At 38.7% G+C, this 144,179-nt stretch overlaps 1 protein-coding gene across 4 annotated transcripts; it reads left to right on the forward strand.

The window, feature by feature from the left end:
* The first annotated feature begins 2,457 nt into the window (after positions 1-2,457).
* On the forward strand, positions 2,458-93,026 carry IL13RA2 (interleukin 13 receptor subunit alpha 2). 4 transcript variants are annotated; one of them, XM_070290875.1, is made up of 12 exons: positions 2,475-2,554; positions 5,686-5,737; positions 70,695-70,796; positions 72,992-73,118; positions 78,767-78,918; positions 79,970-80,123; positions 81,118-81,238; positions 85,196-85,380; positions 86,744-86,886; positions 88,350-88,494; positions 92,040-92,155; positions 92,880-93,026. In XM_070290875.1, exons 1-12 carry the CDS (start codon positions 2,529-2,531, stop codon positions 92,910-92,912), a joined length of 1,356 nt encoding a protein of 451 aa, XP_070146976.1. In that variant the 5' UTR covers positions 2,475-2,528; the 3' UTR covers positions 92,913-93,026. The 4 variants fall into 4 exon arrangements, with proteins under 4 accessions (XP_070146978.1, XP_070146976.1, XP_070146977.1 ...); XM_070290876.1 differs by lacking the exon at positions 70,695-70,796 and adding an exon at positions 2,916-3,009 and having other exon boundaries at positions 2,482-2,554; XM_070290878.1 differs by having other exon boundaries at positions 2,538-2,554; positions 70,695-70,938.
* Positions 93,027-144,179: the final 51,153 nt, after the last annotated feature.

Here is a 144,179-nt window from a genome sequence, read left to right on the forward strand (position 1 = left end):
ATTAAAATGGGTATATCTTTCCTTTTCTTTTTTGCTTTTTGCTTCCTTTCTTTTCACAGCTATTTGTAAGGCTTCCTCAGACAGCCATTTTGCTTTTATGCATTTCTTTTCCATGGGGATGGTCTTGCTCCCTGTCTCCTGTACAATGTCACAAACCCACCTCCATAGTTCTTCAGGCACTCTATCTATCAGATCTAATCCCTTGAATCTATTTGTCACTTCCACTGTATAATCATAAGGGATTTGATTTAGGTCATACATGAATGGTTGAGTGATTTTCCCTACTTTCTTCAATTTAAGTCTGAATTTGGCGTATCTGTTCATGATCTGAGCCACAGTCAGCTCCCGGTCTTGTTTTTGCTGACTGTATAGAGCTTCTCCATCTTTGGCTGCAAAGAATATAATCAATCTGATTTTGGTGTTAACCATTTGGTGATGTCCATGTGTAGAGTCTTCTCTTGTGTTGTTGAAGAGGGTGTTTGCTATCACCAGTCCGTTCTCTTGGCAGAGGTCTGTTAGCCTTTGTCCTGCTTCATTCTATACTCCAAGGCCAAATTTGCCTTTTACTCCAGATGTTTCTTAACTTCCTACTTTTGCTTTCCAGTCGCCTATGATGAAATGAACATCTTTACGGTGTTAGTTCTAGAAGATCTTGTAGGTATTCATAGAGCTGTTCAACTTCAGCTTCTTCAGCATTACTGGTCGGATTACTCTTATATTGAATGGTTTGCCTTGGAAATGAACAGAGAGCATTCTGTCGTTTTTGAGATTGCATCCAAGTACTGCATTTTGGACTCCTTTGTTGACTATGATGGCTACTCAATTTCTTCTAAGGGATTCTTGCCCACAGTAGTAGATATAATGGTCATCTGAGTTAAATTCACCCATTCCAGTCCATTTTAGTTCACTGATTCCTAGAATGTCGATGTTCACTCTTGCCATCTCCTGTTCGACCACTTCCAATTTGCCTAGATTCATGGACCTGACATTCCAGGTTCCTATGCAATATTGCTCTTTACAGCATTGGAGTTTGCTTCTATCACCAGTCACATCCACAACTGGGTGTTGTTTTTGCTTTGGCTCCATCTCTTCATTCTTTCTGGAGTTATTTCTCCACTGATCTCCAGTAGCATACTGGGTACCTACCGACCTGGGGAGTTCATCTTTCAGTGTCCTATCTTGTTGCCTTTTCATCCTGTTCATGGGGTTCTTAAGGCAAGAATACTTAAATGGTTTGCCTTTCCCTTCTCCAGTGGGCCACGTTTTGTCAGAACTCTCCACCGTGACCCGTCCATCTTGGGTGGCCCTACACAGCATGGCTCATAGTTTCATTGAGTTAGACAAGCTTGTGATCCATGTGATCAGATTGGTTAGTTTTCTGTGATTTTCAGTCTGTCTGCCCTCTAATGGAGAAGGAAAAGAGGCTTATGGAAGCTTCCTAATGGGAGAGAATGACTGAGTGGGAAACTGGATCTTGTTCTGATGGGCGGGTTCATGCTCAGTAAATCTTTAATCCAATTTTCTGTTGATGGGTGGAGCAGTGTTCCCTCCCTGCTATTTACCTGTGGCCAAACTATGGTGGAGGTAATGAAAATAATGACGACCTCCTTCAAAAGATCCCATGTATGTACTGCTACACTCCCTGTTCCCAACCCTGCCACAGGCCACCACCGACCCATGCCTCTGCTGGAGACTCCTGGACACTCCTGGGCAGGTGTGGGTCAGTCTCTTGTGGGGTCACTGCTCCTTTCTCCTGGGTCCTGGTACTCACAAATTTCTGTTTTCTGTACTGAATACTAATTTCCTTGAGGAGAGAGAGACTATATCTTATGTTTGTATCAAGTACTTAGCTCTTGGTTTTTCAGTGGTAGGTGCTCAATTAATATCTGCTAAATAGAAACAGAAGAATATAGGAATGTAGACAACATTAAAAGGCAGTCTGGTTTCTATTCCCAAATAGAAAAATTATTGTCATGTGATCTTGGAAAATGAACTTTTTATTTTCCTCTTTTAGAAAATGGAGTGAATATTTCCTGTTCTTCTTATCTCAGTGGCTTCTTATGAAACTCACATGTAAAAATAAATATGAAATTTAGAGCTATGTATTGCTCTGATGTGTTCATCTTGTTTTTCAAATATAAACTACTTTGGAAGCTTAATAAAAAACTATAAAAGGAAAATGACAGAGGATAAAATGTTAACTGTGTCCTGAAAATTAAAATAAATGCCTTTTAGTGTGTTTTGCCTTTAGAATGCTGACACTTTCCTCCAGTTGTTCAAACAAATTGTTTAAATGAACATATTGTAAATGTTACAGGGGTTTTCCTGAAAAGGAGAAAGAAGGAAATGTAGACATTGCCTCCCATTTCCAAATGCTTCCTGTAGTCCAAGTGGTGTCAGCATTCCCTTTGTTCTTGTTTTAGTCAATTCTACTTAAAAAGAAATCATTTAGAGATAAGTGGAAAGCACAAAAGGGAAATCATTGGGACAACTTCCCCCATTTAGTTTCAGACTCATTGCCAGAGAATATGAAGGCTTATAGTCACATGAGAAGGTAAGTCTAAAACTTACCTTTCTAATACTTAACTTTCTATAAATAAAATGTTCATTTTCTAAGATCACATGACAAAACTTTTCTATTTAGTAATAGAAATCAGGCTGCCTTTTAATGTTGTCTATATTCCTATATTCTTCTGTTTCCATTTAGCAGATGTTAATTGCGCACCCACCACTGAAAAACCAAGAGCTAAATACTTATCATTTCTATTTTGTTAACTAAGGTAACCAAATGCCTTTGGGTGTTTGTTTTTTTTTTTTTAATGTGAGGAAACAAACTACGGGAGTTTAATGAAACTGGGGAGATGTAGCACCTTGGGAGAAAGGAATTTGATATTAAAATCTCAGGTTTTTAATAGGTAGAGTTCCCAGGAGTATGAAAAAAGTGAGGTTTATGTGGAGTGAGGCTGACCAAGTGTACCTGATCAAAGTTAAGTTTCATGAGCAATCCAGGTGAGATATTTTCTGATTATGCTTTAATCATATTTTCTTCTGGAACATTTTAATACTCTTTTCAGCTACCCCAAAACCACTTATTATACTCCTACTTCTCAAATCAACCCATGATTGTCTCCATTTTATTTTCACTTTTCTTGTGTTATTCTCCTTTACTCCTTTTGCTTCGTACATGTGTGCCCTAAGTGTTTACAGATAATACATATGTGACTGTGTATATGAATATATTTATCTATATAAATGATGAAGTACAACTTGTAACCACTGAATAAATGTTTTGAAATAAATAAATGAAGGTAACATCCAATAATATTTTGCAATTGGATGAATAGTCCTTGTCATTTCTGTTTTCAACTTCATGATTTATATTTTTACAAATTAATAATTTATTCATTCATTCATCAAGTATTGACAAATTACCTACTCTTACCCTGATGCTGGGAATATACTGCTGATCTCACAAAGCTTGCACATTTTACACAAGTATATATATAAATAAACCAATAATATAACCTCAGGTAGTGGCGAGTATGGCCAAAAAGTTGATTTTTTTTTCATAAGATGTTACAATATAATGAAGGAACTAAAACAGTGACTGGCATTGTGATAGTGACTGGCAATCACTTTCTCAGGCTGTGTTGGTGTCTAATTGACATCGGGTGGTGAGGGAAGGACTTTCAGAGGTGGTGACACTTTAGTTATGAATAATAAGCTGGTGTGACAGAAAAGCATTCCCGACAGAGAATAGAGCGCGTTAGTACTGAGGCGGGATGACTGTGAGCTTTCAACTTAATGAGTTAACTGATGTTTGATGCCTTCAATAATATATCAAAATAGAGCATGTCATAGTGCCAATCTGTATACTCACTATCCCTCAGGGACTGTTCAACTCATTCATTCATTTAGGACATATTTATTGAGCACATAATGTGTGTCAGGTACTAGTTATAGGCACTTGGTCATCATCAGGAACAAAACAGACAAAAATAACTGCTACATAGAGCTTACAGTCTAGAGGAGGGAAACAAGCAATAAATGACAACTCACTAAATGATATTTTATATTAAAAGGAAATGCATGCTTTGAAATATAGAGGTAGGTGTGGTATGTGTGTATGCACGAGTGTGTGTGTGAGTGATTGGTACAGGTTGCAGTTTTAAACAGAGTGGGCATAGTGTTGGTCTTATTGAGAAGGAGATGCTTAAGAACCCAAGAGAGTAAGTCAGGTACTGAACCAGACCTTAGAGAGGCATTAGTTATTGTGTAATATATAGGAAGACAGCTTTTAGATTGACAATATCTTCATACACTCCAAAAGTTCAAATTCCAAATATATAACATGGCAATTAGACCATAAAAATGCATGGGATGCATTATAGAATTCTCTAACTTCACAAAATGAAATGGTCTGGAAATGAGGACAAGTATTCAGTGCTCAGCCAAAATATTTCTCTGATGACATAAGAATTAGGGAGCCAAGAACCACATCACCCACTCCAGATTTCTGGCTTCCTCCCAAGAGTCTAAACATTTGTTTCCTGAGAAATACCACTTGAATAATTCTTGGCCTCTGGACAGGATATCACAAAGCTAAAACTATATTGCCTTATTTTTGAGGTTAAATTAGGACTTTTACATTTTTTTTTTAAAATTTATGTTTTGTGCACTGTGGTTATACAGCTATATTTCGGATAATATTGGCAATTGCTTAATATTATTCTGAGAGATAAAATCTTAGGTAAGGAGCAGATACTATAGACTCCATGTAAATTCAAGAGTTTTAGAGTGTAAAACATAAAAAGAGAAACTCAAATCCAGGCAGGCCTTACCAAAATTCTGAAGCAAGGCATTTACCTAGAGTAACAGAAAATAGGTCATGGGACATAAGAGATGTGTTCTGAGGGGAATGTTGAAGGAACAGTGTTCATCAACTCAGAGAAGAGAGGCCTGAGGGATAATTTAATAATTATCTTAAAATATCAGTTACTTAGATGCAGAGGATAGTCAATGGTTTCTTTATTCTTAGATGGCTAAATAAACTTAAGAAAGCATGGAAGATTTTCGTTACACCCTTAAGGAGGAAACTTGATTGTGAAATATTGGAAATGGATCCTGAGGAAAGTTGTGGAATCTTCTCTCTAAAGAGTTTTATAAATAGGAGAAAGTCTCATCTGTCTATGATGGTTTGAGTGGAGCAGCAAGACCTAGTGACTCCAAGGATTCTTCTGTAGTACTACATTTGGTGCACTAGCTCTTTTGGAATCATGTTGACTTCAAATAATGTTGGAGTGTACTGGCATGATTTGCATTTAAACTATTGGTTAAGTGATTAAAAAAAAACAAACTTCTGTAAGCAAGTTGAGATCTTTAATAGTTTCCTCTCATTTCAAAACATAAATGATGGCCTGAATAATATTTCAGTATGTTTCTTTACAGTGTCAGTAGTAATTATTTCATTGGTGGTGATTAGTATTAATATCACTCATTAGAAGGAGGGAAAATAATGTGAACTATGCCAGTCCACACAAGTTCTGTTACCTTAAGCATTTAGTAAAAGCAAACTACTTATTTGAATAATTTCCTTTCCATAGATATCACCAAGAGGTTACCACATTTAATATCTTTTGTCTATAAGTTCATTTGCTTTTAACTCATAGTACTCTTCTTTCATAGGCCTTGTGGAAACAATTCACAAGAAGTGACTGAATCTCACACATTTGAAAAGGTAAGTTTTAATTTTCTTAAAATTTATAGTAAAATTGTATAAAGTAAATGTATCTGTAACAAAGCAAATTTTATTTTAAAGAATTTTTGGAGAATAATTAGAACTGAATATGACTTTGTAGGTCATCAAGCTTATTTTACTGTTGAAGAAATGGAGGTCCTGAGAAAGTAAATTTGTATTCAATGTAACAATAGTAGAATTAGGGCCAAAATTCAGGCTCCCTAACTCATGGTCTAGTGCTCTTAATACACATCACTAAATCTTTCTCTATTTTGGTGGTTTTGGGGGAGGTCCCAGGAGCGTGTGTATGTCTGTGAGTGATAAGAAACTAGATTCACGGAAGTTTGACAGGCTTATGAGAGAGAGAGAATTTAGAAGAACATGTTCTTTAAAAATGAAGGACACAGGAAGAGTACCATGGCAGAGGGAGACTCATATAGAAGATATTTCTTATGATTTTAGAAATGACCTTTTTCTTTTGGGTCTCATAATGGGCTAAGGAGGAGAAGGGAGAGATACTGATTTACCATGCATGGAAATAAAGAAAGTTGTTATCATAGGAATTTGACTCATTAAATATCACAGATGATAGTTAAGAAATTAAGTATGGCTCCAGTTTCATCCATCTCATCAGAACTGATTCAAATGAATTCTTTTTAATGGCTGAGTAATACTCCATTGTGTATATGTACCACAGCTTTCTTATCCATTCATCTGCTGATGGGCATCTAGGTTGTTTCCATGTCCTGGCTATTATAAACAGTGCTGCAATGAACATTGGGGTACATGTGTCTCTTTCAATTCTGGTTTCCTCAGTGTGTATGCCCAGCAGTGGAGCCAATTATACAGAGTGAAGTAAGCCAGAAAGAAAAACACCAATACAGTATACTAACACATATATATACGGAATTTAGGAAGATGGCAATGACGACCCTGTATGCAAGACAGGAAAAAAGACACAGATGTGTATAACGGACTTTTGGACTCAGAGGGAGAGGGAGAGGGTGGGATGATTTGGGAGAATGGGAATTCTAACATGTATACTATCATGTAAGAATTGAATCGCCAGTCTATGTCTGACGCAGGGTGCAGCATGCTTGGGGCTGGTGCATGGGGATGACCCAGAGAGATGTTGTGGGGAGGGAAGTGGGAGGGGGGTTCATGTTTGGGAACGCATGTAAGAATTAAAGATTTTAAAATTTAAAAAATAAAAAACTAAAAAAAAAAAAAAAAAAGAAATTAAGTGTGGTATATATTGGCGACAACAAATCTCACCAAACCTTATGAAAAAGAATGTTCACAGCTATTGAATTTTTTTCTAAGGTGTCCATAGTAAGGGAGCATCTGTGTAGCTTGGAATTAGAATCTGTGTCATTAAGTATTTGGATAACATAGCAGATGAAAATTGTCAAATAGTGTGTCACTCTAAAAGACTCATGGTAATGTGGAAGGCCAATGTTAAAATAAAAGAAAAAGCATATGGCCCAAATTTATACACAATCAAGCTACCTTGTTCTAAATAAAAACTATGTTTGCTGGACCCATCTCAATTTCTCCCTCCCTAGACAACTCAAGTCCTTCTTCATATTTTTCTTGTGTGCCAGAGAGGGTGGGTCAGAGGGAAGATAGGGAATACTTCCAATAATCCAAGGAGAAGATAATGAGACTTCCTATTTATCATTTATCTCCTATTTCTCATTTAAAACTCCACGCAGACATCATCCCCTCACTGAAACTCACTGCCTGGATTTCCGTAGACCCATATGGAAAAAAAAATGCTTCTCTCTATCAGTTAGTATTTAGTGGACTGCATTCCATTTGTCTTGTTACCTCTCTACCTTTCCTGGACTAGACTATCAGCTTCTTGAGGGAAGGAAATATATCTTTATGCTTTTCTCCTAATTTAGGTTTTTCAGCCTTTAGGAAGAAGTGGAAATGATAGCTGCTTTTTCACACTGGCTTCCTTACAATCCTTTATTCTATCTTTTGGGTCTCAGGGATTCTGCAGCCCACTCTGGCATATGGAATTGATAAACTAAGGAAGGAATCTGGTTATTGTTATTTAATGTTTAGGAACTTATAATTATCTGTAAATGTTACATCTTGAGACACTCTTTGCTACATTTTCTCTGAAGGATGGGCCTCTTTGATATCACTAGTGAAACTTAAAAGATTTCTATTAAGCATTTAAGGAAAATTGTTCCTCTTACTTAAAAAAAAAATACAGACAGCTTAGGCATAGTTGCCAATTGTGGGAATGAGGTCTTTGATGGTTTAGCAATTCTTGCTCTCCAATTTCCTTCCCTTTTCATATTTTCTTATTATGTTTATCTTCCCTCTTCTAGGATTTTTTAAAAATTTTGTTCATATGTGCATCTATGTATGTATACCCTCATTCCTTACAAATCACTAAAATTAGCAGCCCTAGTCTCTACTTTGGAGAAGGCAATGGCAACCCACTCCAGTACTCTTGCCTGGAAAATCCCATGGGTGGAGAAGCCTGGTAGGCTGCAGTCCATGGGGTCGCACAGAGTCGGACACAACTGAAGTGACTTAGCAGCAGCAGCAGCAGCAGCAGTCTCTACTTTGCAAAATACTCAAGATAAGAATGAGTCATACTGTGCAAATGTGAAATATTTAATACATACCTGCCTCTTTCCCATATGGGGCTTGTAACCCCAATAGGTGGCAAGGGGTAAATCTTGACAAGTAAATGGACAGATAGAGCTTTGTTTTATTCAACCCTTGCCCAACCTTCTGATCAAAATCTTCTATCACCCAATTCACACATAGCCTTACTGTGTGCCAAGCACATAGTAGATGCTTTATACATATTCATTTAATTCTTGCTACAATTCTGTGAAGGGCTTCAGTTGGTAAAGAATCCACCTGCAATGCAGGAGACCCCAGTTTGATTCCTGGGTCCGGAAGATCTGCTGGAGAAGGGATAGCCTACCCACTCCAGTATTCTTGGGCTTCCATTGTAGCTCAGCTGGTAAAGAATCCGCCTGCAATGTGGGAGACCTGGATTCAATACCTGGGTTGGGAAGATTCCCCTGGAGAAAGGAAAGGCTACCCACTCCAGTATTCTGGCCTGGAGAATTCCATGGACTACAGTCTATGGGGTCACAAAGAGTCGGACACAACTGAATGACTTTCACTTTCACAATTCTGTGACGTGAGACCTATTCCTATCTCCATTTTAAAGATGAGGAAAGTGAGGCATGAAGATGTTTTAGTACATTCTCTAGAGTTACACAACCAATAAGTAATGGTGCTGAAATTCAAACCCAGGCAGTATGACTCCAGAATTAATGTTCTCAGACAGTATACGAAGATCTGAAGCTGTTGTGATTAATTTTCTAAGTATATCTGCATTTCTCTTTGCTAATCTATGTCTTCTTCTAAATGTGTGTCACATATATATGCTAGAGAGCAGCTCAGAACCAAGGAAGATGGTATATAATTTGCTCTCAACATTCGAATACACAAGGATTAATGGGAATCTGCGAGAGAGATCAGTTGAAACTAGTAGTAACAGAAAGTCAGCACAACAATCCAGTGATACAGAATGAAATATTAAAAAAAAAATTTTTTTTAACAGCTTAGTGAAGTGTGGAGAAAGCAATGGCATCCCACTCCAGTACTTTTGCTTGGAAAATCCCATGGACGGAGGAGCCTGGTGGGCTGCAGTCCATGGGGTCGCTGAGAGTTGGACACGACTCAGTGACTTCATTTTCACTTTTCACTTTCATGCATTGGAGAAGGAAATGGCAACCCACTCCAGTGTTCTTGCCTGGAGAATCCCAGGGACAGGGGAGCTTGGTGGGCTGCCGTCTCTGGGGTCGCACAGAGTCAGACACGACTGAAGCAACGCAGCAGCAGCAGCAGCAACAGTGAAGTATAATTGATATGCAAAGAACTGTACATATTTACTGTGTATAATTTGATAAATTTTGAGGATTTTTTTAAAGATATCTTTTGAGTCCTGAAATTATGAGTCTTTGTACAACTTTCTCTTCAGGGAAATTTTCATTTGTTGCCCCCTAGTTGTCACAAGAGCACAAAAATTATTAATTGGTCTTCGAACTTAAATGGAAAATAATGGAAATGAGGTGTCTTAAAGTAAGAAAGTTTCATATTTTAATGTGGTAATGCCACTAGCCAGGCAAGGAAAAGTTCTAGAAAAGAGCTTTGTAAGAAGGAGTCTTATAAAGTGAATAAGACTGTGACTTTTAGAAGCTTAGTGATTAGCAGTGGAGTGTTAATAGTGCTGAGACCTTGACTATTTAAAATAGAATAAGTTAAAAGAGGACTGAATATACTTTTGTACTTGAGAATAAAGGACATAAAGATTAAAACCAGTGAACATCAATTAGTTTATCTACTGATATTAGATAGTTGTTTCAATCACCAAATGTTTATCTTTTGCAATTGTGTGGTAATTCTCTAGAATGACCCATGCCTCAACCTGCTACACAATCTAAAAATACAATCACCAGACAGTCTCATTCTCAGTCTCAGAACTTTAAGGACCACATATATATCATTAAGGCTTCCAAGGTGGCTCAGCGGTAAAGAATCCACCTGCCAATGCAGGAGACATGGGTCTAATCTCCGGTCAGGGAAGATCCCTTGGAGAAGGAAATAGCAATTTACTCCAGTATTCTTGCCTGGGAAATCCCATGGACTGAGGAGCCTGGTGGGCTATAGTACATGGAGTTGCAAAAGAGTTGGACACATCTTAATAACTAAAACAACAGCAATGTATCATTAACTCTAGTTCTGAGCTCTCCCCTATATTCTAGACTTGTGTATCCAACTGTCCACTCTGTATTTTCACTTGGAAGTTTAATGAACAACTCACTTACCATGTCCAAAATTGAATTCCTCATACCTATGCCTAGCCTGCTCCTCCCCTAGTGTGCCTCCTTTCAATAAATGGCATCATCATTTACCTAATTGCTTAGACTAGAATCCTTGGTATCATTTTAGATTACCCTCTCGCTCACATACCCCACATTTGATCTTTTAGAAGATCACACCAGACCTACCTTCAAAATATATTCAGAATATGGCACTTTCCACCATCATAGTACAAACTGCTAATATCTCTTGGCTAGAAAATTACTAGAAAACTGTTTCCTTTTCCAGTTTATTATCTATTCAGCAGCTGGAATTATATCAAAGATACAACTAATTTCATATACTCCCTGATCAAAATCTTTCGGTGACTCCCATCTCACTCAGAACAAAAGCCAAAGTCTAAAACGGCCTAGGAGGCACCACACAAACTGCACCTCTACCTCTCTGACCTTTCCTCTTCTTACTTTCTTTCTTGCTTACTCTGCTACCAACCCACAGAGACAGTCCCTCATTAGGGCCATTGTACTTGTTGTTCCATCTGCCTGAAACACTCTCTGCTGTTATCTTCATGACTCCCTCCACCTTTTTATTCAGTTCCTTCCTCAAAGAGGCCTTCCTAATCATCCTTTCTAATAGCCTTGTTCCCTCACTCCACCCATCACTATTTAGCCTCTTAACCTGCCTCTTATGTTTTGTATGGCATTTATCATTACCTAACCTATTTTTGCTTGTTTGTTTTATGGTTTATCTCTAACACTGGCATATAAGTTCAGTGAGGGCAGGAATTCGTTCATTCATTGTTGTATGCTGCTTATCTAACACAGAACTCGATGTTTGCCAAATAAATGATTGACTGAATGAATGAATGATGGTAATCTAAGGAGACGGAAAAGGCAATGTCAACCCACTCCAGTATTCTTGCCTGGAGAATCCCATGGACAGAGGAGCCTGGTAGGCTGCACTCCATGGGGTCACAAAGAGTCGGACACGACTGAGTGACTTCACTTTCACTTTTCACTTTCATGCATTGGAGAAGGAAATGGCAACCCACTCCAGTGTTCTTGCCTGGAGAATCCCAGGGACAGGGGAGCCTGGTGGGTTGCCGTCTATGGGATCGCACAGAGTCGGACACGACTGAAGCAACTTAGCAGCAGGAGCAGCAACCTAAGGAGAAAGTAGGTCACAGTCTGAGGAGAGAAATGAAGCATTTCTTCAAAGATATGCTGGCAATCTAAAATATAATTCTCAAGATCTTCTCAATATTAGTTAAAATAATCCAGCTGTTCTCTTTTCAAGCAATATAACCACTTTGAAGCCAACTGTTAAATATGCAATAAATATGAACCATAAGACCTATAGTTTTCTTCTAAATGAAATGCAAAGATTAATAGGTGAAATGGTTTTGAAACCCAGTTTAGGAATTGTTTAAGCATTTTAAAACCCCTGTGCCAGTATTAGAATGACAACTTGAGAAAATTAAAATCTATTGTTGATCTTTATTTTTTCTAACATATGCTGTGCCATGGCTGTAGGAATTTTCTGCTGGTTGTCCGGTCTCCAGCTGGGACTTAACTTCCTAACTTTATTGAGACTCAATCCAAGGATACACATGTGTATACTCTGGTTTCCTGTTAGTAGTTCATTAACAAGTTCATCATGTGTTTATTCCTGTCTTAGCATTATCAAGAGACAAATCCGGAAAGGTCATGATTTTACAGTAAAATTCTATATGATTATTTCTCTGAACTCTTAATTGATGAACTGTTTCTATTATAGTACATTTAGATGTAAAAGGGGATAAGTGGAAGAGTTGTTTTGTAACTTGTATTCTTAGGAAAAATATTTTAGGTAGAAAAGACTCATTTGGAGAATAGTCTGTTTTAATGAATTTATGGGAAAAAGGCTTTACCATGTTTCATCAGTTATTTTCAAAAGATTCAAATAAATTAAACAGTATTTAATATTAAATAGCAGTATGATAAAGTGGAAACTGATTCTTATACCAGCTGTTACTAACTAAATGGCTTTGATTAGGTCATCTCTGTATTCAGGGCTTTAGTTTACTTGGCTGTAAAAAAGGGTGTTAGACTATGATTTTTAGATTAGTTTCAGCATTTTGGCAGTGTCTCTGAACATGATACTTTCTTACCTTTGAAAGTAGGAATATCAGTTTTCATGATATGATTAATAAAAATGTTATCTTGATAATTGTTGAATCTAGATAATGGGTACATGCAGTTTCATTATATTATTTCTACTTTTATTTATCTTTCAATATTCTTAAACAATAGTGAATTTAGAAATGTGAAAAAATGCTTGATAGCAGATGCTATACTATGTTGGAACTGATATTGTGAAGTCTATTTCATGTCTATGTTTTTCCTCTTATCATTTCAGGGCATATTTATTTTTTTGGAATTTATGCATTCTTTGATTTTTAGATTCCATGTGCAGATACCTTTGGGAAGAGTAACACATTAAGAAATATCAATTGTATTTTGAAAAATTGAAGTATTATTGATTTACAATATTAGTTTCAGGTGTACAGCATAGTGACTCTTTTTTTCTATAGGTTATTACAAGATAAAGGTTATAAAGCCCTGTGCTATACAGTAAATCCTTATTGTTTATCTATTTTATGTATAGTAGTTTGTATCTGTTAGTGCCATACCCTGAATTTTTCTCTCCCTCCCTTCTCTTTCATAACCATAAATTTGTTTTCTATGTCTGTGAATCTGTTTCTGTTTTGTGCATAAATTAATTTGTATTATTTTCCAGATTCTACATATAAGTGATTTCATATAGTGTTTGTTTTCTCTAAGTTACTTCACTAAGCATAATACTCTTTAGATCACCTATGTTTCTGCAAATGGCATTATTTCATTCTTTTTTTATGGCCAATATTCCATTGTTTATACATACCACATCTTCTTAAGCCAGTCCATTGTTGATGGGCACTTGGCTTGCTTCCATGTGTTGGCTATTGTAAATAGTGCAGCTGTGAATTCAGTTGTACTTTAATGAGGATTTATCCCTATGTTATTTAGGGTTACACAGTAAGTTGTGATAATCAAGAGACCTTGAAATATTATGGCTCAGGCAACAGACCAAAGGTGGGCATGCAGCACTGCTGCAGGAGGTCATCCAAGCCTGAGGGTCCTTCTGCCTGTTGCTTGCTGTCTCCTAGTATGGTGACTTTGTCTATGTGGTCAAATTGGCTCCCATTATCATGTCTGTGCTGTAGTCAACTGGTTTAGTGAGGAGAGAGAAAGAAGAGGACAAGAGTTTTCTTGTCAAAATATGACCAAAGGTCACACACATCACTGCTGCTTGCATATCATTGTCTAAATTTCTCTCATACCTAACTGTGAAGGAGTATGGAAATGTAGTCTCTGGCTCAGAAGCCTTGCACACAGATAGAGCTCCTAAGATTCCATTACTAACAGGAAGAATATGAAAATGGATGCTGACAAAAAATCTTTGCTAAAGTTTATCAAACAACATTATCTTGACAAGTTTCCTGAAAGACCTAGGCCTTTGCAAATAGTGAGCTGTATGACTCAAGCTGGAATCAAGATTGCTGGGAGAAATATTAATAACCTCAGATATACAGATGACACCACCCTTATGGCAGAAAGTGAAGAAGAACTAAAGAGCCTCTTGATGAAAGTCAAAGAGGAGAGTGAAAAAGTTGGCTTAAAGCTCAACATTCAGAAAACTAAGATTATGGCATCCAGTCTCATCACTTCATGGCAAATAGATGTGGAAACAGTGGTTGACTTTATTTTGGGGGGCTCTAAAATCACTGCGGATGGTGATTGCAGCCATGAAATTAAAAGACGCTTACTCCTTGGAAGGAAAGTTATGACCAAACTAGACAGCATATTAAAAAACAGAGACATTACTTTGTCCACAAAGGTCTGTCTAGTTAAGGCTATGGTCTTTCCAGTGGTCATGTGTGGATGTGAGTGTTGAACTATGAAGAAAGCTGAGCACTGAAGAATTGATGCTTTTAAACTGTGGTATTGGAGAAGACTATTGATAGTCCCTTGGACTGCAAGGAGATCCAACCAGTCCATTCTAAAAGAGATCAGTCCTGGGTGTTCATTGGAAGGACTGATGTTGAAGCTGAAATTCCAATACTTTGGCCACCTGATGTGAAGAGCTGACTCTTGTGAAAACACCCTGATGCTGGGAAAGATTGAGTGCAGGAGGAGAAGGGGATGGCAGAGGGTGAGATGGTTGGATGGCATCACTGACTCAATGGACATGGGGTTGGGTAGACTCTGGGAGTTGATGATGGACAGGGAGGTCTGGCATGCTGCAGTTCATGGGGTCGCAAAGAGCTGGACATGACAGAGCGACTGAACTGAACTGAACTGATAACTCATAAAGAAATGGTTAAAAAGACAGTTGACCTGTTTGTAGTGCTTTCTAACATGAACTGATTATTCAGTCTCAGATTCTTTGACCCCAAATGATATCCTACCATTCAATTCAATGCTGATGCTATCTGTAGTTAGCAAAGACCCCACAGGTTAAGAGGTCAATCCCTCAAGACTGTCCCCACTTCAGATGCCAGTCAAAAGTCCCAGTACTTCTGACCAACCAGCTGTAAATTCAGAAAGTCCTAATGACTCATTTTAGGTTTGATAGTTCATTAGAATGACTCAAGGAACTTTGGAAAACACTGTACTGTCTATTAATGGTTTATTATAAGAGCAGCCAAGTGGGAGGCATGTAAAAGGGCAAGGTATTCATGGTGGTAGGGGTGCTTCAATTCATGGAGCTTTTATTCTCTCTCCAAGTGTGTCAACTTCCTTGTATCTTGATGTGCTCACCAACCTTGAAACTCTCCACGCCAAGTTGTTTAGGAGTTTTTATTGAAGTTCCATTAGTTAGGCATAACTGACTAAATCTTTGGTGATGGAACTCAACTTCCAGCCCCCTCTCATCTCCCAGGAGCTCAGGTGATGGGGATGATAGTTCCAACCTCTAATCTAAAGGTTGGTTCCTCTGACAACCAACCCTCATCCTGAGCTAAGTGGGGGCTCACCAATCATCACCTCATTAGCATAAGCTCAAGTTTGGCTGATAGGAGATCATTAAAAATACAGAAGACACTCCTTTCACTCAGTAAATTCCAAGAGTCTTAGGAAACTTGTGCCAGGAACTTGGGACAAAGAGCAAATATATTAGGAGCATCAGTCTCCTACCTACTTGCCAACCCCTCTACTCCCCGCCCCCAAACCATCTCTTCTTAAAGACACTCACCTTTTCCACAACACATATAGAATGAGTTCTTTCCTCTTAGCTTCCTTAGGTGCCAATTATTCTGTCGTAGTGTACTGTTCCTATCATACAGAACTATAATTGTCAAGTTTCTAGTTTCTGTCCCTCTAACTAGAGTGTGAGCTACATGAGATAGTATCTAACTCACATTTATACCTTAAACATCTAGAGCAGTGCTTGGCACATCATTGCTATATGAACCATTGAATAAATGTGAGTGAATAGAAAACAGAATCTTGTACTACTGACCTTTGGCAGTCTATGTGTCTGTGTTTAAGTGTGTTTGGTGTTGATCTGGTGACTGCATCATGATGACGCTAATTGTATTTCCTAGCTTTTGTGGGTTTCCTGAGAATCTTAGCTCTGGTATCTTGCTGTTGAATCTGTGGTAGTCTGTAGAGGAATTTGGAGTTCACAAATGAGTAATAGCTGGTTTTAGAGTATTAAAAACTGGATTCAGGGGAATGCAGGCAGTCTAGATGCTGTCTGTCTCACAGAGTATGTTCTTTATAGCACACTGCTTTTCTGTAGACATGTCAACTCTACCAAATAACTTTTCAAGTCAGTTTTCTGGGGTGTTATGATTTTTAAAAAAATCCCCACAGAACCTGAGAAGTTTGACATTTGCCTGAAAGTTTAAAAACTGTTCTCAAATTCAAAGAATTTTTTTTTAGAAAGTGTATGTGTTTGTACATATAAACTACATATTCAATGGTTATTTAAATTATTTTCAAATACTTATTTTTCTTGTTCATGCTTATTTAATGTCTTTTAGCATTACAAAGAAAATAATACTATGGCACATTAAATAATGTCTTTGCTAATTGCCTCATTTTATCAAAAGTTCAAGAATTCCCATTTCCTGTTTTGGTGGGAGTTGCGTAACTTTACACAATGAAAAAGATATCATGACCCCTGCCAGTCAGCTATTTTAGCTGCTGAGGTATCAGGAAGAATCCCAGAAGTAGTTTTACAGGAAAAGCACTGGACTAGTTGTGAGGTCTACCCAAGTTTTATTTTTCTTGAATGTTTGATTTCTGGAAGTAATTTAACCTGTTGAAACTTGAATGACATTCATTTTTAAAACTGAAATCTTATCTACTTAACTATCTCAGGGTGCTAATGGAATAAATAAGGTAATAAATATGTTAAAGGAAATCAATCCTGCATATTCATTGGAAGGACTGATGCTGAAGCTGAGGCTCCAGTACTTTGGCCACCTGATGTGAAGAGCCCACTCATTGGAAAAGACCCTGATGCTGAGAAAGATTGAGGGCAGGATGAGAAGGGAGTGACAGAGGATGAGATGATTGGATGGCATCACTGACTCAATGGACAAACTCTGGGAGATAGTGAAGGAGAGGGAAGCCTGGTATGCTGCAGTCCATAGAGTTGCAAAGAGTTGAACTCAACTTAGCAACTCAACAGCAACAAAAAATACGTTCCTGCTAAAGAGCTCATGGATAGTACTTGTCTATCTTAGTGATATCAGCCTATGAAGGCTCAGTTCTGACATACTCTTGACCCAATAAGAACCATTCTGTTTTAGCAGGTGGAGGTTTGGAAAAAGCCTAATGTGTGCTATGCCTCTGAAATTGATCTGGGCCCCTGGGACACTTTGTAAGCTCAGGCTTTAGATTTTCTCTCTTACCCCATCATCTGCTACTGGCTGTTTAATTGGACTTTGGTTCCGATCTGAAGTTTAGTTCTTTTTCTGTGTCTCTGTTGAAATTGGGATCCAGGCCTAAATCTTTGGCCTAGGTTTTGCTGACCGCTTTTCAGGGATTGACTGCTTGCAGAATCATTTGTATCACCTTGACCAATTCTCTCAGAAGAATGACCTTATCCCAACTGTTCTTAGAAACTTCCCTGCTCTGAGGCTTTGATGTACCTCTTCATTTCATGTCCCTTGGGTTACACTGACCCTCAGTTCAGTTCAGTTAAGTTCAGTTGCTCAGTCAGGTCTGACTCTTTGTGACCCCATGAATTGCAGCATGCCAGGCCTCCCTGTCCATCACCAACTCCTGGAGTTCACTCAGACTCACGTCCATCGAGTCAGTGATGCCATCCAGCCATCTCATCCTCTGTTGTCCCCTTCTCCTCCTGCCCACAATCCCTCCCAGCATCAGAGTCTTTTCCAATGAGTCAACTCTTCACATGAGGTGGCCAAAGGACTGGAGTTTCAGCTTTAGCATCATTCCTTCCAAAGAAATCCCAGGGTTGATCTCCTTCAGAATGGACTGGTTGGATGTCCTTGCAGTCCAAGGGACTCTCAAGAGTCTTCTCCAACACCACAGTTCAAATGCATCAATTCTTCGGTGCTCAGCCTTCTTCACAGTCCAACTCTCACATCCATACATGACCACAGGAAAAACCATAGCCTTGGCTACATGGACCTTTGTCGGCAAAATAATGTCTCTGCTTTTGAATATACTATCTAGGTTGGTCATAACTTTTCTTTCATGGAGTAAGCATCTTTTAATTTCATGGCTGCAGTCACCATCTGCAGTGATTTTGGAGCCCCCAAAAATAAAGTCTGACACTGTTTCCACTGTTTCCCCATCTATTTCCCATGAAGTGATGGGACCGGATGCCATGATCTTCGTTTTCTGAATGTTGAGCTTTAGGCCAACTTTTTCACTCTCCACTTTCACTTTCCTGACCTTCATCAAATGTGGGTTTATACCCTTTTTTCGTTTTGGTATAGGCTAACTTTCAGTAGTGGGAGACTGCTCCAACTAGTCTTGTCCCACTTCCTTTCTCTACACCAATTAGGCTTATTCCCAAATTCTCTCTCTCTCTCTCTTTTTTTTTTCAGGAATTGCAACATGCTTTGTATCTGGGTCAGAGTAATGAGTGCTAAAGTATAAGCATACAAAGTATAACTGGCAACTTCTATTGATGTCACTAGAAAGCCATCAAGTAGGACTTTCAGTATATTAAAATGAGTTGTCTTTTTGGTGTCTTTCCCTTCACACCAAAGAGCAAAGCTAAGCCTATGCTTTCACTGACTAAGCTATCAAATCAAAGTAGAAGTTCAAATCTAACCAACTTTAATTTCTGAGGCATGGTGCATTATTGTTTCCAACTTCATTTTATCAACTATACAGTCAGCCCTCCAGATATGGGTATTCTGCATTCACAGATAAGGAGGGCCAGTTGGACTATACCATTTTATATAAGGGACTTGAACATCCATGGATTTTGGTATCCATGTGGGGATCATGGGACTAATCCCCTATGGGCACCAAGGTATGACATTTAATTTATGGTTTTGCCAACAAAAACACACAGTGTGAGAGTTGTGAGTTAAGTTTTATTTCAGGCAAAATGAGGACTATAGCCTGAGAGACAGCACCTCAGATAGCTCTGAGAAACTGCTCCGAAGAAGTAGAGGGGAAGGTCTAAAATATGTGATTTTGGTGAAGGGGAAGTACATGTAATCAAGCACATATTTTTTTGCGAAAGTTTCTGCTAGTCTCTTGTAGGTGACTGCTAGTCACGATAAACAGGTGTCACCATTAATGATTTTAGTGATTTTCTAGATATGAGGAGATACAAGAATTGGGCTCATAAAATCAGCTCCTAAAAATATCTATCTGAAGACCTGTCCTGCCAAAGGAGTTCAGGGCAGAGAGCAGGGTGCCTCATTTCTGCTCTCTGCCCTGAGCTCCTTTCAGGTGTTGTTGAAAGTCAGCAGCTGTAGCAGCACATGATTTAATCCTTGTAGAGGTAGATGGCAAGTGCCAATTTGTAGTTGACAGTTTGTCTGTCTATAAATAAATGTGCTGTGTTATGCTAAGATATTATTATACTTCTATTTCTTTAATTGTACCTCTCCATTATACTACATAGTATAATACAGTATTTGCAAGGGCCAGAAGATTTGGGGGAAACAGGAAGCTTGAAAACTTCCTAGAGAGTTTTTTTAAAGTAGAAGATAAATTAATTAATTGGAATTGTGATCACAGGGAAAAGAAAGATTTTGAATCTAGGTCTCTATTTCCTTATCATCTTGTCAGCAAATTCTGATTATAAAATTCCTCATGTAGGCCTGATAAGTAATTTCTGACAAAAGAACCAAACTAGCTGACATCTGAAAAGCAAATACCAAATTCCCTGAACAATTCTGTTTCTTTCCATCTTCAACTTCAATTTAAGGGGAAGCATTAACTATGCAAATGAGTAAAAAAGGAAAAAGACTTAGGTAAAACAAAGTTAGTAATGGAGTGAAGACTGTAATCCACGGTCCCCTCTTCAGTCAGACTCTTTGCTTTTTATTTGTTTATTCATATATTTAATGTAAAATATATCTTTGTTATCTGAGAGAAGTTATCAAGTCTGAACCTGTGTTCCAAAGCAAGAAAGATACTTTTTATCCATTGGAATATTAGATGGTATATAGACTGAATCCAATCTCAGTTCATTCTTATTTTGGAATAAATCAGTCACCATTTAATCTACTTTCGAAAAACATCAAAAGTATCCAAGCTTCTTATAGTTTTGCATAGTTCCTGGTCATGGAGATAAAATCAGAAGTGTATTAAAAACTGTGGAGACTTGAAAGATGAGGGCCAACTTGATGGTGATCTGAGTTTCTTAATTTTGTCTGGGCTAACATAAAATCTTGTTTGGTTATGTAAAGGGTTATTTGAAAAACTTTCAATGGGAAAAATATACATGACACTTACTGAGTTTTAATTACAACACCGGGAATATTAGAAATGAGGGAAAACCTTAGTCATCATCTAGTTCTAACTGCCAATTTTACATTTGAGAAACTGACTGTTTCTTAGGGGAAATGCAGAGGCAATTTTTGCTTGGAATTGAAAGTTAGACTAGATGAATTTTGAGGTTCCATTCAGTAAATTTTTTTGAAACTGAGGCCAAAGAAGTTAAAGAAATTGCCCAAGGTCACCTAGCTGACTGTGGGAAAGAGAGTCTAGAGTAGAATCCAGGTTTCCTGATTCCTTGTCCATCTATGATTCTTTACATACTTAAAGATATTTGAAACTCAACACAGTAAAGCACTCTGAGGAAACAACATAGTCCTGGCAATCACATATTTAAGTTTAATCACTTACTTATCTTTTAATTCCCAATGTGGTGAGTCACATAGTAAAATAACATTGGCATACTGCAATGCCATATAAGGAACTAATTAAAAGGGAAAGAAAATCATTCAGATGACCTTTGTGATTTCCTCTGAATCTTTTGACAAATATAACCTTGAATGCTGACCTGTTTGAATTCACATATTCTCATGACAGTACATTTGGTGGATAAGACTTTAGTTCTAAGGTCATTTAAAATCTGTTAAGCTAGAAAACTATTCATTGAGACAGATTTTAGTGACGTTGCAGAAGAATTCAATTAAAGCTGGACACATTATTTGCTTGTAGTAAGTCTGGAACTTAAATTTGAGGGAGGGAGTGTTGGGATTAGAGGTAAGCTATTTTGAATAATTTTTTGTTTCACTTTATTCACTTCTTTTAAAAGGGGCTCATAATTCTTTTTTGTGGCAAAAATTGACTTGACAATATTAATCTGGGGAAATATTGTAATATTTTACATGAAGTTAACTAATAGGTGATGGATAATCAGAGTAAATAACACTTGATTTTAATTTTTATTATTCTCGTCTTATTAGCTTTTCTTTTCTATAAAAAATCATACCTTTTATAAGCAAACCTGGTCCATTAGAAATGGTAAAGATAGTTGCATTTTAGAATTAAGAGGTTTTCTGCGAGTTCTGTGTGATTTTTTTTCTATAAATGTGAATTTTCCACTTCACTGTAACTTTTCTCTCTTAAGCTTAGAAATAACCATAGCGCTCCTTTAAAATGAATGATTTATTTTATATGACAGTTTGATTTAATGTATGGAGCATGCATACCTCTATATATGATGATATCATTTATTTGAATATTATGGTTACATATATAGTAAGTTATTAAAATAAAATTTCCAATTTTCACTGTTTTTGCTCTGAAGTCAACTAGCATTTTATGCATCTGATGTTGTCTTCCTTTGAAAGAATATATAGTTAACACTTAAATGTGACTATCACTTTTATACATTGCCCTCATTTTGGGTGCTTCCAGACTATCTTTCTTTTTTGAATATGTAAAAAGATATATAAAATTAGGGCATGAATACAGGGTGTCTATCAGCTGTCTTTGGTCAAATTTTTATTGATATACAGAATTTTTAGAGTGTTTAAGACTTAATCTCATAAATGATTTCTTATTGTTATTAAATAATAAACAAAAGACTAAGAGATCGAGTTTTCAGTTCTAGATCCTCCCATATAGTCCTGTGACCTTGGGATGGACATCCTCCCACCTCTCCGTCTTTTCTTCATCTGTAAAATGAACCAGGTGTCCTGACTCTGCCTAATGTTGTGAAAGGCAGTAGAAATGTTTGAAATGATTATTCAAACAATAAGATTAAACAAAAGAGAGACAGAACAACTATTGGATTCTTAATTTTTTTGATGCTATGATGTTACCTGTAAATGAAAAACTTGCCTTCAGGGTATTTTTTTTTTTTTGACAATCGGATAAATATCACCTGTACTTTTCTACAACTTGGAGAAGTTGCGGTGAAATAGATTGTTGTTCCCTTTGATATATTTTTCAGTGTCTCCAAAGAATTGATAAGAGGTGGCTCCTAGATATGGGAGAAGCTGAAGACAACTAATAGCAATTGGGTTTTTATGCCCAATATGCTGGGCTTCCCTGGTGGCTCAGACGGTAAATAAGCCACTTGCAATGTGAGATATCAGGTTCAATCCCTGAGTTGGGAAGATCCTCTGGATAAGGGAAAGGCAACCCACTCCAGTATTTTTGCCTAGAGAATTCCATGGACAGAGAAGCCTGGCAGACTACAGTCCATGGGGTCGCAAGAGTCAAACATGACTGAGTGACTTTCACTTTCACTCTACTTTCATCCCATTTAAGTATTTCCCAAGGAGATCCAACCAGTCCATTCTGAAGGAGATTGGCCCTGGGATTTCTTTGGAGGGAATGATGCTGAAGCTGAAACTCCAGTACTTTGGCCACCTCGTGGGAAGAGTTGACTCATTGGAAAAGACTCTGATGCTGGGAGGGATTGGGGGCAGGAGGAGAAGGAAACAACAGAGGATGAGATGGCTGGATGGCATCACTGACTTGATGGACGTGAGTTTGAGTGAACTCCAGGAGTTGGTGATGGACAGGGAGGCCTGGCGTGCTGTGATTCATGGGGTCACAAAGAGTTGGACATGACTGAGCGACTGAACTGAATTGAACTGAAACCCCGAGTATTACTGCTTCCATGTTATAGGTAAAAAAATTTAGGTACAGGAAGCTGAAGTGTGTTTTTTAGATCTGTGTGGCTGCAATGTATGGGCTCTTCCCATTATTCCATGCTTCTTCTATAGTCTCATGGAGACAATACTGAGAAGATTTGGAATTATGTCTTTCATTTTTTCTGTTGGCTCAAGATTTATACTGGGGAGATAGATAACATAGAGTCACAGAATAGGTAGGCAAGTGCCTACATGATATGATTTGCAAAGCAGTTGACAGGTGCCTGTCCACAAATATCATCTTCATTGACTCATCACGTTCACTTTCCCTGAGATTTTACCTCTAAATGATTACTTTGCTTGTTTTGTTTATCTTTGCCAGTGGAGATGTTGGAAGGACTTCCAAATGCACATACCCCTGGGAGAGTTCATGTATTAAGTCTTTCATCATTTAATATCTTAGCAGCAGTGTGAAATTATAGAAAGAACTCAGATTTAGGAGCCAGGAAGACCTGGAACTGAATTCTGATTCCACATGCTAATTAGCTGTTTAACTTTCATGGGATAATTAATCTCTCAGAACTTCACTTTCTTCTTGAGTAAAACAATAATAATAATATACGCATATATATTAATTACAACATATTAAACATTTGGTATGGGTAGCTGTGGTAGAGTGGGAAGAGCACTGGAATGGAAGTCAGGAGATTTGGTGTCCTGCCATGTTTTTTTTTACTTGTGTAGGCAAATATTTATTGAGCATCCACTGTGTCATGCGCTGTGCTAGGTACTGAGGATACAACAGGGAATAATTTGAAGTTCCTGCTTTCTTATATCTGAAATTCTAGTTTGGTGCTAAGCTAACTATATCCATATCATACACATGTAGAAAAGGATTAATGTTCTTCACGTTTTAGAGACGGGAAACTAAGGGTTAAAAGGTATCATAGTGAGCAAAGCAAACATACTCCCTAATGCTCATTGGAAAATCTCATGGACAGAGAAACCTGGTGGGCTACAGTCCATGGGGTTACAAAGAGTCAGGCATGACTGAGCGGCTAACACTTACTTACTTAATCCTCATTGACTTTATTGTCTAATGAAGTAGAAGTTAATTAGATAAATATAAGGTTAAAACCATTATAAGTCTTTAAAGGAAAAGTAGTTAATGCTCTAAAAGCATGTAACAGAGGATGCACATCAGCTTCTCTAAGTGGCATCTGAGCTGAGATCTAATAAATGAATAGGAGCTAACCAGGTCATTCTACATGTCATTATTCAGATGGATTTCCTTCAGCTCTTTTATGCCCTCTTTGTTGGCTGTTGCAAATGGTCACTTCTCTTAAGTCTTCTACTCAGCTATTGCACATTTATTCTCAAGAGGTGGATTTGGGTCCTATTTAACATAGAAAATAAGAGCCACCAGGTGTGTCTGAACCTCTCCTCCATCTACCTCATCGTCTTTTATACATACATTGATTTGCATCTTCATCCATGCTTTTGTCTGAGGAAAAACTAGCCCTCTATCAATCCAAGTTCAATCTCTCTGCCTTTGTTTTAGATTCCATACCTTCCTATTGCTATTTCAGGGATCTTTTTTTATACAATTACCACCTTTCTCTTCCGTACTTTTAACCCTTTCCTCTCTGTGAGTTCTTTTCTTAGCAAGAAGGGGACAAAGACCATTTCTTGACCCTTCTTTGTACAACCGAACTTCAATAATGGGTCCACACATATAACTGCCTTTACCATGGTCACTGCTGCTGCTGCTGCTAAGTTGCTTCAGTCGTGTCCGACTCTGTGCGAGCCCACCAGGCTCCACCATCCCTGGGATTCTCCAGGAAAGAACACTGGAGTGGGTTGCCATTTCCTTCTCCAGTGCGTGAAAGTGAAAAGTGAAAGTGAAGTCGCTCAGTTGTGTCTGACTAGTAGCGACCCCATGGACTGCAGCCTACCAAGCTTCTCTGTCCATGAGATTTTCTAGGCAAGAGTACTGGAGTGGCTTGCCATTGCCATCTCTGACCATGATCACTAGTTACTTCTTATTTCCAGATGCATTTCAGTTCTTGTCTTGCTTGCCCCATGCCTTTCCTTCATTGACACACGAAGCTCTTGGCTGTTGAATGCTTTTTCAACATTCAATCTTCTGCTTCACTAATGTCAATGATTATCAGTTTCTCCTGTCAGTACCATTTATTACTATCAGATTAAGTCCAAAGTCTTAACAGAACTCAGAAGGCATGCTTATGTATCAACTGTTCATGGAATTTCCCAGGTAAGAATACTGGAGTGGGTTGCCATTTCCTGCTGCAGGGGATCTTCCCAACCCAGGGATTGAACCCAAGTCTCTTGCATCTCCTGCACTGGACAGCAGATTCTTTACCACTGCACCACTTGGGAATGTACCAGTATACTGCAGCCAAAGCAAACCACTTGCATAATAGATCCATGAATTCATTAAGATTTCTCACTTACTTGCTTTTGCTTCATCAATTACCATTGAAGAGAAATCCTTTCCTCAAATTCCCCAGGCACACACCTACTCCTTATCTATGAGGATGTTTAGATACATATTCCTGTAAGGACACTTACTTGACTCCACCACACCCAGAGTAGATTATGTGCCAGTCCTCTGTGCTCCTAAGTGCTTGCCTCTCTCTTGAAACTTACCACACCTTATTATAATTGGGGCTTTCCTGGTGGCTTAGTTGGTAAAGAATTCGCCTGCAATGCAGGAGAATCAGGTTTGATCGCTGGGTTGGGAAGATCCTCTGGAGAATGGAATGGCTACCCACTCCAGTATTTTGGCTTGCAGAATCCCATGGACAGAAGAGCCTGGCAGGCTAGGGTCCATGGGGTCACAAAGAGTCAGACATGACTTTAACTTTACTTCATTATAATTGAAGTTCAGTTAGTTCAGTTCGGTTGCTCAGTCGTGTCTGACTCTTTGTGACTTCATGGCAACGTCAGGCCTTCCTGTCCATCACCAACTCCCGGAGTCTACTCAAACTCATGTCCATTGAGTCAGTGATGCCATACAACCATCTCATCCTTTGTCATCCCCTTCTTCTCCCACCTTCAATCTTTCCCAGCAGCAGGGTCTGTTCCAATGAGTCAGATTTTCCCATCAGGTAGCCAAAGTATGGGAGTTTCAGCTTCAACATCAGTCCTTCCAGTGAATATTCAGAACTGATTTCCTTTAGGATGGACTGGCTTGATCTCTCCAAGGGACTCTCAAGAGTCTTCCCCAACACCACAGTTCAAAAGCATCAATTCTTCGGTGCTCAGCTTTCTTTATAGTCCAACTCTCACATCCATGTATGACTACTGGAAAAACCATAGCCTTGACTAGACAGACCTTTGCTGGCAAAGTAATGTCTCTGCTTTTGAATATGCTGTCTAGGTTGGTCATAAATTTTCTTCCAAGGAGCAAAAGTCTTTTAATTTCATGGTGGTAGTCACCATCTGCAATGATTTTGGAGCCCCAAAAAATAAAGTCTGACACTGTTTCCAGTGTTTCCCCATCTATTTGCCATGAAGTGATGGGACCAGATGCCATGATCTTCATTTTCTGAATGTTGAGCTTTAAGCCAACATTTTCACTCTCCTCTTTCACTTTCATCAAGAGGCTTTTTAGTTCTTCTTCACTTTCTGCCATAAAGGTGGTGTCATCTGCATATCTGAGGTTATTGATGTTTCTCCTGACAATCTTGATTCCAGCTTGTGTTTCCTCCAGCCCAGCATTTCTCATGATGGACTCTACATGTAAGTTAAATGAGCAGGGTGACAATATACAGCCTTGATGTACTCTTTTCCCAATTATGAACCAGTCTGTTGTTCCATGTCCAGTTCTAACTGTTGCTTCCTGACCTGCATACAGATTTCTTAGGAGGCAAGTAAGGTGGTCTGGTATTCCCATCTCTTTAAGAACTCTCCACAGTTTGTTGTGATCCATACAGTCAAAGGCTTGGGCATAATCAGTAAAGCAGAAATAGATGTTTGTCTAGAACTCTTGCTTTTTTGATGATCCAACAGATGTTGGCAATTTGATCTTTGGTTCCTCTGCCTTTGCTAAAACCAGCTTGAAAATCTGGAAGTTCACGGTTCACGTACTGTTGCAGCCTGGCTTAGAGAATTTTGAGCATTACTTTGCTAGTGTGTGAGATGAGTACAATTGTGTGGTAGTTTGAGCATTCTTTGCCATTGCCTTTCTTTGGGATTGGAATGAAAACTGACCTTTTCCAGTCCTGTGGCCCCTGCTGAGTGTTCCAAATTTGCTGGCATATTGAGTGCAGCACTTTCACAGCATCATCTTTCAGGATTTGAAATAGCTCCACTGGAATTCCATCACCTCCACTAGCTTTGTTCGTAGTGATGCTTCCTAAGGCTCACTTGACTTTGCATTCCAGGATGTCTGGCTCTAGGTCAGTGATCACACCATTGTAGTTTTCTGGGTCATGAAGATCTTTCTTGTGTAGTTCTTCTGTGTATTCTTGCCACCTCTTCTTCATATCTTCTGCTTCTGTTAGGTCCATACCATTTCTGTCCTTTTTTGTGCCTATCTTTGGATGAAAATTTACCTTTATATCTCTGATTTTCTTGAAGAGATCTCTAGTCTTTCCCACTCTGTTGTTTTCCTCTATTTCTTTGCATTGATCACTGAGAAATGCTTTTTTTGTCTCTCCTTGCTATTCTTTGGAACTCTGCATTCAAATGGGTATATCTTTACTTTTAATTGAAGTTAGCATCATGAAATAGTCCACAAATGTGTTTATGTAAGAAGTTTCACATTGAAATATGTTCAGTTCCCTTGTATGCAACATTCTGCCAGATAAATAAAATATGCAATTTCAGCCAATACTTAAACCTCCTACTGGCTCAAGCAAATATGCTGAAACCTTAGGCGACACCACACTACCAAGGAAGCCCTTTTGGTCACTAATCAGTAATTTTCTGTCAACTCTATGATATAGTCTCTGATATACCATTTTGTCTCTGTCAGGTATGGTCATTTTTGGTTTGCTTCTGCTTCTTCTGTATCATGCTTAGGGGACTGGATGATTGCTGGAACTGAGTCCCCTGTGTCTAGAGCCCAGAATACTCATTACAATTTCTCTGAGCTTTTGCCCTTCCTTGGCTGCCACTATCGAATGTTGAGTTCTCCTGTTCTCCTTGCCACCTCTAAACCCTATCAGAGCCATGACTTCTTTTTGTCTATAGTGTATGTCCCTTTCTTTCTTGAATATCCTAAAAGAAATTCTATCTGTCTTCCAGAGACCTGCATTGGTACCTCCAAGCATGATCTCTCCAGTGAGCTTGGGTTTTGGGAATACAGAAGCCATGAAGCAAAGTCTGTGTGGAAAACTTCAAATTTCAGTCCTGGAAACTGGGGATTAGGGATCTCCTTAGGTGAGGTAAAGAAGAATAAAAAGGCTCAACTATCTTCTTGAAATTGTAGGGAGAAGTGAAAAAACTTAGACCAAAATACAAATAATTATCCCAAAATATATTGGCAATACTTGTGTGTTCATGAGATTCTCCCTTCACTAAATTGTGAGTGCCTTTTAAGATACTGCAGAATTTCATTCCCTAAAATTTCAGCACAGAGTACAGAGGAGACTTCCAAAATTCAGTCTGGGAAGAGGGAGTGCAGAAAGCTTATAGAAGTTAAGTGCTATGCATGCCTGCGTGTTCTGTTACTTCAGTCACTTCAGTCATGTCTGATTCTTTGTGACCCTATGAACCCTATGGAGCCCACCAGGCTCCTCTGTCCCATTGTTTTCTCCAAGCAAGAATACTGGAGTGGGTTGCCATGCTCTCCTCCAGGGGATCTTCCTGACCCAGGGATCAAACATATATCTCCTATATTGCTGGCAGATTCTTAAACAACTGAGCCACCTGGGAAGCCCAGAAGTTAAGTGCTACTTGAGCTAAATCTCAGTGACTAGGGGCAATCAATGATTAGGCTAGGTAAAACAGGATTGGTATAAGGGGACCGGCATAACTGACAGCTTAAAGATACAAGACTCTACTTTTCAAGATCTATAAGTAGGAGATGAGACTGAAAGTGTTAATAAGATCCGGATAATAAGAAGTATTGATTACTATGTTAAAGAGTTTATCCATTATTTTATGAGAGGCAATGCTGTATAGAGATTAAAGCACAAACTCTGAATGATACTTGCTTGCCTTTGAATCTGTCTCCATTCATTACTACCTATGGGACCTTGTGATAATCATTTAGCTTTTCTGTGCCTCAGTTTCCTTATTGGTAAAATAGGATGACATCACTACCTATTTCATAATGCCATGGTCAGGATTAAGTGAATTAATACAGTGAAGTGCTTATACAAACACTGAGCACACTATAAGCAGCGTTGAATTGTGAGCCATTATAAACTGACTGTAAAGTAAAATAAAAAATAAATAAATAAAAAATAAATAAATATAAACTGACCTGTAGAGCAATGGGAAGCCAGTGAAGGAGTTTGAATGGATGTATTTGTGGTTTGAAAAGGTCACACTGGCTACAGCTTTGAAGATTGCTTGAATCTGACATATTGTATGGGGTAAAATGTATCAGGATGTAACTGTACTTCATCAGTCAAGGAATGGTGATGGTTAGGCTTAGGGTCATGACAGTGAAGATGGAGTGATATGGATGGGTCACAAAGGTATAATAATTAGAGAAGGAGATCATGGTTGAAGATAAATGAAAGAAAGTAATCTAGGATGATTCCTATGTTTCTGGTTTAGGACACTACTTGGGAAGTCATACTGTCATTTGGTACTGGAAATAGAGAAAAGAAAATTGATGATAAGTTGCATCAGTGTTTTGAATATTTATAATCCCCATGTGTATTCACGTTCTTTGAAACAGAGACAACTGAACTACATCATCTGTGTTTTGAAATCATGTACTGAAGGGTTATTTGGATATTTTAAGAAAATCTTCATAAATGGAATTTATCAGTGTTCCAGGAAAGATATACTTCCTTCTCCATGCCTTTCTTTGATAAGTACAGGTTTGTTATTTATACAAGTCAAAAATATTATTGGTGACTTATGTAGAAGTATCAAGGCACTATGATAGAGCATGGAGACTTTGTTTGGATCAGGAGTCTGTCAGTTTTACAAAATTAGAGGGTCTCTGGAAATAACTAGTTCATAGTCAAATTCATATCGATTCATTCACTCATTCAGCAGACATTTATTGCCTACTATGTGACAGGCCTCATACTAATACAAAAGCAGAAGCAGTTTCTGCTCTCGTGGACTTTACAATAACCAGAATTGATGGACCCTACTCAAACAGTCACAATTATAAATGTGTAATTTTAAATTCTAACTACTTTGAAGGAAAGTTTCCAGTGTCAGTGTTTTATGAATTAAAAGGATTGTTTCTAGAATCAGACTGATTAGGCTGGAATACTGCTTCTTCCTACTTAAGTAAGTAAATGTTAGTTGCTCAGTCATGCCCGACTCTTTGCGACCTCATGGACTGCAGCCCACCAGGTTCCTCTGTCCATGTGATTTTTCCAGGCAAGGGCACTGGAATGGGTTGCCATTTCCTTCTCCAGGGGATCTTCCCAACTGAGGGACTGAACCCAGGCCTCCTGCACTGCAGACAGAGTTTTTATCGACTGAGCTACAGGGGAAGCACTTCCCTTGTACTTACTATCTTCCTACTTACTCTCTATGTAATCTTGGATCAGTAATTTAACCCTTCTGTGTCTCATTTTCTCATGTAAAATGGAGAAAATAATATGAGTAGAAGTGAACTAGTTCAAGGGGGATAGAAAGAGATACAAATATTCCAGAAAGATGGAATAATAAGTGCACCGGCCCTGTAGTGAGAACCCAGAGCACAATATAGAAGAATTTATAAAAGGCATCTGTAAAAGTAGTCAGATGCCACAATACTTAGGACCTTGAGAATCAAGTCAAATATTTTTATCTTTATTCCAAAAGGAAGCTGTGAAGAATTTTTAGTAAGGAAGTTGCATAATCATATTTACATTTGGAAAACAGAAGAAAGGCACTTAGCTTACAGTGTGGAAATAGGGTGGTGCCACAGTAAATTCAGGGACATGTATTAAGAAGTTATTGTAAGAGTCCAGGCAAATTATGATGATTTGAACTAGTATGGGAAGGAGACAGATTCAAGTAATTTCACAGGATGTTTGAAAAATGGACTAAATGATTATGGGTTAGATGTGAGATATAGATATTAGGTGTTTATTCTTTGATTACGTGTCAATTCTTTGATTTCTGGTTTATACTGTTGAATAGATTCCACTGCCAGTCAGTGATATGGGACCACTACACCGTGACACCTTGAAACTACTACACATCTGGCAAAAGGACCCCTTCTCAGTTGGAAGATTGTGATTTTGATATTTTGCATTTGTGTTGTGTTTGAGACTTCTAAGCGTACAATTTTGAGAAAACGATTAGATATACAGGTCTGGTGCTCAGAACAGGAACAGTAGCTTGAGTGAGAGATAAATGTTTGAAAGTCATTAGCATATAGATGGTAATGGAAGCTAGGGAGTGGATAAATTTTCCTAGGGAGAACATAGAGTCAAAGAGACGAGGGTTTCAAAGAACTTCATTTAATATTAGGATAAGTAAATTGTGAACCTTTATGAAATGAAAAGTGTAGCCAGAGAGGTAGAAGGAAAACTGGGACATTGCTGTGAGAAAAGCCAAGGGAACACCGTTTCAAGAAGGATGGTGGTCAACAGATGAATTCCACTAAGATTGGGCTAAAAAAAGATTGATTGGATTCAGTCACATGAAGGCCACTAGTTATTCTTAGGGAAACCTGTTTCAGCAAAGTCATGGATTGGCAGAAGAAGCCGGTAGGAAATGGAGTGGTGAAGAGTGAGTGGGAGGTGTGAAAACAGCAAAGATAGACAACTCTTCCTAGAAATTTGACTGTGAAGAAGATGGGAGAATTAGAGCAGCAGGTGGAGACAAATATATGGGCAAGATAGTTTTTTTTTTTTTTTTTAAGTTTGGGGAGAAATAAGATATTTTAATGCTAATGTATATGTTGAACTGATATTTATGTATTTGTACACACATCTCATGTATATTGAAGATATATGTAGTTGTTGTTGTTCATCTGGTAAGTCGTGTCCGGCTCTTGGGACACCATGGACTGCAGCACATCAGGCTCCTCTGTCCTCCACTATCTCCTGGAATTTGCTCAAACTCATGTCCATTGAGTTGATGATGCCATCCAACCTCTGTCACCCCCTTCTCCTGCCTGCAATCTTTCCCAGCATAAGAGTCTTTTCCAGTGAGTTAGATCTTCACATCATGTGGCCAAAGTATTGGAGCTTCAGCTTCAGCATCAGTCCTTCCAATGAATATTAGGGTTGACTTTTTTAGGAATAACTGGCTGGATCACCTTCCCTGTGGCTCAGCTGGTAAAGAATCTGCCTGCAATGGGGGAGACCTGGATTCAATACCTGGGTTGGGAAGATCCCCTAGATAAGGGAAAGGCTACCCACTCCAGTATTCTGGCCTAGAGAATTCCATGGACTGTATAGTATACTGGGTCGCAAAGAATCAGACATGACTCCTGCTGTCCAAGGGACTCTCAAGCATCTTCTCCAGCACCACAGTTTGAAAACATTAATTCTTCAGCGCTCAATCTTCTTTATGGTCCAAACTCACACCTGTACATGACTACTGGAAAAACCATAGTTTTAACTATATGGAACTTTGTTGCCAAAGTGATGTCTCTGCTTTTTAATATGCTGTCTAGGTTTGTCATAACTTTTGTTCTAAGGAGCAATTGTCTTTTATTTTCGTGGCTGCATCAAGTGTCCTCAGTGACTTTGGAGCCCAGGAAAATAAAATCTGCCATTGTTTCCACTTTTTACCCATCCATTTGCCATGAAATGATGGGACCAGCTGCCATGATCTTAGATTTTTGAATGCTGAATTTTAAACCAGCTTTTTCACTCCCCTCATTCACCTTCATCAGGAGGCTCTTTAGTTCTCTTCACTTTTCACCATTAGAGTGGTGTCATCTGCATATCAGAAGTTGTTGATATTTCTCCCAGCAATCTTGATTCCAGCTAGTGATTCATCCAGCCTGGCATTTTGCATGATGAACTCTGCATATAAGGTAAATAAGCAGGGTGACTATACACAGCCTTGACGTATTTATTCCCCAATTATGAACCAGTTCATTATTCTATGTCCGGTTCTTACTATTGCTTCTTGTCCTGCATACAGGTTTCTCAGCAGACAGGTAAGATGGTCTGGTATTCCCATTTCTTTAAGAATTTTCTACAATTTGTTGTGATCCACACAGTCAAAGGCTTTAAAGTTGTCAGTGAAGTAGAAGATGTTTGTTTGGAATTCCCTTGCTTTTTTGATGATCCACCAGATGTTGGCAATTTGATCTCTGGTTCCTCTGTCCTTTCTAAATCCAGCTTGAACATCTGAAAGTTATCAGGTCACTGTTGAAGCCTAGCTTGAAGGATTTTGAGCATTACCTTGCTAGCATGTGAAATGAGCTCAACAGTACAGTAGTTTGAACATTCTTTGGCATTGCTTTCCTTTGGGATTTGAATGACCTTTTCTAGGCGTGTGGCCACTGCTGAGTTTTCCAAATTTGTTGGCATACTGAGTGCAGCATTTCACATCATCTTTCAGGATTTGAAATAGTTCAACTGGAATTTCATCACCTCCACTAGCTTTGTCCATAGTGATGCTTCCTAAGACCCACTTGACTTTGCACTCCAGGATATCTGGCTCTAGGTAGGTGACTAACCAACCTATCATGGTTAACTGGGTCATTAAGACCTTTTTTTTGGTACAGTTCTTCTGTGTATTCTTGTCACCTCTTAATCTCTTTTTTGTTGTTGTTGTTAGGCCCATACTGTTTCTGTCCTTATTGTGCCCATCTTTGCATGAAATGTTCCCTTGATATCTCTAATTTTCTTGAAGAGATCTCTAGTCTTTCCCATTCTTTTGTTTTCCTCTATTTCTTTGCACTATTCACTTAAGACTTTCTTATCTCTCCCTGCTATTCTCTGGAACTCTGCATTCAGTTGGGTTTGGATTTATCTTTCCCCTTCTCCTTTGCTTTTCACTTCTCTTCTTTTCTCAGCTATTTGTAAGACCTCCTCAGACAAACATTTTGCCTTCTTGCATTTCTTTTTCTTGGGGATGGTTTTGGTCATCACCTCCTGTACAGTGTTATGAACCTCTGTCCATAGTTCTTCAATCACTCTGTCTACCAGATCTAATGTCATGAATTAGTTTGTCACCTCCACTGTGTAATTGTAAAGGATTTGATACCTGAATGGTCTAGTGGTTTTCCCTACTTTCTTCATTTTAAGCCTGAATTTTGCAATAAGGAGCTGATGATATGAGCCATAGTCAGCTCCAAGTTTTGTTTTTGCTGTATAGAGTTTCTCCATCTTTGACTGCAAAGAATATAATCCATTTGATTTTGGTATTGACCACCTTGTGATGTTCATGTGTAGAGTGGTCTCTTGTGTTGTTGGAAGAGGCTGTTTACTATGACCAGTGTGTTCTCTTGACAAAACTCTTAGCCTTTGCCCTGCTTCATTTTGTACTCCAAGGCCAAACTTGCCTGTTACTCCGGGTATCTCTTGACTTCCTACTTTTGCATTCCAGTCGTGTATGATGAAAAGAACATCTTTATTTGGTGTTAGTTCTAGAAAGTCTTGTAGATCTTCACAGAACTGCTCAACGTCAGCTTCTTTGGCATTAGTGGTTGTGACATAGACTTGGATTGTTGTGATGTTGAATGACTTGCCTTGGAAACTAACTGAGATCATTCTGTTGTTTTTGAGATTACCCAAGTACTGCATTTTGGACTCTGTTGTTGACTATGAGAACTATTCCATTTCTTCTAAGGGATTCTTGTCCACAGCCATAGATATAAAAATAGTCTTATTTAAATTCACCCACCCATATATTTTAGTTCACTGATTCCTATAATGTCTATGTTCATGCTTGCCATCTCCTGCTTGACCACGTCAAATTTCTCTGGATTCATCGACCTAACATTTTAGGTTCCAATGCAATATTCTTCTTTATAGCATCAGACTTTACTTTCATCACCAGTTCAGTTCAGTCGTTCAGTCATATCCGACTCTTTGGGACCCCATGGACCGCAGCATGGCAGGCTTCCCTGTCCTTCACCAACTCCTGGAACTTGTTCAAATTCATGTCCATTGAGTCTGTGATGCCATCCAACCATCTCATCCTCTGTCGTCCCCTTCTCTTTCTGCCTTCAATCGTTCCCAGCAGGAGGGTCTTTTCCAGTGAGTCAGTTCTTTTCTTCTCATCAAGTGGCAAAGTATTGGAGTTTCAGCTTCAGCATCAATCTTTCCAATGAATATTCGGGACTGATTTCCTTTAGGATGGACTGGTTGGATCTCCTTAATGTCCAAGAGACTCTCAAGAGTCTTCTCCAGCACCACAGTTCAAAAGCATCAATTCTTCATTGTTCAGCCTTCTTTATGGTTCAACTCTCACACCCATACATGACTACTAGAAAAACCATAGCTTTTAACTATACAGACCTTTATAAAAAGTAATATACAAAGTAATGTCTCTGCTTTTTAATATGCTGTATAAGTTGGTCATCACTTCCTTGTTGGCTCAGATGGTAAAGCATCTGCCTACAGTGTGGGAAACCTGGGTTTGATCCCTGGGTCGGGAAGATCCTCTGGAGAAGGAACTGGCAACCCACTCCAGTACTCTTGCCTAGAAAAGCCCATGGACGGAGGAGCCTGGCAAGCTACAGTCTGTGGGGTCACAAGGAGTAGCACACGACTGAGTGAGTTCACTTTCTTTCTTTCTTTCACTTTCTAGGTTGGTCATACCTTTTCTCCAAGGAGCAAGCGTCTTTTAATTTCATGGTTGTAGTTACCATCTGCAGTGATTTTCAGTCAGTTCAGTCGCTCAGTCATGTCCAACTCTTTGCGACCCTATGAATCACAGCATGCCAGGCCTCCTGTGATTTTGGAGCCCCCCAAAATAAAGTCTCTCACTGTTTCCATTGTTCCCCATCTATTTGCCATGAAGTGATGGGACCAGTTGCCATGATCTTAGTTTTCCTAGTACTGACTTTTAAGCCAGCTTTTTCACTCTCCTCTTTCACTTTCATCAAGAGGCTCTTTAGTTCTTCACTTTCTGCCATAAGGATGGTGTCATCTGTGTACCTGAGGTTACTGAAATTTCTCCTGGAAATCTTGATTCCAGCTTGTGCTTCATCCAGCTGGGCATTTTGCATGATGTACTCTGCATATAAGTTAAATAAGCAGGGTGCCAATATTCAGCCTTAACATATTTCTTCTCCAATTATGAACCAGTCTGTTGTTCCATGTCCAGCTCTAACTGTTGCTTCTTGACCTGTATACAGATTTCTCAGAAGGCAGATAAGGTGGTCTGGTATTCCTATCTCTTTAAGAATTTTCCACAGTTTGTTGTGATCCACACAAAGACTTTGGCATAGTCAATAAAGCAGAAGATGTTTTTCTGGAATTCCCTTGCTTTTTCTATGATCCAACAGATGTTGGCAATTTGATCTCTGGTTCCTCTGCCTTTTCTAAATCCAGCTTGAACATTTGGAAATTTGTGGCTCATGTTCTGTTGAACCCTGGCTTGGAGAATTTTGAGCTTTACTTTGCTAGCATGTGAGATGAGTGCAGATGTGACATTGCCATTCTTTGGGATTGGAATGAAAACTGACCTTTTCCAGTTCTGTGGCCACTGCTGAGTGTTCCAAATTTGCTAACATATTGAGTGCAGCACTTTCATAGCATCATCTTTTAGGATTTGAAATAGCTCAACTGGAATTCCATCACTTCCACTAGGTTTGTTTGTAGTGATGCTTCCTAAGGTCCCCTTAACTTTGCATTCCAGGATCTGGCTCTAGGTGAGTGGCCACACCATCATCGTTATCTGGGTCATGAAGATATTTTTGTATAGTTCTTCTGTGTATTCTTGTCACTTCTTCTTAATATCTTCTGCTTCTGTTAGGTCTATACCATTTCTGTGCTTTATTGTGCCTGTCTTTGCATCAAATATTCACCACCAGGCACATCCATAGCAGAGCATCATTTCTGCTTTGGCCCAGCCTCTTCAATATTTCTGGAGCCATTTCTCTGCTCTTGCCCAATGGCTTATTGGACACTTACCCACATACAGGGCTCATCTTCTGGTGTCATATCCTTTGCCTTTTTATACTGTTCATGGGATTCTCGAGTCAAGAATACTGAAGTTGTTTGCCATCGCTTCTGTGAAGATATAGGAGAAAAGAAAATATTAAATTATAAAGACCCTGATAATGTGATCAAAGTTGGAGTCTGAAACACACATGAACGGTTTTACCTTGGTAGGGAATATACTCTTTTCTTTTATAACAGTAGGGAAGGAAAAGAGGATATGGGGAAAATGTGGAATCAAGAAAATGAGGGAATCTCCATACAATAGTTTCAATTTTGTTTTTATTTATTTGTTAAAATTTTTATTAGAGTATAGTTGATTAACAATGTTGCGTTGGTATCAGGTGTACAGCAAAGCGTGTCAGTTATACATATACATATATTCACTTTTTAAGATTATTTTCCCATATAGATCATTATAGAGCATTGAGAAGGGTTCCCTGTGCTATCCAATAGGTCCTTATTCAATTTTGCTTTTAAAGAGACAAAGTCATGTGCTGAGATCAAGGGAGAGGAAATGAGAGGATGGAAGATATTGGAAGAAGTTTATAATTATTGTCAAGAATGGAATAAAGCTAAACAGAGTCATATAATAGTGTTTCTGAGCAGTATTGTGGGTTCCTTTAAAATTGAATATTATAACTTTATCATGGAACTAATCTATTCTGAGACTTATTCTTTCAGCACTCACCTTCTCAGGTATGGGCCCAGAGAAAGCCTGAAGGTTGGACTCATTTTATTGGTTGGGATTTTCTTAGGAAGTTAGGACAAACAGGCAGAGGGGCAGTTTTAGTTTGAGAGTATGGGAGCTTATCTAGATTTAACAAAGAAAGGAAGAAGGCAAAGTCTGCCAAATGGATTTGGAAAAAACAATCCAGTTGTTGCAAAGCTGAAAAATCATCACAGTGACAGTACTTAAAATGTAAGCTAGAGTGAAAGGGGATTATGGGAAAATCAGTTAACTTCTCTGGCCTGTTTTCTCATCTGCATATAAGCCATGGTGACAGATGGTGGAAGCCAAGTATGTTTTTGGTGTGTAAATTTATATGTACTGTTCATACTGTTCATGGGGTTCTCAAGGCAAGAATACTGAAGTGGCTTGTCATTCCCTTCTCCAGTGGACCACACTCTGTCAGACCTCTCCACCATGACCCGCCCATCTTGGGTTGCCCCACAGGCATGGCTTGGTTTCATTGAGTTAGACAAGGCTGTGGTCCTAGTGTGATTAGATTGACTAGTTTTCTGTGAGTATGGTTTCAGTATGTCTGCCCTCTGATGCCCTTTGCAACACCTACCTTCTTACTTGGGTTTCTCTTACCTTGGGCGTGGGGTATCTCTTCACGGCTGCTGCAGCAAAGGACAGCCGCTGCTCCTTACTTTGGACCAGGGGTATCTCCTTACTGCCGCCTTTCCTGACCTTCAACGTGGGATAGCTTCTCTAGGCCCTCCTGCACCTGCGCAGCCACCACTCCTTGGGATGCTCCTCCCAGCCACCGGCCCTGGCCTCGGGCGTGGGTGGCTCCTCCCAGCTGTCGCCCCTGGCCTTGGGCTCGGGGTGGCTCCTCAGGGTCACCGCCCTTGGCCTCGGGTGCGAGGTGTCTCTTCCTGGCCGCCCCTGACCTCGGATGCGGGGTGTCTCCTCCCAGCCGCCGCCCCTGACCTCGGATGCCGGGTAGCTCCTCTCGGCTGCCGCCCCTGACCTCGAACGCTTATTTAACTTATATGCCAAGTACATCATGAGAAACGCTGGACTGGAAGAAACACAAGCTGGAATCAAGATTGCCAGGAGAAATATCAATAACCTCAGATATGCAGATGACACCACTCTTATGGCAGAAAGTGAAGAGGAGCTAAAAAGCCTCTTCATGAAAGTGAAAGAGGAGAGTGAAAAAGTTGGCTTAAAGCTCAACATTCAGAAAATGAAGATCATGGGATCTGGTCCCATCACTTCATGGGAAATAGATGGGGAAACAGTGGAAACAGTGTCAGACTTTATTTTTTTGGGCTCCAAAATCACTGCAGATGGTGATTGCAGCCATGCAATTAAAAGACGCTTACTCCTTGAAAGAAAAGTTATGATCAACCTAGATAGTATATTCAAAAGCAGAGACATTACTGTGCCGACTAGGGTCCGTCTAGTCAAGGCTATGGTTTTTCCTGTGGTCATGTATGGATGTGAGAGTTGGACTGTGAAGAAGGCAGAGTGCCAAAGAATTGATGCTTTTGAACTGTGGTGTTGGAGAAGACTCTTGAGAGTCCCTTGGTCTGCAAGGAGATCCAACCAGTCCATTCTGAAGGAGATCAACCCGGGGATTTCTTTGGAAGGAATGATGCTAAAGCTGAAACTCCAGTACTTGGGCCACCTCATGAGAAGAGTTGACTCATTGGAAAAGACTCTGATGCTGGGAGAGACTGGGGCAGGAGGAGAAGGGGGCGACCGAAGATGAGATGGCTGAATGGCATCATGGACTCGATGGACTTGAGTCTGAGTGAACTCCGGGAGATGGTGATGAGCAGGGAGGCCTGGTGTGCTGCAGTTCATGGGGTCGCAAGGAGTCGGACACGGCTGAGCAACTGAACTGAACTGAACTGAACTGAAATTTATATATATATATATATATATAATTCTTTTGTTAGTAAGTATCAAGAGAATTGGGGCTTCCTTGGTGGCTCACTGATAAAGAATCTGGCTGCCAGTGCAGGAGACCTGGGTTCACTCCCTTGGTCAGGAAGATCCCCTGGAGTAGGAAATAACAACCCACTCCAGTATTCTTGCCTGGAGAATTCCATGGAAAGGGGAGCCTGGTGGGTTACACTCCATGGGGTTGCAAAGCGCCAGATATGACTGAGCGACTAAACAACAACCAAGAGAATCAACAGGGCCTAGGGATTCCTGAAGAGCTAACTGCCCATTTCTAAGAAATGAAACAGGGTTGGAGGGTAGAAGGAATTGGTCATCCTAAATCTCCCATGGATGGCCCATCAAAGGAAGGCAAAGCCATTCTTTTCTAGGTTTGATTCTACTACAAATAGTTATTTTTTTCTAGGTATGTGTGATTACTCTCTGTCTTTGGAATCAGCCATTTTATTTATCTAGCACTTCGGCAGGAAGAACAGTGTACATTATTATTGGAATTAGTACTGATTCATTGAGAATTTGAACTTCAGGGCATTTTGAGAATAAACAAAGCATGTGGATGAGCTGTCAACATATGAAAAAGGTGAAACAGCATTGGACTAAAAATATGTGCATGCACCATCAGCACATCATTCAGAAAGCTGTGGCAACAGCAGCTCATGATGGAGGGGAGAAGGCTATGGTACCTGTTAAGGTCCTTATATTAGCAGAATCTCCAAATGGCCAGAGAGCATTCTCTGGCATTTATTTGGAACAGTAAGGACTTTGAAGGCCTCAAGGAGGAATACTGAACTGCTGTCACATTGTATTTTGTCACTGTGAAAAGTTTCTATTTCAGCATTTTGTGATTTATAATATTTATAGGTGGGATGGATCAGTATGATGTTTTCCCCAGATATCTGGTTGGAGACTCCAGCCAAGGGAAGTGCTACGTCATTTAAATGTTGCCCTTTGCATGAATGAACTGAGTGACTTCTTGTTGCTTCCAAGTTTTTGCAGTTGTGAATAAAGCTGCTATAAATATTTGTATGCAGGTTTTTCTGTGCACATAAATTTTCAACTCCTTTTGGTAAATAACCAAGGAGCATGACTGCTGGATCATATAGTAATAATTTGTTTAGTTTTGTGCAAAATTGCCAAATTATCTTCCAAAGTGGCTGTACCATTTTGCATTCCTACCAGCAATGAATGAGTGTTCTTGTTGCTTCACAGCCTTATCAGCATTTATTATTGTCATCAGTGTCCTGAATTTTGGCCATTCTGATAAGTGTGTTTTGAGTTACTGTGTTGTTTGTTTTGTTTTTCTTTTTTGCTCTCCTTCAGTAAACTTGATGGCAGAGAACTCTGTGTCTAGGTCAATTGCATATCTGTAGCCTTGAGAGCAAAGAAGAATGCTTAGGAAATGTCTGTGAAATGAAGATCTGGATGGATGCCTATGACCATGTCAGCATCAATAGAGCAATCAATGGCACAGGCCATAAAAATAGACACTCTGAGGTTCTATTTTGGTGAGAAGACTCTGAAGTCATTTAGTAAACATTGTCTAACCCATGCTCAAAAGCAGCTATCAAAAACAGTGAGAAAATGGGTAAGTAGGCAGATTTACCACTTAAAATTATGAAGTGAATTTACAGCTTTTAAGCAGATAAAGAACCAGTCCTCTTAAAGCAGGAAATTCATTTTTATGAAGGGCAGTCAGCCCAGTGAAAAACAATAAAGGTCTGCCCACATACAAGTAAAAAAGAACTTTCTTGGTCATAAACACTTTTAAAAAGTAAACTTACAAGGTTACAAAACTGGACTAATCTTCTAGTAATGCTTGGAAAATATTCTGAAGCCAAAGAATTAAGGAAAATATATTAAGAAAAGAGAATGTGCTGTGCGTAGTCGCTTAGTTTGACTCTTTGCAACCAAATGGACTGTAGCCTGCCAGGCACCTCTGCCCATGGGGATTCTCCAGGCAGGAATTCTAGAGTGGGTTGCCATGCCCTCCTCCAGAGGATCTTGCCAACCCAGAGATTGAACCCAGGTCTCCTGCACTGCAGATGGATTCTTTACCATCTGAGCCACCAGGGAAGCCCAGGAATTTTTGAGTGGGTAGCTAATACCTTCTCTAGGGGATCTTCCTGACCCAGGAATTGAACTGGGGACTCCTACATTGCAGGCAGATTCTTTACCAGCTGAGCTACCAGGGAAGCCCCAAAGAGAGAATGCTATAGTCTTTTTGAAATAAGAACAGCCAGAAGTTTAAAAAATATATATTTATTTCCACCTAATGGAAAAGAAAAAACATCAATAAGAGAGGGAAAGAGGGAGAAAATAGAAAAAGAAGAATATAAGGAAAGAAGATGAGAGATCTGTGGGAGAAGAAACAAACAGCAAGAGTGTGAATGATGAAATAGGACCCTCTATGCTGAGTTTCAAATAGACTGCTAATCTAAGCCAGAATACAAATCTTCTTGCTTAAAGATACGCACTTATTGGAACCAAACTTATTTGGGAGTTTGTATAGTTTTATTATTTGATCCCTTTGTTTCAAAGTTTTCAAAATACCATATAGGTTTTATGTTCCCTAGAACCAGAATTCTGATATGCCTTCATTCTGATCTTCAGTCATATTTCTAGACCAATAGCCAAATTTTTAAAGTGCCTTCACTGTTATGATATTAGATAAATATGGAAGTGAATGCATTCCACAGGATCATCATTTTTTTAAAAAAGGAATTCTGATTCTGTTTTCTAAAGAAATGTTGTAAAATTCTTAATTTAGATCTATTTATTAGTAAGAGTTTCAGCTTTCTTCAGCTGCCAGTGTGTTACTCATCTTTACCGTCAAACTTGGAGTAAGAGATTTTTGTTTGTTCTCATATGATCCTCTTAGACTCTCTAATATTTGAAAAATTAAAATCTTTCTTTGGGGGAAAACTCTTGATTAACTCTCTAATATTTGAAAAATTAAAATCTTTCTTTGGGGGAAAACTCTTGATTATTCTGCCATAACAGATTATGTATTAACTTGTAGATTCAGTGGTTCAATACCTATTTAGTCACTTGCTTGTGTTTCCAGAAGGATTTCTTATATTGGTGACAATAAAGATGGTTGACAATAAAGATGGTTGGGGGGGGGGATATTTTTGTTCTTGATGTACCCTGTTTTGAAACTAGAAATCTGTCCTGTGACATGCAAAAGAAAGCAAATTATTTTTAAAAGAACCCCCCCCCCAATATAAAGTTGTTTCTTTAGTTGTTACTTTTGCTGCAGAAGACAAATTTAGAAAAAAAAGAATGAAATCCCAGATTGCACATAGATGGAAAGTAAAGATGTTCAATGGTCTGGAAAAATTGCAGGCTTTTAAAAATAATATTTCATTGGAAATGTGAGAAGATGCAGATACCTTAGCAAAACAATTTGAGCAGATGTGAAGTATTTGTTAAAATAATCACTGGTGAAACTAAACTGTGATCATTTCTAATTGTCTCAGAAAAATGTTTTGCCTTAGTATGGTATGCTTTGATAAGGATCAATACAATCCTAAAATACTCTGACCTGCATTCTTAAAATAAGAACATTCACTGTTACTAAGCAGGTATGACCAAAACCCAAGTAACAACAGTATCAAGCCTTTATGTAAGATGTTCTCCATTCATGTCTTCAAAGGGAAGAAGTGAGTGACTTCCTCCTAGCAAGAGCACCTTATGTTCTTTCATTACAAAAGTCTCAAGAGAATTAATTATCCATACTCATTGTCTCTAATTTTTACCCTTCCATTTGTTTCCTGAACCCACTTTAATCTGTTTTGCTCCAGACATTCCACTTGTTCCCTTATCAATGTTACCAGTTATCTTCAGTTTGCCAAACTTATTAGACCATTCTCAGGCCTCATCTTACTTGGCCTATTGACAGCTTTTTAAAAAAATTTAAATTATTTTTAATTGAAGGATAATTGCTTTACAATATTGTGTTGGTTTCTGCCATACATCAACAGGAATCAGCCTTAGGTATACATATGTCTCCTTCCTCTTGAACCTCCCTCCCACCTCCCACCCAATCCCACCCCTCTAGGTTGTCACAGAGCACCAGATTTGAGCTCCTTGCATCATAGAGCAAATTCCCACCAGCTATCTATTTTATGCATGGTAATGTATGTTTCCATGCTACTCTCTCAATGCGTCCCACACTCTCCTTCCCCAGCTGTGTCCACAAGTCAGACTTACTGACAGCTTTTGACATTGTCTATCACTTTATCCTTGAAGCATTTTCCTTACTTGGTTTCTGAGACACCACAAATTTTGGGTTTCTTTCTCTTTTCCTTGGCCTCCCTTTAGTGCCTTTTGTTGGTACCTTCTCATCACTTTGGCCTCTCTATATTGGAGGGTCCCATATATCTCAGTCCTTGCTCCTCTTCTCTTTATCTTATCTACACTCTATCCTGTGTGGGTGTGTGTGCTCAGTGGCTCAGTTGTGTCAGATTCTTTGCTACCCATGGGCTGTAGCCTGCCAGACTCCTTTGTCCATGGGATTTTTTTCCAGCAAGAATACTGGAATGGGTGGTCATTTTCTCCTCCAGGAGATCTTCCTAACCTGGGGACTGAACTTGCATCTTCTATGTTGGCAGGCAGATCTTTACCACTGAGCATCCAGGGAAGCCACACACTATACCTTAGGTGACTTTAATTAATCCTATGGCTTTAGATACTACATATATACTGATGACTAGAGACCTCAAGAAAATTAGAGATACCAAGGGAAAATTTCATGCAAAGATGGGCACAATACAGAACAGAAATGGTATGGCTCTAACTGAAACAAAAGATATTAAGAAGAGGTGGCAAGATTACACATGATTACTCATGATCTTAATGACCCAGATAACCATGATGGTATAATCACTCACCTAGAGCCAGACATCCTGGAGTGCAAGTCAAGTGGGCCGTAGGAAACATCACTACGAACAAAGCTAGTGGAGGTGATATGAACAAAGACGGTGTAGGTGTTGGAACTCCAGCTGAGATATTTCAAATCGTAAAAGATGATGCTGTGAAAGTGCTGCACTCAATATGCTAGCAAATTTGGAAAGCTCAGCAGTGGCCACAGGACTAGAAAAGGTCAGTTTTCATTACAACCTCAAAGAAAGGCAATGCCAAAGAATGTTCAAACTACTGCACAATTGTACTCATCTCACGTGTTAGCAAAGTAATGCTCAAAATTCTCCAAGCCAAGCTCCAACAGTACACGAACCAAGAAACTTCCAGATGTTCAAGCTGGATTTAGTAAAAGCAGAGGAACCAGAGAACAAATTGCCAACATCTGTTGGATCATAGAAGAAGCAAGAGAATTCCAGAAAAACATCTACTTATGCTTCAATGACTACTCTAAAGCTTTTGACTGTGTGAATCACAACAAACTGTGGGAAATTCTTAAAGAGATGTGAATACCAGACCACCTTACCTGCCTCCTCAGAAACCTGTATGCAGGTCAAGAAGCAACAGTTAGAACTGGACATGGAACAATGGACTGGTTCCAAATTGGGAAAGGAGTACATCAAGACTGTATGTTGTCACCCTGCTTATTTAACTTAGGTGCAGAGTACATAATGCAAAATACCGGGCTGGATGAATCATAAGCTGGAATCAAGATTGCAGGGAGAAATATCAGTAACCTCAGATATGCAGACGACACCAACCACCCTTATGGCAGAAAGTGAAGAGGAACTAAAGAACCTCTTGATGAAGGTGAAAGAGGAGAGTGAAAAAGCTGGCTCAAAACTCAGCATTCAAAAAACGAAGATTATGGCATCTGGTCCCATCAATTCATGGCAAATAGATGAGGAAACAAAGGAAACCGTGACAGACTTTGTTTTCTTGGGCTCCAAAATCACTGCAGATGGTGACTTCAGCCATGAAATTAGAAAATGCTTGCTCCTTGGAAGAAAATCTATGACAAACCTAGACAGCATATTAAATAGCAGAGACATTATTTTGCTGACAAATGTCTGTATAATTAAAGCTATGGTTTTTCTACTAGTCATTTATTTATGAGTGTGAGAGTTGAACCATAAAGAAGGCTGAGCACCGAAGGATTGATGCTTTTGAACTGAGGTGTTGGAGAAGACTCTTGAGAATCCCTTGAACTGAAAGGAGATCAAACCAGTCAATCCTATAGGAAATCAGTCCTGATTATTCATTGGAAGAACTGATGCTAAACCTGAAGCTCCAATAATTTGGCCACCTGATGCAAAGAACCTACTCATTGGGAAAGACCCTGATGCTGGGAAAGATTAAAGGCAGGAGGAAAAGGAGGCAACAGAAGACAAGGTGGTTGGATGGTATCACTGACTCAATGGACATGAGATTGAGCAAGCTCTGGGTATTGGTAATGGACAGGGAAGCCTGGCGTGCTGCAGTCCATGGGGTCATAAAGAGCTGGACACCACTGAGTGACTGAACAACAGCAACAACATGTATTGGTGACTCTCAAAAATATATCTATAGCTCCAATCTTTCCCCTAATTTCCAGAACCAAGTCCAACTGCCTACTCACCTTCTCCCTTTAGATGTTTAATTGATCTGGTGGTGGTGAAAGTCACCCAGCTGTGTCCAACTCTTTGTGACTCCATGGGCTATACAGTCCATGGAATTCTCCAGGCCAGAATACTGGAGTGGGTAGTCTTTCTCTTCTCCAGGAGATCTTCCCAACCCAGGAATTCAACCCAGGTCTCCCGCATTACAGGCAGATTCTTTACCAGCTGAGCCAAGAATTCTCCAGGCCAGAATACTGGAATGGGTAGCCTTTCTCTTCTCCAGGAGATCTTCCCAACCCAGGGATTCAACCCAGGTCTCCCGCATTACAGGCAGATTCTTTACCAGCTGAGCCAAGAATTCTCCAGGCCAGAATACTGGAATGGGTAGCCTTTCTCTTCTCCAGGAGATCTTCCCAACCCAGGGATTCAACTCAGGTCTCCCGCATTACAGGCAGATTCTTTACCAGCTGAGCCAAGAATTCTCCAGGCCAGAATACTGGAATGGGTAGCCTTTCTCTTCTCCAGGAGATCTTCCCAACACAGGGATTCAACCCAGGTCTCCCGCATTACAGGCAGATTCTTTACCAGCTGAGCCACAAGGGAAGCCCAAGAATTCTGGATTGGGTAGCCTATCCCATCTCCAGCAGATCTTCTTGACCCAGGGATCAAATTGGGGTCCCCTGCATTGCAGGTGGATTCTTTACCAACTGAGCTATCAGGAAGCCATAAGATGTTTTGTTAGGCAGCTCAAACTGAACCATGTAAAACTGAACCTTTGTCCATCATCCTCATGCCCCACAAACAATTATCTAGTTTCCCATTACAAAAATAGAGGAATCATCCTCTGATACTCCACAGTCAATGGATCAGTAAAATCCTATCAGCTTCTCCACTGCTGGCAAATTGGTGCAAGTCACCGTCAGCTCTAGCCTGGTTTATTGCTTCTACCCTTCCCTTCCATATAGAGTAGACTTTTCAACTATAATGGACATCATCTCACTCTACTCACAACTATCCAACTGCTTCCCATTTGACTAACTATAAATAGGAAATTCTGTACCATTGCCCACAGTCAGCCTATCTTTGTGAGATTGTCTAACTTTATCTGTTTCCTATCCTACCAGTCTTGCTAGAACTACTAAGCTGATTCCCTCCCTAGATACTTCTGAATGTGCTATTCCTTCAACATGGGTTCCATCCCTGGTCTGAGAAGATTCCGTAGAGTAGGAAATGGCCAAGCACTCCAGTATTCTTGCCTGGAGAATCCCATGGACAGATGAGCCTGGTGGGCTATAATCCATGGGGTCACAGTGTCAGACAAGAGTTAGTGACTAAACAACAACATTCCTTCTCCCTGGAAGTTTCTTTCCCTGTATTTTCACCTGGTTCAGACCCTCACTTCACTGAGGTCCTTAATGTTATTTTTTTCAGAGAGGCATTTCCTGATCACCCTATATAAAATGAACTCTCTTTCATATTATCCTGCTTTATTTTTATGAAAGTTATAATTATCAGATACGTTTATTGTCTGTCTCCCACTCCAGAAAGTTAGTTCTGAGAAAGCAGGTTCTTTGTTTTGTGCACTGCTGTTAACTCCAGCGGCTGGAACAAATCCTGGTATGTAGTAGGCTTCCAGAAATAATTGATGAATAATGAATACATGCTGGAAATATTTGTGTCTTCTTAACATTCTTTCTGTTACTGATGGCATGATATATTACATAACGCCATATTTTCATACATTTACATGCTCATGAAAAGACATATTTTACTGTTATGAAAGATTATTTCCATCTTATAAAATTTATTTCAGATTTTAAATGTATTTCTAATAGCTTTTAGGTTACACTCACTTTTTATTCTTCTCCTTAAATATGTGTCATCCAAATTTAACCCTTTTGAAATTGCTGACAACTCATAATTTTATTGAAGAGATGATAGTCATTTTTGCTTTATAATTATTAATACAAAATATTTTCATTTTCAGATTTAGAAATCCTAGGTAAAATGGTTAATATTTTTTGTTGTTGTTATCTTTTTTAATTGATTTTTTTAATTGAAGGATAATTGCTTTCAGAGCTAGAATAGTTAATTTTTTTTAAATGTCTACACTTTTTAAATTTTAATTGAAGGCTAATTACTTTTAAAAATTGTGGTGGTTTTTGCCATACATTCACATGAATCAGCCATGGGTGTACATGTGTTCCCCATCCTGAATCCCACCTCCCACTTCCCTCCCCATCCCATCCCTCAGGGTCATCCCAGTTCACCAGCCCTGAGCATCCTGTCTCATGCATTGAACCAGTACTGGCGATCTATTTCACATATAATAATATACATGTTCCAGTGCTATTTTCTCAAACCATCCCACCCTCGTCTCTCCCACGGAGTCCAAAATTCTGTTCTTTACATCTCTGTCTCTTTTGCTGTATTGCGTATAGGGTCATCATTACCATCTTTCTAAATTCCATATATATGTGCTAAGATCTGATAGACAGAGTGCCTGATGACCTATGGATGGAGGTTTGTGACACTGTACAGGAGACAGGAATCAGACCATCCCCAAGAAAAAGAAATACAAAAAAGCAAAATGGCTGTCTGAGGAGGCCTTACAAATAGCTGTGAAAAGAAGAGAAGCAAAAAGCAAAGGAGAAAGGAAAGAAATACCCATTTGAATGCAGAGTTCCAAAGAAGAGCAAGGAGAGATAAGAAAGCTTTCCTCAGTAATCAATGAAAAGAAATAGAGGAAAACAATAGAGTGGGAAAGATTAGAGATCTCTTCAAGAAATTTAGAGTTACTAAGGGAACATTTTATGCAAAGATGGGTTCAATAAAGGACAGAAATGAAATGGACCTAACAGAAACTGAAGATATTAGGAAGAGGTGGCAAGAATACACAGAAGAACTATACAAAAAAGATCTTCATGACCCAGATAATCACGATGGTATGATGACTCCCCTAGAGCCAGATATCCTGGAATGTGAAGTCAAGTGGGCCTTAGAAGTATCACTACAAACAAAGCTAGTGGAGGTGATGGAACTCCAGTTGAGCTATTTCAAATCCTGAAAGATGATGCTGTGAAAGTGCTGCACTCAATATGCCAGTGAATTTGGAAAACTCAGCAGTGGCCACAGGACTGGAAAAGGTCAGTTTTCATTCCATTGCCAAAGAAAGGCAATGCCAAAGAATGCTCAAACTACCCCACAATTGTACTCATCTCACACACTAGTAAAGTAATGCTCAAAATTCTCCAAGCCAGGCTTCAGGAATAATGAACCATGAACTTTCAGATGTTCAAGCTGGATTTAGAAAATACAGAGGAACCAGAGATCAAATTGCCAACATCCGATGGATCATTAAAAAAGCAAGAGAGTTCCAGAAAAACACCTATTTCTGCTTTATTGATTATGCCAAAGCCTTTGACTGTGTGGATCACAATAAACTGTGGAAAAATCTGAAACAGATAGGAATACCAGACCACCTGACCTGGCTCTTGAGAAATCTGTATGCAGCTCAGGAAGCAACAGTTAGAACTGGACATGGAACAACAGACTGGTTCAAAATAGGAAAAGGAGTACATCAAGGCTGTATATTGTCATCCTGCTTATTTAACTTATATGTAGAGTCCATCATGAGAAACTTTGGGTTGGATGAAGCACAAGTTGGAATCAAGATTGCTGGGAGAAATATCAATAACCTCACATATGCAGATGACACCACCTTTATGGCCGAAAGAGACTGAACTAAACTGAACTGAACTGAAGAGAAACTAAAAAGCCTCTTGATGAAAGTGAAAGAGGAGAGTGGAAAAGTTGGTTTAAAGCTCAACATTCAGAAAACTAAGATCATGGCATCTGGTCCCATCACTTCGTGGCAAATAGATGGGGAAACAGTGTCTGACTTTATTTTTCTGGGCTCCAAAATCACTGCAGATGGTGACTGCAGCCATGAGACTAAAAGACGCTTACTCCTTGGAAGGAAAGTTATGACCAACATAGATAGCATGTTAAAAAGCAGAGACATTACTTTGCCAACAAAGGTCCATCTAGTCAAGGCTAGGTTCTTCCAGTAGTCATGTATGGATGTCACAGTCCAACTATAAAGAGGGCTGAGTGCCGAAGAATTGATGGTTTTGAACTGTGGTGTTGGAGAAGACTCTTGAGAGTCCCTTGGACTGCAAGGAGATCCAACCAGTCCATTCTGAAGGAGATCAACCCTGGGATTTCTTTGGAAGGAATGATGCTAAAGCTGAAGCTTCAGTACTTTGGCCACCTCATGCGAAGAGTTGACTTGCCGGGGTCCAGCCCCGCTGGATCCAGGGTGATTCAAAGGTGGGGACAGAGTCAGCATCCTGGAAAAAACTTATTTAATTACAGATATAGAGGGGGATTAGAAACAGATAGTGTAGTAGGAAGATTAGTGGAGAAAAGAGGCTGAACAACTGGTTTACATGGAATACCAATCACCACCTACATAGGCCACAGGCATCTTTCATTCTCCCAAAGGAGAGGAGGCACTGAGGCCTCCCTGGTCCGATCTCAGAAGCCCAGGCAGAATTAGCAGGCTTGGTGAGTACCCACATTTCAGATGGTAATTCAGCCAGGAAAGCGGAGAGCAAGAAAGAAACGACACGGGGGAATCAGTCTTTCTAGAAACTGATCCGATTTCTTTATTTTTCAGGTTTGTTTATATACCTTTTTGTTATACTTAGGGATGAATACAGAGTCACGCGGGGGTCAGCAGACCTGACCCTTGTCACAATCAGGTGCTTCATATAAAATTATACAAAGGTCTTATGAGTTTCATCATCTTTTAGCCATGAGGTCTGCTGACATTTTATGGCCCTTTCTGATACTGGTCAGTTAACCAGAAAACTTATTTTTCCAGGGGTGATTTTTTTTTCTTAAATCAGGCGCCACCCTCCAAATAAAGTTGCATTCCTATAGGGTGAGGGTGTAGTGAGTTACAATTAAGAAAGGAATTTACTTAACCTAAGGTTTAACATGATTAATCTTAAAGGTTAATACTTATTTCTCCTATATGCTAGTTATATTCATTATAAGGACAGGAATATTGAGATTTAGCAGCAAATATTGGCTCAACAAATGTAAACCCTTCACCAATGTTCCCCTTAAGATCTATTTTGTCTTAAGATAGTGATAAAGTTACATTTTTCCATAGCAAGGACACAGTGATTTATAGCAAAGTACAGTGGTCTATAATAAAAGAGAAGATTCATTAACTCAAAAGGTCTAGTATTGCTAACATCAAAAAACTACTATATTTCCTTTTCTATATTCCAAATACATTGATTAATATATTCCCAGGTGCCTAAGGATATGGAGGCCTGATGGCAATCATTGACTCATCAATGAAAAAAGCCCTATGCTAATACTCCAAACTCTCTGTGCTGTTTATGGCTGAGAGGCTGTCACACAACCTAGTCTGTCAGCAGAGAGGTTTGACCTGAGACATCCTTGTCACACCCAGGGCAGGAAATTAGCAGTAATTATTGGCAGGACAAATGAAAAAACCCTTCACCAATATAATTCCTAATCAACCTACTAATACTATACTAATGATATTCTAACTTCTCAAAAGAGTCTGTATTTAGAAAGTTTTAAAACATCCCGTGCCTCTCACAGTTGGGAGGCTGTAAACAATCACATGCGGCCAGACGAGCCTGATCAGGCAGGCCAGAGAACCTCCAGAGTTAGTAAGTTGAAACACACTTGTCACGCTCAGGAATTTTTATTAACTGGAGCTGCAGGTTAACTTCTTCTCTGAGAGAAATGGCTATGGGGGAGAGCTCCCCATAAAGTACTCTGGTTTGGGGATAGATGCTCAGGAACACGGGGTTTCCTGAGGCTTGATCACACCTTTGCGTATGCCAAGCTTTCTTCCTCATGACCTTTGCCATGGGCGGAGTTCCTCACGCCGACTCCCAACATTGATTCATTGGAAAAGACTCTAATGCTGGGAGGGATTAGGGGCAGGAGGAGAAGAGGATGACCGAGGATGAGATGGCTGGATGGCATCACGGACTCGATGGACCTGAGTCTGGGTGAACTCTGGGAGATGGTGATGGACAGGGAGGCCTGGCATGCTGCAATTCATGGGGTCCCAAAGAGTCAGACACGACTGAGCGACTGAACTGAACTAACACTGTTCTCCATAGTGGCTGTACTAGTTTGCATTCCCACCAACAGTGTAAGAGGGTATCCTTTTCTCCACACCCTCTCCAGCATTTGTTATTTGTAGATTTTTGGATAGCAGCCATTCTCACCAGTGTGAGATGGTACTTCATTGTGGTTTTGATTTGCATTCCTCTGGTAATGAGTGATGTTGAGCATCTTTTCATGAGTTTGTTAGCTATCTGTAGGTCTTCTTTGGAGAAATGTCTGTTTAGTTGTTCGGCCCATTTTTTGATTAGGTTGCTTAGTTTTCTGGAATTTTGCTGCAGGAGCTGCTTGTATATTTTTGAGATTAATTCTTTGTCAGTTGCTTCATTTGCTATTATTTTCTCCCATTCTGAAGGCTGTCTTTTCACCTTGCTTATAGTTTTCTTCTTTGTGCAAAAGCTTTGAAGTTTAATTGGGTCCCATTTGTTTAGTTTTGCTTTTATTTCCATTACTCTTGGAGGTGGAACACAGATCATTCTGCTATGATTTACCTCAGAGAGTGTTTTGCCTATGTTTTCCTCTAGAAGTTTCATAGTTTCTGTTCTTACATTTAGATCTTTAATTCATTTTGAGTTTATTTTTGTGTATGGTGTTAGAAAGTGTTCTAGTTTCACTCTTTTAGAGGTGGTTGACCAGTTTTCCCAGCACCCCTTGTTAAAGAGATTGTCTTTTCTCAATTGTATATTCTTGCATCCTTTGTCAAAGATAAGGTGTTCACCAGTTCAGTTCAGTTCAGTCGCTCAGTCATGCCCGACTCTTTGTGACCCCATGAATCGCAGCACGCCAGGCCTTCCTGTCCACCACCAACTCCCGGAGTTCACCCAAACTCACGTCCATCAAGTCAGTGATGCCATACAGCCATTTCATCCTCTGTCGTCCCCTTCTCCTCCTGCCCCCAATCTCTCCCAGCATCAGAATCTTTTCCAATGAGTCAACTCTTCGCATGAGGTGGCCAAAGTACTGGAGTTTCAGCTTTAGCATCATTCCTTCCAAAGAACACCCAGGGCTGATCTCCTTCAGAATGGACTGGTTGGATCTCCTTGCAGTCCAAGGGACTCTCAAGAGTCTTCTCCAACACCACAATTCAAAACCATCAATTCTTCGGCGCTCAGCTTTCTTCATAGTCCAACTCTCATATTCATACATGACTACTGGAAAAACCATAGCCTTGACTAGACGGACCTATGTTGGCAAAGTAATGTCTCTGCTTTTGAATATACTATCTAGGTTGGTCATAACTTTCCTTCCAAGAAGTAAGCGTCTTTTAATTTCATGGCTGCAATCACCATCTGCAGTGATTTTGAAGCCCAGAAAAATAAAGTCTGACACTGTTTCCACTGTTTTCCATCTATTTCCCATGAAGTGATGGGACCAGATGCCATGATCTTCGTTTTCTGAATGTTGAGCTTTAAGCCAACTTTTTCACTCTCCTCTTTCACTTTCATGAAGAGGCTTTTTAGTTCCTCTTCACTCTCTGCTATAAGAGTGGTGTCATCTGCATATCTGAAGTTATTGATATTTCTCCCAGCAATCTTGATTCCAGCTTGTGCTTCATCCAGCCCAGTGTTTCTCATGATATATTCTGCATATAAGTTAAATGAGCAGGGTGACAATATACAGCCTTGACATACTCCTTTTCCTATTTGGAACCAGTCTGTTGTTCCATGTCCAGTTCTAACTGTTGCTTCCTGACCTGCATACAGGTTTCTCAGGAGGCAGGTCAGGTGGTCTGGTATTCCCATCTCTTTCAGAATTTTCCACAGTTTATTGTGATCCACACAATCAAAGGTGTTCATAGGTGTGTGGATTTTTCTCTGGGCTTTCTATTTTGTTCCATCCATGTATGTTTCTGTCTTTGTGTCAGTACCATACTGTCTTGATGACTGTAACTTTGTAGTGTAGCCTGAATTCAGCCAGATTGATTCCTTCAGTTCCATTCTTCTTTCTCAGGATTACTTTAGCTATTCGAGGCTTTTTGTATTTCCATAGAAACTTTGAAATTATTTGTTCCAGTTCTCTGAAAAATAACACTGGTAGCTTAATGGGGATTGCATTGAATCTATAGATTGCTTTGGGTAGTATATGCATTTTCACTATATTGATTCTTCTGATCCATGAACATGGTATATTTCTCCATCTATATGTGTCATCTTTGATTTCTTTCATCAGTGTTTTTTAATTTTTTATATGTAGGTCTTTTGTTCTTTAGGTAGATTTATTCCTAAGTATTTTATTCTTTTCATTGCAATGGTGAATTGAATTGTTTCCTTCATTTCTACTTCTGTTTTCTTATTGCTAGTGTATAGGAATGCAAGGGATTTCTGTGTGTTAATTATATATCCTGCAACTTCATTGGTTAGCTCTAGTAATTTTCTGGTGGAGTCTTCAGGGTTTTCTAAGTATAAGATCATATCATGTGCAAACAGTGAGAGTTTTACTTCTTTTCCAATCTGGATTCCTTTGATTTCTTTTTCTTCTCTGATTGCTCTGGCTAAAACTTCCAAAACTATGTTGAATAGTACTGGTGAGAGTTGGCATCCTTGTTTTGTTCCTGGCTTGAGGGGAAATGCTTTCAATTTTTCACCACTGAGGGTTTATCATATATGGCTTTTATTATGTTGAGTTATGTTCCTTCTGTGCCTTCTTTCTGGAGGGTTTTTTTTTTTGTCATAAATGGATGTTGAATTTTGTCAAAGGCTTTCTCTGCATCTATTTAGGTAATCATATGAATTTTATCTTTCAATTTGTTAATGTGGTGTATCACATTGATTGATTTGTGGATATTGAAGAATCCTTGCATCCATGGGATAAAAGCCCACTTGGTCATAATGTATCATCTTTTTAATATGTTGTTGGATTCTGATAGCTAGAATTTTGTTAAGGTGTTTTGCGTCTATGTTCATCAGTGATATTGGCCTGTAGTTTTCTTTTTTTCTGGCATCTTTGTCAGGTTTTGGTATTAAGGTGCTGGTAGCCTCATAGAATGAGTTTGGAATTTGACCTTCCTCTGAAATTTTCTTGAGAAGTTTCAGTAGGATAGGTGTTACCTCTCTCTAAATTTATGGTAGAATTCAGCTGTGAAGCCATCTGGTCCCGGGCTTTTGTTTGTTGGAAGATTTCTGATTACAGTTTCAATTTCTGTGCTTGTGATGGGTCTGTTAAGATTTTCTATTTCTTCCTGGTTCAGTTTTGGAAAGTTATACTCTTTTTAAGAATTTGTCCACTTCTTCCAAGTTGTCCATTTTATTGGCAGAAGTTGCTGATAGTAGTCTCTTATGATCCTTTGTATTTCTGTGTTGTCTGTTGTTATTTCTCCATTTTCATCTCTAATTTTGTTGGTTTGATTCTTCTCCCTTTTTTTCTTGATGAATCTGGCTAATGGTTTGTCTATTTTATTTATCTTCTCAAAGAACCATCTTTTGGCTTTCTGATTTTTGTTATAGTCTCTTTTGTTTCTTTTGCACTTATTTCTACCCTACTTTTTATGATTTCTTTCCTTCTACTGACCCTGGGTTGCTTCATTTCTTCTTTTCTAGTTGCTTTAGGTGGAGAGTTAGATTATTTATTTGATTTTTCTCCTGTTTCTTGGGGTAGGCTTGTATGGCTATGAACCTTCCCCTTAGCAATGCTTTTAGTGAATCCCATAGGTTTTGTGGTTTTTCCAGTGGTCATGTATGGATGCGAGAGTTGGACTGTGAAGAAAGCTGAGAGCCGAAGAATTGATGCTTTTGAACTGCATCTATTTAGGTAATCATATGGATTTTATCTTTCAATTTGTTAATGTGGTGTATCACATTGATTGATTGATTTGTGGATATTGAAGAATCCTTCCATCCATGGGATAAAAGGTGTTGGAGAAGACTTGAGAGTCCCTTGGACTAAAAGGAGATCCAACCAGTCCATTCTAAAGGAGATTGGTCCTGGGTGTTCTTTGGAAGGAATGATGCTAAAGCTGAAACTCCAGTACTTTGGCCACCTCATGTGAAGAGTTGACTCATTGGAAAGGACTCTGATGCTGGGAGGGATTGAGGGTAGGAGGACAAGGGGACGACAGAGGATGAGATGGCCAGATGGCATCACCGACTCGATGGACGTGAGTTTGAGTGAACTCTGGGAGTTGGTGATGGACAGGGAGGCCTGGCGTGCTGCAATTCATAGGGTCACAAACAGTCAGACACGACTGAGAGACTGATCTGAATCTGAATAGGTTTTTGGTTTTTGTGTTTTCATTTTCATTTGTTTCTATGCATATTTTGATTTCTTCTGTGATTTGTTGGTTATTCAGAAGTGTGTTGTTTAGCCTTCATATGTTTGTATTTTTAATAGCTTTTTTACCCTGTAGTTGTCACCTAATCTTACTGTATTGTGATCAGAAAATATACTTTAGATGATTTCAATTTTTTTTTTTAATTTACCAAGGCTAGATTTATGGCCCAGGATGTGACTGGAGAAGGTTCTGTGTGCACTTGAGAAAAAGGTGAAATTCATTGTTTTAGGTTGAAATGTCTTATAGATATCAATTAGATCTATCTGGTCCATTGTATCATTTAAAGTTTGTTTTTCCTTGCTAATTTTCTGTTTAGTTGATCTATCCATAGGTGTGAGTGGGCTGTTAAAGTCTCTCACTATTATTGTGTTATTGTTAATTTCCCCTTTCATACTTGTTAGCATTTGTCTTACATATTGTGGTGCTCCCATGTTGGGTGCATATATATTTATAATTGTTACATCTTCTTCTTGGATTGATCCTTTGATCATTATGTAGTGTCTTTCTTTGTCTCTTTTCATGGCCTCTATTTCAAAGTCTGTTTTATCTGATATGAGTATTGCTATTCCTGCTTTCTTTTGGTCTCCATTTGTGTGAAATAACTTTTTCCAGCCCTTCACTTTCAGTCTGTATGTGTCCCTTGTTTTGAGGTGGGTCTCTTTTAGACAACATACATAGGGGTCTTGTTTTTGTATCCATTCAGCCAGTCTTTGTCTTTTGGTTGGGGTATTCAACCCATTTACAGTTAAGGTAATTATTGATAAGTATGATCCTGTTGCCATTTACTTTGTTGTTTTGAGTTTGAGTTTGAGTTTATACACAGAAAAGGTGTATAAACCTTCTCTTTCCTGTCGAGAGAAGACCCTTTAGCATTTGTTTTAGAGCTGGTTTGGTGGTGCTGAATTCTCTCAGCTTTTGCTTGTCTGTAAAGCTTTTGATTTCTCCTTCGTATTCGAATGAGATCCTTACTGGGTACAGTAATCTGGGTTGTAGCTTTTTCTCTTTCATCACTTTAAGTGTGTCCTTCCATTCCCTTCTGGCTTGAAGAGTTTCTATTGAAACATCAGCTGTTATCCTTATGGGACTCCTCAGTTATTTGTTGTTTTCCCCTTGTTGCTTTTAATATTTGTTCTTTGTGTTTGATCTTTGTTAATTTGATTAATGTGTGTCTTGGGGTGTTTTGCCTTGGGCTTATCCTGTTTGGGCCTCTCTGGGTTTTTTGGATTTGGGTTATTTCCTTCCCCATTTTGGGAAGTTTTCAACTATTATCTCCTCAAGTATTTTCTCATGGCCTTTCTTTTTGTCTTCTGGGACTCCTATTTCGAATGTTGGGACATTTAACATTGTCCCAGAGGTCTCTGAGGTTGTCCTCATTTCTTTGTATTCTTTTTTCTTTTTTTCCCTCTCTGCTTCATTTATTTCCACCATTCTGTCTTCCACCTCACTTATCTTATCTTCTGCCTCAGTTATTCTACTGTTGGTTCCCTCCAGAGTGCTTTTGATTTCAGTTATTGCATTATTCATTATTGATTGACTCTTTTATTTCTTCTAGGTCTGTTAAACTTTTCTTACATCTTCTCAATCCTTGTCTCCAGACTAGTTATCTGTAACTCCATTTTGTTTTCAAAATTTTGGATCATTTTTACTATCATTATTCTTAATTCTTTTTCAAGTAGACTCCCTATCCCCTCCTCTTTTGTTTGGTTTACTGGGCTTTTATCATGTTCCTTTATCTGCTGAATATTTCCTTTTCATCTTGTTTAGGTTACTGTGTTTGGGGTGGTCTTTCTGTATGCTTGAAGTTTGTGGTTCCTCTTTATTGTGGTGGTTGCTCCCTATGGGTGGGGTTGGATGAATGAATTGTCAAGGTTTCCTGGTTAGGGAAGCTTGCATTGGTGTTCTGGTGGGTGGAGCTGTATCTCTTCTCTCTGGAGTGCAATCAAGTGTCCAGTAGTGAATTTTGAAGTGTCTATGGGCTTGCTGTGACTTTTTGCCACCTGTATTCTAATGCTCCTGGCTATGTTCCTCTGTTGTTGGAGAATTAGCTTGGTATGTCTTGCTCTGAAACTTGTTGGCTCTTGGGTGAAGCTTGGTTTCAGTGTAGGTATGGAAGCTTTTGGATGAGCTCTTGTCTATTAATGTTCCCTGGAGTCAGAAGTTTTCTGCTGTTCTCAAGTTTTGGATTTAAGCCTCTTGCCTCTGGTTTTCAGTCTTACAGTAGCCTCAAGACTTCTCCATCCATACAGCACTGATGACAAAACACCTAGGTTAATGGTGAAAAGATTCTCCACAGTGAGGGACACCCAGAGAGGTTCACAGAGTTACATGGAAAAGAGAGGAGGGAGGAGGGAGATAGAGGTGACCAGGAGGAGAAGAGGCAGAATCAAATGGGGAGAGAGCAGTCTAGCCAGTAATCAATTCTCTATGTGCTCTCCATAGTCTGGAACACTCAGAGAGGTTCACAGAGTTGCACAGATAAGAGAAGAGGGAGGAAGGAGATAGAGATGACCAGGAGGAGAGGAGAGGGAATCAAAAGGAGAGAGACCAATCTTGTCAGTGATCAGTTCCCTAAGTGTTCTCCACAGCCTGGAACACTCAAAGAGATTCACAGATTTGGGTAGAGAAGAGAAGAGGGAGGGAAGAGATAGAGGTGACCTGGGGGAGAAAAAGGAGAGTCAAAAGGGGAGAGAGCAATCAATCCATTAATCACACTGCTAAGTAAAAATGGGTACTGAATACTGGATTCTTAAATGTACAAAATTGATAACAAATACCAAAAAGCAAAGATTAAAAATTTAGAGTAGAGGTTAAACTCTTAAAAATACAATATTAAGAAAACAAAGCAAAATCGCAAAAGTTATGAAAAATATATGAAATTTGCTTTAAAAATAGGGTCTTTTTTTGCAAGGTAATAGTAGGTTTTAAAAGGGAAAATTAAAGGATCAATAAAGAACTTAAAAATTAAAAAAATTAAAAATTAAAAAAATGATAATAGTAAAATATATCTAGGAACTTTTCTGGAGCTGTTGAGGGCAGTATTGCATCAGTTCAGTTTCAGATAGTTCTTTGTTCCAGCTAATACGTTTTCTCAAGGTCTATATGTTGCTTCCAATGTAGTCAAGGCTAACTATAGGGTTTTAATCTGTTGCACCTGTCACTTCCAAAGTGGTTCCCTCTTCTTTGTTTACTTTGGCTTCCTCTGTCTGCAAGCCTCTTCAGTATCTAACTTTCACCCTGACACAAGGGGTTGAAGGTGGTCATTTATTTGGGCTCACTTGTTCAGTTGTGGTGCGGGGAGGGAGAACACTACAAACAAATATCACTGGCATGTGTGGGGAGTGCTTGCAGTGCCTGGGCCACATTGGGTTTGCCTCTGCTCAGGTGTGTGTGCTTTCCCGGTCTACACTGCTCAGGCTCCAGGTTGCTCTGCAAGGGAACTGTCTAAAGAGGGCCCTGGGTTGGGTGCACTTCGCAGGTCTAAGCCTCTCAGGTTCAGGTTCTTGGGTACTCCGCAAAAGCACAACCTTGGTTGGGCCTGCGTTTTGTGCCCTTCCCAGGTTCGAGCAGCTCAGGCGACCAGATGCTTGGCGAGTGCTCTCTACCTAGGTAGGGCGGTGCATCTTATCTCCTCCCCAGTCTTGGTTGCTTGGTTTCCCGGGTGCACAGTGGGAGCACCTTCTCAGGTGTGCCGTGTGTCTCCTCTGGGGAGCTGATCTTTGGCTGCGACCCTCCTGATGGGTGTCAACCATCCAGGATCCCAGGAAGACTTGGTTAGCATCTGGGAGCCTGCTCGCAGTTTAGTAGAGGATGCCATCTCTCAGGCTGAGTTTGCCCCTTGCCTTCCGGCTCTGGCTGTTGCCTGCCTGCCTCCCTGGCTCCAGTAGGGGATGGGCCAGTCCGCTGCTGGCTAGCTCTCCTCTGGTATTCGCTCAGTCCTTTGTTTTGTGAGCAGGCCCAGCAGTGCCTTAGGTTAGAGCTTTTTGTAGGGAAGTTCTCTCTCTCTCTCTCTCTTTCTTTCCTCTTTTTTTTTCCCCCTCTCTCTGGCTATCCCAGTTTGGGTTGCTATCTCCCGTTAGCTCCCTCAGATTACCCTCAGGGCATTCAGGCCCAGTCCTTACCTTAAGCAATGCACCCTGTGCCTCTCTGTTCAGCCCCTGCTTCCTGGTGGCAGACGCGAGCATCTGGGCTACTTCTCTGCTGGGAGTTGCAGTTAGGGGCATAATCTGTGGGTTTTATTTATTTATTTTTTCCTCCAAGTTATGTTGCCCTCTGAGATTCCAAAACTCCCCCCAGACCCTCCCCCCACCCCAAGTGAGAAGGTTTCCTGGTGTTTGGAAACTTCTTCTCATTTACAACTCCCTCCCTGGTATGAGTCTCTGTCCCTAACTCTTTTGTCTCTCTTTTTATCTTTTATATTTTGTCCTACCTCCTTTCGAAGACAATGGGCTGCCTTTCTGGGTGCTTGGTTTCCTCTGCCAGTGTTCAGAAGTTGTTTTGTGAAAGTTGCTCAGCATTCAAATGCTCTTTCGATGAATTTGTGGGTAAGAAAGTGGTCTCCCTGTCCTATTCCTCTGCCATCTTAGGACCACCCTAAATGTCTACACTTTTAATTTCCTTCCAATCACATTTGTATCATGCCTGTCTGTAGTATTTGCCCACCTACAAACAGTATCAAGTTTGGTGCACAAAAACAAGGAAATTAATAAAAGAATAAAGAATATTGTCACACATTCTTTAGCAAATTGGGATGATCAGTTCTTTGTCACAAAACACTGGAAGATGAACTGGGTTATGTTTTTGTTTTGTGCTCAGAAATGTTTTGTTCATCCATCAATTCTGGAGTTGAAAAAAGTTTGGGTGTAAGAGTTGGCTTGTGCATCAGGGAGAAATGCCCAACTTCCAATAGCCCTGCCATGCTCAGTTGTTGCTGGCAACAGCCTGGGGAAAGTGACCAACTTAGTGGCTCCAAAGGTGTGGCTAATTGTTAGTCAGCTCTGTTCCCTATACAATAAATATTCTAGATGGGAGAACTAGGTGGCCCAACTCCATGATCACTATGGAGAGGGGACCGGGATTATGATCTTTTTTTTTTTTTTTTTTGCATCCCTAATAACTTTTTATCGAATGCCACATACTGTTTATGTGGAGATAAACTGAGGCTATGGGTATTATCTTTTTTCAAATATAATTTCCTTTTGTTTCTGAAGACCAAGTAGGATAAAGGTAGGGACAAATAAACTTTTTTTTTCCCACTTACATAATTGCTTGTAGTTTATTCCTTTCCTTTCCTCTTTTCTCTGTGCATTTTTAAAAATTAATTAATTTATTTTAATTGAAGGCTATTTACAATACTGTGGTGGTTTTTGCCATACATTGACATGAATCAGCCATGGCTGTACATGTGTCCCACCCATCCTGAACCCTCCACCCTCCTCCCTCCCCACCCCATCCCACCAGGTTTGGGTTCCCTGCCTCATACAATAAATTTGCCTTGGTCATCTATTTTACATATGGTAATATGCACGTTTCAATGCTGTTCTCTCATATCATCCTACCCTTGCCTTCTCCCACATAGTCCAAAAGTCTGTTCTTTACATCTGTGTCTCTTTTGCTGCCTTGCATATAGGACCATTGTTACCATCTTTCTAAATTCCATATATATGCATGAATATACTGTATTGGTGTTTCTCTTTCTGGCTTACTTCACTCTGTGTAATAGGCTCCCGTTTCATCAACCTCATTAGACATGACTCAAATGCGGTTTTTTTTTATAGCTGAGTAATATTCCATTGTGTTTATCTATCACAACTTTCTTATCCATTCATCTGCCGATGGACATCTATGTTGATTCTATGTCCTAGCTATTGTAAACAGTGCTGCAGTGATCATTAGGGTACATTTGTCTCTTTCAATTCTGGTTTCCTCGGTGTGTATGCCCAACAGTGGGATTGCTGGGTTGTATGGCAGTTCTAGTTCACGTTTTTTAAAGAATGACTTTTAAAGTTGTTATTCCAAAGTTGTTACTCTAAGTGAATGTTTTGGGTACACAGTATTTGTTCACACTAGTATTGGGGAACATTTGGGGGTGAGAAGAAGGGTGTAGAAGAAGGGTGTTAAACAAACAAAAGAGATTGTTTTGCTAGTTCCAGAGCAAGATACTGCATTGCTCTTCAGCTGTGACTTAATTTGAATAGAATGTAAGGTGTATTTAATAATAAGAATTTTACCTATTTTAAGAAATTGATGACCTGGAAGATTTTTTTAAAGGGTTGTAAAAGCCTGTTGTTGGTTTATTGGATGGAATTATAAAGTAAAAGGCTCTGATCTGCCCAGACTAGGAACAGATTCTGAAATGTGTAAGCTGCTTCATGAATTAACACTATAAACCTGTCAGTTGCCATGGTGTAAATTTGACTCATTGGAAAAGACTCTGATGCTGGGAGGGATTGGGGGTAGGAGGAAAAGAGGATAACAGAGGATGAGATGGCTGGATGGCATCACCGACTCGATGGACGTGAATCTGAGTGAACTCCAGGAGTTGGTAATGGACAGGGACGCCTGGCGTGCTGCGATTCATGGGGTCGCAAAGAGTTGGACATGACTGAGCAACTGAACTGAATAGCTTAAAACCTAATTCTGTAGCTTTGATAGTACTTCAGGAAACTTGTCAATTGGATGAACTCAAGATATTATACAGGAAACCATCTATAAAAAGAATTAGGGAATAAGATGACTACTTATGTTTTACAAGATTTATTGAACATGTTTCATAAATGTCAAGAAACAATGTTAGTATGTAATGCTGACAGGAACACAAATATAATCATGTTATGTATAACTGGATGCTAAAGTGGTATTTGTTAAAAGGAGATCCTACCTGTACTTTATTCATCTGTAGTGACTTTCATTATTCATCACGTGCCTTTTTTTTGCATTTTTGTGGGAAATGACAGTTGACTAAAAGCAAGCATGACGAATCTGTCTGATTCAAAGTCCTTTTATATTTGAAAGTACACTAAGTCATCTTCAGCATTCTTTAAAAGTTACTCCACTGCAGGAAATAATAATTGCCACTTAGTATCTAAATCAGAATTGACTCATCAGGAGTTCATAGACTGATTTTACTATTATTGAGCTATGCATTGATCTCAAAATGTTGCTGGGCCTCAGGATCTGGCAGGTTCCAGAGGTGCTGATTATGATGTGGAGTCATGGCTATACTCTAGAAACTATGAATAAATATTTGTACATGTTGGATGGTCTCCTTGAAACAAGATTGCTTATTCAGGAAGCTGGCACTTTTGAGTCAAATCCTGAAACCATGGATGGATTCACACCAGATTAACTGATGGAACAGAATGATATCCTAGGGATAATTCCTATGACAGGAAATTGAGTTTCACTAAAGTGAGATTCTCCAGTATTCTTGCCTGGAGAATCCCATGGATGGAGGAGCCTGGTAGGCTACAGCCCACGGGGTCGCAAAGAGTCAGACACGACTGAGCGACTTCACCTTCACCTTCACCTAAGTGAGATGGAGAGACACTTATTATATGTTAAAAGGAACATAGTCTTTAGAATTAGATGTGGACATAATTTTTGCTTAAATTGTAGGACCTTGAATAATTTACTTAACCTTTCTGAGCCTCAAACAACTCATTTGTAATATTGGGATATTGTAATAATAATAGTAACTAGCAACATTTGTGAGACTTAAATGAGTTGATCCATATCAAATATCTGTAACAGAGCTTGACACCTGGTAAGAACTTAAGAAACTATAGTCCCTATTATTATCATTTTCTAAATCCCCTGCTAACATTGATGCTAGAGCCCAGATCTTCTAGTCAATGTCTTCTCATGTAAGACCATATAAATTTATCATTTCACTCAAAGACAACATTTAAGCCTTTGCAATCACCTTGAGGCAGGAAAGACAGGCCAGCTTATACAGCTCCTCATGTATAAGCATTAGGCAGAAGGCAAAGCCACCTCCCTGTTTTGCACTTAATGAGACCATGATGCAGAGAAGAATGGCATCTAGAACGAACCCTTTGTAGCATCTGAGCAAGAAACTCTGACCTTGAAAAGCATGGAGGATGTGCAAATAAAAAATCACAGGTTGCTGATGACCCTTTAGGAATTTTCACATGTGGTGCTCAACTAGTAAGGGAAATTTTAAGGAAAACAGCTCTTAAAGAGCACACACAGTGGCTTTAGGAGACAAGTGCACAGGACTGGAAGCTGGTGCTACCTGCTACCTGGTGCAATCTGAGCCAAACCTCAACCTTCCCTTCAATAAATACTCCACCCCTCATCAAAAAGACCCCCACCCATTCACACAGCTGAAAATGAGATTAAAAGGAGGGCATCAACACCCTGTGGGTATTCCTCACTCAGGAGGATGCCCACACCCTTTGCATCTGCCCTGAATAAACGGCTTCTCTCTGTTCTCTTTGTTCCTCAGTCTCAGTGTGAGTTTGTGTGTGTGTGAGTGTGTGTATTTTTCCTTGGTTTCTTGTGTTCCTTACCCAGATTCTTTCGGACAAGTTGAAAAAGAGCTTGGACTTTGGTAAAGCTTTTCCTGTATCAAATCTACTTTTCCATTTCTGGTAACTCAGATGGTAAAGAATCGGCCTGTAATTCGGGAGATCCGAGTTCGATCCCTGTGTAGAGAAATTCCCTTGGAGAAGGAAATGGCAACCTATTCCAGTATTCTTACCTGGAGAATTCCATGGATAAATGAATCTGGTGAACTTCAGTCCATGGGGTTGAAAAGACTCATACATGACTGAGTGACTAACACACTACTCAAGCATTAGTTCTCTTCTATTTTCCCCATTTTCTTGTTCTCCTAACCCTATTCCAATTGCTTTGACTGATATTTTTAAATAGTTTAAATAATGTGAATAGAAAGCATCAAATTTCATAACACTGATTTTTTTTTTTTCTAAACGACAATAGAAATAACACGGCCATACTTCCCTTTAGGTGGTTTTTATAAGCCACATTAGTGACATTGCAAAACTTCATTCATCATTTTCGATAGATAATATTTGTCTTTGTAACTTAGTAATTGCCTTTTTAAAGAACCTGTGGCCATTTCAGATACTTTGGAAGAATCTTTTTTTCTTCTTTGTCAAGGTAGAGAAGAAACTTTGCTACAAAACCATACTATGTAAGTGATTGCATTATTAGCCTTACAACATATTTCTGTTCCTTGCTTCTTTTACCTTTCATTTCAGTGTGGATTTTGCAAGCAGTGGGATCTTTTTCAAGTCACATTACTTCTCTAAACCCCAGTCTTAATGATTGTAGATATGTAATACAAACTGTTATACCTACAGATTTGTTAAAATAATTCAATATATTTTTGTAAACTATAAAACATTTAAAAAATGCAATAAATTGTTATTACTAAGACAAAAACCAATAAAGGTAGCTAATGGGTCAAAAAGAATGGTAAAAGAGGTTAACAATAAGGGCCTTTTTATCAACTGTGCACAAGTAGATTTTGCTGAAGTAGTAGGAGGAAATGTGTGGATTTGGAGTGTTTTCTAGTTTTTTCTGAGTAATAAGATGCTCAGAAGCAAACCCCTTAGAGCAATTTACTATTCTCTTTCACATACATTATCTCATTTAATCTTAAACCCAAAACTGCCAGGCTGGAGTCATTACCTCCACATTATAGATGGAAATTGAGTTATAATTTACCTCTAAGCAAATTAGTTTTCCAAATTTGCTGGCATATTGAGTGCAGCACTTTCACAGCATTATCTTTCAGGATTTGAAATAGCTCAACTGGAATTCCATCACCTCCACTAGCTTTGTTCATAGTGATGCTTTCTAAGGCCCACTTGACTTCACATTCCAGGATATCTGGCTCTAGGTGAGTGATCACACCATCATGATTATCTGGGTCGTGAAGATCTTTTTTTGTACAGTTCTGTGTCTTCTTGCCACATCTTCTTAATACCTTCTGCTTCTCTTAGGTCCATACAATTTCTGTCTTTTATTGAGCCTGTCTTTGCCTGAAATGTTCCCTTGATATCTCTAATTTTCTTGAAGAGATCTCTAGTCTCTCCCATTCTGTTTTTTTTTCTCTATTTCTTTGCATTGATCGCTGAGGAAGGCTTTCTTATCTCTTCTTGCTATTCTTTGAAACTCTGCATTCAGATGCTTGTATCTTTCATTTTCTCCTTTGCTTTTTGCTTCTCTACTTTTCACAGCTATTTGTAAGGCCTTCCCAGGTAGCCATTTTTCTTTTTTTCTATTCCATGGGGATGGTCGTGATCCCTGTTTCCTGTACAATGTCACGAACCTCCGTCCATAGTTCATCAGGCACTCTATCTATCAGATCTAGTTCCTTAAATCTATTTCTCACCTCCACTGTATAATCATAAGAAATTATATTTAGGTAATATCTCAATGGTCTACTGGTTATCCCTACTTTCTTCAATTTAAGTCTGAATTTGGCAATAAGAAGTTCATGATCTGAGCCACAGTCAGCTCCTGGTCTTGTTTATGCTGACTGTATAGAGCTTCTCCATCTTTGGCTGCAAAGAATATAATCAATCTGATTTCAGTGTTGACCATCTGGTGATGTCCATGTGTAGAGTCTTCTCTTGTGTTTTGGAAGATGGTGTTTTCTATGACCAGTGCGTTCTCTTGGCAAAACTCTGTTAGTCTTTGCCCTGCTTCATTCCGTATCCCAAGACCAAATTTGCCTGTTACTCCAGGTGTTTCTTAACTTCCTACTTTTGCATTCCAGTCCCCTATAATGCAAAGGATATCTTCTTTGGGTGTTAGTTCTAAAAGGTCTTGTAGGTCTTCACAGAACCGTTCAACTTCAGCTTCTTCAGCATTACTGGTTGGGGCAGAGACTTGGATTACTGTGATATTGAATGGTTTGCCTTGGAAATGAACACAGATCATTCTGTCTGGAAAAGGTCAGTTCTCATTTGAATCTCAAAGAAAGGCAATGCCAAAGAATGCTCAAACTACCACACAATTGCACTCATCTCACACACTAGTAAAGTAATGCTCAAAATTCTCCAAGCCAGCCTTCAACAATACATGAATCGTGAACTTCCAGATGTTCAAGCTGGTTTTAGAAAAGGCAGAGGAACCAGAGATCAAATTGCCAACATCCGCTGGATCACGGAAAAAGCAAGAGAGTTCTAGACAAACATCTATTTCTGTTTTATTGACTATGCCAAAGCCTTTGACTGTGTGGATCACAACAAACTGTGGAAATTTTCTTAAAGAGATGGAAATACCAGATCACCTTACTTGCCTCCTGAGAAATCTGTATGCAGCTCAGAAGGCAACAGTTAGAACTGGACATGGAACAACAGACTGGTTACAAATAGGAAAAGGAGTACGTCAAGGCTGTATATTGTCACCCTGTTTATTTAACTTATATGCAGAGTATATCATGAGAAATGCTGGGCTGGAAGAAGCACAAGCTGGAATCAAGATTGCCAGGAGAAATATCAATAACCTCAGATATAGAGATGATACCACCCTTATGGCAGAAAGTGAAGAGGAACTAAAAGCCTCTTGATGAAAGTGAAAGAGGAGAGTGAAAATGTTGGCTTAAAGCTCAACATTCAGAAAACGAAGATCATGGCATCTGGTCCCATCACTTCATGGGAAATAGATGGGGAAACAGTGGAAACAGTGTCAGACTTTATTTTGGGGGGCTCCAAAATCACTGCAGATGGTGATTGCAGCCATAAAATTAAAATATGTTTACTCCTTGGAAGAAAAGTGATGACCAACCTAGACAGTATATTCAAAAGCAGAGACATTACTTTGCCAACAAAAGTCTGTCTAGTCAAGGCTATGGTTTTTTTCAGTGGTCATATATGGATGTGAAAATTGGACAGTAAAGAAAGCTGAACACCGAAGAATTGATGCTTTTGAACTGTGGTGCTGGAGAAGACTCTTGAGAGTCCCTTGGACTGCAAGGAGATCCAACCAGTCCATTCGGAAGGAGATCAGTCCTGGGTGTTCTTTGGAAGGACTGATGCTGAAGCTGAAACTCCAATACTTTGGCCACCTCGTGTGAAGAGTTGACTCATTGGAAAAGACTCTGATGCTGGGAGGGATTGGGGGCAGGAGGAGAAGGGGACAACAGAGGATGCGATGGCTGGATGGCATCACTGACTCGGTGGACATGAGTTGGGTGAACTCCCGGAGTTGGTAATGGACAGGGAGGCCTGGCATGCTGCAATTCATGGGGTCACAAAGAATCGGACACAACTGAGTGACTGAACCGAACTGAAAGCACATTAGTGGTTGAGGCAGGGCTGAAATCCATTTTGATATTGGTATTATTTTGTTTGTATTATAACAAGCTCCTTGGCCATATATCTATTGGTTTATTCAAAAATTAGTCAGTCCTGTCAGCTTTTACAATACTGTGCTGTGATTCTATATTTGCTTTAGATGGCTTTTAGCCCCACCTTTAAACTCCCCTATCTTGTGACTTATAGAATCTGTGTCCTGGCCCCCTGGCTGTTTCAGGAAAGCCTATTTTTATTCAGTGTTCTTGATTGTCAGACAGGAAGGAAAGTATTAGAGATTCAATAAATGTCTCTAAGTTGGAAAGGGGGAAAAGGGGGGCTATGATAATTACTTATGATAATCCATTTCTTGAGAAACAATGTTATTGGTAAGTACCTGGAGTTTCTCCAGTAATGCAAGAATTGTTCCTGCCAACACTTAGAACAAAGAGTTTATCTAGCATGGCTTTCAAGAGGTGGGGAAGGGAGGCTGAAACCAGGAACTAGCTTTAGGCTTGCCTTCCCAAAGATGATTCTTAGTGGAAAACTGTCTGAGCAACAGTGTTATGTAAAACTGGGTGGACAGAAACAAGAAGTTGTTTGCCACATTGATCTTAGGTCTGGAACCTCTCTAGTGTAGTGGTTATCAAGGTGTCTGACACTAGGCTCTCTAGGTTCAAATCCAAGCTTCACCATTTATGGCCTGTAGTAACTTGTAGGAAGTTGTTTAATTTCTTCTCTTCTCAGTTTCTGGTTTTTAACATGGGAATAAAAATAGTGCATACATCCAAGGCTGACTGAGTATTAAATGAGATTATACATATAAAGGGCTTAGCACAGGCCAGTGCCTGAAATGCTGGGAATGCTGAATCAATAGTAGGAGATATTTTTATCATTATTATAGATGTTATGATTCATCACTTGCACCTTGCCTCTTCAGACAAGATTTATCTGGAATAGTATTTGGCAAAAAAAAAAAAAAGCGCAATCAAAGTTTGTTGAATTATTACTCTGCTAAAAATGTCATGATGATAAAACTGTGTGGTGGGGTTGATGGTTTTGGTGGCAACTGTAGGTTTAGGAAAGTTTGCAGGGAGAGACTTCTTTCTGGAAAGATAGGTGCAGGATAGACTTCTTATAACAAGAAAATTTAGTCAGCAGAAAGGGCTCAAGAGAACTATTTTTCAGACCTAACTCTACTCCCCATAAGTTGTTTAAGCTAGGATGACTCACTTTCCTCTTTGGGTATTTCCTCATTTTAAAAAATAAAATGACCAGATAAGTGATTGTTAACTGTGGGCTGGGAATGGGGAGTATATCTGAAACTGTTTCAAATTTTGTATCTCTGCATTTCTATCCCCCATCTTTCATTTGCCTTCAGATCCCTTGTGAAAAACTCTGTCCTTCTGCTAACTACTGGAGAAGGAAATGGCAACTCACTCCAGTACTTTTGCCTGGAAAATCCCATGGATGGAGGAGCGTGGTAGGCTACAGTACATGGGGTCGCAAAGAGTCGGACATGACTCAGTAACATCACTTTCACTTTTATGCTAACTCCCTCATTGCACTAGTGACAGTCTTGTAACCCAGAAGCTGAGGAAAGAATTGTCTTCACGTTCACTTGGGTAAGAAAGTCTAGGTGGGACACTAAGTGTTATTCAGGAATTCCTTTTGTGGATTTCTAGATAATTGATTCAGGAAGCCAGCTAGCCTATTTCCTATTTTTGCTTAAATGTGTTTAACTGATCCAGGAAATGCTATTTGATGGTCTGAGTTTAATTTCAATACCCTATAAATAGAATAGAAGCAAGTTATTTTTAACTCTTTATTTAGCTTTTATGCTGTACATGACGAGGGGCTAATGAAATATTTAAGGAGAGATTGATAGTAGGGCAAGCATGATTGTCTTCATCCTTATAGGTAATATGAAAGAATTTGTTTGTCAGACCTATTGCCTTGGATCCAAAAGTAACCAGTCTTTTTAATCTCAATCTGTAAGAGCATCTCTATGGCAGAAATGTGGCCTTCTGTTCACCAAACCCACTTATTACTTACACATGCCTTAGAAGGCAGCAATGGGCTGGTGATGGGGATGAAGGAATTGTGTAGAGAGATTCATTGGACCTCAGTAAGAGGAATGGCATCCCCTTACAGTTGTATGAGACATAGAAAAAGAAATAGCATGGTGTTGCTTCACCCTGGCTAGCTAACTTAAGGAAGACTTAAATGCTGGAGTCCCAAGGGAAAAGCTTTCATAATACTGAGCCAAACATGTGGGATCCAGCATATTAGGGTGGAAGGGCACTAGACTGGGAATCACATCTCTGTTCTACTTCCAGCTTTGTTACTAATTTACTAACTTACTGTGTAATCTTGGGCAAGTCTGAGTTTTACTTCCCAATATATAAAGGAGGATTGGACTAGCATTGCCTCCAATATACTTGCTGGCTCTAACAGTCTGATTCCAAAATTCCATTATGTAATAATTGAAGCCTAGCGACATGAGAACATTACAACTGGAGCAGGTAAGACTGAGAGGGTGGGGCAGGGAAAAGGGTCTGTCCTGCATAATTAACTTAAGTAGGAGAAAAGAAAGGCAGTCTCTGACTGTTGGGGTAATTGACTTTTAATCCTTCCTGTGAAATTGTTGGTTTTAAGAATATAGACTGAAAGAGAAGTGTAGAACTGGAAGTAATGCTTTTTCATGGAAAGGAGAGTATTTTTTGATTGAATAGATGTGTGGAGACATGAATCCTTTTAGTTTTGATCATAAAACCAGTATTCTTCTGTGGAAAAAAATTATTAAATTTTATTCTGTGTCAGTAAATTGCTGTTTTAAGAGAGGTGATGAATTCAGATTTGTCCTTACTGTATGTGATGTGAAATGGTTTGGAGGCAGGAAAGACTGGATAAGGAGATCCCTGATGATGAGATCCTCAGCTTAGGAAGGTGTAGTGATAATGGAGAAATTGGATGGGAGAGGGAGGGATTCAAAAACCTCAGGTTTCTGGTTTGGACAATTGGGAAGATTATGGTGCCATTTACTGATATAAGAAATACAGGGAAGAGTAGAACAGATAGGAGAGTAGATGATGAGGATTTAATGTTTATGAAGAAATGAAACAAAGTTCTGAGTTATCTGAGGCTTTGGTATATTTGCTATTGATTCTGAGATTTTATCAATATTCAGATAACTTTCAAATAATTTTTGTCTCAGAAAAGAGTGTGTGTATGTATTAGTGTGTCTTCTTGGTGGCTAGTGGGGAATATCACTATGGAGACCAACGATATAATTCCCCCCACAAATAGATAAGAACTCTCAGGTGGGTCTGGTTCAATCTTCAGGCTGAAGGCTATTTGAGGTCATCATATCTTGGTTATAGCATGTGATGTATAATGTGTGTGTGTGTGTGTGTGTGTGTGAAAGCCGGGGGCTGAAAGGATATGTTTGTGTCGCCTTGTTTTTGCTTTCATAAGAAGGATGAGACAAAAATCTTCTTTTCCAATTATTTTGGTTTCAAGCTTGATTTATGTTTTTTCTGTTTAAATGGTTCTATGGGGCACAGTTTTCCCACTTCTTGGTGGAAAGCCCACAAAGAGTTCCCAACTGTATTTTTAATCACATTTAATCCATATTGAAGTATGATAATGTTAAAATTTTATCTTTTTCCTTCTTAGAGTGGACATTTCAAGGTATTAAATCTTAGAGAAATGGCTTTCATTCATTTGGATATCAGATGTCTATATACCCTTCTTATTTGCACAGCTTTTGGCTCTACTTTGTCTTCAAATGCTGAGATAAAAGGTAAACCAAGAATGGAGTAGTTTTAAAATCAGAGATATTAACTGCCTTGTCAACCTACCATATGAAAGAGCATCAATAGATAAATTATTATTGGAAATATTTCAGGGAGCCCATACACAAAAGATACGTTCTTACTAGTCAGCCTCATGTGTAATGTAACTGATGATAATGTTTTATGGGATAAATGCCAAGCTAAAATATACTTTCTATACCTTTTCATATAATCTTTTCTTTTTTTCTTTTTTGGTTATTGACTTTATTTTTTTAATTTAAATTTATTTATTTTAATTGAAGGCTAATTACTTTACAATATTGTATTGGTTTTGCCATACATCAACATGAATCTGCCACGGGTATACACATGTTGCCCATCCTGAACCCCCCTCCCACCTCCCTCCCTGTACCATCCCTCTGAGTCATCCCAGTGCACCAGCCCCAAGCATCCAGTATCATGCATCGAACCTGGACTGGTGATTTGTTTCATATATGATAGTATACATGTTTCAATGCCATTCTCCCAAATCATCCCACCCTCTCCCTCTCCCACAGAGTCCAAAACACTGTTCTATACATCTGTGTCTCTTTTGCTGTCTTGCATACAGGGTTATCTTACCATCTTTCTAAATTTCATATATATGTGTTAGTATACTGTATTGGTGTTTTTCTTTCTGGCTAACTTCACTCTGTATAATCGGCTCCAGTTTCATCCATCTCATTAGAACTGATTCAAATGTATTCTTTTTAATGGCTAAGTAATACTTCATTGTGTATATGTACCACAGCTTTCTTATCCATTCATCTGCTGATGGACATCTAGGTTGCTTCCATGTTCTGGCTATTATAAACAGTGCTGTGATGAACATTGGGGTACATGTGTCTCTTTCAATTCTGGTTTCCTCGGTGTGTATGCCCAGCGGTGGGATTTCTGGGTCATAAGGCAGTTCTATTTCCAGGTTTTTAAGGAATCTCCACACTGTTCTCCATAGTGGCTGTACTAGTCTGCATTCCCACCAACAGTGTAAGAGGGTTCCCTCCTCTCCACACCCTCTCCAGCATTTACTGCTTGTAGACTTTTGGATCGCAGCCATTCTGACTGGTGTGAAATGGTACCTCATTGTGGTTTTGATTTGCATTTTTCTGATAGTGAGTGATGTGGAGCATCTTTTCATGTGTTTGTTAGCCATCTGTATGTCTTCTTTTGAGAAAATGCCTGTTTAGTTCTTTGGCCCATTTTTTGATTGGGTCGTTTATTTTTCTGGAATTGAGCTGCAGGATTTGCTTGTATATTTTTGGATTAGTTCTTTTTCAGTTGCTTCATTTGCTATTATTTTCTCCCATTCTGAAGGCTGTCTTTTCACCTTGCTTATAGTTTCCTTTGTTGTGCAGAAGCTTTTAAGTTTAATTAGGTCCCATTTGTTTATTTTTGCTTTTATTTCCAATATTCTGAGAGGTGGGTCATAGAGGATCTTGCTGTGATTTATGTCAAAGAGTGTTTTGCCTATGTTTTCCTCTAAGAGTTGTACAGTTTCTGGTCTTACATTTAGATCTTTAATCCATTTTGAGTTTATTTTTGTGTATGGTGTTAGGAAGTGTTCTAGTTTCATTCTTTTGCAAGTGGTTGACCAGTTTTCCCAGCATCACTTGTTAAAGAGATTGTCTTTTCTCCATTGTATATTCTTGCCTCCTTTGTCAAAGATAAGGTGTCCATAGGTGTGTGGATTTATCTCTGGGTTTTCTATTTTGTTCTATTGATCTATATTTCTGTGTTTGTGCCACTACCATACTGTCTTGATGACTGGCTTTGTAGTAGAGCCTGAAGTCAGGCAGGTTGATTCCTCCAGTTCCATTCTTCTTTCTCAAGGTTGCTTTGGCTATTCGAGGTTTTTTTGTATTTCACAAATTGTGAAATTATTTGTTCTAGCTCTGTGAAAAATACCGTTGGTAGCTTGATAGGGATTGCTTTGAATCTGTAGATTGCTTTGAGTAGTATACTCATTTTCACTATATTGATTCTTCTGATCCATGAACATGGTATATTTCTCCATCTATTAGTGTCCTCTTTGATGTCTTTCACCAGTGTTTTATAGTTTTCTATATAGGTCTTTAGTTTCTTTAGGTAGATATATTCCTAAGTATTTTATTCTTTTCATTGCAATGGTGAATGAAATTGTTTCCTTAATTTCTCTTTCTATTTTCTCATTATTAGTGTATAGGAATGCAAGGGATTTCTGTGTGTTGATTTTATATCCTGCAAATTTACTGTATTCATTGATTAGCTCTAGTAATTTTCTGGTGGAGTCTTTCGGGTTTTCTATGTAGAGGATCATGTCATCTGCAAACAGTGAGAGTTTTACTTCTTCTTTTCCAATTTGGATTCCTTTTAGTTCTTTTTCTGCTCTGATTGCTGTGGCCAAACTTCCAAAATTATGTTGAATAGTAATGGTGAAAGTGGGCACCCTTGTCTTGTTCCTGCCTTTAGGGGAAATGCTCTCAATTTTTCACCATTGAGGATAATGTTTGCTGTGGGTTTGTCATATGTGGCCTTTATTATGTTGAGGTATGTTCCTTCTATTCCTGCTTTCTGGAGAGTTTTTATCATAAATGGATGTTGAATTTTGTCAAAGGCTTTCTCTGCATCTATTGAGATAATCATATGGCTTTTATTTTTTAATTTGCTAATGTGGTGTATTACATGGATTGATTTGCGGATACTGAAGAATCCTTGCATCCCTGAGATAAAGCCCACTTGGTCATGGTGTATGATCTTTTTAATGTGTTGTTGGATTCTGATTGCCAGAATTTTGTTAAGGATTTTTGCGTCTATGTTCATCAGTGATATTGGCCTGTAGTTTTATTTTTTTGTAGCATCTTTGTCAGGTTTTGGTATTAGGGTGTTGGTGGCCTCATAGAATGAGTTTGGAAGTTTACCTTCCTCTGCGATTTTCTGGAAGAGTTTGAATAGGATAGATGTTAGCTCTTCTCTAAATTTTTGGTAGAATTCAGCTGTGAAGCCATCTAGACCTGGGCTTTTGTTTGCTGGAAAATTTCTGATTACAGTTTCAATTTCTGTGCTTGTGATGGGTCTGTTAAGATCTTTGATTTCTTCTTGGTTCAGTTTTGGAAAGTTATATTTTTCTAAGAATGTGTTCATTCCTTCCAAGATGTCCATTTTATTGGCATATAATTGCTGATAGTAGTCTCTTATGATCCTTTGTATTTTTGTGTTGTCTGTTGTGACCTCTCCAATTTCATTTCTAATTTTATTGATTTGATTTTTCTCCCTTTGTTTCTTGATGAGTCTGGCTAATGTTTTGTCAATTTTATTTATCCTCTCAAAGAACCAGCTTTTGGCTTTGTTGATTTTTGCTTATGGTCTCTTTTGTTTCTTTTGCATTTATTTCTGCCCTAATTTTCATATAATCTTTTCTAAAAAAGAGGCTGTTTACCCAAAACCTCATTGTCTGGTACCCAATTAACTGAAAACATTCCTTAATTACTCAGTTCAGTTCAGTCGCTCAGTTGTGTCTGGTTCTTTGAGACCCCATGGACTGCAGCACACCAGGCTTCCCTGTCCATCACCAACTCCTGGAGCTTGCTCAGACTCATGTCCATTGACGTTGATGCCATCCAACCATCTCATCCTCTGTCATCCCCTTCTCCTCCCACTTACAATCTTTCCCAGCATCAGGGTCTTTTCCAATGAGTCAGTTCTTTGCATCAGGTCGCCAAAGTATTGGAGTTTCAGCTTCAGCATCCGTCCTTCCAATGAATATTCAGAACTGATTTCCTTTAGAATGGATTGGTTGGATCTCCTTGCAGTCCAAGGGACTCTCAAGAGTCTTCTCCAACACCACAGTTCCAAAGCATCAATTCTTTGGCACTCAGCTTTCTTTATAGTCCAACTCTCACATCCATATATGACTACTGGAAAAACCATAGCTACCTTAACTTATAAGACAATTAAATAAGTTTTAAAAATACATAAGTTTAAAATGAATTTTAAAAATAATTACACAATTATTAAGTCATGTCTAATGAACTTTTCATTGCAGAAGATAATTAGAAAAATGTATTTAACAAAAACTTCTAATCATGAGTTGAAACAATAGGATTGTCATTTCATCTTCAACAGAGACCTTCTTTATTTGGTTCATGGGGCTCTCATTTCAAATCATTATTTGTGGCATCATTTATTTCTGTTGATTTTTTTTACTTTTCTCAATAAGTAATATGAAGTAAAGTATTAAAATGAAAAGCAGAGCAGAAATGAGAAGAAATTATTAGCAGAAAGGCAACATGAGGGCAGTACTATGTACTAGATTTGCTAGTAGGTTTAGTAAGTTTATGGGACTTCCCTTTTAGTTCAGACAGTACAGAATCTGCCTACAATGTAGGAGGCCCAGGTTTGATCCCTGGGTCCAGAAAGTCCCCTGGAGAAGGGTGTGGCTACCCACTCCAGTATTCTTGCCTCAAGAATTCCGTGGACAGAGGAGCCTAGCAGACTATAGTCCGTGGAGTTGCAAGAGTTGGACATGACTGAGTGACTAACACTTAGTACATTTATAGAATAATTTGTTAATTTTTATTGCTTTCTAAATCAACAGATGAAGGAGACATTGCCTCCCGCTGCCCCCTCCCTTGAAATAAAATAAGTTGTTTCCTGTCACTCAGCTGCCTGCCACTTTTTTTTGAGTCCTTCCAAAAAATGGTTCAGGTTTGCATATTCTACAAATAGCTCTGAGCTTTAGTTAACCAGAGGATTCAATTATCTTGAATGGACCAACAAAATTGGGCTGTTCCCCTAATTCTTAAGGCACTTAGCCAGAGTAGTCATATTTTATATTTTCTATCCCTTTTTGTGTGTGCCATATTTTATATTTTCTGTCCCTTTGTATGTGTGTGCCATGTATGTTATGATGTTATACATATAGTAAACACTAGATTAATACTGACAGGTTCTTGCTATGAGAGAGATTTATGTAATAAAATGTTCCTACCCAAGACCAAATTGTGGTCTATATGACTGCAGAGATAACTCCATGTTGAATTTCTTATTTCTATGAAAACAATACCTAGATAGGCTAAGTCACATTTACATATGCAATTTCTTAAAGAAGGGAAAACTATGTAATAGTAATCTAGATTTTTAAAAACAGCTTTTCTGAGAATTAATTCACAAGACATAAAACTTATTATTTTAAAGCATACTGTATACTTGTTTTTAGTATATTCACAAAGTTGTATAACAGCCACAATTATAAAATTCCAGAATAGTTACATCACCACCAAAAGAAATTTCATATCCATTCAGTAGTTACATCCCATTCGCCCCTCCCTCCAGCATCTGGCAACCACTAATTGATTTTCTGTCTCTATGAATTTACCTATTCCAATATCTCACATAAATGAAATCATGTAATATGTGGGCTTCTTTTACTTAGAGTAAGGTTTTCAAGGTTCAGTCATGTTCTAGCATATATCAGTATTTTATTCTTTCTTATGGCTGGATAATATTCCATTTTATGAATATATCATAGTTTACTTTTTTTTCATTCATCAGTTGATGGACATATGAAAGTAATCTAGATTTAGAAATCTTTGTCATAAAATACAGAATAAATTAAAATATTCTATTGGTTTTATTTCAGTTAATCCTCCTCAGGATTTTGAAATAGTGGACCCTGGATATTTAGGTTATCTCTATTTGCAATGGCGACCTCCAGTGTCTCTGGATAATTTTAATAAATGCACTGTAGAGTATGAATTAAAATATCGAAATGTTGATAGTGAAAACTGGAGGGTAAGTAAAGCATGCACTTAAGATACTAGAGTGCTTATTAGTTTTCTTGTGATTCCTGATGTCAGTGTCTGCTCTTGTTTCTCAATATCTCTTGTATCTCAATAGCTATTATTAAGATATAAGTTGCATGCCTGCTGCTGTCTCCTGTGCATCCTGCAATGTCTGTTTTCACCCCAACCACTATTAAGACTACCATTGGAAGTACAGGAAAGGAAAATCTGATCTCATGGAATATGGACTTATAGACTTATACATTTTACCATATTTCAGAGTTACTTAAATACTGTGTATGGGTCTTACATATGCTACTGGATGATGTGAGCTTTTTCTTTGTAGTGAATTAAGCCTTATTTTTCTTTGTACTCACCCTACGGAACACAGCATGGTTCTTTGCATATATTGTAGTAAGTGCTCAGTGAAAGTTTATTGAATTATTAACTATTTATATAGTCAACAAGCATGTTCTTTCAAAGATTTTGATTGTACAAGGAATTCTGTTATCTTCTTAATTCAGCTAGGTAGTTTCAAAGAACGATTAAAATCAAACATTCATTGAGCAACTTTTTTCTGCCAGCTACTTCACTAGCTAGGTATCAGGAATAGAAGGATAAATGATATATGATTTTAGTCCTTCAGATAGTCACACTTTGTCTGGCTTCCTCCAGTTACCACCAAGATTGTATATGATTCCTATTTCATATGATTTTTGAAAGGTGATAAATTGTCATGTAATAGGCATATGGTACATGAAAATTATCCCTTGAGCTATAAGTTGGTTATAGCTCAAGTTCCTGCCACAGAGCCTTTTTTGTCTTCCAGAATTTGTTTTGAATAAGGTGTTAAGATTCAAATGATCTCATCAAATGAAGTAATATGCAGAAGGTGAACTCTGCCAAAAATATATCTGGGACATTTTATCAGATAATCATCTGGAATTTCTTAGCTATTGAAGACTGTCCAGAGTATTAATGACTTTTTAGTCTTAATAATGTGGCTTATGATACCATTATTGTTTCTAAGCTTGACTTTGTCTCATCTTTTTATCAAACAGACGATCATCACTAAGAATCTACTTTACAAAGATGGGTTTGATCTTAACAAAGGTGTTGAAGCAAAGATACACGCACTTCTGCCAAGGCAATGCACAAATGGATCAGAAGTTCAAAGTTCATGGTCAGAAGCTACTTACTGGATATCATCACAAGGTTAAAACAAAGCTCTCTTTTCATAGTTAATACTGTTAGAAAAATCTATATGGGAAGTAAGTTCTTTAACACTTATACAGAAGATTATATGTATAGTTGAGAATGTGGCACAAAATAGAATCCTTCTGAGGAGTGGGTGACTGGTGTTTTGAATTCTTTTTTTTTTTAATTTTTATTTTTACTTTATTTTACTTTACAATATTGTATTGGTTTTGCCATACATTGACATGAATCCGCCACGGGTGTACATGAGTTCCCAGTCCTGAACCCCCTCCCACCTCCCACCCCATATCACCTCTCCGGATCATCCCCGTGCACCAGACCCAAGCATCCTGTATCGAACATAGACTGGCGATTTGTTTCTTACATGATAGTATACATGTTTCAGTGCCATTCTCCCAAATCATCCCACCCTCTCCTTCTCCCTCAAAAGTCCAAAAGTCCGTTCTATACATCTGTGTCTCTTTTGCTGTCTCGCATGCAGGGTTATCATTACCATCTTTCTAAATTCCATATATATGTGTTAGTATACGGTATTGGTGTTTTTCTTTCTGGGTTTTTAATTCTTTAAATCAGAAAACATATGTGGCAAAACCTACATATTATTTCATGCATGCATGCTCAGTCATGTGCAACTCTTTGTGGCCCCATAGACTATAGCCCTTATTAGGTTAATATAGATCCCAGTTTTGGGCTCATATCAGTGAATATACATGCAACTATGCAGCTGCTCAGAGCATCCTAGAATTATTAATTTGGCACTTCTGCATATGCTTACACTAGTACCAATAAATGAGCCCTCAAAAGTTTTTGATTTTGCATGTTCCACTTAAAGTGAAGTGATTTCCAACAACTTCCTTTGGGGATTTTCCTGATTATGTTGATTGCTAAATGAAGTGGAGAGGTCAAAGGAAATGAAATAAAATTGCTTAGTGATTTCCCAAGTGATTCATTACCATGTCTTTCAAGCATTCACAGTTTATTCATTTCTTAGGAAATTTGGACACTAAAATTCAGGATATGGATTGTGTATATTACAACTGGCAATATTTACTCTGCTCTTGGAAACCTGGCATGGGTGCCCACTTGGATAGCAACTACAGCTTATATTACTGGTAAGTATTTTATAATAAGAATTCCATATCCAGAAGATATCTATCAAAATTAATCCACAGTATTAGTAACTGTATTTTCATTAGGGCTTCCCAGGTAGCTCAGATGGTAAAGAATATACCTGCAATGCAAGAGACCTGGGTTCAATCCCTGGGTTGGGAAGACCCCCTGGGGAAGGGAATGGCAACCCACTCCAGTATTCCTGCCTGGAGAATTCCATGGACAGAGAAGCCTGGAGGGCTACAGTCTTTGGGGTCGCAAAGTGTAGGACAGGACTGAGCAACTAGCACATACATACATACCTAATTCAAACTTTAAAACATACAAACAAGGCAACAAAACAAATACTTGGGCCTCTAGATGGGCTTCCTTGGTAGCTCAGCTAGTAAAGAATCCTCCTGCCATGTGGGAGACCCGGGTTCGATCCCTGGGTTGGGAAGATCCCCTGGAGAAGGGAATGGCTACCCACTTCAGTATTCTGGCCTGGAGAAGTCCATGAACTGTATAGTCCATGCAGTCACAAAGAGTTGAACACTACTGAGAGAATTTCATTTTCATTAAACTGAATTCATTACACTTTTTCAGAGTTGGATTTATGATGAAGTTTATTCACAATTATTTAGGGTTTTCAATGGGAATAAGTAGGTTTAGGCTGTAGCTACTAGAAGGCAGTCTATGGGTGATATAAGGAATACAATCATTGTTTCTGTACTGAGTTAAATTTTGCATCTTCTAGATAGATGGAATTATAACCTAAAAAGTTCTGACATATTTCATATTCTTGCTTTTTAAAAAACCATGTAGCTATTAAAACCGGATCCTTTTTCTGACTTCCCTGCCTTTGTTAACTCTCACTAAGGGTTTAAAGTGTTGTCACTGCTTTTAATACACCATTTAGGTTTGTTGTAGCTTTTCGTCCAAGAAACAAGCATCTTTTAATTTCATAGCCACTTTGCCAACAATCATATAGTCAAAGCTATAATTTATCCAGTAGTCATATACAGATGTGAGAGTTGGACCATGAAGAAGGCTAAGCGCCAAAGAATTGACACTTTCAAACTGTGGTGCTAGAGAAGACTCTTGAGAGTCCCTTGAACAGCAAGGAGATCCAACCAGTCAATCCTAAAGGAAATCAACTCTGAATATTCATTGGAAGGACTGATGCAGAAGCTGAAGCCCCAATACTTTGGCTACTTGATGTGAAGAGCCAACTTATTGGAAAAGACTCTGATTCTGGGAAAGGTTGAGGACAGGAGGAGAAGAGGGCAACAGAGGAGTTACTTGGATGGCATCATTGACTCAATGGACAAGAGTTTGAACAAATTCTGGGAAACAGTAAAGGACAGGGAAACCTTGCAGTCCATGAGTTTACAAAGAGTCGGATATGACTTAGCAAAATATTTGGCATAAAGTGAATTCAATGGAGTCCATATATTTGTACCAGTACCATATCAGCTGCTAGGCTGATATTTTGGCTGCTTTTATAGATAAATTAAATTTTGCATTACAGGTTATTTAGGAAAATAAATAGGGCATTTATTCCTTTGGAAATTAGTAGGGAAATCCCCCCTAATTCCCATTAGCTTTATTACTTGAAAGAGGTTAAATTTCAATGATACAGCAATATTTCTTATCTAGGAGAATGGAAAACTATATATTTACTTGCCAAACAGCTCTTCTTTCTCTTTTTGAACCCCTGTTGGCTTTTTTTAAATTAAATACGCTCACTCCTTGGAAGGAAAGTTATGACCAACCTAGATAGCATATTCAAAAGCAGAGACATTACTTTGCCAACAAAGGTCCATCTAGTCAAGGCTATGGTTTTTCCAGTCGTCATGTATGGATGTGAGAGTTGGACTGTGAAGAAAGCTGAGTGCCAAAGAATTGGTGCTTTTGAACTGTGGTTTTGGAGAAGACTCTTGAGAGTCCCTTGGACTGCGAGGAGATGCAACCAGTCCATTCTAAAGGAGATTAGCCCTGGATGTTCTTTGGAAGGAATGATGCCAAAGCTGAAACTCCAGTACTTGGCCACCTCATGCGAAGGGTTGACTCATTGGAAAAGACTCTGATGCTGGGAGGGATTGGGGGTAGGAGGAAAAGGGGACACCAGAAGATGAAATGACTGGATGACATCACTGGCTCGATGGACATGAGTTTGGGTGAACTCCGGGAGATGGAGATGGACAGGGAGGCCTGGCGTGCTGCAATTCATGGGTTGACAAAGAGTCGGACACAACTGAGCGACTGAACTGACTGGCTTTTTTGGGATTTATCCCTATGTGTATTATGTTCTCAGAGGATTTTCACTCATTTTATAAAACATAACAATATTTTATGTCTGCTTTTATTTTTAAAATGTTTTAATTAAATTTTCTCTTTAATTTTTATATTTTATTTACTTTGAAATTTATTATTTTATATTAGAATATAGTTGATTTACAATGTTGTTAGTTTCAAGTGTACAGCCAAGTGGTTCAGTTATACATATACATATATGTATTCTTTTTCAGTTTCTTTTCCCACATAGGTTATTATAGAATATTGAGTAGTTTCCTGTGCTATACAGTAGGTCTTTATTGATTACCTATTTTGTATATAATACTGTGTATATTTTAATCCAAACTCCTAATTTACCCCACCACCACCTTTACCCTTTAGTAACCATGTTTGTTTTTGAAGTCTGTGAGACTGTTTCTGTTTTGTAAATAAGTACATTTGTATCATTTTAAATATTTAGATATGTGATATCATGTGATATTTTTATTTCTCTTTCTGATTTAGTTCATTTGTATGATAATATCTAGGTCCATCCATGTTGTTGCAGATAGCATGATCTCATTTATTTTTATGGCTAAGTAGTATTCCATTTTGTATATTTACCACATCTACTTTATCCATTCATCTATCAATGGACATTTAGATTGCTTCCATGTCTTGGCTACTGTAAACAGTGCCACTATGAATATTGAGATGCATGTATCTTTCCTAGTTAGTTTTCTCCAGCTTTATGCCCAGGAGTGGGATTGTTGGATCATATAGTAATTTTATTTTTAGTTTTTTAAGGAACCTCCATACTGTTCTTTATAGTGGTTATACCAATTTATATTCCCACCGACAGTGTAGGAGGGCTCCTTTTACTTCACACTTGCTCCAGCATTATTTTTCTTTCTTTTTTTTTCCATTGAAGTGAGGTTGACTTACAGTGTTGCTCCAATCTCTGCTGTACAGCAAAATGACTCAGTTATATACATATATACATTCTTTTCCATTGCGGTTTATCACAGGATATTGAATATAGTTCCCTGTATTATACATTAAGAGCTTGCTGTTTATCCATCCTAAATGTAATAGTTAGCATCTACCAACCCCATTTCCAGCATTGATTGTTTGTAGACTTGTTGATGAAGGCCATTCTGACTGGTGTGAGGTGACACCTCATTGTAGCTTTGATTTGCATTTCTCTAATAATTACTGATGTTGAACATCTTTTCCTGTGCTTCTTGGCCACCTTGTAAATCTGCTTTTAAATCTGCTTTCTTCTAGTAAATTCTTCAGTACTGTATTTTAAAAAGCAGTACCATTCAGGATTATCAATATAAATCAATATAAATTGATTTATCAATATAAATCCCATGTTTTCCTAATAGGAATCACCACAATCCTATTGGTGAATCAACATAACCTAAGTATATGAGTAAGAATTCTTGCCTTATATCTTAGATTTTATAAAGATTCCCACCAGATTGTAAGCTCTGTAAAATAATGGCCTATGTCTACTTTCCTTACTGTTGTACCCCTGGCACTTTTCATAGGATCTGGCACATAGTTGGTATTAGGTAAATATTGTATGTTATTAAATTATTTTTCTATTTACCTGGTATTTTAAAATAATTGAAACTGAGCACCATACTACTAGAAGATATTGATAAACACAATTCTTACCACACTTCTTTTTATAGGTATGAGAGCTTGGACCGTGCGTTAGAGTGTATTGATTATATCCAGGCTAAAGGAAAAAATATTGGGTGCAGATTTCCCTACTTGGAGTCATCAGACTATAAAGATTTCTACATCTGTGTTAATGGATCATCAGAATCCCAATTAATCAGACCCAGCTATTTCATTTTTCAGCTTCAAAATATAGGTGAGGTAAACAACTTCAAAATGTTTCTAGTTTAGACCATTTACAACCGACCACGTGGAAGAGAAGAGGTAGATAAATAGATATCTACTGGAATGTAGGCTTCCCTGGTGGCTCAGAGGATAAACATCTACCTGCAATGCACGAGACCTGGGTTCGATCCCTGGGTTGGGAAGATCCCTGGAGAAGGAAATGGCAACCCACTCCAGTATTCTTGCCTGGAGAATCCCATGGACAGAGGAGCCTGGTGGGCTACAGTCCATGGGGTCACAAAGAGTCGGACATGACTGAGCGGCTTCACACACTGGAATGCAAAGCCAGAAAACTGGAGGCCAACAGAGTACAAGGAAGAACTAATTAAATATAAAAGTATGGAAGATAAAGAATTGAATGAGTATAAAGCATATTGTTCATTTAGAATTCATAATTTGTTTCCCAGCTTCAGAGTTTGTCTTCTATAAAGTATTTTTGTCTAATTTTAATAATAGAATAATTATGGAATCCCTCATTCCCAATGCTCAAAAGGCCCTGGGAATATGTTGGATATTGTCTGAGTCTGTGTTCTCATTTCTAACAGTTACAAGAATGACAGGTTCTAGAGCCAGCCATAAATTTTGAATTTATTACATTCTAGCTATATGACTTTGGGTGAGTTACCCTTAATATGTTTCAATTTCCTTTTCAGTAAAATGAAGATAATAGAGGACCACCTCATAGATTTATTGTGAGACATGAATAAGTTTATGATGTAACATTCCTGGTTTACTTCCTGACACATCATAAGCTCTAAATAAGAATTAGCTATTAATAAAAATAAAAATACTAGTAGTAATTTGTTGTGGTAGTTGTTTCTAATGCCATGAAATACAAAAATGACTGTAATGATTTGGATCCTCTAGCTTTTCTCTTGGACTTACGTATTTGTCAATATGCGGCTTAACAAAAAATCAGTTTCCCAAATAACCAAGTTTCTTAAACTGATCTTGGTTAGCAAGTGGCTTTGATTTTAATTCACATTGGGGCTTCCCTTGTAGCTCAGTCAGTAAAGGATCTGCCTGCAGTGCAGGAGACCTGGGTTTGATCCCTGGGTTGGGAAGATCCCCTGGAGAAGGAAATGGCAACCCACTTCATTATCCTTGCCTGGAAATCTCATGGACAGAGGAGCCTGGTGGGCTGCAGTCCATGGGGTCTTAAAGAGTCAGACACGACTGAGCAACTAACGCTTATTTACTTACTTATAGAGAATAGTCTTGAGCCACCTGATTTATCCTGGATGCTTCTGTTAATAGGTGCCACTAGCTTTTGATAAAGACTACTGCTAAACTTCAATAACTTTCATGTTGAAATTGTTTCCTTTTGTTTTCAGTTAAACCTTTGCCACCAGACTACCTTAGTCTTACTATGAAGAATTCAGAAGTCAACCTGAAATGGAGCATTCCCAGAGGACCTATTCCAGCAAAATGTCTAATTTATGAAATTGAGTTCACAGAAGATGATACTGCCTGGGTGGTATGGACATTGCATTTATTTGGGAAAATCGTAAACACAGCCTTTTAAATAAAATAGTAAACATAAGAACCAAAGTCAGTTGCTATTCACGTGAGGATGGAACATGACATGCACCTTAGTTTAACTTTCAGAAAACCAAACAATCTTGTGGACAAAAGAAAGATGCTTGCAGTCTGAAAGTATAATCAGCTAATTATACCAACTTTAAAGCTACATAGGTCCTTAGAGATAACCTAATCACTTATTTCCAAGTTGTTATGTATTAATTTTATTCATTGGTTTCCAGCTTAGGGAGTGGTGGAGACAAGTGTGTGAACCACTAGTTCTAATCAATTCATTTCACATACAGATGAAAAAACTGATTTTTCTACTTGAAAAAAATAGATTTACAAGTCCCAAGGAAGTGAATGACTTATAATAAAATTATGTAGCTAGAACGAGAATCCAGATCTTATTCCCAGTCTACTTTAATTTACATTACATTATGCTAGCTCCCAAGAAAAGTTACAACAAATGTTTTGGATGAGAAACACTCTTTGGCTCTTTTAAATGCAAAATTGAAATAATCATGAAGTGATTTTTTGTTTTTCTTTTGAGATCATCCAGCTGTGTGTATTCTCATATCGGAAGGGGTGGTTTCATGTTAGGCCCTGAGCACTGTTATACTGGTCTTATGATTAAACAAAATAAGAATAAGGGAAAAAAAGAAGCTTTGTGTGTATGAACTTTACAGTATCCATAGAAACAACCTTCACATGATGACTCTTTTTGCTAACTCAGTATATGTAGCACTTTCTAATTTATGGGGCGTTATAGTGGGGCTCAGACGGTAAAGCATCTGTCTACAATGTGGGAGACCTGGGTTCGATCCCTGGGTCGGGAAGATCCCCTGGAGAAGGAAATGGCAATCCACTCCAGTACTATTGCCTGGAAAATCCCTTGGACAGAGGAGCCTGGTACGCTACAGTCCATGGGGTTGCAAAGAGTTGGACACTATACTGGTCTTATGATTAAACAAAATAAGAATAAGGGAAAAAAGAAGCTTTGTGTGTATGAACTTTACAGTATCCATAGAAACAACCTTCACATGATGACTCTTTTTGCTAACTCAGTATATGTAGCATTTTCTAATTTATGGAATCTGGACAATTTGAAACTAATCCAAAATGGGAGTCATAAGCACCAAAACTACCTAGGAATTTTGCCCTGTCATATATGCCCTTTACTACCAGTAATCCATTATCACTACAGGAAAAATGTTAGATATATATAAGGAAGAAAGAATGAAAAGTAAAACACCATACAGCGATGGCCACTGTTAGGATACTGGTATATACCTTTCTAGGCATTTGATGCATTTATTTCATGTAACAAAACTCACTTTAAAAATAACAAATCAAATAGAGTATGGCTAGCTGCAGTTAGATCAAATAATGACATCTTATTTTTTTCTTGGCTTTCAGACTACCACAATTGAAAATGAAATATACATCACAAGAACATCAAATGAAAGTCTCCAATTATGCTTTTTAGTAAGAAGCAAAATGAATATTTATTGTGCAGATGATGGAATATGGAGTGAGTGGAGTGATGAACAGTGCTGGAAAGGTATGGGATAAAAGAACAGTAGAGTATTTCTAGCACTGTTTGAGGAAGAAGATGCCTTATTGGATGTCATAGGTCACTACAATTCAGTGACACAGGTTATCAATATCATAGGGCCAATCCTTCTTCACCATTTTTTTTTATTGAGGTATAGTTCCTTGAGATATAAGGTACAGGTGTACAATGTAGTGATTCACAATTTAAAAGGCTTTACTCCATTTAAAGTTATTATAAAATATTGGCTATATTACCTATTTTTATAGATGTCTATAATATTAATTGGGCTGTATCTTTTCCACACTGCTAGGTTTAATAAATTCTGTCTGATTCTTCCTACTTTCATTTGATAAGCTAATTTTACCTGTTTTGCTTTGATTTTGCTAGTGGATTACCTTCCAATGGTAGTCTTAGCTCCAAAATTTGGTGGTACTATTCTTGAGTTTCTTATATACTTACCAGATGTTAACCAAATCTGTATTAGTACCAATTGGAGTTGCAGTAGTACATTTACTCTGAAGTTTTACTTACAAGCATATATGTATTTTATCAGACCCTTGGGTATATTATGTATCTTCTTTATATGGTTTTGAAAAATTATATGCTCATTATTCAAGATTTTTATAGTCTATACCGCTTCCCCATTGAAATTCAAATGAATCCATTTAAATGTTAGAAAGAGGGAACAATCATAAAATATGTTGATATAGTTATTGAAGAAAATATATTTTAAAAAGAACAGTAACTAAACTATTTGCTCTTTGCTAGCAAAATTAATTTTCTCTCAGTGTATTTTGTAATTATGGAAGTCCAAATGCTCTTGCAGATAGTCTATAAACAGAAAAGATAAATTAGCAAGCACCTCAATTGGACATAGATTTATAGGAAATCTAATGCTCGGTTTTAGCTAGTTTAAGTTGTCTTAAAGTTGACTTTATTCAGAGTCTTGTTTTAGTTCAGTTATCAATATTCTTGTTTTTCTGTCAGAAGAGAGAATGTGCTAGTGTTTTTGTGGGGAAGACTATTTTTATCAGTATTTTCCTACGCTTTTGATTTTCAAGAGAACAGAAATCTTAAACAAGACACTTGTTTTCGAGTGTCTGGTATCATGACTAATGAATATTTTTCTGATTAATATGTTATCATTAATAAAATGTACATTCTGTTTACTTCCAACACTGATTTAAAGTGACTTATGGTAAAAGATATATTTCAATTAAATATGTTTGGGATTGACATGTACACACTATAATTAAAATGGATAACCAACAAGGACCTACTATATAGCATAGGGAACTCTGCTCAATACTCTGTAATAACCTAAATGGGAAAAGAATTTGAAAAAGAATATATACATAGCCCACCAGGCTCCTCTGTCCATGGGATTCTCCAGGCAAGAATACTGGAGTGGGTTGCTATTTCCTTCTCCAGGGGATTTTCCTGACCCAGGAATCGAACCCAGGTCTCCCACATTGCAGGGAGACACTTTAACCTCTGAGCCACCAGGGAAGCCCTATGGGGCTGCAAAGAGTCAGACAGGACTGAGTGACTTTCACTTTCACTTTCATTAGTCAAGGCAATGTTTAAAGAAGACATGGTTTTCATTTTTAACATCCTTTTATATATTTTACATATACTCTTTTTTTAAAGTTGGAGTATAATTGATGTACAATGAAGTTTTTTGTTTGTTTTTGTTTTTTAAACTTTTTGTATGTAATCTTAACCTTTTTTTAAAAATTTTTATTTTTACTTTATTTTGCTTTACAATACTGTATTGTTTTTGCCATACATTGACATGAATCAGCCACGGGTGTACATGAGTTCCCAATCCTGAACCCCCCTCCCACCTCCCACCCCATATCATCCCTCTGGATCATCCCTGTGCACCAACCCCAAGCATCCTGTATCCTGTATCGAACATAGACTGGCACTTCGGTTCTTACATGATAGTATACATGTTTCAATGCCATTCTCCCAAATCATCCCACCCTCTCCCTCTCCCTCAGAGTCTAAAAGTCCATTCTATACATCTGTGTCTCTTTTGCTGTTAACCATGTTTTTGATGACAGATTTCTTTTGCCCTGATGTCTATCTCTTAATAAGTTTGAGATTAGAAACAAAGACTTTTGAGGTGCATGTGGTCTTATTTCTTTTGTACATTTCTTATTGGATGTTTTAAGTTGTAGAAAAATAGCACAGTAATCTTTTGAAAATGACTATCTTATTCAGGATTTACTCTGAAACTTCACAAAAAAAGCCTGTTTCTTGCTGTTAATTTTGCATGCCAGAAGCTCATATCATTAGTCATTTCTCTGGATTATATCCTTGCAATCCTTAACTGGGCCTATGAATTTGGTAATTTTCTAATAGAAAATAAGATCCTAAATGAATAAGACACCAAGAAAAAAGTGGGGCTGGAGATAGTTTTGAGTATAGATATAGGCCTAAGATTCAAAATGTTCCATAGTATTTCAAAAACGTGGGAGATACTGGTTTTGGAAGGACAAACCTTGTATACATTTTCAATTTGTCTAGTGATTGCTCATTTCTTGCTATGCAGTGAAGGTGTCAGTTACTCAGTTGTGTCCGACTCTTTGTGACCCCATGGACTGTAGCCCACCAGGCTCCTCTGTCCATGGAATTCTTTAGGCAAGAATACTGGAGTGGATTGCCATTTCCTTCTCCAGAGGATCTTCCAAACCCAGGGATCAAACATGGCTCTCCCTCATTGCAGGCAGACACTTTACCTCCTGAGCCACCAGGGAAGCCCCTGCTATGCAGAAGAACCATTAAAATTTCATCCCTAAAAAAAAAAAAAAAAAGAAAGAAAAAAAAAAGAAAAAGCTCATTTCTTTAGTCTCCAGAATGTAAGACAATTTCAAAAACATGACTTTTAAAGACTAGCTCCATTATTCACACTGAAACTTATTGAAGACCAACTTTCACTCACTACTGCATTGTATGATATAAACATTTGACTTATTGAGAGTTAAGAGATACATATGGTGTGTTTATCTAATCACTCTGTTAATATTTTACCACTGTGTTATTGTGAAAAATTCACAAGAACAAATTTGAAACAAAATCATGTAATAAAATAAGAATGGGGGGGGGGGATTCCCTGGTGGTCTAATGGCTAAGACTCTGTGCAGAGGGGCCTAGGCTCTAACTCCAGTCAGGTAGCTAGATCCCACATGCCTCAACTTAGAGAGTTTGAATGCTGAAACTAAAGATCTTGTATACCACAACTAAGATCTGGCACAGCCAAATAAATAAATATTTAAAAAAGAAAATAGAATGGGGCTTCAGGTAGTTATATCTCTAAGCAAAATGAAGAGCTGTCACAGTCCAGTAAAGTAGTTGTTCTATAAAAAAAAAGTTCACGAATGAAAGGAATCCAGACTCAAACATCACTTACTGGGAGATATGGCAGAAGTTGCCATGTTTAACTCAGTTCTTCTCCATTTACAAGTTTATTTATAAAATAATTCTATTTTCAAAATAATTGTACACATCTAACCCTTCCCCTTTTTTTGTGATTTTAATCCTAGGTGACATATGGAAGGAAATCTTACTATTTTTCTTGGTACCATTTGTTCTTGTCTCATTATTTGTTTCAGTAGTTACTTGTATACTTTTATATAAGCAAAGAAATTTATTGAAAATGGTAAGTTCTATAGCATTACCATGTTTAGTCTGAGCTAATAGATAAAGAATATTTTGCTTTAGAACTGATGAACCTACATTTTATAACTGCCTGTACACTGTGAATGTACAATGATGTTGTGTAGACTATGATGATGTCTTAAGAATGAACAGTAATTTAAAATATTAATCCTAAAAAGCTACATATTGGGGTGGACTTGCTTTTGATGATATATAAGAATAATGCTTTAGAACATGAAACAATACCTTTAGATTAGGGAAAACATGAGAATTACAGGAGAAAAGCAAGATGAGGAAAAGAAAAGACTGACCTAAAATGTACGCAGTCTGATATATATTACTAGTGTGCCACAGGTGAAAGATCACAAAAATTTTAAAAATCTTGATGTGTAACCTCCGAGAGCTCACACTCCAGTTCTGCTAGCCGTATAGTAGAATCTATACAAAAAAACATAACCTGCATTATGAGCTGATTTTAGCTGTTTGAGTTATACAGATAATGCTATCGATCGACCACTATATCTTTGGTGAGCTTTAAGAAGGGAATGTGACTTAGAGAAAAAATACCATAATGCCAAATCTTTTAAAGATAAAAGAAATGTAAATGTGCATGAAATGTTATTCCCCACTGAATGATTTTTTTTCTATTTCTCTGAGTTATTAATCTAAGTGAAATAGTTTGTGTTATTAATGACTGTTAATAATGGAGCTTTTCTTAATTTCAGGTTTTTCATACCAAAAAAAGAAGACCTTTCTAATCAAGATTCACTCTGTTGACTCAATAAATCCCAATCTTATGGCAAAATGTTAGATATGAGTCTTATCAAACTGAATTTTTTCCTAAATGTTGAATAAATTTTATTTTGAAAACATTGTTGTCTTTAAATAGGCACTTGATTATTAAAATCCTCAATTAGTAAGGAATTTTATGGATTCTATTAACAGATTTTTTTTTCTTTTTAAGACACGAAGTTCAGAGACTTCCTTGGCAGTCAAGTCGTTATGACTCTGCTCTTCCACTGCAGGATTCTGTCCCTAGTCAGGGAACTAAGATCCCTCATGTTGGGTGGTGAGGTCAAAAACAAAAACAAAGTTCAACCAATTAAATTGAAGATCTAATTGCCTTTATTAGGTGATTCATGAATCAGACTGCATCCTACCTAGCAACTAGAAGGGTACTCTGAGGGGTTGTACAAAACAGAAGGTTTTTATAGAAAGGATAGGGCAAGGAAGCTACTAGCAAAAGAAAAAAGGATTATTTTTAGGCCAACACATCTTTTTTGAAGGGGGAAGGGAAAGGAAGGAGTTTTAGCATGCAGATTTCCTTTTCTTCTCTGAGGGGATATAGAGAGCCCATGTAGCAGGTGACCTCATTGGTGCTGACCAGAAAATTCCAGACTGGTTGATTAAGATTATGTTTCTGGTGAAGGTCAAAACTGCAATTAGGTTAGTTGTTTAATCTACATTTGCTATCATGGGCTTTAGCACAAGTTGTGCCATTCTGGGCCTGTGATTTTCTCTGTAACATTTCCTCAATCCAAGATGAGAATGTTACATATAGAAAAGTCAAGGGATGAGTCAGAATCTAATCTGTGATGTCTGTAAAACAATGTGATTTTGAGAATGGCACTGAGTCATAGAGATATTGTCAAATATGGAATATGAGATTCTAATTTTTTTTATTAATTGCACTTGGGATGAAAGTATTCACCACAAATGAGGTTGTTTGGCTTTAAAATAAGCTGTGGAGGGGATTAATAAGAAGCAAGAAATTTTAAATACATTCATAGTCTAAATGTGTGCTTCCCATTTCATGAAAAGGTGGGAAGCATGCAGTGCTTCAAGTCAGTTCAGTTCAGGCACTCAGTCATGTCTTACTGTGACCCTAGGGAAGGCAGCACGCCAGGCTTCCCTGTCCATCACCAACACCCTGAGCTTGCTCAGACTCATGTCCATTGAGTTGGTGATGCCATACAATCATCTCATCCTCTGTGATCCCCTTCTCCTCCTGCCTTCAATTTTTCCCAGCATCAGGGTTTTTCCAATGAGTCACTTCTTTGCATTGGATGACCAAAGTATTGGAGCTTCAGCTTCAGCATTAGTCCTTCCAATGAATATTCAAGACTGATTTCCTTTAGGATGGACTGGTTGGGCCTCCTTTCTGTCCAAGGGACTCTCAAGTGTCTTCTCCAACACCACAGTGCAAAAGCATCAATTCCTTGGCACTCAGCTTTCTTTACAGTCCAACTCTCATATCCCTACATAACTACTGAGAAAACCATAGCTTTGACTAGATGGATCTTTTGTCAGCAAAGTAATGTCTCTGCTTTTTAATATGCTGTCTAGGTTGGTCATAGCTTTTCTTCCAAGGAGCAAATGTCTTAATTTCATGACTGCAGTCACCATCTGCAATGATTTTGGAGCCCCCCCAAAATAAAGTCTGACACTGTTTCCACTGTTTCCCTATCTATTTGCCATGAATTGATAGGACCAGATGCCATGATCTTAGTTTTCTGAATGTTGAGTTTTAAGCCAAATTTTTCACTCTCCTCTTTTACTTTCATCAAGAGGCTCTTTAGTTCTTCTTCACTTTCTGCCATAAGGGTAGTGTCATCTGCCTATCTGAGGTCACTGATACTTCTCCTGGCAATCTTGATTCCAGGTTGTGCTTCATTGAGTCTGGCATTTCACGTGATGTACTCTGTATATAGGTTAAGTAAGCAAGGTGACAATATACAGCCTTGATGTACTCCTTTCCAAATTTTGAACCAGTCCCTTGTTCCATGTCCAGTTCTAACTGTTACTTTTTGACCTGCATACAGATTTCTCAGGAGGCAGGTCAGGTCGTCTGGTATTCCCATCTCTTTAAGAATTTTCCATAGTTTGTTGTGATCCACACAGTCAAAGGCTTTAGCATAGTCAATAAAGTAGAAGTAGATGTTTTTCTGGAATTCTCTTGCTCTTGCTATGATCCAACGGATGTTGGCAATTCGATCTCTGGTTCCTCTGCCTTTTCTAAATCCAGCTTGAACATCTGGAGATTTTCGGTATATGTACTGTTGAAGCCTAGCTTGCAGTGCTTAAAAGGCTGAAAATAATGAAATGACGAGAGATCATATTTGAAATATTCAGATATTACAAACTATGTAATATAAGCTTGAGAGTTTCCTATGCTAGTTGGCAGGCAACATTTCCTGTTTTCTGATGGTGTGATTTTTTTTTTAAAATTCGTTCAGAGACCGAAAAGCACAACTTCAGACCAGTTGACACTTAACTCCTAGAAGAAGATGTGGCAACCGAGCTATAGACAGTTACTTTAAAATTTAGAGATTAATGACTTATAAATTACAATCAAGTTTTAGATCAATATCTAATATTATTCAGAATGGTTCTGCTCTGTGGTCCAGAGACCAATAGAGTGGGTATTTCCTGGGAAATTATTAGAAAAAATGCAGAATCTCAGACTCCAACCCAGACCTACTCAATTAACAGTCTTTAACAACATCTCCAAGTGATTCATTTGCACATTCAGTTTGAAAAACACTAATATATTGCAATATTCTAGAATGAAAAAGACTAAAATAATATAATGGATATATTAGACAATGGCCAGATTAACTGCAGCTTTGACTATCATTGTCACAGATCATCTGTCTCTAAAAGGATAGAAAAGACCTAAAACTGAGATATAAACTAGAATACCATCCTATACTACCACTTGTATTCAATGATAGGATGCACCACCATTTCCTTAAGTAGATCTATACTTGTGGAACATTAAAACCCCCATGTGGGGCTTCCCTGGTGGTCTAGTGTTTAAGACTGTGTTTCTACTGCAGGGGGCATGAATTTGATCACTGATCAGGGAACTAAGATTGTGCATGCCACGTGATGTAGCCAAATAATAATTATAAAATTTAAAATTAGAAAATGAAAAGCAGACTACAAAATTAAAAAAAAATGACAACCCATAGTATTGCTGAGCCTATGAATTGATAAAATATATTTGGCACATTACTCTCAAGTCAGAGCTTTCTAAAGTTGTTATTAGTGTACTGAGGGATTTGAGGAGGAAGGAGAAAGGAAGAGGGGAGAGGTCAAGGCTAGACAGGGAAATGGTAGGCAACCCCATCCTTGAAGGCTGAGTGGGTCGTGGGAACCTAGTGTTTCCATTCCCTAGTTCAGGACATGCATAACAAGCTCTTCTAATCAAAGACTTATGGATTTACCTCAAAGATTTACATCATAGTTTCTTTCAGGTTTTGGGAGTATCATTTATTTTAGACCCTTTCAGCTAATAGAACAAAGAAATATACGTATGTATATTCATGTGCCACCTATTTACTTGTTCAATTCAAGTATACATGTATAACAGTATCAGGATTGTTAACCTATACCCCTATGAGAAAGAACACTATCAACTAGATTACCGTGTCTTTTTCTTTTGCTTTTAGTCTTGCAAACTCCGTTCATTTCCAAAATTACTTAAGTCAGGATCTTAGTGAGGAGGTTGCATACATTTGTAATATAATTAGATTGTTTAGTCAAATTCTGCATTCCATTCTTGATGTCAACAAGTGTTTTTTTTTAATATGAATATATTGATTCACTTTTTGTACTGTAACATTCTACTGGTTTTGACAAATATGGTGTCATGTATTTACCATAACATCATACAGAAGAGTTTCACTGCCCTAAAACATCCTCTATGCCTGGAGAAGGAAATGGCAATCCACTCCAGTAGTCTTGCCTGGGAAATCCCAGGGACAGAGGAGCCTGGTGGGCCACAGTCCATGGGATCTCAAAGAGTCAGACACGACTTAGTGACTGAGCACAGTCATTTTTTTTTCTAATATCTAATGAAGTTTTAAAATTTTATTATTTTAATATGAGGATAATTTATCTACATTATCGTGGTGGTTTTTGCTATACATCAACATGAATCACCCATGGTGCACATGTGTCCCCCATCCTGAACACCCTCCTACCTACCTCCCCACCCCACCCTCTGGGTTGTCCCAGAGACTGGCTTTGACTGCCCTGCTTCATGCATGGAAATTGAACTGGTCATCTATTTTACCTGTGGTAATATACATGTTTCAATGCTATTTCCTCAAACATCCCACCCTTGCCTTCTCCCACAGAGTCCAAAAGTCTGCTCTTTACATCTGTGTCTGTTTTGCTTCCTTGCATATAGGATTGTTGTTACCTTTTTTCTAAATTATATATATATGTGTTAATATACTGTATTGGAGTTTCTCTTTCTGACTTACTTCACTCTGTATAATAGGCTCCAGTTTCATCCACCTTATTAGAGCTGACTCAAATGTGTTCTTTTTTATAGCTGAATAATAATCCATTGTATATATGTACCACAACTTCCTTATCCATTCATCTGAGCACAGTCATTTTTAGGAACAGTGTAGGCCATACAAAACACATCAGTGGCTCCTAGTTTGTTACCTCTGGTTTAATATCTTTTTTCCCACTTGGCTCTCTGCTCCACAGGGGCACATGCCTGCTACTCTGCTCACCCAGTGTCTGGATTCAACAAACGGAAAAATAAAAATAGAAGATGGACCCACCCTCCCAGTAGAGCACCAGGTTCAGAAAGAAAACACCAGCAAGATGGCATTCTGTCACTCCTCGTCTCTTTTTTGATTGCCTGCTGGAAATGTCGCTGCCAGGGTCCAGCCCCAGTGGATCCAGGGTAATTCGAAGGGGAGACGGAATTGGCATCCTAGGAAAAAACTTATTTAATTACAGATATAAAGAGAGATTAGAAAAGAATAATATAGTAGGAAAATTAGTGGAGGAAAAGATGCTGAATAACTTGGTTTAAGTGGAATACCAACAAAACTCCAAGACAAGGGGTTTGCCGAGTATCCACGCTCCAGATGGGAATTCAGCCAGAAGGGAAAAGAAAGAACAACACGGGGGAATCAGTCTTTCCAGAAACTGATCCATTTTCTTTATTTTCAGGTTTGCTTATATACTTTTTGTTATACATAGGGATGAATACAGTGTCACGTGGGGTCAGCAGACCTGACCCTTGTCAAAATCAGGTGCTTCATATAAAATTATGCAAAGGTCTTAGGGGTTTGACATCATCTTCTGGCCATGAGGCCTGCTGACATTTTATGGCCCTTTCTGATAACGGTCAGTCAACCAGAAAACTTATTTTTTCCAGGGGTGATTTTTTCTTAAACCAGGCGCCACCCTCCAAATAAAGTTGCATTCCTATAGGGTGAGGGTGTAGTGGGTTACAATCAAGAAAGGAATTTACTTAGCCTAAGGTTTACATGATTACTCTTAAAGGTTAATACTTATTTCTCCTATATGCTAGTTATATTCATTATAAGGGCAGGGAATATGGAGATTTAGCAGCAAATATTGACTCAACAAATGAAAAACCCTTCACCAATATAATTTCTAATCAACCCACTAATACTATACTAATAATTTTGTAACTTCTCAAAAGAGTCTGTATTTAGAAAGTTTTAAAGCATCTTGTGCCTCTCACGGTTGGGAGGCTGTAAACAATCGCATGTGGCCGGATGAACCTGTTCAGGTAGGCTAGAGAACCTTCAGAGGAGTCTGTAAGTTGAAACACTCTTGTCACGCCCAGGAATTTTTGTTAACTGGGGCTGCAAGTTAACTCCTTCTCCGAGAGAGGTGGTGAGGGGTCAGACCCCGTAAAGTCAGAGGTATAGGTGAGAGCTTAAAACAGTAAAGTAGGCACTCTGGTTTTGGAGGTAGATGCTCGGGAACAGGGGATCTCCTGAGGCTCGATCTCACCTTTGTGTAATGCTGAAGCCTCCTTCCTCATGACCTTTGCCATGGGCGGAGTTCCTCACGCTAGCTCCTGGCATCTCCCCCTTTTCTTGTATTTTTTTTAAAAACAGTCAGGTGCAGCTCAGTCGCGAGCTTCTGAATGCTCTGCCGAAGAATCCTGACAATACAAGGAAGAATGATTATAAGAAGTAAAATTAGAGCGCCAACAGCAGCATAACTGAAGATATTAGACAGAATGTTTTTTCCAGAAATAACGTTAGAGAAGGTGTGGAAAAAGTCATTAGCTGCTCCTGCGGCAGTAAAATCCAGTTGAGAGTGTTCCAAGGTCTGTATCTGATTCTGAAGTTTTCCTAAGTCCAGGCCAATATCAGAGCTGTTCCAAACACCTGAAATATGATTTTTATTTTTTTCCCACTCATAATCTCTCTCGTTTACTTTCAAAGATGTCACGCACATCCACCGGTAATTGGCATGGCATGAGAGAGCCATTTTTACTTTTAGAGCCTGTAGTTCAGTCCCAATATGCATTATTGCTTCTTCCAAGGCATCCACCCTCATCTCTAACTTTCTATCTATAGCTTCCTGTGTTGCCAGAGTTAAAAAAAACATTTTTAGACATAGTGTCAACATATTGGGCAGTATGCACTTGTTGAGTCAATGATATTGTTGCCACAGTAACAGTAATAGTAACAGTAATAGTAATAGTAACAGTAACAGTAGTAGTTGTTGTCATTAAAGCTGAATTCTCTAAAATTAGTAAGCCCACAAACCATCCTGATTGCATTAAATCTTGTAGTTGTTTTAACGCAGCAAGACCATAATTATCATATCATAAGATATGGTGGATGTTTCAACACTACAAAAGAACAAACATTATATTGAGGAGTTAAGCAAGATGAAAGTATACATTTTTCACAAGACACTACATTAAGTCCACCTGTATAATTCATTTGTATATTCAGTTTTCCAGAATCGTTTGCAAAGAAAGCAAAAAAAAAAAAAAAAAGGAGAGGGTAGACATGCTAAAATAGAATAAGTAGAATCATTTTCTGGTCAGAGTTCGCGCTGCAGCAGCTGTTAGTCCCTCCAGTATCTTGATGTTTATCTTTCCTCTCCTGCTGGCGGCCAAGCGAGCGCGGACTCTGGCGGGGCTACCGGCTGCCAGCGCGGCGCACTGGGTCCGGTCAGCCAGGCTGGCCCCGCCCATGGCTCCCAGCATGTTGCCATGTCCCTTTAAGCCCTACTCCCAGTTGACCCCTGCAAGCTTCTTTATCCTCTGCCCTGAAGTCATCACAATAGCCACATGAGTTCTGGCCAGGGCAGGGCCCTCTGTGACATCATGAAGAGCCCAGCCCTGCCTGGTCCTCAGTCTCCAGGTGCCAGGGCAGACCAGCACACCAGGAGCCATTTCCTCTCTTCTCACCATGTGGTCCCTGAAATAGCTCCTGTTCTTATCTATGTGTGTCTCCTGTTTCTACGATTTAAAGTTTTATCTGAGAGAGAAAGCCAAAGAGCTCCAGGGGAAGGTGCTCTGTGGGGGGCACGTTCTAATTCAGCAGAATCTACCAGAGCATGCCCAAGACTGGCTTGAGATCATGTCGCTCTGACTTTTCTTCATTGTTGTGATGTACATGATAGTGAAGGTAGCAGGAGAGAGTTGGTGAGAGTAAATGTGCACTCCTGCCTGTTAGGGCAGTTCATTTGGCTCTCCAGGAGAGAAAAAAAGACTTCCCTTGACAGGCTATACCTTTGATACCTTAATCCAGGTCAAGATGGACCTTGTGAAATTTGTGTCCAGGATGCAGAATCTGAAACTCTCCAGGGCAACCAGCGGTAACCTAAACCTCCCCAAATTCAAAGTGCCTGCAGATGCACACAATAATATTAAAATATATGAGCTATGGGGTGACAAAGACCCCCAATAGAGTGGATTTGTGTGTCAAAGTAGGAGAGGAAAAGTTGAATGTTGACAAACTGCATCCAAACTAATAAAACTATTTTGAAGCAAAAGAAAAAAAAAACTGAGATTTTTTTTATTCGCTCTACAGTTTTATCTTTTCCAGAATGTCCTATAATTGGCATCATGCAGTGTATAACCTTTTCCAGACTACCTTATTTTACTTAGTAACATCCATTCAGATTTCATCCATTTCTTTTTGTGATTTGATAGCTCATTTCTTTTTAATCATGAATAGTATTCTGTCATGTTGATGTACCATAGTTTGTTTATCCATTCATCAATTAAAGAACACTCTGGTTGCTTCCAATTTGTGTGTGTGTGTGTATGTGTGTGTGTGTGAGAGAGAGTATGAATTAAGCTGTATGAAATTCATGTGCATGTTTTTGTGTGGGCATTAGCTTTTAAATCATTTGGTTAACTATCTAGGAGCATAATTGCTAGATCATATGGTATGACAAAGTTGAGCTATGTAAGAAATTGCTTCCAAAGTGACTGTTCAGTTTAGTTCAGTTCAGTTGCTCAGTCATGTCCAACTCTTTGCGACCCCATGAATCGCAGCACGCCAGGCCTCCCTGTCCACCACCATCTCCCAGAGTTCACTCAGACTCACATCCATCGAGTCCGTGATGCCATCCAGCCATCTCATCCTCAATTGTCCACTTCTCCTCCTGCCCCCAATCCCTCCCAGCATCAGAGTCTTTTCCAATGAGTCAACTCTTTGCATGAGGTGGCCAAAGTACTGGAGCTTCAGCTTTAGCATCATTCCTTCCAAAGAAATCCCAGGGTTGATCTTCTTCAGAATGGACTGGTTGGATCTCCTTGCAGTCCAAGGGACTCTCAAGAGTCTTCTCCAACACCACAGTTCAAAAGCATCAATTCTCTGGCACTCAGCCTTCTTCACAGTCCAACTCTCAAATCCATACGTGACATTTTGAATTCCCACTAACAATGAATGAGAGTTCCTGTTGTTCTTCATCTTTGTCAGTAATTGACTTTGTCAGATTTTTGTATTTGACCATTCCAATAAATGTGTAGTGGTATCTAATTGTTTTCAGTTCACCAGTCTACTCTAAAAAGTTATTTCCATTTATAATATCGTATAAGAAACGAATCACCAGTCTAGGTTCGATGCAGGATACAGGATGCTTGGGCTGGTGCACTGGGATGACCCAGAGGGATGGTATGAGGAGGGAGGTGGGAGGGGTGTTCAGGATTGGGAACACATGTACACCTGTGGCAGATTCATGTTGATGTATGGCAAAACCAATACAATATTGTAAAGTAAAAAATAAATAAATAAATAAAAGAATCACAGGGACCAAAAAAAAAAAAAAGAGTTATTTCCATATTTCCTTTGTGTTTTATTACCATAAATTCTTCAGGTGTTTTTATCTTTAATCTGAGGTTTAAATAGATATTCTGCTCAGCAAAACTTCTGCTGCTGTTTATACCATCAGTTATTACCTTGCTTAATTAGTCCTCTAATAATTTTTCATGAAGGACTGATAACTTGAAATCATGTATATTGGAAAATATTTATCTTTAATTGAACAATACTGACCATATTTTCTTTTCCTGAGTATTGCTTCATCCACGAATACTGAGTGCCTCCACACAAAAGTTTAATTTCAGCATGAACTTCTCCCCTTTTTGTTGGTTTCTTTTGATTTTCTTATATACTTATTTGATGTTCACCAAATCTGTATTGGTACCAGTTGCAGTTGTACATTTACCCTGAAGTTTTACTTAGAAGCATATATGTATTTTATCAGAATCTTGAATTTATTATGTCTTCTTCATATGGTTTTGAAAAACTATATGCTCATTATTCAGGTTTTTTATAGTCTGTGCCTCTTCTCCATCGAGATTCAAATGAATCCATTCATATACTGTTAGAAACCAAGAAAAATAATAAAATATATTGTTATTGAAGAAAAAATATTTTCTAAAGAACAGTAACTAAACTATTTGCTATTTGCTAGCAAAATCAATTTCCTCTAAGTATATTTTGTATTTATGAAAGTTCAAATGCTCTCGTATATAGTCTGTAAACAGAGAAGATAAATTAGTAAGCAGCTCAATTGAACATAGATTTATAGGAAATCTAATGTTCAGTTTTAACTTGTTTAACAGAGTCTTGTTATAGTTCAGGTATCAACATTCTTGTTTTACTGTCAGTAAGGAAAATGTGCTAGTTCTTTTGGGGGGAAGACTATTTTAATCTGTATTTTCCTATGCTTTTGATTTTCGAAAGAACAGAAATCTTAAACAAGATACCTGTTTTTGAGGGTCTAGTACCATGCCTAATGAATATTTCTCTAAGTAGTATGTTATCATTAATAAAACGTACATTCTGTTTACTTCCAACACTGATTTAAAGTGACTTATGGTAAAAGATATATTTCAATTAAATATGTTTGGGATTGGCATGTACGCACTGCTATATTTAAAATGGATAACCAACAAAGACCTACTGTATAGCACAGGGAACTCTGCTGAATACTCTGCAATAACCTAAATAGGAAAAGAATTTGAAAAAGATATATATATATATATATATATATATATATATATATATAACTGAACCACTTTGCTGTATACCTGAAGCTAACACAACATTGTTAACCAATAATATGGCAACATAAAATAAAGGATTAAAAAAAGAAAATAAACTTTCATAGAAGACAGAAATAGCAATATAAACTAAACAACATCGAGAAAGAGGCAAAATATTATTGTGCTTAACAGTATACTAGATTATCAATATAAAGTCATTATTTGAAACGGAAGGAAATTAACTCAGCATTGCTGTTTCACATGAAGTCATATAAATACATATAAAGATATAGATACAAACATATAATGGCACTTCTATCAATCATTCATCTCCTTTTATTTTGTTTCATTATAATAGAATGTTTGTTATCTCTCAATTCAGTTCAGTTCAGTTCAGTGGCTCAGTCGTGTCTGACTCTTTGCGACCCCATGAATCGCAGCATGCCAAGCCTCCCTGTCCATCACCATCTCCCAGAGTTCACTCAGACTCACGTCCATCGAGTCCGTGATGCCATCCAGCCATCTCATCCTCGATTGTCCACTTCTCCTCCTGCCCCCAATCCCTCCCAGCATCAGAGTCTTTTCCAATGAGTCAGCTCTTCGCATGAGGTGTCCAAAGTACTGGAGCTTCAGCTTTAGCATCATTCCTTCCAAAGAAATCCCAGGGCTGATCTCCTTCAGAATGGACTGGTTGGATCTCCTTGCAGTCCAAGGAACCCAAGAGTCTTCTCTAACACTACAGTTCAAACGCATCAATTCTTCGGTGCTCAGCCTTCTTCACAGTCCAACTCTCACATCCATACATGACCACAGGAAAAACCATAGCCTTGACTAGACGGACCCTAGTCGGCAAAGTAATGTCTCTGCTTTTGAATATACTATCTAGGTTGGTCATAGCTTTTCATCCAAGGAGTAAGCGTCTTTTAATTTCATGGCTGCAATCACCATCTGCAGTGATTTTGGAGCCCCCAAAAATAAAGTCTGACACTGTTTCCACTGTTTCCCCATCTATTTCCCATGAAGTGATAGGACCAGATGCCATGATCTTTGTTTTCTGAATGTTGAGCTTTAAGCCAACTTTTTCACTCTCCTCTTTCACTTTCATGAAGAGGCTTTTTAGCTCCTCTTCACTTTCTGCCATAAGGGTGGTGTCATCTGCATATCTGAGGTTATTGATATTTCTCCCGGCAATCTTGATTCCAGCTTGTGTTTCTTCCAGTCCAGCATTTCTCATGATGTACTCTGCACAGAAGTTAAATAAGCAGGGTGACAATATACAGCCTTGTCATACTTCTTTTCCTATTTGGAACCAGTCTGTTGTTCCATATCCACTTCTAACTGTTGCTTCCTGACCTGCATACATATTTCTCAAGAGGCAGGTTAGGTGGTCTGGTATTCCCATCTCTTTCAGAATTGTCCACAGTTTATTGTGATCCACATAGTCAAAGGCTTTGGCATAGTCAATAAAGCAGAAATAGATGTTTTTCTGGAACTCTCTTGCTTTTTCCATGATCCAGCGGATGTTGGCAATTTGATCTCTGGTTCCTCTGCCTTTTCTAAAACCAGCTTGAACATCTGGGAGTTCATGGTTCACGTATTGCTGAAGCCTGCTTGGAGAATTTTGAGCATTACTTTACTAGCATGTGAGATGAGTGCAATTGTGCGGTAGTTTGAGCATTCTTTGGCATTGCCTTTCTTTGGGATTGGAATGAAAAGTGACCTTTTCCAGTCCTGTGGCCACTGCTGAGTTTTCAAATTTGCTGGCATATTAAATATGGTGGTATCATTCACTTTCATACATCAGATTTTTGTAAAGCACCTACTATGTGTCACAGTGTTTCAGCCACTGGAGGTACAGAGGTTAAAAATAATTCTTGTCCTCATTGAATTTATATTTTATTCCCAAGTTAAGTAGAGATAGATAATAAGCAAAGAAGCAAAATATATAATCACTCAGGGCTATGGAGAAAACACAGGCAAAGAGATAAAGAACTCAATTCACTAAAGATACATTGAATCATAAAGAACATTTACTAGTTCTATGTTTTTCATTTTTGTCTCTAATATAAGATATCTGAGACTCTGTGGGACTGACATTGAGAAAGTCATGCCCTGAATTATATCTATCATAGTCAATGCAGTGTTTAATGTAGACATGATGAGTTTTTAGCCATATCCTCAAAATATACATGATTTTATGCATTTAAAATACTGTCTTCTTTATTTTTATATTCCTTTATTTAAAAGATATTTATTTATTTATTTTAATTGGAGGATAATTACTTTAGAATATTGTGGTGGGTTTTGCCATACATTCATATGAATCAGCCATTGAAGTACAGTCCATAGGGTCACAAAGAGTCAGACATGACTGAGCAACTAAGGACAGCATATAGTTGGTTGGCAATGTTGTTTCTTTCTTTTTGCTTTTTTAGCTTTTTATATGCAATCTTAACTGTGTTATTGTGTTATTGAAGGTAGATTTAATTTGCCTGATGGCTATCTCTTGGTAAAATCTTAATGTTTGAGATTAGAAACAAAGACTCTCCTGAGATGCACGTGGTCTTTAAATGTACACAATAACATTATAATATATGAACTATGGGGCAACAAAGACTATGATTGAATGGATTTGTGTGTCAAAGTAGGAGAGGAAAAACTGAGCGTTAACATATCTTATCCAAATTAATAAAACTATTCTGAAGCAAAAGAAAAAACTGATATTTTTTAATTCACTCTACAGTTTTACCTTTTCCAGAATGTCCTATAATTGGCATCATGCAGTGTATAACCTTTTCCAGACAAGCTTGTTTTACTTAATAACATCCATTCAGGTTTCATCTGTTTCTTTTTGTGATTTGATAGCTTATTTCTTTCTATTCTTGAATAATATTCTGTTATGTTGATGTACCATAGTTTGTTTATCTATTCATCAATTAAAGGACACTTTGGTTGCTTCCAATTTGTGTGTGTGTGTGTGTGTGTGTGTGTGTGTCTGAGAGAGAGAATGAATTAAGGTGTTATAAAATTAATGTGCATGTTTTTGTGTGGGCATTAGCTTCAAATCATTTGGTTAACTATCTAGGAGCATAATTGCTAGATCATATGGTATGACAATGTTGAGCCATGTAAGAAATTGCTTCCAAAGTGACTGAATCATTTTAAATTCCCACTAACAATGAATGAGAGTTCCTGTTGTTCCTCATCTTTGCCAGTAATTGACTTTGTCATTTTTTTTGAACATTTGAGTAAATGTGTAATGGTTTCTCATTGTTTCCATTTTACCAGTTTACTTTAAAAAGTTATCTTATTTCCATTGTGTTTTATTACCATAAATTCCTCAGGTGTTTTATCCTTAATCTGAGGTTTAAATAGATCTTCTGCTCAGCTAAACTTCTGCTGCTATTTATACCATCAGTTATTATTTTGCTAAATTAGTCCTCTAATAATTTATTTCATGAAGGACTCATAATTTTAGATCATGTATATTGGATAATATTTATTTTTAACTGGACAACACTAACCACATTTTATTTTCCTGAGTATTGCTTTGTCCACGAATGCTGAGTGCCTCCACACCAAAGTTTAATTTCAACATGAACTCCGCTCCCACCTTTCTTTGCTTCTTTTGATTTTTGCCTGAGTCTTCCTATTTCTGAAATCCAGGAGCTTTACTAGGATAATGTCTTGATGTCCATTATTCTTGGAATGTCATCTGTTCTTTTTTTTAAATATAAATTTATATATTTATTTTATTTTTTTAATTGGAGGCTAATTACTTTACAATATTGTATTGGTTTTGCCATACATCAACATGAATTTGCCACGGGTGTACACGTGTTCCCCATCCTGAACCCCCATCCCACCTCCCTCCCCATACCTTCTCTCTGGGTCATCCTAGTGCACCAGCCCCGAGCGCCGTGTATCATGCATTGAGCCTGGTCTGGTGATTCATTTCACATATGATATTATAGATGTTTCAATGCCATTCTCCCAAATCATCACACCCTCACCCGCTCCCACAGAGTCCAAAACACTGTTCTATACATCTGTGTCTCTTTTGCTGTCTTGCATACAGGGTTATCTTACCATCTTTCTAAATTCCATACATATGCGTTAGTATACTGTATTGGTGTTTTTCTTTCTGGCTTACTTCACTCTCTATAGTAGGCTACAGTTTCATCCACCTCATTAGAACTGATTCAAATGTATTCTTTTTAATGGCTGAGTAATATTCTATTGTGTATATGTAACACAGCTTTCTTATCCATTCGTCTGCTGATGGACATCTAGGTTGTTTCCATGTCCTGGCTATTATAAACAGTGCTGCGATGAACATTGGGGTACAGGTGTCTCTTTCAATTCTGGTTTCGTTGGTGTGTATGCCTAGCAGTGGGATTACTGGGTCATAAGACAGTTCTATTTCCAGTTTTTTAAGGAATCTCCACACTGTTCTCCATAGTGACTGTACTAGTTTGCATTCCCACCAACAGTGTAAGACAGTTCCTTTTTCTATGCACCCTCTCCAGCATATATTTCTTGTAGACTTTTGAATCACAGCCATTCTGACTGGCATGAAATGGTACCTCAATGTGGTTTTGATTTGCATTTCTCTGATAATGAGTGATGTTGAGCATCTTGTCATGTGTTTGTTAGCCATCTGTGTGTCTTCTTTGGAGAAAATGCCTGTTTAGTTCTTTGGCCCATTTTTTTGATTGGGTCATTTATTTTTCTGGAATTGAGCTGCAGGAGTTGCTTGTATATTTTTGAGATGAGTTCTTTGTCAGTTGCTTCATTTGCTATTATTTTCTCCCATTCTGAAGGCCGTCTTTTCACCTTGCTTATAGTCTCCTTTGTTGTGAAGAAGATTTTAAGTTTAATTAGGTCCCATTTGTTTATTTTTGCTTTTATTTCCAATATTCTGAGAGGTGGGTCATAGAGGATCTTGCTGTGATTTATGTCGAAGAGTGTTTTGCCTATGTTTTCCTCTCGGAGTTGTACAGTTTCTGGTCTTACATTTAGATCTTTAATCCATTTTGAGTTTATGTTTGTGTATGGTGTTAGAAAGTGTTCTAGTTTCATTCTTTTACAAGTGGTTGACCAGTTTTCCCAGCACCACTTGTTAAAGGGATTGTCTTTTCTCCATTGTATATTCTTGCCTCCTTTGTCAAAGGTAAGGCATCCATAGATGCGTGGACTTATCTCTGGGCTTTCTATTTTGTTCCATTGATCTATATTTCTGTCTTTGTGCCAGTACTATACTGTCTTGATGAATTTGGCTTTGTAGCAGATCCTCAAGTCAGGCAGGTTGATGCTCTGGGCCCATTCTTCTTTCTCAAGATTGCTTTGGCGATTCAAAATTTTTTGTATTTCCATACAAATTGTGAAATTATTTGTTCTAGCTCTGTGAAAAATACCGTTGGTAGCTTGATAGGGATTGCTTTGAATCTGTAGATTGCTTTGGGTAGTATACTCATTTTCACTATATTGATTCTTCTGATCCATGAACATGGTATATTTCTCCATCTATTAGTGTCCTCTTTGATTTCTTTCACCAGTGTTTTATAGTTTTCTACATATAGGTCTTTAGTTTCTTTAGGTAGATATATTCCTAAATATTTTATTCTTTTCGTTGCAATGATTAGTGGAATTATTTCCTTAATTTCTCTTTCTCTTTTCTCATTATTAGTGTATAGGAATGCAAGGGATTTCTGTGTGTTGATTTTATATCCTGCAAACTTACTGCATTCATTGATTAGCTCTAGTAATTTTCTGGAGTCTTTAGGGTTTTCTATGTAGAGGATCATGTCATCTGTAAGCAGTGAGAGTTTTACTTCTTCTGTTCCAATTTGGATTCCTTTTAGTTCTTTTTCTGCTCTGATTGCTGTGGCCAAAACTATGTTGAATAGTATTGGTGAAAGTGGGCAACCATGTCTTGTTGCTGAGTTTAGGGAAAATGCTTTCAATTTTTTACCATTGAGGATAATGTTTGCTGTGGGTTTGTCATATATGGCTTTTATTATGTTGAGGTATCTTCCTTTGATTCCTGCTTTCTGGAGGGTTTTTATCATAAATGGATGTTGAATTTTGTCAAAGATTTTTTGTACATCTATTGAGATAATAATATGGTTTTTATCTGTCTATTTGTTAATGTGGTGTATTACATTGATTGATTTGTGGATATTGAAGAATCCTTGCATCCCTGGGACAAAGCCCACTTGATCATGATGTATGATTCTTTTCAATATGTTGTTGGATTCTATTTGCTAGAATTTTTTTAAGGATTTTTGCATCTATGTTCATCAGTGATATTGGCCGGTAGTTTTCTTTTTCTGTGACATCTTTGTCAGGTTTTGGTATTAGGGTCATCACCCTAATAGTCTCATAAAATGAGTTTGGAAGTCTACCTTCCTCTGTAATTTTCTGGAAGAGTTTGAATAGGTGGGTTTTAGCCTTGCTCTAAATTTTTGGTAGAATTCAGCGGTGAAGCTGTCTGGTCCTGGGCTTTTGTTTGCGGAAGATTTCTGATTACAGTTTCAATTTCAGTGCTTGTTATGGTTCTCTAAGATTTTCTATTTCTTCCTGGTTCAGTTTTGGAAAGTTGTACTGTTGTAAGAATTTGTCCATTTCTTTCAAGTTGTCCATTTTATTGGCATATAGTTGCTGATAGTAGTCTTTTATGATCCTTTGTATTTCTGTGTTGCCTGTTGTGATCACTCCAATTTCATTTCTAATTTTGTTGATTTGATTTTTCTCCCTTTCATTCTTGATGAGTCTGGCTAATGGTTTGTCAATTTTATTTATCTTCTCAAAGAACCAGCCCTGGCTTTGTTGATTTTTGCTATGGTCTCTTTTGTTTCTTTGCATTTATTTCTGCCCTCATTTTTAATATTTCTTTCCTTCTACTAACCCTGGGTTTCTTCATTTCTTCCTTTTCTATTTGCTTTAGGTGTAGAGTTAGGTTATTATTTGACTTTTTCTTGTTTCTTGAGGTAAGCTTGTATTGCTATGAACCTTCCCCTTGGCACTGCTTTTGCAGTGTCCCATAGGTTTTGGGTTGTTGTGTTTTCATTTCATTCATTTCTATGTACATTTTGATTTCTTTTTTGATTTCTTCTATGATTTGTTGGTTATTCAGCAGTGTGTTGTTCAGCCTCAATATGTTGGGATTTTTAATAGTTTTTCTTCTGTAATTGACATCTAATCTTACTGCATTGTGGTCAGAATAGATGCTTGGAATGATTTCAATTTTTTTTTTCATGTACCAAGGCTAGATTTATGGCATTCATTATTCTACTGTTTGTTCCCTCCAGAGTGTTTATCTCATTTATTGCATTATTCATTATATATTGACTCTTTTTTATTTCTTCTAGGTCCTTGTTAAACCTTTCTTGCACCTTCTCAATTCCTGTCTCCAGGCTATTTATCTATAACTCCATTTTGTTTTCAAGATTTTGGATCATTTTCACTATCATTATTCAGAATTCTTTATCAGATAGATTCCATATCTCTTCCTTTTTCATTTGGTTTGGTGGGCATTTATCCTGTTCCTTTACCTGCTGAGTATTTCTCTGCCTTTTCATCTGGTTTATATTGCTGTGTTTGGGGTGGCCTTTCCATATTCTGGCAGTTTGTGGTCCCTCTTTATTGTGGAGTTTCCTTGCTGTCGGTGGGGTTGGATGGGTGGCTTGTCAAGGTTTCCTGGTTAGGGAAGCTTGTGTTGATGTTCTGGTGGGTGGAGCTGGATTTCTTCTCTCTGGAGTGCAATGAAGAGTCTAGTAGTGAGTTTTGAGATGTCAGTGGGTTTGGTGTGACTTTGGGGAGCCTGTATGTTGAAGCTCAGGGCTATGTTCCTCTGTTGCTAGAGAATCTGCATGGTATATCTTTGCTCTGGAACTTGTTGGCCCTTGGGTGGTGCTTGGTTTCAGTGTAGGTATGGAGGCTTTTGATGAGCTCCTATCAATTACTGTTCCCTGGAGTCAGGAGTTCTCTGGTGTTCTCAGGTTTTAGACTTAAGCCTCCTGCCTCTGGTTTTCAGTCTTATTCTTACAGTAGCCTCAAGACTTCTCCATCTATACAGCACTGATGATAAAACATCTAGGTTAATGATGAAAACTTTCTCCACAGGGAGGGATACCTGGAGAGGTACACAGAGTTACATGGAGAAGAGAAGAGGGACGAGGGAGATAGAGGTGATCAAGAGGAAAAGAGGGGGAATCAAAAGAGGAGAGAGAAAGCTATCCAGTAATAACTTCCCTATGTGCTCCCCACAGTCTGAATCCCCCAGAGATGTTCATGGAGTTTCACAGAGAAGAGAAGAGGGAGGAAGCAGACAGAGGTGGCCAGGAGGATAAAAGGGGGAATCAAAAGGAGAGAGATACATCCAGTCAGTAATCTGTTTCCTAAGTGTTCTCCACAGCCTGGAACACACAGAGAGATTCACAGAGTTGTGTAGAGGAGAGAAGGGGGAGGGAGGAAATAGAGGTGAGCTGGTGGAAAAAAAGGAGAGTCAAAAGAAGGAGAGAGTAATCGAGCCAGTAATCTCGCTCCCAAGTAAAAATGAGTGCTGAAGATTGGGTTCTTAAATGTACAAAATTGATAACAAATACTAAAAAGCAAAGCTTATAAATCTAGAGTAGAGGTTAGATTCTCAAAAACACAATATTAAAAAAAAACGAAGTCACAAAAATTATAATATATATATATATATATGAAGTTTGCTTTAAAATAGTCTTTTTTTTACAAGGTGATAGTAAGTTATAAAATGAAAATTAAAGGAGTAAGAAAGGACTTAAAATAATTTTTTAATTTAAAAAATGATAATAGTAAAAATATATCTAGTGCTTTCTATGGAGCTGTTGTGGACAGTGTGGGGTCAATTCATTTTCAGATAATTTCTTGATCCAGCTTATACTACCCAGGATCTATAGGCCCCATCCTATGTGGTGGTGCTGCTGCTAAGTCACTTCAGTCGTGTCCAACTCTGTGTGACCCATTAGACGGCAGCCCACCAGGCTCCCCTGTCCCTGGTATTCTCCAAGCAAGAGCACTGGAGTGGGGGGCCATTGCCTTCTCCGCCCTTCCTATGTACTTGGTGCTATCTACAGGGTTGTCATCCGTTGCACCTGTCACTTCCAAAGCAGTTCCCTCTGTTTATTTTAGCTTCTTCTGTTTGCTGGTCTCTTCAGTGTTTAATTTCCACCCTGACACAAGGGGGTGAAGGTGGTCACTTATTTAGGCTCACTTGTTCAGTCGTTCTGTGGGGGAGGGAGGAACACTGCAATCAAATATCACTGGCATGTGTGGGGAGTGCTCACAGTGTCAGCCACATTGCATTTGCCCCTGCTCATGGCGTGTGTGATTTCCCAGTCTACACTGTTCAGGCTCTAGATTGCTCTGCTGGGAACTGTCTGAGGCAGACCCTGGGTTGTATGCACTTCCCAGGTCTAAGCCACTCAGCTTCAGGTTCTCGGGTACTCCACAAAGGTGCAGACTTGGTTGGACCTGTGTTTTGTGCCCTTCCCAGGTCCAAGCAGCTATGTGACCAGGTGCTTGGTGAGCACAGTCATCCGTAGTTGGAAGCTGCATCTTATCACCTCCCCCATCCCAGCTGCTCGGTTTTCTGGGTGTACAATGGGGCACGCCTTCTCAGGTGTGCCTTGTGTCTCTTCTGTGGAACTGAACTCTGGCTGCAACCCTCCTGGTGGATGTCAACCACCTGGAATCACAAGAAGTCTTGGTTAGCAATGAAGCCTGCTTGCAGTTTGGTAGAGGGTGCCTCTGTGCAGCAGCAGTTGGCCCCTTCTGGCTCTGCCTGCCCTTGCCTGCCTGTGTCTGGTGGGGATGCGCCAGTCCACAGCCGGCTAGCTCTGCTGTGTCCTTTGTCCTGGTGGTGTCTTAGGCTAGGGCTTTTCACAGGATCAGTTCAGTTCAGTTCAGTAGCTCAGTCGTGTCTGACTCTTTGAGACCCCATGAATCACAGCACGCCAGGCCTCCCTGTCCATCAACAACTCCTGGAGTTCACTCAGACTCATGTCCATCGAGTCAGTGATGCCATCCAGCAGTCTCATCCTCGGTCGTCCCCTTCTCCTCATGCCCCCAATCCCTCACAGCATCAAAGTCTTCTCCAATGAGTCAGCTCTTCACATGAGGTGGCCAAAGTACTGGAGTTTCAGCTTTAACATCAGTCCTTCCAAAGAAATCCCGAGGTTGATCTCCTTCAGAATGGACTGGTTGGATCTCCTTGCAGTCCAAGGGACTCTCAAGAGTCTTCTCCAACACCACACTTCAAAAGCATCAATTCTTCGGCACTCAGCCTTCTTCACAGTCCAACTCTCACATCCATACATGACTACTGGAAAAACCATAGCCTTGACTAGATGGACCTTAGTCGGCAAAGTAATGTCTCTGCTCTTGAATATGCTATCTAGGTTGCTCATAACTTTTCTTCCAAGGAGCAAGCGTCTCTTAATTTCATGGCTGCAATCACCATCTGCAGTGATTTTGGAGCCGAAAAAAATAAAGTCTGACACTGTTTCCACTGTTTCCCCATCTATTTCCCATGAAGTGATGGGACCGGATGCCATGATCTTCATTTTCTGACTGTTGAGCTTTAAGCCAACTTTTTCACTCTCCTCTTTCACTTTCATCAAGAGGCTTTTTAACTCCTCTTCACTTTCTGCCATAAGGGTGGTGTCATCTGCATATCTGAGGTTATTGATATTTCTCCCGGCAATCTTGATTCCAGCTTGGGTTTCTTCCAGTCCAGCGTTTCTCATGATGTACTCTGCATATAAGTTACATAAGCAGGGTGACAATATACAGCCTTGACATACTCCTTTTCCTATTTGGAACCAGCCTGTTGTTCCATATCCACTTCTAACTGTAGCTTCCTGGCCTGCATACAGATTTCTCAAGAAGCAGGTTAGGTGGTCTGGTATTCCCATCTCTTTCAAAATTGTCCACTGTTTATTGTGATCCACACAGTGAAAGGTTTTGGCATAGTCAATAAAGCAGAAATAGATGTTTTTCTGGAACTCTCTTGCTTTTTCCATGATTCAGTAGATGTTGGCAATTTGATCTCTGGTTCCTCTGCCTTTTCTAAAACCAGCTTGAACATCAGGGAGTTCACGGTTCACGTATTGCTGAAGCCTGGCTTGGAGAATTTTGAGCATTACTTTACTAGCGTGTAAGATGAGTGCAGTTGTGCAGTAGTTTGAGCATTCTTTGGCATTGCCTTTCTTTGGAATTGGAATGAAAACTGACCTTTCCCAGTCCTGTGGCCACTGCTGTTTTCCAAATTTGCTGGCATATTAAGTGCAGCACTTTCACAGCATCATCTTTCAGGATTTGAAATAGCTCTACTGGAATTCCATCACCTCCACTAGCTTTGTTCGTAGTGATGCTTTCTAAGGCCCACTTGACTTCACATTCCAAGATGTCTGGCTCTAGATGAGTGATCACACCATCGTGATTATCTGGGTCATGAAGATCCTTTTTGTACAGTTCTTCTGTGTATTCTTGCCATCTCTTCTTAATATCTTCTGCTTCTGTTAGGTCCATACCATTTCTGTCCTTTATTGAGCCTATCTTTGCATGAAATGTTCCCTTGGTATCTCTAATTTTCTTGAAGAGATCTCTAGTCTTTCCCATTCTGTTGTTTTCCTCTATTTCTTTGCATTGATCGCTGAAGAAGGCTTTCTTATCTCTTCTTGCTATTCTTTGGAAATCTGCATTCAGATGCATATATCTTTCCTTTTCTCCTTGGCTTTTCGCTTCTCTTCTTTTCACAGCTATTTGTAAGGCTTCCCCAGACAGCCATTTTGCTTTTTTGCATTTCTTCTCCATTGGGATGGTCTTGATCCCTGTCTCCTGTACAATGTCACGAACCTCATTCCATGGTTCATCAGGCACTCTATCTATCAGATCTAGGGCCTTAAATCTATTTCTCACTCCCACTATATAATCATAAGATAGCTATCCCATAGTCTGGTTTGCTCTCTCAAGTTAGTTCCCTCAGATTGCCCTCAGGGCATTCAGGCCCGGTTTTTACCCTAAGCAATGCAGCCCTCGTCTCCCTGTGCAGCCCTTGCTTGCTAGTGGCAGATGCGAGGGTCTGGTATGCTACTCCACTGGGAGTTGCCTTTAGGCATGTAATCTGTGGATTTTAAATATTTATTTATTTTTCTTCCCCGTTATTTTGCCCTCTGAGATTCCAAGGCTTGCTACAGACCCACTGGTGATAGTGTTTCCTGGTGATTGGAAACTTCTCTCTTTTTTAAGATTCCCTTCCCTGGACGGATCTCCATCCCTACCTGTTATCTCTCTTTTTATCTTTTATATTTTGTCCTACCTCCTTTCGAAGACAATGGGCTGCCTTTTTGGGTGCCTGATGTCCTCTGCCAGCATTCAGAAATTGTTTTGTGGAATTTGCTCTGCATTCAAATGTTCTTTCAATGAATTTTTTGGGGAGAAAGTGGTCTCCCTGACCTATTCCTCTGCCATCTTCAACATTACTTTTTAGATTATGCACATGGATACAGATAGATTTAGTTAATTTATTTTAACCACTGTGTGAAAAAAATGCAGTTTATTTAGTGGTTCTCCAACTGAGAAATGGTACATTATTTCAATTTTTCCACTTTTATATAGAGTAATTCAATAAACATCCTCATATATGTTTTTTACTCACATGTACAAGAGTTTGTGTACATGGGCTTCCCTGGTGGCTCAGACAGTAAAGAATCCACCTGCAATGCAAGATACCTGAGTTCAATCCCTGGGTGGAAAAGATTGCCTAGAGAATGAAATGGCAACCCGCTCCATGGTTCTTGCTTGGAGAATTTCATGGACAGAGAAGCCTGGTGGGCCACAGTGCACAAGATCTCAGAGTTGGGCATGACTGAGTGACTGACACACACAAGAGTTTATCAGGGTAGACATATAGATGTGGAATTGCTGAAGAATGAAGAATGCTTGGTTATTTATGCTACATAACAAATCACCTTAAAAGTTAGTGGCTTAAAACAGTAACTATCATGTACTTTTGCTTGTGAATCTGCAATTTGGGTGGGAATGGTTCATCTGTACTCCACACAGTATCACCTGAATGGCTCTACTGAACCTGGAGCATCCACTTGCAAAATAGATCCTTCTCATTCTTGGCAAATTGGTGTTGGGTTGTCAGATGGGCACTCAGACAGCACTGTTGGCTGGGGACCTCAGTTCTTCTCTACATGTTACTCTCCATGTGTCTGCTCAGATTTTCTCACAGCATGGTAGATGAATTTCAAAAAGTCTCAGGCAGAAGATCAAGGTTTCTTCTGATCTTGTTAGTAGAATCTTAGAATGTCACATTGTATTCCATTAGTCAAGCAAGTCCCTAAAGACTGCTCTGATTGAATGGGAGAAGTGACAGTTAATTTGCAGCCATTTGAAACCTACCACATTTCCCTCTCTAACCATAAATTATTTAAATTTTTCATTCATACAAAATATACCCACTCCCTCCCAAGGCCTCCAGAAATCTCAGTCTATTTTGACATCAAGTTCAGGTTTGAAGACCAAGATCTTGTTAGCTAAATCAAGTCTGTGCGTGCTAAGTCACTTCAGCTGTGTCCATCTCTTTGCAACCCTATGGACTCTAGCCTGCCAGACTCCTCTGTCCATGTGGAGTGGGTTGCTGTGCCCTCCTCCAAGGGTCTTGTTTATGTTCATAATAATATAAAGTATTAATAATAATCAGTCTGCATGGAGAGATTATAACTGATTTTTTAAAAAAATTTTCTGCAGTGAATATATTGCTTCTGTAATCAATTATAGAAACAATAAATATTGCCTTTAAATAAAAAGTACTGTTCCAGGGATTCCTATCCTGGGGTCTATATGAACCCCTACAAGGTTCATAGCAGATTTCTGGAAGACTTTGTACTCCCCAAAATTGTATACTAAATTTGTATGTGTGGGTGTGGATGATTAGAGCTCATGCACATTGTTTTGAGAGGATGGCCCATAGCTTTCATCAGCCCATGGCCCAACATATTTAGAACTGTTAGCAAAATGATTGGCCTATGAATAAAGAAAAATGATTAAGCCTCTGCCTGTTTTACAAAGGCCTTGGGTTTGATTTTCTGTGATTCGAGAGGTTTTCCAGATGGCTGGATTTTATGAATAAACAGTGGCTGTAAGTAGGCTCAGACCTGCCAAATGCCATCCAATATGGCATGCATAGATCATAGGTCCCACAGTCATCAAAAGTTATTTTGATGTCCTACAAAACATGTTGAAGGTAGGCACTGATGAGCTGGGGCTGATGCATCTCAGTTAGGCCCCTTCCTCTCCAAGCTCATCAAAATCTGCAGAGCCTTAACAGAACAAGGTAGATACTATATTCTACAATTCAATACCCTGCCATTCAGTTAGTCGTTGTGCTTCTACTTGGAACATCAAATTTCAAAAGGAGAAATAATTTTTAAAAAACAGCAGCTAGCATTTACCAGGGATTTGCTCTGTTAAGCACTGCACTCAGTGGGTTTTAAAATTTTATATGTCATTTAGTCCTCAAGACAACACTGTGAAGTTGGTATTATTTTAGCTCCATTTTATTGATGAGAAAATTGAGGCTCAAAACTGAGGTTGTGACTACCCAAAATCACACAGCTAGTAAGAGATGAAGGTATCAAAACTAATGGTATTTACCTCTCGACTGTAGTGCCCCTTCCCTATCCACCAAATTACCCCCTAACACAGTCCATATACTCTCTCAAGGTATTGGTATCCACAGGAACAACAACCAAAGCTTCCCCCCCCCCTTTATTTTATTTTATTTTTTACTTTACAATACTGTATTGGTTTTGCCATACATTGACATGAATCCACCATGGGTGTACATGAGTTCCTCATCCTGAACCCCTCTCCCACCACCCTCCCCATATCATCTCTCTGGGTCATCCCAGTGCACCAGCCCCAAGCATCCTGTATCCTGTATCGAACCTAGACTGGTGATTCGTTTCTTACATGATAGTATACACGTTTCAATGCCATTCTCCCAAATCATCCCACCCTCTTCCTCTCGCACAGAGTCCAAAAGACTGTTCTATACATCTGTGTCTCTTTTGCTGTCTTGCATACAGAGTTATCATTACCATCTTTCTAAATTCCATATATATGTGTTAGTATACTTTATTGGTATTTTTCTTTCTGGCTTACTTCACTCTGTATAATAGGCTCCAGTTTCATCCACCTCATTAGAACTGATTCAAATGTATTCTTTTTAATGGCTGAGTAATACTCCATTGTGTATATGTACCACAGCTTTCTTATCCATTCATCTGCTGATGGACATCTAGGTTGCTTCCATGTCCTGGCTATTATAAACAGTGCTGCGATGAACATTGGGGTACATGTGTCTCTTTCAATTCTGGTTTCCTCAGTGTGTATGCCCAGCAGTGGGATTTCTGGGTCATAAGGCAGTTCTATTTCCAGTTTTTTAAGGAATCTCCACACTGTTCTCCATAGTGGCTGTACTAGTTTGCATTCCCACCAACAGTGTAAGAGGGTTCCCTTTTCTCCACACCCTCTCCAGCATTTATTGCTTGTACACTTTTGGATCGCAACCATTCTGACTAGTGTGAAATGGTACCTCATTGGGGTTTTGATTTGCATTTCTCTTATAGTGAGTGATGTTGAGCATCTTTTCATGTGTTTGTTAGCCATCTGTATGTCTTCTTTGGAGAAATATCTATTTAGTTATTTGGCCCATAAAAATACTTAGAATGTGCCAACACTTTGCTGTTTTTTATACAACATTTTAAATTTAATGCTAATAACAAAATCCAAAACTCTATTGTCAATATTTAGTGTAGGTTTAAGAGACAGACTAACATTTTACTGTAGAAACCAAAGCTCAGAGAGGTTAAGTAACTTGCCTAAGGTGACACAGGTGGTAAGTGGCAGAGCTGAAAAATGAATTTAAGATTATCTGACTCCAGAGGCTTATACACAAGAAAAGTCTTTTAAAAATGTTTTAATGCAAGACAATTTTTCATCAAGGTTTATACTATTTCATGAGGTGGGAAAAAGTTGTAGACACTTAGCTTCGTTTTCCCTTCCCTGTGACATATTCTCTTTCCTTTGTCCCTCTCTGTGTGACAGAACTTCACATGCAGTAATTTGTGCTAACATGAGCATGAGACAGAGCCTGGGCCCTGTGCATACATAAGTCAAACAATGCACGAAACTTCCAGTCAACTAAACCAGTCTTGCCAGATTTATGAAGACAAAAGTGTAGAGGACGTGACCAAAATACACTCTCACTGAGAGGGACTTTTTTGTCTACCACCACACCCACCCACACTTTATTGCCTTGTTAAACAAGAATTATGGCAGAAAGCATAAGGCTTATATCACAAGCCACTCACATATGGTGCTGGTGATATGCAGCTCTTATCTACCCCTAGCAGATTCACTTACAGCTCTCTTCTGTCTAGGCACATTTTCCTGAATATAAACGTGCTTGCTAAGCTTTTTGTACCTTGCTTCTACTCTTTCCCTGCACTTGACTTGGGTGGGAAACACACAGCATCCTGGGATCAAACATGAGGCTCCAGAGTGAGACAATAATCTTTTTAATAGAAAGGGGGAGATCTACTGCATTTTTGTTGCAGATGGCATTAGGGGAGGGGGAGAAGTAATCAGAATACTAAATCACCTTTCTATGTGCACATGGTCACATTTTCTATTCGAAATTCAGCAAGCTATGAAAACATGTCACTGAGCACGGCATCCAGGCTTGGCAGCTCCTCTTTTTCTGTTGGGATGAGTGCCCAACCTCAGGGAATAGTTCCTTTAGGTGTCAGCTACACACCTTGCCCAGAGAAAGCTTGACTTATTCCAAAGAACCCCATGGCAACTGAAAGGCTATTAGCATGGTTAGATGTCAGGTAGGCTGAGCTGCACTTGGGGAAAGGTAAGGGAGTGGAGATGAGAGGGATATTGTTGATAGAAGTTTTACAAGTGGAGAAAAAGCCCCTAATAACTTGCAGAAGAATCTTAGGCTCTTTTCATCAAGGTAGCATAATGGTCAACACTGAGGTTAACTTCTGTAGAACTCTTCAACTCCAGATTTTGTTGTTCCAAAAAAGTGTACTCTTTATGAAAGGTTAAAATCTTTCCATATGGTACTTGGAAATAGCATTATGAGATTGTCGACTTGAGGATTTCAGCATTCCCACCTTCATGTTCACTAATTTGCACAACTCTTAAGCAAAGGTTACAAAAATATCACACATTGGGGATTTTTCAAGAATTTCCACAGGGAACGTTTTATTCAAAAAAGCAGGATTTACCCATATTTATCGGCTAATGACCCAGAAATATTTATTGTGAGCTTTAATGGTTAAAAGAACATGTTAAGAACTTAGACTTAGCTTTGAGTCCCCTCTCTGCCATTCACTGACTGTATGATCTTTAACAGATGACTCAACCTCTCTCTGACTCAATTTCCTCATCTATAAAATGGAGATCTTAACAATCCCGTAGAGTTGTTGTATTGAGCAGATAATACATGTAAAGTGCTTGGCACAGCACAGAGCACATATCAAGCATTTAATAAATGGTAGGTTTAAGTAGTAGTGGCATTTTAACCACTAGTCACAGTGTGGGGGAAACAGTAGGGTATGAGACACAGCCCTTTCCATCAGAGTTAAGAAAATAAATTATTCCCCCCTCCAAAAATTACTACTAACACTTGACAGAAAATGTTAACTGCCACATGAGTGAAGAATAAGAAATTTATGGGTGATCCTGTGGTTAAGACTCTGCCTGCCAATGCAAGGGACACAGGTTCAATCCCTGGTCTGGGAATATCCCACATGCTGCAGAACAACTAAGCCCGTATGCTACTGAGCCTGTTCTCTAGATCCAGGAACTGCAACTACTGAGTCGAAGCACTGCAACTACTGAAGTCTGAGCACCGAGAGCCTGTCTCCCTAAGAGAAGCCACCACAATGAGAAGTCTGCACACTGCAACTAATAGTAGGCCCTGCTCGCCACAACTGAGTGGCGAGTTTATTTATTTGGGCTCCAGAATCACTGCAGATGATTGCAGCCATGAAATTAAAAGACGCTTACTCCTTGGAAGGAAAGTTATGACCAACCTAGATAGCATATTCAAAAGCAGAGACATTATTTTGCCAAAAAAAGTCCATCTAGTCAAGGCTATGGTTTTTCCAGTGGTCATGTATGGATGAGAAAGTCCACGTGCAGCAATAAACACCCACCACAGCCAATAAAAAATCTTTTCTCCAAAAAAGAAAACCGCTACTCAATAACAAAAAAGACAAATAACTGAATTTTTAAAGGATTTGAACAGAGATTTCTCCAAAGAAGGCATACAAATGGCCAATAAACCCATGAAAAATTCTCAGCATCATTAGTCATCAGAAAAATGCTGATGAAACACCACTTCACATCCACTAGGATGGGTAGAATCAAAAAGACAAATAATAACAAGTATTGATGAGCCTTCATACATTACTCATGGGAATATAAAACGGTGCAGGCACTTTGGAAAACAGTCTGGTTCAGTTCAGTTCAGTCGCTCAGTCGGTAGTTTCTTTAAAAGTGGAACAGAGCTACCATCAGTTCAGTTGCTCAATCATGTCCGACTCTTTGCGACCCCATGAATTACAGCACACCAGGCCTCCCTGTCCAACACCAACTCCCGGAGTCTACTCAAACTCATGTCCATGGAGTGGGTGATGCCATCCAGCCATCTCATCCTCTGTCGTCCCCTTCTCCTCCTGCCCCCAATCCCTCCCAGCATCAGAGTATTTTCCAATGAGTCAACTCTTCACATGAGGTGGCCAAAGTATTGGAGTTTCAGCCTCAGCATCAGTCCTTCCAATGAACACCCAGGACTGATCTCCTTTAAGATGGACTGGTTGGATCTCCTTGCAGTCCAAGGGACTCTCAAGAGTCTTCTCCAACACCACAGTTCAAAAGCATTAATTCTTCAGTGCTCAGCTTTCTTCACAGTTCAACTCTCACATCCATACATGACCACTGGAAAAACCATAGCCTTGACTAGATGGACCTTTTTTGGCAAAATAATGTCTCTGCTTTTGAATATGCTATCTAGATTGGTCATAACTTTCCTTCCAAGGAGTAAGCGTCTTTTAATTTCATGGCTGCAATCATCTGCAGTGATTCTGGAGCCCAAATAAATAAACTCAGCCACTGTTTCCAGTTTTCCCATTTTTTTTTTTTTTTGCCATGCAGTGATGGGGCCAGATGCCATGATCTTAGTTTTCTGAATGTTGAGCTTTAAGCCAACTTTTTCACTCTCCTCTTTCACTTTCATCAAGAGGCTTTTTAGCTCCTCTTCACTTTCTGCCATAAGGGTGGTGTCATCTGCATATCTGAGGTTACTGATATTTCTACCAGCAATCTTGATTCCGGCTTGTGCTTCATACAGCCCAGTGTTTCTCATGATGTACTCTGCATACAAATAAGCAGGGTGACAGTATACAGCCTTGACATACTCCTTTTCCTATTTGGAACCAGTCTTGTTGTTCCATGTACAGTTCTAACTGTTGCTTCCTGACCTGCATATAGGTTTCTCAAGAGGTAGGTCAGGTGGTCTGGTATTCCCATTTCTTTCAGAATTTCCCACAGTTTATTGCAATCCACACAGTCAAAGGCTTTGGCATAGTCAATAAAGCAGAAATAGATGTTTTTCGGGAACTCTCTTGCTTTTTCCATGATCCAGCAGATGTTCGCAGTTTGATGTCTGGTTCCTCTGCCTTTTCTAAAACCAGCTTGAACATCTGGAAGTTCATGGTTCACATATTGCTGAAGCCTGGCTTGGAGAATTTTGAGCATTACTTTACTAGCGTGTGAGATGAGTGCAATTGTGCGGTAGTTTGAGCATTCTTTGGCATTGCCTTTCTTTGGGATGAGAATGAAAACTGACCTTTTTCAGTTCTGTGGCCACTGCTGAGTGTTCCAAATTTGCTGGCATATTGAGTGCAGCACTTTCACAGCATCATCTTTTAGGATTTGAAATAGCTCTACTGGAATTCCATCATCTCCACTAGCTTTGTTCATAATGATGCTTTCTAAGGCCCACTTGACTTCACATTCCAGGATGTCTGGCTCTAGATGAGTGATCACACCATCATGATTATCTGGGTCATGAAAATCTTTTTTGTACAGTTCTGCGTATTCTTGCCACCTCTTTGGACCACGCAGAAGCATGCAGGCTGTGATGGACTACACAGAAGCATGGCGGAGAGGAGCTACCCCACATCCGATGTCAGGGGTGGCAGCCGAGAAGAGCTACCCCATGCCAGAGGTCTGGGGACACGGCTGAAAGGAGCAACCCCACATCCAAGGAGCGGTGGCTGTGCGGGCACAGGAGGGCCAAGAGGAGCTACTCCACATTCAAGGTCAGGAGGGGCGGCCCTGAGGAGATACTCCTCATCCAAAGTAAGGAGCAGCAGCTGCACTTTGCTGGAGCAGCCGTGAAGAGATACCCCACGACCAAGGTAAGAGAAACCCAAGAGGGTAGGTGTTGCGAGAGGGCATCAAAGGGCAGACACACTGAAACCATAATTACAGAAAACTAGCCAATCTGATCACATGGACCACAGCCTTGTCTAACTCAGTGAAAGGATATCTAACTTGGTAGAGAGGTCTGACAGAATGTGGTCCACTGGAGAAGGGAATGGCAAACCACTTCAGTATTCTTGCCTTGAGAACCCCATGAACAGTATGAAAAGAGCTACCATAGGACTCAGCAATTCCGTTCCTAGGTGTATTCCCAAGACAGTTGAAAGCATATGTTCACACAAACGTTCATGTCAGCATTATTTATAATACCAAAAGGTGAAAACAACCCACATGTCCATAAAATGATGAATGGATAAATAAATCTGTCATATGCATACATTGGAGTATTATTTAACAATAAAAAAACAAAGTATTGATATATGGTACAACATGGATGGAGCTGGTGAAAGAAGACAGATACAAAAGGTCACATCCCATTCATATGATTTCACTCATATGGGATGTCCAGAGTAGACAAATCCATAGACAGATTTGTGGTTGCCTAGGTGATGGTGATATAGTCAAAGCTATGGTTTTTCCAGTAGTCATGTATGGATGTGAGAGTTGGACAATAACAAAGACTGCTGAAGAATTGATGCCTTTGAACTGTGGTGCTGCAGAAGACTCTTGAGAGTCCCTTGGACTGCAAGGAGATCAACCAAGTTAATCCTAAAGGAAATCAGTCCTCAATATTCATGCGAAGGGCTGATGCTGAAGCTGAAACTCCAATACTTCGGTCACCTGATGTGAAGAGCCGACTCATTAGAAAAAACCCTGATGCTGGGAAATGTTGAAGACAAAAGGCGAAGGGGACGACAGAAGATGAGATGGTTGGATGTTATAACTGACTCAATGGACATGAGTTTGAGCAAGCTCCGGGAGATAGTGAAGGACAGGGAAGCCTGGCATGCTGCAGTCCATGGAGTCACAAGAGTCAGACACTACTGAGCAACTGAACAACAACAAGTGGTGGTGATAGTGATGGCTGGGGAGTGTTGGCTAAGATGTTTCAGTTTGGGGAATAGGTAATGAAAATGTTCTGAAATCATAGTGGTAAATATTGTAAACATTTACAGAGTTGTGGCGGGCTACAGTCCATAGGGTCGCAAAGAGTCAGACATGACTGAAGCGACTGATGCCTCACGCATGCATGACCTTCACTCGGAGGAGTGAGGGTCAGGAAAGAAGAAGCCTGGTGATTGTGGATTAAAGAGGAAGTGGGAAGTAAGAAAATGAATATGGTGAATGTAGGCAGTTCTCTGGAGAAGCTTGGATGAAAAGTAAAGAATATCTATGGAGGTAATAAAGAGTTAGAGACATCCAATGCTAAAAAAGCTTTGTTTCATTCTGTCTCTGTAAACTTGCCTTATCTGGGCATTTCATATAAATGGACTCACTTAATATACAGCTTTTTGTGTCTATCTCCTTCCATTTAGTATAAAATGTTGAGGTTGATTCATGGCATAACATGTATCTACAATTTGTCCCCTTTAATGGCTTAATGGTATTTCATTGTATGGAAGAACTTTTTATCTCCATTTTCTGATTAATGTGCATTTGGATTCTGTTTTTCACTATTGTGATTAACGTTATGGGCATTCATATATGTAAGTGCCTGTTTACATATATGAAACAAATGTTTGCATTTCTCTTGGGTAAATACCTAGACGTGGGACTGCTGAGTCATTTAGTATTTGTATTGAACTTTTTAAGAAATTCTCAGTAGCTGTACTATTTTATATTCCCACCAGCTCCAGTTTCTCTATGTAGCAGCGTCTGCCTTTTTATTATAGCCAATCTAGTGGGTGTTGTAGTGGCATCTCACTGAAGTTTTAATTTGCATTTTCCTAATGATTAATGATGTTCAGTATATTTTTATGTGCTTATTATCTATTCATATATCTTCTTTGGAGCAATGTCTCTTAAGAAACTTGACAATTTTTAAAATTTGAGTTACTTGTCTTATTATTGAGTTGTAAGTGTTCTTTAAATTTTTAAATATAAACTCTTTATCAAATATATTATTTGCAAAAATCTCCCAGTCTATGGCTTATATTTTTCACTTATTTAATGATATCTTTTTAAATTAAGCTTTTAATTTTGAGATAAGTGTATGCCCACATGACATTGTAAGGAAAAATACAGAGATACTATGTACCCTTTAACCACTTTCTTCCACTGGTAGCACCTTGCAAAACTATACAGTATCATAACTGGGGTATTGACGTTGATATGGTCAAGATACAGAACAGTTTTATCTCCACAAGGATCCCTCATGTTGCCCTTTTGTAACTACACCCAACTCCCTCCCAATCCCCTCCTGCATCCTTAACTCTGGCAAATGCTAATCTGTTCTCCATTTCAAGTTTTTCCCTTTAAGAATGTTATATAAATTGAGTCATATAGTATAGTCTCTTGGGGCAGATTGTTTTCTTTTTCTCAACTTTATTGGGGGTATATTAACAGTTAACAAATTAAAATTGTAATATATTTAAAGGGCACAATGTGATGATTTGTTATAATATACATTGTGAAAGGATTACTGTCATCAAGTTAATTAACACATCACTCACATCTTTACCTTTTTGTTGTTGTTGTTGTTGTTGTTGTTGTTTGGTGAGAACACTTAAGTTCTATTCTCTTGGCAAATGTCCATTATCCAATACAAATTTTCAAGTGTGTGTGTGTGTGTGTGTGTGTGTGTGTGTGTGTGTGTGAAAGTCGCTCAGTCATGTCCATCTCTTTGCAACTCCATGGACTATACAGTCATGGAATTCTCAATGCTAGAATACTGGAGTGGGTAGCATTTCCCTTCTCCAGGGGATCTACTATAGTCACCATGTTATACATTAGATCCTCAGATCTTATTCATCTTATGCTGAAGGTTTGTACCTTATTACTCTATTTCCCCTACACCCCAGTTCTGGGCAATACCATTCTGTACTCTATTTCTATGAGTTTAACTCTTTTTAAAGTTCCAAATATAAGTGATACCATGCTATATTTGTTTTCTTCCGTTGGTTTACTTTATTTAGTATAATATTCTCCAGGTTCATACATGTTGTTGCAAATAGCTGTATTTCCTTCCTTTTAAAGGCTAAATATATTCCTTTGTGTGTATATAACACATTATTCTTATCCATTCATCTGTCAATGGATACTTAAGTTGTTTTCATACCTTGGCTGTTGTGAATAATGGTGCAATGAATATATAGCAGTACAGCTATCTCTGCTGCTGCTGCTAAGTCACTTCAGTTATGTCCAACTCCATGCCACCCCATAGACAGCAGCCTGCCATGCTCCCCTGTCCCTGGGATTCTCCAGGCAAGAACACAGGAGTGGGTTCTCATTTCCTTGTCCAATGCATGAAAGTGAAAAGAAAGTGAAGTTGCTCAGTTGTGTCTGACTCTTAGCAACCCCATGGACTGCAGCCCACCAGGCTCCTCTGTCCATGGGATTTTCCAGGCAAGAGTACTGAAGTGGGGCACATTGCCTTCTCCAACAGTTATCTCTTCAAGATAGTTATTTTGTATCACACTATTGGAGAAGGCAATGGCACCCCACTCCAGTACTCTTGCCTGGAGAATCCCATGGATGGAGGAGCCTGGTAGGCTGTGGTCCATGGGGTCACAAAGAGTCTGACACGACTGAGCGACTTTGCTTTCACTTTTCACTTTCATGCATTGTAGAAGGAAATGGCAACCCACTCCAGTATTATTGCCTAGAGAATCCCAGGGATGGGGGAGCCTGGTGGGCTGCCGTCTATGGGGTCACACAGAGTTGGACACGACTGAAGTAGCAGCATGGTATTTCTATTTTCAAATTATTTTGGAATCTTCATACTGTTTTTCGTAGTGGCTACACCAGATTACATTCTTGCCAACAGTGTACAAGGATTCTCTTTTCTGTGCAACCTCACCAGCATTTATTTCTTGTTTTGTTTTGTTTTGGTTTTTTATAATAGACATCTTACCAGGTGTTAAGTGACATCTCCCTGTGGTTTTGATTTGCATTTCTCTGATGATTAGTGATGTTGAACACCTTTTCATATACCCATTGGCAATTTGTGTATCTTCTTACAAGATGTCTGTTCATGTCCTTTGTCCATCTTTGAATTGCCCATTTTTTGCTTTGGAGATGTGTGGTTCTTTGTGTATGTTAGATATTAACCTCTTGTCAGATATGTGGTTTGCAAATATTTTCTCTCATTCCATATGTTGTCTCTTCTTCATTTTGTTTATGGTTTCGTTTACTGTGCATAATCTTTTTAACTTGAAATAGTCTCATTTGTTTATATTTTATTTTGTTGCCTTTGGTTTTGGTGTAAATTAAAAAAAAAAAATAACCAAGGCCAATGTCAAGGACCATAACCTGTATGTTTTGTTTTGTTTTTAGCAGATCTCAAATTCAAGTCTTTAATTCATTTTGAGGTTATTTTGTGTTTGTGTAAGATAGGGGTCTAGTTTCATTTTTTTTCCATGTGGATATCTAGTTTTCCCAGCACTATTTTTGAGAAATTATTCTTTCCTCATTGCATATTCTTAGCTAGTTTGTCAAAAATTAATTGGCCTTTTTATGTATGGGTTTATTTCTGGGCTATCAATTATGTTTCATTGCTATGTGTCAGTTTGCATGTCAATACCATACAGCTTGATGACCATATATAGTTTTACAATATAGTTTGAAATGAGGAAGTGTGATGCCTCAAACTTTGTTGTTCTTTCTCAAGATTGCTTACCTATCCAGGGTCTTTCATGGTTACATATGAATTTTAGAATTGTTTTTTTTTTCTATTTCTGTGAAAATGCCTTTGAAACTTTGATAGGGATTACATTAAATCTGCAGAATTCTTTGGATAGTAAAGATATTTTAACAATATTCTTCCAATCCATGAGTGTGGCAAATATTTCTGTTTGCTTGTGTCATCTTCAATTTCTTTTATTGATGTCTTATAGTTTTCAGTGTACAGGTCTTTTACCTCCTTGGTTAAATTTATTCCTAAGTATTTTATTATTTTGAAGTTATTGTACATGGCATTTTTAATATAAATTTATTTATTTTAATTGGAGGTTAATTACATTGTAAATGGCATTTTTTAAAATTTCTCTTTCTGATAGTTCATTGTTGGTGTATAGAAACACAACTGATTTTGAAGCATGCAACTTTATTGTATTTACTAGTTCTGATGGTTATTTGGTGGATTTTTTAGAGTTTTCTAAATATCAATATAATACAATGTCATCTGAAAACAGACAATTTTACTTCTTCCTTTCCAACTTGGATGCCTTTTATTTCTGTTTCTTGTCTAATTGCTCTGACTCGACTTAGAGTAGTATTGAATAAAAGTAGTGAGAATGGGCATTCTTGTCTTCTTCCTGATTTTAGAAGAAAAGTTTTATTTTTCCCATTATTGGGCATGATGTTAGCTGTGAGCTTGTCATATATGGCTTTTTTATGTTGGTGTACATTCCTTCTATATTCAATTTGTTGACAGTTTTTATCATGAATGGATGTTGAAATTTATAAAATGGTTTTTTTGCATCTATTGAAATGATATATGATTTTTATTTTTTATTTTATTAATGTGGACTATCACACTGATTGATTTGCATATACTGAACTGTGCTTATATCCCAGGAATAAATCCCATTTGATCATGGTGTATGATCCTTTTAATGTATTGTTGAACTCAGTTTGTTGAGAATTTTTGAATCTGTATTCATCAGGGATATTGGCCTGTAATTTTCTCTTCTTGCACTGTCCTTGACTGGCTTTGATATCAGAGTAATACAGGCTGATTAGAACCTGGACCCTCTAGCAGCAGCTGGGAAGTAGTCAAACTCCTACCAGGGAGAAACTGGGAGATGCATGGTTTTCGCCTGCTCCTGCTGCATGAAGAGTGATCCTGTGCTTGTTTAAAGACTGTGTCATTGTTTGCTTTAGTCCTATGGAACTCATGAATGCTAGCTATGTTGGCTTCCAGAGCTAGGTGATTTGGAAGCCTAATACTCAGGTGGCAGCCATAAAAGTTAAGGCACTAGATATGTGGACAAGCTCCTTCAAGGGAAGTACTGGAAAATTGGTTTTATTGTTGGAGAGAACAAAAGGGAGAAATTGAGGAAAGTGCCCACCAGATTTGGGGGCTCCAGGAAGGAATGCAGTAATCAGCTGCATGCTAATTAAAACCTTGACCCTCAGGCAGCCGTTGTAAAATATGCAGTCAAACTCTTTTATGGGAAAGATTGGGAGATGAGCATGTTTGTGTGTTCCCTCTGCACTGAGCCCTGGAGGTCACCCACAGTTGAGTGCTTGCATGCCTATTACTGAGCTGGTTCTTTGTTTGCCATAGTCCTGTGGGACTCAGGAATGCAAGCCCCATTGGCTTTCAGAGCTAGGTGTTTTGGGGGCCCATCTCTCAGGTGAGAGTCTTAAAACTTGGGGCAGTAGATGTGTGGTCCAAATCTTTTCTTCCTCAGCGAGAAGCTAGGAGTTTGAAATTCATTCCTATTTGTATGGTACAGTGTTAGGGGTGGGGTTTATGGCTAGTGCCTCAGTCTTTCCTATCTGTTCCAATGATGGTATTTCCTCAGGCACTTGATGTTTAAGAGTCACTCAGCTAGTTTCTGGATTTCTCTCAGAGGAAATTGCTCCATGGGTAGCTGTACATTCAGTGTGTCCATGAGAGGAGGGAAATTCAGGATCCTCTTATGTTACCATCTTGGTCTGGAATCTTCTTGTACTGAGTTTTTTTCACTCAGTATAATTCCTTGCAGACTCATCCATATAGATGTATAAAATAATAGTTCATTACTTTTCATTCCTGAGTAGTATTCCATGATGTGGATGCATGTACATTTGTTTAACCACCCGCCTATTGAAGAATATCTGGGTTGTTACATTTTATGGCAATTAAAAATAAAGCTGCTCTGAACATTTGTGTGTAGGTTTTTGTATGAACATAAATTTTTATTTCTTTGGGGAAAATGACCAAGAGTGCAATTTCTTAAGAATGGCCTATGAAATACAAGTGCTTTTAATTTTAAGTCCACTTATCAGCTTTTCATGGATTGTACTTTTGATGCTGTATATAAGAACTCAAGGTCATGAGTTCCCAGGGTCATGAAGATTTTCTCCTATGTTTTTTTTTCAACCAGTTTTACAGTTGTAGCTCTTACATTTAGCTTGATTACCTACCTTGAGTGGATTTTTATATATATCCCCAAATTCATTCATTTTGCAAGTAGATATCCAATCATCCTGGCATCATTTGTTAAAAAGACTATCTTGTAATTGAATTTCTCTGACACTTTTGTGGAAAATCAGTTGATCATAAGTGTGAAGACTTATTTCCGGACCCTCAATTCTGTTCTATTGATCTATATGTCTATCCTTGTGTCATCACTATACTGGCTTGTTAACTGTGGCTTTATAGTAAATTTTAAAATTAGTAACATATTGCCTCAAATTTTGTCTTTCTTTTTCAAAAAGTATTGGTTCTTCTAAGTCTTTGCATGTCCATATACATTGAGGGTCTATTTATCAGTTTCTACCAAGAAAAGAATGCTAGGATTTTAATAGGGATTTCAGTGATTTATAGACCAATTTTGTGAAAATGGCCATCTTTACAATATTGAATACTCCAATCCATGAAAATGAAATGTCTTTCCATTTATTTAGATCCTCTTTAATTTCTCTCAACAATGTTTGTGGTTGTTATTATACAAATCTTTTACTTATTTTGGTAAATGTATTCTTAAGCATTTTATTCTTTTTGAAGTTATTATAAATGGAATTGTTTTATTAATATCAATATCCTATGGTTTATTATTAGTATGAAACAATACAACTGAATTTTGTACATTGATCTTGTATCATGAAACCTTACTAAAGTCATTTATTAGTTCTAGTAAGTGTTTTGTGGATTCTTCTTCTACATCATGCAATCTGCGAATAATAGCAGTTTAAAATCTTTCATTCCAAATGATGCATATTATATATTTATTCATCATTTATTTATGTTTGTTTTTGCCTTATTACACTAGTTAGATATTTCAGTGCAGTGTTGGAAGAAATGGTGAAAGCAGAAATCCTTGCCCCGTTCCTGAACTTATGGGAATGTATACAGTTTTCACCAAAAGTATGATGTTAATTGTGGATTTTTTTTTAGTAAGCACTGTTTACTAGGTTGAGGAAATTCTCTTTTATTTCTGGTTTGTTGCATCATGACTGCTAGCTTTTGTCACATTCTGTTTGTGTTTCTCTTGAGATTATCATGTTTTTTCTCTCTTTATTCTATTAATATAATACTGATATATTACATTAACTGATTTTCAGATATTAAACTAATTTAGTGTTACTAGACTAAATCTCATTTTTGTCATGGTGTATAATCCTTTTTATATGTTGCTGAATTTGATTTGCTAATTTTATTAGTTTTCTTTACTGTGTAACAAATGATCACAAACTCAGCAGCTGAAAAGAACACCCACTTATTAGCTCACAGTCCTGTAGGTCAGAGGTCTAGCATGTCATGACTGAGTTATCTGCTCAGTGTCTCACAAGACTGAATTCTATCACACTAATATTTTCTTAAGGGCATTTGCATCTATGTTCATGAGGGATATTGGTTTGTACTTGTCTTTCACTGGGATATTTGGATCTAACTTTGGTATCAGGTAACACTCTGAGCAAGGACTTTTAAAATTTTTATTATTTCATTTTCTTTACTTGTTATAGCTCAGTTCAGATTTTCTATTTCTTCCTGGATCAGTTTCATTAATTTGTCTCATCCTAGAAGTTTGTCAATTTCATATAAGTTTTTCAATTCATTGCCACAAAAGTTGTTCATAATACCCCCCATATACGATAATATTGTCTCCCTGCAAAGTTCATGTCCACCCAGAACCTCAGAATGTGACCTTATTTGGAAATAGGGTCTTTTCAGATGCAATTAATTAGGATGAGATCATCCTGGATTAAGGAGAAGGCAATGGCACCCCACTCCAGTACTCTTGCCTGGAAAATCCCATGGACGGAGGAGCCTGGTAGGCTGCAGTCCATGGGATCGCGAAGAGTTGGACACGACTGAGTGACTTCACTTTCACTTTTCACTTTCATGCATTGGAGAAGGAAATGACAACCCACTCCAGTGCTCTTGCCTGGAGAATCCCAGGGATGGGCGAGCCTGGTGGGCTGCCATCTATAGGGTCGCATAGAGTCGGACACGACTGAAGCTACTTTGCTGCAGCAGCAGCCCGGATTAAAGTGGATTCTAAATATGGGTCCTCTTACGGTTACCTGAAGACACAGAGTAGGCACACAAATATGAGGCCACAACCCCTGGAATGCCAAGGATTGCCAGCAACCACCAAAGGCTGGAAGAGGCAAGGAAAACTCTCCTAGAGCTTTTGGAGGGAGTGTGGCTCTACCAACACCTTAATTTCAGACTTCTAGTCTCCAGAATTGTGAGAGAATAAATTTGTTTTGTTTTAAACTACCCAGTTTGTGGTAATTTGTTACAGCAATCCTAGGAAATGAACAAACTTCCTTAAAGTTCTTTTAATTTTTGCAGGGTCAGTAGAGTTTTCTTTTTCATTCCTAACTTTAATAATTTGTGTCTTGCCTGTTTTTTTTTTTTTGGTAGTCAGTCTAGTTAAAAGTTTGTTAATGATAATCTTTGCAAGGAAATAACTTTTGTCTTTAACGATTTTTATTTATTTATTTATTTATATTTTGTTTTCTCTTTCATGGTTTCCCTCATAATCATATTATTTCCTTCTGCTTACCTTGGGTTTAATTTCCTCTTTTTTTTTTTTACTCATGGTAGAAGCTTAGATTGTTGACTCAATTCTATTTTTTTAAGCATATTTTTTGATATAGGCATGTAAAGCTACAGTTCAATTCAGTCATTCAGTCGTGTCTGACTCAGCAACCCCAGAGACTGCAGCACATCAGGCTTCCCTGTCCATCACCAACTCCTGGAGCCTGCCCAAACTCATGTCCATAGAGTCGGTGATGCCATCCCACCATCTCACCCTCTGTCGTCCCCTTCTCCTCCTGCCTTCAATCTTTCCCAGCATCAGGGTCTTTTCAAATGAGTCAGTTCTTCACATCAGGTGGCCAAAGTATTGGAGTTTCAGCTTTAGCATCAGTCCTTCCAATGAATACCCAGGAATTATCTCCTTCAGGATGGACTGGTTGGATCTCCTTGCAGTCCAAGGGACTCTCAAGAGTCTTCTCCAACACCACAGTTCAAAAGCATCAATTCTTCAGCACTAAGCTTTCTTCACAGTCCAACTCTCACATCCATACATGACAAATGGAAAAACCATAGCCTTGACTAGACGGACCTTTGTTGGCAAAGTAATGTCTCTGCTTTTTAATATGCTGTCTAGGTTGATCATAACTTTTCTTCCAAGGAGCAAGTGTCTTTTAATTTCATGGCTGCAGTCACCATCTGCAGTGATTTTGGAGCCCCCAAAATAAAGTCTGTCACTGTTTCCATTGCTTCCCTATCTATATGCTATGAAATGATGGGACCAGATGCCATGGTCTTATGATATTAATATAGCCACTCTAGGTCTCCTATGATTACTGTTATAATGGAATATATTTTTTCCATTCTTTTATTTTCAACATATTTGTGTTTTTAAATATAGCATGTGGTCGAATGCTTTTTTAAAAAAATCCCGTCTGATCTCTACCATTTGTTTAGGGTATTTAAACTATTCAGATTTAATTTAATTCTTATTATAGATTAATTTCATTTGCCATTCTCAATTTGTTTTCTATATGACTCCTGTCTTTGCTATTTCATTTACTTCCTTCTTTTGTGTTGAATATTTTCAGTGTACCATTTCATCTCTCTACTAATTTTTGTCACTACAGTTTTTGATGTTTTATAACTGAGTACTCTAGGGATTACAATATTTATCACAATCTACTAATTTATCACAATATATTTAAAATTAATACTAAATTCTGATAAATTTTGCTCTGATATAACTCAATTTACTTCTCCCACCTTTGTGCTATTATTGTCATATGTATTACATCTCTCTATATTTTAAGCCCAGCAATACAATGTCATAATTATTGCCTTATATAATCTCAGGTTGTTTTGAGGATTAAATGAGTCAGGGTAAGGACACAGTAAGTGCTCAATAAATAGTAGTTGCTATTAACTACATGTGTCCTTCTCTTTCTTTTTACTTACTAGTATTTTCTAAATTTTCCACATTGAACATATTTTGTGTGAAAAGACTAAATGGTGGTATTTGGATAGACGAGAGAGTGACTTTTAAAGTAGTATTCCTTCAGCCTAGAAGAACCATCTCATCCCATTTTTTTCAGATCTTCACCCAAATCATCTTTTAAGGAGATTCATGTGACTTCCCAGCAATAGAATATTTGTATTGTCTCTCCCAAACTATTTCTGTTACAATTTTAGAGGGAGGAACACCAGGTTGGATTTGAAGCCCCCATTTCTCAAAGATTATAATTCATAAGCCTAAAATGCGGAAGAGAGGAAATTTAAAGGGGGAGCCTTCATTCATCTTACTCAGAAATAAAATTTCTGAATTTCAACTCATCCCCTTGTTAAAAGAAATAGGAAGGCTACAAAGAGAGGATTCTCCACTTGGAAAATTAACTCCCAACCCGCTTGGAATTTCAGGAACTGTTCATGTGAACAAGCTCAATTTCACACTCTGCTCTCATCTTCAATATCCAAGAAAACCAATTCAACAGGAAACAGTTCTTTTAGGCTAGTGCCACATGGCAACCCGCTCCAGTGTTCTTGCCTGGAAAATCCTGTGGACAGAGGAGCCTGGTGGGCTGCTGTCTATGGGGTCGCACTGAGTCAGACACGACTGAAGCGACTTAGCAGCAGCAGCAGCACATCAATTTACTTGGTGTTTTTCAAGTGTTGATGAAGCAGGGAGAGGCCACTTTCCTCAATCCAACGCTGCAGGAACCTGAGCGGCACTGTGCTTCAATGCCCCTAGTGGCCTAACAGGTTTATAAAACACCAAAGCTGGTTTCTTTCAGTCCCGTTTCTATAGGCTGGATGGTTTCCAGAGCTGAGTGGCCTAGATACTTCCAATGTAGTGACTTTTGACCCAGGACCTCCTGGTGGGCCTCAGGAATTCCATGAACCCACTAAAACTATATGCTCAGTTTTGTGTGTTTGTGCTTTCCCCAGATTTCCAAAAGACACCATGACCCAAAGGCAGACACTTCTCTCAAAGATGTGATTTTACATCTACCATTGATACAGTTTTTAACTACAAAAAAATGAAACCTTACTGGATTTTTGAAGGCCTAATGAGGAGGACCAGCAACCTGGATTGAAGAAATGGTTTAAGTGGTGAGACTGAAAGGCCATTTGCCTTAAATACATCCTTTCCATTGGTTTACCAGGGTGCCCAAAATTCTTTCCATCAACATAGCCCTGTAGGGATCTCCTTTGATGACATTCAAAAGCTTTTAGAGAATTTAGTTTCCTCTTGCCAAGAACAAGAGAAATGCTGCATAATATACAAAAGCATTCTCTTAAAAATATTTACATGATTAAAGGATAGTGTGAGAACTGTCAGGTCATGTTTTCAGAAGAAAGCCTGATCCCTGAGAAGTAAACTGGGTATCAGAACACATCAAAACCACTTTACCCTGAGAGAGCATTTGCTGATATAAACTCTTTGAACATCAGTTCCACTGTCTCAAGGGGCTAAGTACAAAGATGGCAAGGCCCAGGGTCAAACTAAGTAAGGTTCAGTTCAGTTCAGTTCAGTTGCCCAGTCATATCCGACTCTTTGTGACCCCATGAACTGCAGCACGCCAGGTCTCCCTGTCCATCACCAAATTCCAGAGTTTACCCAAACTAATGTCCATTGAGTCGGTGATGCTTCAATCTTTCTCAGCATCAGGGTCTTTTCAAATGAGTCAGCTCTTTGCATCAGGTGGTCAAATTACTGGAGATTCAGCTTCAACATCAGTCCTTTCAATGAACACCCAGGACTGATCTTTAGGATGGACTAGTTGGATCTCCTTGCAGTCCAAGGAACTCTCAAGAGTCTTCTCCAATACCACAGTTCAAAAGCATCAGTTCTTTGGCACTCAGCTTTCTTTATAGTCCAACTCTCACATTCATACATGACCACTGGAAAAACCATAGCCTTGACTAGACAGACCTTTGTTGACAAAGTAATGCCTTCACTTTTTAATATGCTGTCCAGGTTGGTTATAACTTTCCTTCCAAGGAGCAAGCGTCTTTTAATTTCATGGCTACAGTCAACATCTGCAGTGATTTTGGAGCCCAAGAAAATAAATTCAGCCACTGTTTCCACTGTTTCCCCATTTTTTTGCCATGAAATGATGGGACCAGATGCCATGATCTTAGTTTTCTGAATGTTGAGCTTTAGGCCAACTTTTTCACTCTCCTCTTTCACTTTCATCAAGAGGCTGTTTTGTTCTTCACTTTCTGCCATAAGGGTAGTGTCATCTGCATATATGAGGTGATTGATATTTTTCCCAGCAATCTTGATTCTTGTGCTTCATACAGCCCAGTGTTTCTCATGATGTACTCTGCATATAAGTTAAATAAGCAGGGTGATAATATACAGCCTTGACATACTCCTTTTCCTATTTGGAACCAGTCTGTTGTTCCATGTCCAGTTCTAACTGTTGCTTCCCGACCTGCATATAGGTTTCTCAAGAGGCAGGTCAGGTGGCCTGGTATTCCCATCTCTTGAAGAATTGTCCACAGTTTATTGTGATCCACACAGTCAAAGCCTTTGGCATAGTCAATAAAGCAGAAACAGATGTTTTTCTGGAGCTCTCTTGCTTTTTCGATGATGCAGCAGATGTTGGTAATTTGATCTCTGGTTCCTCTGCCTTTTCTAAAACCAGCTTGACCATCTGCAAGTTCACAGTTCATGGTTACTGAAGCCTGGCTTGGAGAATTTTGAGCATTACTTTACTAGCGTGTGAGATAAGTGCAGTTGTGTGGTAGTTAGAGCATTCTTTGTCATTGCCTTTCTTTGGAATTGGAATGAAAACTGACCTTTTCCAGTCCTGTGACCACTGCTGAGTGTTCCAAATTTGCTGGCATATTGAGTGCAGCACTTTCACAGCATCATCTTTCAGGATTTGAAATAGCTCCACTGGAATTCCATCACCTCCACTAGCTTTGTTCTTAATGATGCTTTCTAAGGCCCTCTTGACTTCACATTCCAGGATGTCTGGCTCTAGGTGAGTGATCACACCATTGTGATTATCTGTGTCATGAAGATCATTTTTGCCCAGTTCTTCTGTGTATTCTTGCCATATTTTCTTAATATCTTTTGCTTCTGTTAGGTCCATACCGTTTTTGTTCTTTATTGAGCCCGTGTTTGCATGAAATGTTCCCTTGGTATCTCTAATTTTCTTGAAGAGATCTTTAGTCTTTCCCATTCTATTGTTTTCCTCTATTTCTTTGCATTGATCACTGAGGAAGGCTTTCTTATCTCTTCTTGCTATTTTTTGGAACTCTGCTTTCAAATGGGTGCATCTTTCCTTTTCTCCATTGCTTTTCACTCCTCTTCTTTTCACAGCTATTTGTAAGGCCTCCTCAGACAGCCATTTTGCTTTTTAGCATTTCTTTTTCTTGCGGATGGTCTTGATCACTGTCTCCTGTTCAATGTGATGAACTTCCATCCATAGTTTATCAGGCACTCTGTCTACCAGACCTAAGTAAGGTAAGGAGTCTTAAAGGAGACCCAACACACGTAAAGCTGATACTCTAAAGGGCTCTAAGTCAGGGTATGGACAAACTACAACTAAATCAGCTCCCCTAGGAAGAATACATGTATATGTACGACTGAGTCTCTTTGCTGTTCACTCAAAACCATCACAGCATTGTTAACCCACTATAGTGCAATATAAAATAAAAAGTTTAAAAAGTAAAATAGGGAAAAGATTATAATTAAAAATGAATAAATAAATAAAAATAGCTCCCCTATATCAATTAGAACTCGGTCAGAAAACCAGAAGTCACCCTGTGTACCAAGTATGAGGAGGTTTTTTTTTTTGTTTGTTTGTTTGTTTTCAAAGATTTCTACAGTAGTATTGTTGGACTTCCCTGGTGGCTCAGATGGTAAAGTGTCTGTCTACAATGTGAGAGACCCGGGTTTGATCCCTGGGTTGGGAAGATCCCCTGGAGAAGGAAATAGCAGTCCACTCCAGGACTATTGCCTGGAAAATCCCATGGACAGAGGAGCCTGGTAGGCTACAGTCCATGGGGTCACAAAGAGTCGGACACGACTGAGTTACTTCACTTCACTTCACTTCACTTCACTTCACGTTGTTGATTTACAAAGTTGTGTAAGATTTTTAATACAAAGGAACAGGGACTTACATATCTGTTGGAAAGGCTAGGGAAATAAAGGTCAGGGAAAGTGCTGGCAGAGTTTTCAGCCTGCAGCACCAACACAGGTGATAAAATCTCACCTAGAAATCTCTGTGAATCTCAAGAACCATTGGGTAGCTCCCATCAATATAACATATTTCTGACTCCTTCACAGTGAAAATCTAAGCTCCTAATAACATTAGCATACTTATTTGCTTTATCTTGTGATACACATTCAATTATTTCAGAATTCAAGTAGTATTAACAATGAACCTAATGAAGAAAACTAAGATGTCTCAAGTTATTTTTTCTCAGAATGTCTCACTGAATATTTATAAAATACTATGTTCAAAGGTTACTTGGAAGATGATTTACTCTGCATACACAATTAGGTTCTTTGAATATGTGGTAGAACCCTGGTGGAGCCATCTAGTCCAGAAGTTTTTCTGTAGAACAATTTTTCCACAGTTAAAAAGAATTCAAATCAAAAGGTTGACAGAATTAGAAACTGCATAGCTATATACCTCTATCTATTTTTAGTATTTTGTCTTATTTGATTTATGTAAATAAATAGTAGATGAACACCTTTTATTTATAAATAATAGATGAACACCTTTTATTTTTTGCTGAACCATTTGAAAATTGCAGGGGTTGTGAGAGTTCACCTCTAAATTTTTTTAGCATGCATTTCCTAAGAATAAAGACATTCTGTAGAACCACAATATTATCATACCCAAGACAATTAACAACAATTCCCTAGTAACATCTAATATTTGATTCATACTAAAATTTCCCCATGTCCCCAAGATATTTATAGTTTTTATAAAAACATAGTACAATCAAAGTTTGTGAAATGAATTTTGGTTTTTGGCCACATGACATGTGGGATCTTAGTTCTCAGATTATGGATTGCTCTAATGCCGCTGCATTGGAAGCACGGAGTCTGAACCACTGGAGTGCCAGGGAGATTCCATACATTTGGTTTTGATGTCTCTTTTGTCTCTTTCTTTTTTTGTTGAATATAGGTGAGGTACAATATTAGGTAAGCTTCAGGTGAACAACATAGCAATCCCAACTTTAAAAGTTATATTCCATTTATAGTTATTATAAAATATTGGCTATATTCCCTGCATTGTGCAATATATCCTTGTAGATTATTTATTTTATACATAGTTTGTACCTCTTTAGTTTCTTTTAACCAAGAACACGTCCTTTAACTTTTTCTCCATAACATTTGCATTTCGTGGAATCCAGGCCCATTTGCTTACAGAATGTCCCACATTCTGGACTTAACTGATTGTTTCCTTCTGGTGGCTTTAACTTATCCCTCTATCCCCTAAATTTCTTATAACCTCAAATTTAGAGCTAGAGCTATGGTGTCCAATACATTAGCAACTAGCCATATGTTTGCAACGTGGTTAGACTAAAATGAAATGCAGTGTAAAGTATAAGATATACAATAGAATTTCAAGACATTGTTTAAAAAGAATGTAAACTATCTTCTTAATAATTTTATATTGATTCCATGCTGAAATAATACTTTGGCTATATTTGGTTAAGTGAAAAATATTATTAATATTGGTATCATCTATTTTTACTTTTAATGTGGTTACTAGAAATTTAATATGACACTTGTGGCTTGCATCATATCTCTTTTGGACAACATTGGTAGAAGCTTGAGTAAATTCAGGTTAAATGTTTTGGGCAAGAAAACTTCACCGGTAGTATTGTGTACTTCATATTACATCACATAAAGTGACTGCTACTGCTGCTGCTAAGTCGCTTCAGTCATGTCCGACTCTGTGTGACCCCGTAGACGACAGCCCACCAGGCTCCCCCATCCCTGGGATTCTCCAGGCAAGAACACTGGAGTGGGTTGCCATTTCCTTCTCCAATGCATGAAAGTGAAAAGTGAAAGTGAAGTCACTCAGTCGTGTCTGACTCTTCACGACCCCATTGACTGTAGCCTACCAGGCTCCTTTGTCCATGGGATTTTCCAGGCAAGAGTACTGGAGTGGGTTGCCATTGCCTTCTCTGCATAAAGTGACTATATTAGCCTATCAGACTACTGTAAAAAAAAATACTATATCTTGGGTGACTTAAAATACAAATATTTATTTCTCACAGTCAGGAGGCTGGAAAGTCCAAGATCATGATGCTGGCAGAATTGGTGTCTGGAGAGAACCTGCTTCCTGGTTCATACACACTTTTCTTCTCACTGTCTCCTTACACAGTGGAAGGGGCTAGAGAGCTCTCTGGGGTCACTTTTATAAGCATGCTAATCCCATTCATGAGGGCTCCACTCTCGTGACTTCATCACCTCCCAAAGGCCCCATCTCCTCATAACATTACACTGGGGCTAAGATTTCAACATATGAATTTGGTAGGGGACACAAACATTCTGTTAATAACATTTTGGCCCCTGAAACTTCATGTCCTTCTTGCATGCAAAATACATTCATTTCATCCCAACAGCTCCAGAAGTCTTAACTGGATCCAGAGTTCACTAAAGTCTAAGTTCAAGGTCTCATCTAAGTACCACCTAAATCAGATATGGGTGCTAAACTCTCACCGGAATTGCCTTTAAAATTCTGTTCACAAAATTGTAGGCTTTTCCCTCACATGCATCTCAAAACCCTTTCAGCCTCTACCCTTTACCTGATTCGAAAACTGCTTCCACATTTTTAGGTATTTATTATAGCAGCACCTCACTTCTCAGTATCAACTTCTGTCTTAGTCCATTCAGGCTGCTATAACAAAAATACCGTAGGCCTCAATAATGAACATCCATTTATCACAGGTCTGGAGGCTGAGCAGTCTGAGATGAAAACACTGGCAGATTCTGTGTCTGGTGAAGATGTGCCTCCTTTTCAGATGACTGTCTTCTTTCTGTGTTCCCACATAGCAGAAGGAGTGAGAGAGCTCTCTGCAGTCCCTTTTATAAGGGCACTAATTCCATTCATGACCCAATCACATCCCAAAGATCCCAACCATAGCTATATGATATTTCATTCTATCATTACACTCAGTTCAGTTCAGTTGCTCAATTGTGTCCGACTCTTTGCAACCCCATGAATTGAAGCATGCCAGGCCTCCCTGTCCATCACCAACTCCCGGAGTTCACTCAGACTCACGTCCATCGAGTCCATGATGCCATCCAGCCATCTCATCCTCTGTCGTCCCCTTCTCCTCCTGCCCCCAATCCCTCCCAGCATCAGAGTCTTTTCCAATGAGTCAACCCTTCACATGAGGTGGCCAAAGTATTGGAGTTTCAGCTTTAGCATCATTCCTTTCAAAGAACACCAAAGGCTGATCTTCAGAATGGACTGGTTGGATCTCCTTGCAGTCCAAGGGACTCTCAAGAGTCTTCTCCAACACCACAGTTCAAAAGCATCAATTCTTCAGCACTCATCTTTCTTCACAGTCCAACTCTCACATCCATACATGACTACTGGAAAAACCATAGCCTTGACTAGATGGATGTTTGTTGGCAAGGTAATGTCTCTGCTTTTGAATATGCTATCTAGGTTGGTCATAACTTTCCTTCCAAGGAGTAAGTGTCTTTTAATTTCATGGCTGCAGTCACCGTCTGCAGTGATTTTGGAGCCCAAAAAGATAAAGTCTGACACTGTTTCCACATCTATTTCCCATGCAGTGATGGGACCAGATGCCATGATCTTAGTTTTCTGAATGTTGAGCTTTAAGCCAATTTTTTCACTCTCCTCTCACTTTCATCAAGAGGCTTTTTAGCTCCTCTTCACTTTCTGCCATAATGGTGGTGTCATCTGCATGTCTGAGGTTATTGATATATCTAACAGCAATCTTGATTCCAGTTTGTGCTTCATACAGCCCAGCGTTTCTCATGATGTACTCTGCATATAAGTTAAATAAGCAGGGTGACAATATACAGCCTTGACGTACTCCTTTTCCTATTTGGAACCAGTTGGTTGTTCCATGTCCAGTTCTAACTGTTGCTTCCTGACCTACATATAGGTTTCTCACGAGGCAAGTCAGGTGGTCTGGTATTCCCATCTCTTGAAGAATTTTCCATAGTTTATTGTGATCCACATAAAGGCTTTGGCATAGTCAATAAAGCAGAAATAGATGTTTTTCTGGAACTCTCTTGCTTTTTCGATGATCCAATGGATGTTGTCATTTCGATCTCTGGTTCCTCTGCCTTTTCTAAAACCAGCTTGAACATCTGGAAGTTCACAGTTTACGTATTGCTGAAGCCTGGCCTGGAGAATTTTGAGCATTACTTTACTAGCATCATTACACTAGGCATTACTTAAATCTCCTATGGTATGTCATTTAGCTTCATTCCAATTTTTTTTAATTATAAAGAATACTGCACTGACATCACTGAGAAGAGCATATTCCTTATTTAAAGTTTTATTTATTTTTTCCTGATCATATTGTAATTATTTTTATTTTTTAATATCACTTTTAAAAATGTATCACTATTATTATTATCATTTTACAATATTATATTGGTTTTGCCACATATCAACATGAAACCGACATGGGTGTACACGTGCTCCCTATCCTGAACCCCTCTCCCACCTCCCCCCACCAGAACACCATCTCTCTGGGTCATCCCAGTGCACCAGCCCCAAGCATCCTGCACACTGCATCGAACCTAGACTGGCGATTCATTTTTTATATGGTATTATACATGTTTCAATGCCATTCTCCCACATCATCCTACCCTCTCCCTCT

Source organism: Ovis canadensis, chromosome X (assembly GCF_042477335.2).
Source record: "Ovis canadensis isolate MfBH-ARS-UI-01 breed Bighorn chromosome X, ARS-UI_OviCan_v2, whole genome shotgun sequence".
Taxonomy (NCBI): domain Eukaryota; kingdom Metazoa; phylum Chordata; class Mammalia; order Artiodactyla; family Bovidae; genus Ovis; species Ovis canadensis.

Excerpts from the sequence above, each read along its gene's own strand:
- IL13RA2 (XM_070290875.1), top strand. The coding sequence starts at position 2,529 with ATGAAGGCTTATAGTCACATGAGAAG. Across the intron at positions 78,919-79,969 it reads TTGATAGTGAAAACTGGAGG|ACGATCATCACTAAGAATCT; the intron begins GTAAGTAAAGCA and ends TTTATCAAACAG. Across the intron at positions 81,239-85,195 it reads AACTACAGCTTATATTACTG|GTATGAGAGCTTGGACCGTG; the intron begins GTAAGTATTTTA and ends TTCTTTTTATAG.